Source organism: Natator depressus, chromosome 1, assembly GCF_965152275.1.
Source record: "Natator depressus isolate rNatDep1 chromosome 1, rNatDep2.hap1, whole genome shotgun sequence".
Classification (NCBI taxonomy): Eukaryota; Metazoa; Chordata; order Testudines; family Cheloniidae; genus Natator; species Natator depressus.
Window position 1 is genome coordinate 301,003,273 of NC_134234.1, and position 144,179 is coordinate 301,147,451.

The 144,179-nt window shown below is 42.7% G+C and overlaps 1 protein-coding gene across 1 annotated transcript; it reads left to right on the forward strand.

Moving 5' to 3' along the window:
* The first annotated feature begins 26,241 nt into the window (after positions 1–26,241).
* On the forward strand, positions 26,242–67,466 carry TES (testin LIM domain protein). The gene is made up of 7 exons (XM_074952068.1): positions 26,242–26,671; positions 43,204–43,289; positions 54,575–54,827; positions 56,149–56,481; positions 59,725–59,940; positions 60,463–60,621; positions 66,089–67,466. The coding sequence occupies exons 1-7, from the start codon at positions 26,645–26,647 to the stop codon at positions 66,278–66,280; spliced, it is 1,266 nt and encodes a 421-aa protein (XP_074808169.1). The 5' UTR covers positions 26,242–26,644; the 3' UTR covers positions 66,281–67,466.
* Positions 67,467–144,179: the final 76,713 nt, after the last annotated feature.

Below are 144,179 nucleotides of genomic sequence, written 5' to 3' on the forward strand. Positions count from 1 at the left end.
CAGGGATGCTTAGCGCTAGGACTCAGGAAGAGACAATGGGCCTTCATCTAAACATCTCTGCTTTCCATGAGGGTCTCAAGATCCACAGGATTTCCAACTATAGCTTTAGCAGATCTCACACCTTGCTTATTCTGTGAAGGGACAACTTTATGGTTCCCTGGCCTTTACACAGGTGTTTCCCATGTCTAGACCTCAATTAATTTCTTACTGTTACTTGTGGTATGAGTAACACTGTTGTCCTAACTCCTGTACTGCAGTAAAGAATGATTGGATGATGCATGCAACATACTCTTAATAGCTAAGATAAAAATAAATTAACATGGAATTTGTTGATATGGAAACATAAGTTGTCCCTGACCTTAGAGAAATGTCATTCTTCCCTGTCTATTTTATGTATTACTGTAAACCATCTGTTTTTATACTACCCTGACTTAATGCAGATATAGTGACCATATTTTACCTTGTCATGTACAAAGTGCCAATATTAATCATTATACATTTTTAAAATTAAGAAGAGGGAAATGAGTTTTTTTAAGAAAACAAACTTCACATCTGCTCAATGACCTAATGTGATATTAGCTTGGCTAAACTTGTTGAAATATAGAGCCGAAAATAGAGCAGCATTGCTGAGAAAATTTATGAGTTGAACTTTTACTTTGAAGAATTGTGATTCTTCATCAGTACTGTACTTTCTTTTTTTGGACTTTGTTCAAAAGCTAAGTTAACTTTGACTCTTGGGAAAAAGCAGGACAAGAAATAAAACTTCTCCTCTGTGTAACAAAAAGTAAATCTTTCAAGGCCTGGAAGAAGCTCCTGCCTCCAGCAAATATATATTTGAGACAGTTCTAAAGAAACAGTAATAAACACAGTGATTCAGTTCTGAAGTGTTGTGTCACTAGTTGACTAAAATAACAGAAGCAAATGACCTTTACAAAGAAACCTTCCTCATCCAACACTATGTTCAAGATCTTTGATGATTTCCTGTCAGACAGAAAGGGGCAGATTCTCTGGTAGAATCATAGGGTTGGAAGGGACCTCAGTAGGTCATCTAGTCCGACCCGCTGCTCAAAGCAGGCCCTAATCCCCAACTAAATCATCCCAGCCAGGGCTTTATCAAGCCTGACCTTAAAAACCTCTAAGGAAGGAGATTCCACCACCTCCCTAGGTAACCCATTCTAGTGCTTCACCACCCTCCTAGTGAAAAAGTTTTTCCTAATATCCAACCTAAACATCCCCCACTGCAACTTGAGACCATTACTCCTCATTCTGTCATCTGCTACCATTGAGAACAGTCTAGATCCATCCTCTTTGGAACCCCTCTTCAGGAAGTTGAAAGCAGCTATCAAATCCCCCCTCATTCTTCTCTTCTGCAGACTAAATAATCCCAGTTCCCTCAGCCTCTCCTCATAAATCATGTGTTCCAGACCCCTAATCATTTTTGTTGCTCTCCACTGGACGCTTTACAATTTTTCCACATCCTTCTTGTAGTGTGGGGCCCAAAACTGGACACAGTACTCCAGATGAGGCCTCACCAATGCCAAATAGAGGGGAACGATCACGTCCCTCGATCTGCTGGCAGTGCCCTACTTATACAGCCCAAAATGCCGTTAGCCTTCTTGGCAAAAAGGGCACACTGTTGACTCATATCCAGCTTCTTGTCCACTGTAACCCTAGGTCCTTTCTTGCAAAACTGCTGCCTAGCCACTTGGTCCCTAGTCTGTAGTGGTGCATGGGATTCTTCCATCCTAAGTGCAGGACTCTGCACTTGTCCTTGTTGAACCTCATCAGATTTCTTTTGGCCCAATCCCCTAATCTATCTAGGTCCCTCTGTATCCTATCCCTACCCTCCAGCATATCTACCACTCCTCCCAGTTTAGTGTCATCTGCAAACTTTCTGAGGGTGCAATCCATGCCATCCTCCAGATCATTAATGAAGATATTGAACAAAACTGGCCCCAGGACCGACCCTTGGGGCACTCCATTTGATACCGGCTGCCAACTAGACATGGAGCCATTGATCACTACCCATACGATAATTTGAGCCATACGATCTAGCCAGCTTTCTATCCACCTTATAGTCCATTCATCCAGGTCATACCTCTTTAACTTGCTGATGTGGTGTAACTGTCAGTATAAACTGTTTCTAAAACCAGTATAATCAGCCAGGAAAAATCACTTGAATATAATGATGATCCTCTCAATTGTGTAGAGCCAATACAGGGGTTCTTACTCCAGTCATCTTCTCTGCTGTCTGTGTAGCAGGAGAAAAGGGTTGTGCCCAAATGGAAGGAGGTACTAATCCCCAGCTGTACCTTGGTACGGTTTACAAGTAAGTTAGAGCAGCCTTCAGGTTGCATTAGCCTGGCAGTCAGGGGATTGACCTATACAGAACTACTGCAGAATCAGGAGAGTACAATGATGAGCTTTTACACCACCTTTATACATCTGTACACACCCACATCAATCTGTATTCTATGCAGACCAGGCAAACCCCAGGATCTGACCCAGAAGCTTTTGAAGAAGCTAATCTTAAGAACCAACTTTACAGAGAAAAACCAGAAGAATCTAGCTAGCCCCAAAGCACTCTGCTTTTAACAATACAGCAAAGTAACATTCATTCCAACTGCGCACAACGATAAATGGAAATATCATTCAAAATGATGATGATGGTCTAAGAGAACAGGCAGATAAGCAGCTTATGCAATTCAATGTAGAGAAATGTATCCTCTTTGTAGCTCCCCAGAAAAGCTTAACAACCTTCTAAAGATTCCGAGTCTCACAGAATGAGAGACTGCATTAAGGAAGCTTACACTGTCTGGGGTAATGAGGTTCTGCCTCCTATCTAGGTTTATTCCATGAGAGATGTCTCTATCTCAAGGGTCAGTAGAAGGGATACTTACCCTCAAGAACTGTGTTAGAAAGCTGCAAACCATCCTTAAATACCTTACTAGGCCACCACAGGATTGAAGAGGCAACCTCTAGGTCAGCATTTCTCAAATGCGGCCACCATGGCTGCATGTTGCCACCAGGGCCTTTTCCTGCAGCCACAGCCTCCTGGGCTGTGACGGGGGGAAGTGGCAAAATAGCGGCCCCTCTCTGTTGCTCCTGGATGCACTACCTTGGTGTTGGTTGCTGGGGCTGCCAGCAGTGGTTGGGCCCTGCCCCTCTCCAGAGACACCTGGGGGCACAACGCTGGAGGTGCAGGCAGCTGGCGAGTTCCCCACCTTCCCGGGGTGGTGCGGCTCAGGCTTTGGGCTTCAGCCCTGGTGTGGTGGAGCTGCAGGCTCTGGCCACAGGGCTTCGGGTTCCAGCCCTGGGTTCTGGCTGTGTGGCAGCAGGCCCTGGGATGCACAGCTTCGGGCTCCATCCCCAGGACCCATTCCCCAGCCGCTGGGCTTTGGGATCTGACCACAGGGATTCAGGCTCCAGCCTCCCACTGCCTCCCCTGGCCATCCACCTGGTTGCCCCTCACCCCCCGTTGCCTCACCCAACCCCTATCCAGGATTTAGTTTGTCCCCAGGCTTGCCTGGGATGAGTAAGTCTGCTGTGAAAAGTGATACTTGTATGTCTGTTGCTAGCTAGTAAGTCTGTTGTGATATTAACAGACATACAAGTATCACTTTTCACAACAGACTTACTAGCTAGCCATAAATAAATTACAATGATTTGGACATATATATCTGCATATTTATTTGTTTTTCCTAAATCTAATCAAGTATTTTAGGAAAAAATATGAAAGCGGACACCAGCAAGAGTTGGTGGCCACACTCTGAGGCCACCAAAGGATTTTTCCTGAGAACCCCTGCTCTAGATGCTACCTTTGGTAGGAGAGTCTTGCATACTGTAATCTGTGAATCAGATTTTTTTTCTCTGTATCTGCCTTAGTGAAAATGATTGGGAGCAGAGGAACTAGACCCTCCACTTCCCAGCTGGGTATCCTAACCACCAAGCTACCAAGTCATTCTCATTCACCTGTTAAGGTTAAAGCTGATTGAAGTGGCGGGGGAGGGGGATCACAAAACTGGGTGACTGGGCAACAAAATAGCAGATGAAATTCAACATTGATAACTGCAAAAGTAATGCACATTGGAAAAAATAATCCCAACATGGATTCTAAATTAACTGTTAGCACTAAAGAAAGAGATTTTGGAGTCATCGTGAAGAGTTCTCTGAAAACTTAATATGCAGCAGCTAACAGAATGTTAGGAACCATTAGGAAAGAGATAGATAAGACAGAAAATATCATCATGCCATGATATAAATCCATGGTGTGCCCACACCTGGAATACTGTATCCAGTTCTGGTCACCCCATCTCAAAAAGGATATAGTGAAATTGGTTCAGATAAGGGCAACAAAGATGATCGAGGGTATGAAACGGCTTCCCTATGAGGAAAGACTGCAAATATTAGGGCTGTTCATCTTAGAAAAGAGACAATTAAGGGGAGGGGGTGTGATAGAGGTCTATAAAATCATGAATGGTGTGGGAAAAATGTGTTATTTACTCTTTCCCACAATACAAAAACCAGGGGTCACCCAATGAAATTAAAAGGCAGCAGGTTTAATACAAACAAGAGGAAATACTTTTTCACACTATGCACAATGAACCTGTGGAACTGATTGCCATGGGATGTTGTGATGTTTAAAGTATAACTGGGTTCAGAAAAGAACTAAATAAGTTCTTGGAGGATAGGTCCATCAATGGCTATTAGACAAGGTGGTCAGGGATGTAACCCATGCTGAGGGCCTCTGACTGCCAAAAGCTAGGAAAGGAAGACAAGAGTGGATCTCTCCAAAATTGCCCTGTTCTGTACATTAACCCTGAAGCTCTGGTAATGGCCATTATCAGAGACAAGATACTTGGCTAGATGAACCACTGGTCTGACCCAGTATGGTTGTTCTTATGTTCTCTCTGGCCCAAAGACTATTTAAGTATTTATCCACAGCGGAACAGTCATTGGGCCACAGAGAGAATGACTCCATAGCTTGGTGGTTGGGGCACCCATCTGGGAGATGAGACACCCAGAGTCCAGTCCCCCTGCTTCAATCACTTTCATTATTTACCCACAGTGGAACAACTTCAACAGGACAGATGGAGGGAGCCTCCCATCAGAATATCCCATAGATCAGCAGTCAGAGAATCTTCCTGAGAAGTGTGAGACCCCTCTTCAAATCCTTTCTCCCCTTCAGGCAGGCAGGGGAATTGAACCTGGGTCTCCTACATCCCAGGTAGTGCTCTAACGACTGAATTAAAAGTTTAAGGTATGCAGCAGCACTGCTTCCTCCTGCTCCAGTCATTTTGTGCAAGGCAAGGCAGGCATCTAATTCATTCCTGGAAGAAACACATTAGACACCTGACACCACAAGACAAGTTCCAGTTCAGGGATCAGTAAGCAGAGTTAGGCACCTCCCTACAGTCCAAACTTAAGTACCTATCTCTGGGAAGGGCTTAAGACACACTCCTCTTTTTGGCATCTCCCATAGGCTAGTTTAGCCAGCTCTCCACCCAGCATGCTGTCTTTTGTGGATTGCATTCTAAGTGTCTCTCTCTCCCTATTCATTGTACAGGGAGGCTAGGCACCTACCTCGAGATTTGTGGATTGCACTGTTGTTCCTGTGACTTTTTAGGCACCATAACACTCAGCATTGCAATGCCTAAATCCCTTGTAAATTGAGGCCATAGTTCCTGCTAATTTCTTGAAGTAATCCCCCCTTTCTACCAAAATTATTTCTTATCTGGATTAAACTTGACCAGCTGCCTTTCATTCATGTACCTGTCTCACTCAGGTATTTGATCATCTGAGTGACAGCACTGTCTTCAAAGAGAGAAAGATGTGTGTCATCAGATGGGGTGCCCTAGAAGTGGCCTCTCGTGGCCTCAGGGAAGCCTCTGTCTCAGTCTCCCTATTCAAGGGACTTCAATAAATCACAAATCATTTTGTCCATTCATGCCCCTTCTCAGCTTCTCCTTTATTAAAATAACAAACATTCAAAAACAAAGTTCTCAAGTCCCTCCATTTACCTCTTTGTCAAGTCATTCCCAGACCTTTCCTACCTGTACTTTCACTCCCCAACTCCAAGGTTTCTCTGATGGAGCCTGCTTACTCCCAGCAGCCTCTCTGTTCCACTCTGCTCTCCCTGAGAGCCTCCTCTCTGCAGCTTCTCATTGCTCGTTATAGGTCCATCGGGTAATCCCTGATCAAGCTTCCTTAGTAACAAGGGTTGGTGGGCCCGGGCACTGGCCTTAATGGGCAAGCCACCCTGTTACAATGTGGATGTATTGTAGACAGTGTCTCAGAATCTGCCTTAGTGATCTAACAATTATGTTGATTAAAGAAGACAGGACTGAACCTGTGACACTGCACAGGTAGACTCTCAGGGAGGAGCAGCAGTACCTCAAAAATACAACCATCACTAGCATACTTGTTGGAGGTCTCGGACATCTCTGGCCAGGGAGCCTGAAGAGGCCTGTAGAGCAGGGGTCTCAAACTCAACTTACCTTAGGGCCAGTGCCAGTCTTCAAATCCTCCCAGCGGGCCAATGTCACTGAAGATGGTGTTCAGAAAAGAAAACTGTATTTTTTATTTCGAATTTCTTAGGAATAATAAAACTGTCATACAACTTTATACAATTCTTTGCCTGCTAGAGAGTTTTTAGTGTTTGTCAGACACCTGGCAACACTTCAGTTCTGTCAGTTTGTTGATGTTTGGCCTCAGTGACTGAGCAGTTGAAACCTTCATGACTGCAGCAAGGTGTGCATCGGATAGCTGTGTTCGGTATTTTGACTTGTTTATATTTATTGTGGAAAAAAGTGATGCTGCCTCCATGGCTGACTCTGCCCAGAGACTATTGATGGTATCTCCAGCCCTCTCCCCCAGCCAATAGGAGCTGCGGGGGGCGGTGCCTGCAGCAGACATTGCCAGCAGCATGGCTGCATGCGTCTGTCTTCCACAGACCGCAGTGCGGAGGTTGCCGCAGATGGCCCACGGGCCAGGACTTTGAGACCCCTGCTGTAGAGGCCAAAGCCAAGGCCAAGCCAATATTGTACACAATGCATCTGGAATTGGGGTATACAAGATATGGTCAGTTCAAAGTCTGGACTAAGATTTCAATGCGATTTATGCTCAATCATCTGTTTCCAAATGAAAGCAAAGTTCAAACATTCAAAATCAGACACTATGCCTCACACTGCGTGTACTTGGCCAAATTCATCACTGGTATAACTCAGCTGGAGACAGTGGAGTCACATCAGAGATGAATTTGGCCCCTGTTTAGTAAAGTATACATTTAACAACCTAACTAGTAACAGAAATATTTGTATCATAGGGCCAATTCAGCCCTTGCGTAAATGAGAGCATCTCCCATCAAAGTCAATATGAATTAGGTACACTCACATCTCAGCTGAACTTGGCCCTGTACATGTAATGTGGAGAGCAGTGCAAGTAGGGCGGAATGGTCCGGTTTGCTGGGCGGCCTCACCCAGGAAGCTCCTCTGGCACAGCTGTACAGCCCCCAGACCTTCCATGGGGGGTCTCCTCTGTCTGTACAGCAGACCCGTCAGAGGACAGGGCTGGGGCCGGGTCTGGGGTGGGCGTAGCTCCCGGAGGCTGCCAGCGTTCTGCTCCTTTCCCCGCTGCAGTTCCCAGGAGAGCCCTGACGGCGTGGCTGTACCCGCCCCAGCCCCTCCCCAAGTAAGGGGGGTGGATCATGGGGAGGGCACCGGGAGAGCGTGGGGGCCCCAGGAACAAGGTGGGGAGGAGTCATGTGAAGGGTCAGGTAAGGAGGTCATGTGCCCCCCATATCCCCTGTACCATTAAGAAATGGATTCCACTTGCACTGCTGAATGTGGATGAGTTAATCTTATTGTGACATTCTTGTTTCCCCGGTCCCTGTTTTATAATTTTTGGCATTTTTAGTTCTAATTTTACTCTTGCATTGACATTTACAATCTGCCCTGTACAAGGGGTGGTGCAGGAGCAGTGCAAGAAAGGAATCACAAGTTCTGGAGAACCACAGAGGTTGCGTGTCTTCCTTCCCTAAACAGCTGTGCCACAATCTGATCCATCTATATTTTATATTGTAATTAGGACTGTCATTTTCTCATGGCTCTTTTTAATTTTAATTTTATTTATCGGAGAGAATCAGAGGGGTTTTGTGACAAGAAAGGCAAAAGTCAAGGAAATATAGTTTTCAAAATGTCAAAAGTCTTGGGCACTATTTTGCACCCACCACAACCTTTATTTTTTCTATTTACTTTTATTGCAAATAACAAAATATGCCAAGTGGACAGTTCTGTGGGTAACAGTGGACAATTCTGAACAGACGTGTTGCCGTATTGGACCTACTTTTTAAAACCCAGTCTGACTCTCCAAATTCTTTTTTTCTGGATGGGGGCGACTTTTAAGAGGAGGACTTAATCTCTTGAAGATAGTTGTTGGTAAGCTCCTTTTCTCCAATAACCCCTTAGGCAGCCCAAGACTTAAATTTGCAGTTTTCAAGGCTCGCATTGAAGTCTCTTCCCCTATTTGTCATTCACCCTCCTCCCACCCACTCATATACAGGCAGAAAATACAAATTACAAAAAACAAAAGCAAAAACAAAAAACCCCCACCAACGATGGGCTGTTTTTTTTGTTCGTTTGTTTCGTTTTTTGTAAAAATTGTTGGTTCCAAAACTCTTATGGCAGCCATGTCAGAAGTCCAGCCTTAATTAGAATATGAAAATAGCAAATATAATCAGCCTAGACTATTTCTGGCTTTACAAATTTAAATCAGAATTATACCAGGAGGTTAATACAAAGTCACTAATATATTATGAAGTTCTCCTAAATGATGTGAAAGTCTCTAAAGTAAACAGAATAATCACAGATGTCTCAAGAGCAAGAATGTTTTTAATGTAAATGTCATATTTAAGGCCTTGATATTAATAACGTATGTGTCAGATTAACAAGCCACTGATGCAGTATAAAGAGGCTTCTAATTACAGTGACAACACTGTGATTTGTGAAAAATGTTTAATAATGTGCAAATGAATGACTGCTAACTTGCATTCAGATTTACTAAAAGCTTTGCTTATATTTGATGTTTGAAAATCTTGTTTTGAAAACAGGGTTTGAATTGCAGCTCAAATTCAAAAGGAAAAAATACAGGTTTTCCAAATGCACAGCAGCATCTTTGCATATAGCTATGAACAGACCTTTGTAATTGGGGCAGGGGATAAGTCAAGTCCCATTGTCACTTGTAGTAATTTGACCTAGCCAAGGATCTGATCCAAAGCTTGTAGATATCAGTGGGAATTTTTCTGTTAATCTGAATCGGTTTTGCATCAAACCCCAAATGAATTCTCCTCCTTAAAATGTTATCCTCTCAAAAGAGGAGAATAGCCTGGAACAGCAGAATTAGATAAACGTTTTATCAGCTGTTTCTAATATTAGGTCATTTTCAAATTCTGGGATTCATTACTGCCATATAATCTATTTGAGATTGATCCTGTTTACCACATTATCTGAGGAACTCTTAGTCTGTAATGTATTTATTCCCATGACACTCTGTGAAGCACTCAAGTTCCTTTTGGAAATTTTTACCATATGTGACTTTTCCAAGGCCACATAAGAAGCCTGGGATTGACCACAGAACTGAACTTGGGTGTCCTGAGTCCAAGGCTAGTTCCCCAACCACTGGACAATCCTGCCTCTCCATTAACCAGAATGGTTTTTACAACTATAAAACTGGAATAATGCAGTGGTGACTCAGGAACACTGTGTGTCCATTTTTTACCTTTATTCCCACACCACAAGTGTGCAGGAGACTTATACATTCACTGTATTATTTTAAATTGTAAATTTTCATTTTAGATTCACTAGCAGATCATTGAGACGAACATACTTGACCATTGTCTCACTTCAAAGCAAACATGTAACTTACAATGTCATCTTTAAAGACTCTTTAAAGACTGACATGCACAAATAGGATAAGATAGTTTGAGTAACAATGCATGCGATTTTGAAACTAGGTGACAGATGAGTGACAATTTCAGTCCTGAAAGAGATGGCTCCTATGCTCTAGGGAAGCAGGAATGCAGGTAACTTGAAATTACATGCAATCTCAACTGACCATTTCCTTCCAGCATAAATCACTTCATACATAAACCTTCATAGGCATGTCGTAATTCCCCAGAAAGAGCTATTTGTTGGAGTTTAATGTACCCACCCTACACACACCCACATCATATATCATTTGAAAGTTTATTTTATGGATGTTCAGATGAGGTCTCATGTGAAGATCTCAGGTGGTGCTGTAAGCCTGTATACAAGGTGAAACAATGGTACCCAAAATGAGAAACTAATTTTTTTGCATAGCCCCCAAAACACTGCATCATAACTATAACTATTGTTTTCACTGTTTAAGTTAATTTCAGCATCTTAATTTGATGTTTATTTGTCAAAGCTAGCAAACAATAATGTATTAAAAGATTTTTATTGATTTTGTATGGGCAAATATTTTTTCAGTCAGCATGGATTTGTCAAATTGTGTTAAAGCAAGCTAATAGCTTTCTTTGACACGGTAACAAGCCTTGTGGATGGGGGAAAGCAGTAGATGTGGTATATCTTTACTTTAGTAAGTCTTTTGATACTGTTTTGCATGACCTTCTCATAAACAAATTAGGGAAAATCAACCTAGATGGAGCTACTATAAGGTGGGTGCATATCTGTTTGGAAAACCATTCCCAGAGAGTAGTTATCAGTGGTTCATAGTCATGCTGGAAGGGCATATAAAGTGAAGTCCCACAGGGATCAGTTCTGGGTCTGGTTCTGTTCAATATCTTCATCACTGATTTAGATAATGGCATAGATAGTACACTTATAAAGTTTGCGGATGATACCAAGCTGGGAGGGGTTGCAAGTGCTTTAGAGTATAGGATTAAAATTCAAAATGATCTGGACAAACTAGAGAAACAGTCTGAAGTAAACAGGATTAAATTAAATAAGGACAAATGCGAAATACTCCACTTGGGAAAGAACAATCAATTGTGCTCCTACAAAAATGGGAAATGACTGCCTAGGAAGGAGTACTGCAGAAAGAGATCTGGGGGTCATAGTGGATCACAAGCTAAATATGAGTGAACAGTGTAACACTGTTGCAAAAAAATAAAACATAATTCTTGGATGTATTAGCAGGTGTGTCGGAAGCAAGACACGAGAAATAATTCTTCCAATTTACTCTGCGCTGATTAGGCCTCAACTGGAGTATTGTGTCTAGTTCTGGGCACAACATTTCAGGAAAGATGTGGACAAATTGGAGAAAGTCCAGAGAAGAGCAACAAAAATTATTAAAGGTCTAGAAAACATGACCTATGAGGGAAGATTGAAAAATCTGGGTTTGTTTAATCTGGAGAAGAGAAGACTGAGAGGCAACATGATAACAGTTTTCAAGTACATAAAAGGTTGTTACAAGGAAGAGGGAGACTAACCTCTGAGGCAATGGCTTTCAACCTTTACAGACTACTGTACCCCTTTCAGGAGTCTCATTTGTCTTGTGTACCCCTCCCTCCCAAGTTTCACCCCACTTTAAAACTACTTGCTTACAAAATCAGACATAAAAAGTCACAGCACACTATTACTGAAAAATTGCTTACTTTCTCATTTTTACCATATAATTATAAAATAAATCAATTGGAATATAAATATTTTACTTACATTTCAGTGTATAGTATATAGAGCAGTACAAGCAAGTCATTGTATGAAATTTTAGTTTGTACTGACTTCTCTAGTCCTTTTTATGTAGCCTTTTGTAAAACTAGGCAAATATCTAGATGAGTTAATGTACCCCATGGAAGACCTCTGCATGGCCCCAAGAGTACATGTGCCCCTGGCTGAGAACCACTGCTCTGAGGATAGGCAAGAAGCAATGGACTTAAATTGCAGTAAGGGCGGTTTAGGTTGGACATTAGGAAAAACTTCCTAACTGTCAAGATAGTTAAATACTGGAATAAATTGCCTAAGGAAGTTGTGGAATCTCCATCACTGGAGATTTTTAAGAGCAGGTTAGACAAACACCTGTCAGGGATGGTTTAGATAATATTTAGTCCTGCCTTGCGTGCAGGGGACTGGACTAGATGACCTCTCGAGGTCTCTTCCAGTCCTATGATTAATCTGTTTAGCATGTGACAAAAGTGGCGAATATCAACATTGTGCAATATACTAACATGATATGTTTTCACAGGACATATTCCTAGTGGTCAAAGTATCTCACAAGTGATTATAATAGTTGTCTATATTTTCAAGTGAAATCTGCTGACCAGATCAGGTTGTGTACCAATAGCAGTAGATTGCGTGCCCATAGTTTGTACTTCTTAGTGAGTGGACATGAACGTACACGAACTCCTAATATGATGCTTCTCTGTGTGTAAGCTTGTGTACATACAATGTAGCATCTACTCTGCCTGGTAGAAGGTTTAAATTGAAATTGCCTAGGCATGCAGGATTAGCCTTTGGAATAATCTAGAAACTAGCGTTCAGTGACACTTATGCATAGCTCAGTATTAGTGTTAGAGATACTCAGCTTCATATTATAAATATGCAAAAGCTATCAGAGAAAGAAATGAACTAACAAGAAATAGTGAAGATCAAAATCCACAAACCCTATGCACTGAAGAGGGATGAACACCATGTTATAGCTCTTACCAACCATGTCATCAACAATATAACAAACCCATTCAACTGTGAATCACATCCAGAGGTGGCTTATCAAAACACATGGCATATGTCTAACAGGGATACAAGAATCCCTACTGAAAATGGCAGATATTGGTCAAGAACAAATGGAGAGATTTGTGAGAGATGCACTTTGATTCTGGTGGCACATATGTCTTGATAGGGCTAGAGAAGCTACCTGGCATCCAAAACATTTGCTGACATGAGCAAGAAGACCAAATTTAAGTCTGTTAAGGGACAGACAATCACAGCAACTATCAGTCTATAAATTGTTTTCCCATAGAGCTGTATCCGTAGCAAGATGCAAAGATGATGTTTCAATGGCAACTGTTCTTTAATACCCAATAGGACCTGTGCCTATGTCCCTCTTCCATGCTGATGGAACAATGAGAAGCACATAGTTGAATTAGGGCATCACCTGGAAGTTCAAGCTGAAAGAATCCATGAGCTAAGAACATGCAACAAAGAAACCACCATGTGGATCAGAGATGCCATAGCTGTCACACAAATGATGGCTGAAGACAAATTCCACACATTCAGTGAATTGGCTGCTGCATATTTGACGCAGATCCTAGAAGGATTTGACAAAGCTAATTCTGTAATCTTAGTCTTTGAGACAGATCTGACAACAGTAACTCTAAGAAAACTGTAAAAGATAGCACTGGACAGGATCTAAGGTTGTATGCAAGACATACCAGGTGACTGGTGGACATCCCAAGCCTCCAAGGAAAAAGTTTCTAACATGACATCCAACAAGCAGTCACTTGTAAAATTCCTCTGTGAATGTATAGTTGAAAATGCACTTGAGAGTGTAGGAGCACACCCAGCACAAACACTCCTCGTTGCTGGATCGTTTTCCAATGGTGAAGTATCAAAGTCCATCACCAGTACAGGAGCTGGAGAAGCCCAAGACCCATACAGTACTCCAGAGGAAGTGGACAGAAGGATGCTTATGCATGATGTATGTGCCAATATGGCTTTTGGGTCACTTGCTGTCAAAGGAATCATAGTAATTAGATCACCTGATACAGATGCTTTCACCCTTACTGTTCACTGCTTCCAAGAATGGAATACAAAGATAACATAGATTGAAACAGGCACTGTTAACAGCACAACCGACAAGCGAGCAGTTTATGATACACTCATTTCTGACTTCTGCAACATACTTCCTGCTGTATGCGCATTAAGGATGTGACTGTCATCCAAATTTGGTAGTGGGAAAAAATCTGTTTAATGTTGTCAAAACAAAGGTTGCTTACCACTTCAAATATCTTGCCAAATTGGGAGAGTGATGGACAAGCTGTGATTTCTGCAGCAAGGAAGTTGATAGCAGCGCTGCATGACCAGACTGAGAAAGAAAAGGAGACCCATGGAGACATGTATTGCTTGTGCCTCAATCGAGCCATCAAAAGGACAAGTCACTGGCCCAACTCCCACCATGTAAGGACAGTTCTGAAGAGCATGTCAGAAAAGCATCTTGGCAAACAAAGATTTGGATGTCTTCACGCATAGATAAACCAGCTACTGGGTCACCATTGCAACATGAGTGGAAAAATATGGATGATTAACCACTTCCTGTATTCTTCAAGGGCCCAGTGGCCTCTGAGCTTCTACAAAACCTTATCTGTGTATGTACCAGTAGGGGTTGCTGCACAATCAACTATGTCTGTAGTCAGAACCATCTTCCCTGCATGGAACTGTGCACATGCCAAGGCAATGAAGATTATGGTAACCCACACACTCTCAAGAGAGATCATAACAAAATGATGATAATGACGTTGTTGCCGGCACCCAGTGCCGAGAGGCTAAACAACAGCTGGGTTGGTTCGTTACCCGGTGTGCTACACCCAAGAATCACAATGGGGTGGAGAAGCAGAAAAGTTTATTTGAAGCTTCAAATAGGTACAGGGAGATTTGAATCTCAAATCCTGTACACAGAGCAGGAAGTTACACAGGCTTTTATACATCCTTTTTCCCAGCATACTTATCCAATAGCAAGCTGCCCCAAGTATCCATATAGCCAGCCAATCCAGTTCCCAGCTAGTTCCCTGGTTCTCTGTATCATTTGTTAAACTATACATAAAGCTGCTTTATTCAGCATTGTTCTTCCATATCTGCCCTGTTTGGCCTTGCTTAGTTTCAGGCAGTCTGACTCTGCAGCATATTGTTGCAGATCCTCAGCATAACTGCTGTGTGTGCCTCCAGGCAGGGGGGCCAAGGATACTTGGGCCTAGCACGCAGAGCTGCTGCGAGTGCCTCCAGGCGGGAGGGGGGGCCAAGGACACCTGGGCCTAGTGCGAGGGGGCTCCATCGACACTCGTGGTCTTCCATCCCCTCGAGTTACCTAGTGGCCATGCCCCAGTGTCCCCAACAACGTGAACTAGAAGTGTCAACAGTGCTATTAAATTTCAATGATACTTGCACAAATTAATTACTAGACTTTGTTTTACCTTTTAGATTGTTGTTGTGTTGCTTTGAGGTCACAAAGAAATTTAATTTTATGTCTTGAAATAATAAAAAAGTAATTAAACAAACTGAAACTAATGCAAATATTCCAAAGTGGTCATTTTATCATGTTAATTATGTCATTATTTATCTCCATTTCTATGGTAACAGCACCACTTGACAGCTCCACATCATACCTCATCTTAAAATAGACATAAGCAGCTTTCAAATAATGTTTAATGTGCATATGTGCAGAGAGGGTACATTAAGTTGACCAAATTGGTGGTGTATGCTGCTCACCTATTGAGACAAAAAATCCTACCTGTCCTAGATGAAAGAATGATGGGTTAATTCTCTTAAAAATTCATCAATTTTTGGGATCTTGCCCACATATCTTTGTCTTTAGTACTGATTAGTAAATTTTTTCATTGGTACAACTAGGCAAAATTGGATAGGAAATATATCCAAATAGGGTAGCTGACTGTGAAAAACCATTTTCAGTGGATTATAGTTTTATATTATAGAACTAGGTCAGACATTTATGTTGTATTCTTTAATTTTTGGCTAACCATAGAGAATTTACACCTAGAGAATGTATCAATTTAAATAAATAAATGACAAATCATTCATAGATACATAGATTACAAGGTCAGAAGGGATCACTGTGATCATCTACTCTGACGACCTGTATAACACAGGCCATAGAAATTTCCCAAATAATTCCTAGAGCACGTCTTAGAAAAAAAAAAATCCAATCTTCATTTTAAAATGGTCAGTAATGGAGAATCCACCACAGCGCTGGGTAAATTGTTCCAAAGGTTAATTAACTAAATTTCCCAGCTCAGCCACAACTCTTTCTGCTCCATGATTGTCCTTCAAGAAATGTGACTACAAAGGCATTTCAGAATACATCACATTTGCCCTTGGTTCTGCATTCATCATTGGAGGGTTGGAACATGCTACTCTTTCAATTTGGGAACTCAGAAAATGAGGAACACTTTAGTGGCCACCTATGAAGAGTTTGGTTTAAGTGACACACCCCATATCACATAAAAACTCTATGGCAGAGGCAAAGATAGAATACAGTTCACCAGAGTGGCATTCATCTGCCTAAGCCACAAGACCATCCTTTTTCCCCCCCTGCAATCCACTGCCTCATTTCGGGGATCCAACACTCAACCCTGATTCATTACCTAGGTACCATTCGTTCTGTATACTGAATGAGGCCATGACCCTTTGGAAAGAATAGTATGTGATCATGTAATCACTTTACAATAAAACTTATGCATAAAGGGGGCAAATTAAGATCACATCAGCAGCCTTACTTTTGGCATTTCCTAACTTTTGACTGCTTGGCTTTGCAACCTGAATGTCCTTTTAATGCAGTAGTTTGTATGTAATTTCCTAGGTCTTTAAAAAAGCAGACTGAAAGGGTGGAAAGAAAAGAAAAGATCTGAAATTCCAGTAGCAGAGTTCGTCAGCAGAGTTTAGAGCACTCCTCACCGGTCCTTGATTCCTCAGCTCACCTCATTCCTTCATCCCAATCCTCCATCTCGGTCTTTACCACCACCACCATCCATGACCATCACCAGCTCTCCAGGCATGGCTTTTTGACCTCTGCATTCCAGTCAAGATGTGTCTACCTTCTCCTCCTTGCATGCTTCTTGGTTGCCAGGAGGGGGGCATTGATCATGGGAGATACAGTCTTCCAGCTCTCAGTTCCAGCCACAGCAGCTGGTAACAGCAATTGCAGGGGAAAGTCCAGCTCATCCCCTGGGCTGGAGCATGCTCAGGACAGAAGCTTGGGAGAATTCAGCTGTAACAAGTCTCCTCTGAGCTTGAGCTCATGGGCAAAACAAAGTATTTTCCCCTATTCTCATTCTGAGAACAGCTGAGATTTTTTGGCTGAAAATAACAAATAAAAAAATAGCATGAGGCAGATACCTGGCATGGAAAATTTCATCGCAAAGGGATTCCGTATGGCAAAGGTAAAAGCAACTTGAAAGCAAGGGTCTTACAGTGAAAAGTATTCAGCAACTTTAACTGCTACTTTTATTTATACGATGAAGGGCAAGGAGAAGAGAAAAGAAACAATGAGGTTGGGAACACTGCTTCAACTAAATATTTCCTTTCCTCATTGCTTTTTGTGTCTTGATCAGCTGGTTTGGTGATAAAGAATTGATGCTACAAAATTGTATTTAAAATATGTTGGTTATGAAGCAATCAAAAGGTTGATGGGATAGGTGAGCTCAGATCTTAGTGATTCCTTTAGGAGAGAGAGAGACAAGGGAATTTAGATGCAGTTAATAGAGCAGCACATGGACAAGGAGAACAGAGAAGATATGTGGGAAGTATAAAGCAAACTATAAGCAAAGGTTGTGAAAAACCCCTTATTTTGACTTTTTTATTGTCTTATCTTACTAACGTATTACAAATCCTTTTCAGTCAGTATTAAGAGAGGTACGTAGGCACCTATACCCCAGATTTAGGCACCTAAATCCCAGTTTAGGCTCCACTGTTATTCACAAAACTCCTGCCATACCCCATAGGTGCCTAAACTCACTCGGTGCCTAAGTTTTCAGGGTAAAGGTTCCCTCCACACTTAAGTATCTGCCTCTGAGCACGTGCACTGCTTCCTCCCTCGAGGCATCCAGATGCCTATCTCCCAATTAAACCCCAGAGCAAATCACAAACCAAGAGAAGACGGGCATTTGGCTGCCTAGCTCATACATAGGAACAGATCCAGTAGATAGCCTCTAAGCACATCTACTCAACCAGGTCCCACATAAAGTCTGGCTGGAGGAGGAGGAGTTGCTCGCCATGTAACTTTTAGTCTAGTGGTTAGAACACTTGCTGGGGATGTGGGACACCCAGGTTCAATTCACCCCTCTCTGCCAGAGGGGGAGAAACGATTTGAATAGGAGTCTCCCACCTCTTAGGAAGCTGCTCTAACCACTGAGCTATGGGATTTTCTTATTTGGGGACACCTCCTTTTTCCTTTTCCTCCAGCTGTTTTATGTGTGAAGCGAAGCAGGCACCTAACTCATTCCCTCAAGAAGGGGTGCAGGTACCTCCAGGCAGCAGGTTCCTGGATCGCTAAGACAACATAGGTACCGCCCTGCAGCCCAGATTTAGGTGCCTCTCTCTGAGCCAGGGCTTAGCAAACACCCCTCTTGTTGGCATTTCCCATCGGAAGCTGAAGTGGCTCCCTGCCTAGCGTGCTGACTTTTGTGGATCACGTTCATTGTACAGGGAGACTCGGTATCGCAATTGGCTTTGTGTACTGCAGAGATGTTCCTGTGTTTTTCTAGGCATTTAAAAGTTAGGTGCTATGAGCCTCAGCATTGCAAATGCTCAAGTCCTTTCATGGATCCTACCCCTTGTGCTTAACTTCATGCCTGTCAATACTCCCTTTGAAAGCACTGGGACTAATCTAGAGTGTAAAGTGAAGCACCTACATAAGTCTTTGCAGGATCAAGGCCTAACTACAGACAAGGCACAAGAAGTAAGTGTAAAACATGATGGTGTGGTTAGGCTCATGGCTGCTTGTGAGAGGTTTCTGTGTTAGAAGAAAGATACTGAGTAGGGGTGCCAACTTTCTAATTGCACAAAACCAAACATCCCTGCCCCGCCCCTTCTCTGAGCCCCTCTCCCTCCATCACTTGCTCTCCCCCACCCTCACTCACTTTCAATGGGTTGGGGCGGGGGGGGGGGATGACGGCTCTGGCTGGGGGTGCGGGCTCTGGGGTGGGGCCAGGGATGAGGGGTTTGGGGTAAAGGAGGCTGGCGCAGGGGGTTGGGGTGTTGGGGGGGCATGCAGGCTCTGGGAGGGAGTTTGGGTGCGGGAGAGGACTCCGGACTGGAGCAAGGGGTTGGGGTGCAGGAGGGGGCTCAGGATCGGGACAGGGGTTGGCGTGTCGGGGGAGGGGAGGGGCATGGTCCCAGTAGTGCTTACCGTGGCTCTCAGGAAGAGGACGCCAAGTCCTTGCGGCCCTAGGCATATGGGTGGCTAGGGAGGCTCCGTGCATGAACTTGTGCCCACCGACACCACCCCGCAGCTCCCATTAGTTGCGGTTCCTGGCCAATGGGAGCTGCAGAGCCGAGACTTGGGGCAGGGGTAATGTACGGAGCCTCCCTGGTCTCCCATGTGCCTAGGGGCCACAAGGACCTGGCGGCCGCTTCCGGGAGCCGTGCAGAGCTAGGGCACTCAGGGAGTCTGCCTTAGCTCCGGGCCCTCGCTGCACTGCTGACTGGACTTTTAATGGCCCGGTCACCAATGCCAACCAGAGCCACCAGGGTCCCTTTTCAACCAGGCATTTTGGTCAAAAACTGGACGCCTGGCAACCCTAATACTGAGTCTGTTTTTTTAATTCATAATAGACCTAGAGGTCTCTCCAGCAAAAGGCTTAAGAACAAGGGGCTGTCCAAGTTGCCTTTAGAAACACTTCAGCATATGAGGGATGTGGTGAATTACACATAAGAAGCTAAAAACCTATTGCTATTGCTACCTACAGCAATTACTGCTGTAATTCCAGTTTTAAATTTTAATTGAGTCCGAAATATGGAAAAAGTTTTCCATGGATGGGTCCCAGTGCCCACAGGAAAGGGTTCTGCAGGTACAGGATTCTGTCCACCCAGAGCAATCTGCAGGACTGGGGCCTAAATTGGTACTTAAAGTGGATACCTATAGCTACATTAGGGTAACTATGCTTTACTATTCCGTCATGAGAGTCTGAAGAAAGATTTGAGTGTGACAGTAAGCGTTAAAGTACTGGAATAACAGGATGAAGGATATGAAAGGAGGGAAACATTTTAGCGTTTACCCTAGATAACTACTTCCAGTTTATTTGCAGATGTAGGGAGAGAACTACTTATCATTCTGATCAAAGCTTCTTCTAGGACTGTTCTATCAGGATTTTACAACTTCTCTCTGATTTATTGAGTAGTGCAGGGGGCCACTTCTCAGCTGGGAACCTCTTTTTCCAGTCTAGTTAGTTTTTCTGGCAATGAAATAAATAGAGGGGGAGACTTTGAGCTATTCAGTATTTCAAGTACTAGCTTGGCGATGCATGACCCTGACAGCATTATTAATCCACTTCAAGAAAATGCTCTAATTGTGCAGCCAAGCCTGGAGTTTTTCCTAGGGCTAAAAAAGGAATCCGTATTTAGGAGGGTTGATGCAAAGAGACTGTTTCCTAAGACCTAGCTGGCTGGGTCTGCTCGGGTGTGGCTGGAAAAGCTCACAATAGCCTGTAATACCAAATGGACAGAATATGTAAGTCAATTACTGTTTGTCTTAGCATTTGTAGCCAGAAAGCATGATCTCATGTGATGTGATGACTCTTCTTAAATAGTGTTTGAGCCCTTCTGGCAGATAGAGGTTACTAAATGATACTTTATGCCATAAGAATAACTATTTTTCTGACTAGCTGGTCGTTACACTATTCCCTTATGAAAAAAAATGCAGTTAATCTCTAAATTACTACTAGTGAAAAAATAAGGGAGCTATGATGAGTGCTGGAGTCACCTTGCAAAGGAGGGAGTCCAAATGTAAGGTCTCATGATTTCATATTAGTGTTTTTTGCTATTGGATATTCTTTCAGTGACCTTTGGTCCAGATTATAACGAGGAAAAATGCTACGCTACTGACTTGATTAAAAGTCGGTGCATTTCTGAAAGCCGGTTTCTTTTTATTTCATTGTCTTTGTGCTTCTTAGGGCAGAAGATGCAGAAAACTAGATAAGTGTTCTGAATAAAGACAAGATAGAAGTATGTATATATAGTAAATACATGGAAACAAAGTAAGCAACAACACAACAAAAAGCACAGGTAAAATTAACCTAGCTGTCTCGGTTATTTTCTCACATCTTCATGTGAAGCAAATGGCACTTCTATGCACTGTCAAAAACCAAAGGAAATATTATGGAAACTATTATTGTGTAATCAGCTTTTCACAGAGCCAAGGAGTATCTCTGGCCTTATTTGGTACTTTTCTGACATTTTTTGGCTAACTTTATTTGTTTAAACTATAGATTGTTTGAACATATTAAATCGTGTTCAGGTAGGAGCAGTGCACTTCAGAATGTACCTAACTACTGATTTTGCTATTAGGAATAAAAGCTAGAGCACTAATAAGTGGACTAAAGAAGCAGCTCCATTTTCCCAGTAATTGATCTCTCCTCAAGCCATTACACCAGTATTTGTATCTGTTTAAATATAACAAGATAAATGTCATCCCTTTTTAGGGCTGAATTGTTTTCTGAAAACTACATTAATGTATTAATCCATGTTGAGGTAAAACAGACATCTGTATTTATGCTACACTTCAGATTATATTTAAGAAAAAAAATGTAAAAGCACAACACTGTCATTTTCTATAACATATGAAGCTTTGAGTAAACAGCACAACCAGAAGAATTCAGCTGCAAGTTAAAGTGACATAGCCACTTTAAATGTTTAAATAAAAGAACTGTTTATTAAATATCAGCTTCACCAGAAGTGAATTTTAAACTTTATGACTAACCATTATGACATCATCCTACATCAGATTTAGGGTTGGATTTATCAAGGCATCTGTTTAATCTACCTACTGCATCTAGATCGTTACTTATACTGGACTCATTACTTTGGTATCTAGCCCTCCTGCCCTCCTAAAAAAAACACACCATCATCATCCTCATCGCTGTGGAACATGATGCAAATGCTGGTTATGTCAGCATCACAACTGCCAGCTGGTGCCTTCCACATTGCCTTTTCTTTCATTTCTCATCATGACATGACCTAAAGAGCCACCGTAGATCTAGGTTGCATCTACTCTATAGATCCCTTATTAGGAGCAGCTGCCTGCTACTAGAGTTCCAGAATAGAAGTCAATTGGAATTTTGTCATTACTTCAATGGGAGCAGGACTGAACCTTCAACAGCTGCTGTGATGTGGCCAAGATCCACAAGATCCTATATTAATCTTCCTTTCCCTGTAATAATGTCTCAGCAAACAATGGTAGTAGTAACATTTAAAAAAAACTCAGATTCCCTCCGTCCTTTTTGTAAATAGGAACAATTGACACACCTTCCCCTACTTTACATGCACTTTCTTTACAAATTTCAAGAGTTCAGAGCGTAACTATGACACACATAAAAGTTTTATTTCAAACAATCAGGAAAGGTGGAATGTATTGCTTCAGATCTAAATAAATAGAATAACTGCTTCCATCCCAAGAGCCTTATCCAAAACCCATTTCATTCAATGGAAAGATTCTCAGGGCTAGATTCACAAAAGGACTTAGGTGCCTAACTGCCACTTTGGGCACCTACCAGAATCAGGCCCCACTGAGATACACAAAACCCCCACTTAGCTGCCCCCAAGGCCTTTTGGCTCCTAAACTTGCTCAGCACCTAAATTTTTGCAGTAAAAGTTCCCTAGAAGCCTGTTTTTCTCACTGTGCACATGTATACTGCAGCCTCATGCTGGACATCTAGACACCTAAGCCCTAAAGTGAGACCCATCAAGAGACATTTGGGGCCCAGTACATGGTATTTGCAGGGGTCCCACCAATTCCCATTTCATCCCATTACAGATTTTTTGGGGGTGGGGAGGGCTGAGCTCAGAGCCCCAATACAATTGTCTTCCTCTTCTCCCTCCCATCAGCCCTTCCTTCGAGTGATGCACAAACTGGGGACAGAGAAGTTTTCCTCAGCCTAACGTGCCTGCAGGGTCCAATCCAATAAGTGTGCTCAGAGCTTACACAAAACGGCTGGAGGAAAAGAACTTTCCTCAAAACTTGTAGCCCAGTGATTAGGGAACCCACCCAGGATGGGGGAAACCCCCAGTTCAAATCCCCTCTCTGCTTGAGTGGGAAAAGGAGTTGAACAGGGATCTGTCACCTCTCACGTGAGTGCCCTTTCCCCTGGGTTATTGTGTTGGGGAGGGATCCCTCAATCTCTCCTGTTTAAAAAGTCATTGTAGCTGGGGGACTTGACCCTGGCTCTCCCACCTCTCAAGTGAGTGCGCAAACCACCAGGCTACAGAAGCATTTTCATTCTTGCTTTTTCTTCTTTCATTAATTATCCATAGAGGTACCTACCTCCAAGAGAGGGCTAACAGCTGACAACCCAAAGAAGAAGGGTTTCAGAGTAGCAGCCGTATTCAGTCCACTGAATGCATCCGATGAGGTGAGCTGTAGCTCACGAAAGCTTATGCTCAAATAAATTTGTTAGTCTCTAAGGTGCCACAAGTACTCCTTTTCTTTTTTCCAAAGAAGAAGGGGTTGCCTCCCTGCAGCCCAGACTTAGCCACTGAACTCCTTGAGAGATGTGTAATTTAGGACACATCTCTCTTGCTGGAATCCCCCATAGTCTCCCATGGGACTGTGTAAACTACTGCCCAGGTGCCAGACTCAGTCTTTGTGAATCTGGCTGATTTTCTAGGTGCCTAAATCTGGGATTTAGGCAGCTAGGGTGGAATCCACAAAGCTATGTAGGCACCTAGGTCCCCCACTACGACCCACAAAACTCCCACCAAACCTTGTAGGCACCAAAACTCACTTAGTGCCTAAGTTTTTCAAAGTAAAAATTCTCTTGGCACTTAAGTTTCTGCCCCTGGGCATGCACATTGCTACCTCACTCGAGGCATCCAGACTCTTATCTTCTGCCTAAGCCCAAAGAGATTCATGAACCAGGGAACATAGGCATTTGACCACCTAATTTTCCCATGGGGCTTCATCTGGCAGGCATGTTCAGAGGGCACCTACTGGCATCAGGCCCCATTTAAAAACCACCCAAAGGAGATAGAACCCACCCTATAACTTTTAGCCCAGTGGTTAGACTAGTCATCTGGGATGTGGGAGACTGTGATGATTCTCAGGGTACATAGGACCAGGTTTACAAGGGTGCCAATGGCACCATGGCGCAGGGCTCACACTCAGAAGGGGAGAAGGGGCCCCACTCCACCCACTCGGCCTCTTCACCCTGAGGCCCCACCTGCTGCTTGTTCCTCTCCGCCCCCTCCTCCCTGCTGAATCCACTGAAGTATTCCCCTGTGATATCCAGCTCCTGACAATAGCTACTCACAGAAATCTCAGATCCTCTTCCACCAAAGGAGCAGTATATCCCAGTTTTACCTTAAATCACCATTCCTGTATCACACACAACACTTGTAATGAAACAAAAGAAGGTTTATTTAAGAAAGAATAGAGACTCCAGTAGAAACAAGCGACAGTGATGGAAACAAATGGTTACAATACAAAAAAAAAGTCAAAATGTGAATTAGGGCCTACACTTATTAGCAGTTACCTTTCCTATCTAATAAAGTAGGATTTCCCCCAAACTTCAGTCTGTTGCAGAGTTGGCTGGCTTCACAGGAACCAGGATCTAATCTTTCATGAAAAACACTCCCACTCAACAATATATCACCTCAGTGAATGGATACAGAGTGCTTCTTTCCACTCTCAGGAAGGTGCTCTAACAACTGAGCTCTGGGATAATCTGATGTAGGGCTCTCTCAGTAGATCCAGTTGAAGCTGTTCCACTGGAGATAAATCTTTAAATGGTCAATGGACCACAGAGAGAAAGAGTGGGAATAACTCAGTGGCCCCAAGTATTAGGAGACCATGTGTTGAGTCCCCCCTGTGCCAATCACTCTTTATTTCTCTCTTCACCAGGAGAGATGGAGGGAGCCCCTATCAGCCTATCCCACAGCTCAGTGGTTAGAGCAGCCTCCTGAGAGGTAGGATACCCCTGTTCAAATCCTTTCTCCTCTGCCAGGGTTGCGGGAATTGAACCCTGGGTTTCCACCTCCCAGATGAATGCTCTAGCCACTGGGATAAAAGTTATAAGGGGGGTACCACCTCCATCTTTGTGTGGTTCAAGACAAGCCCATAACTGTTTCCCCCAAGAAACTATGTAGGCACCTAAGCACGGAGACAGGTCCTGGATGTGGATCACTAGCAGAGCTAGGCATCTCCCTGCAGCCAGGATTTAGGTGCCTATTTCTGAAAAAGGGGCAGGGCTTAACACATCAGCATCTCCCATTAGTCAGTTTAGGCATGCTCTCTTTTGTAGATCAGATTTTAAGGCACCTCTCTCTCCCCATTCTATTGAGAGTCTAGGTGTCTAACTCTGCTTTGTGGATCACAGAACTGTTCTTAAAAAGAAAAGGAGTACTTGTGGCACCTTAGAGACTAACAAATTTATTTGAGCATAAGCTTTCGTGAGCTACAGCTCACTTGAGGGCTGTTCTTGTGATTTTGTAGGTGCCTACAAATTAGGAGAGTGTTGCAATGCCTAAATCCCTCTGTGGATTCCACCCCTAAGTACTTTTGTAAATCCCATTGTTAATGGAATTTTTAGAAGTGCCTGGGTGTCTGGGTGCCGAATGCCAATAGAGTTTTATATACCTACATACCTTGAAAAATCTGACTAAATCCCTCAGTGCCTAACTCCCCAATTTTCTAATCGCCTCTAGGCACTATTAGAATACAAATTAGAACAAATACAATAAACAAATCATAAAAGAGCAAAAAAGCGATGCCCCAGCCAAGCAGCCTACAATTAGCCAGATGGCGCAAACTGTAGCATAGACAGAGCCAAAATCTAACCCTCTGACGTTTTCTTTGCACAGAGCTTGTGTCATCTTGACATTCAGTTGAGCTGCTTTGTGACCGCAGTGATTTACCGGTGAAATTCCTTAGAGTGGGGCAAGCTGCCCACAGGCAGTAGAGCTGAAGGCAGAGGAAATACATTTATCAAAGGACAAGGCAAACCCCAGAAGAAAAAAAAACAGAGACTAGTTTCTGGCTGGGAAGTTATCCAACATATGAGGACAGTTTTAGAGAGGCAGGCCGTGATCCTGTCGCCTGCCAATACATCACTAGATTTCAGGCCATTTCCCCTTCTTTGGGAGGAACCTAACTTCCAGGCGGATTTGCCCAAAGCTGGAGAGTTGTGCCAGCAAATACCTTCTCCATGACCTTATCAGCTGACTCAGTCTGTGAATGATTCACAAGCCAAACTCACAGACCCCTCTGCCCCCCTCCAACTTCGCAGCTCCTCCCAGACCGACACCCGGCTCCGAGCACGCAGAGGGCTGCCGCGGTCTGCCGGTGCTGCGGCTGCACAGCGCCGAACCGGGGAGGCGGCAGTCCGGCACTCCCCTCCCCCGAGTCGGGCCTTTTGCGAGCCCCGGGCTGCGGCTGCTTAGCCGACAAGCTCGCCGGAGCCCGGTGCGAGACTCTGATTGGCTCGCAGACCAGGGAGCCGCCACAGCGGGATTGGCTGGGGAGCTGCCTTTGTTCCCTTTCCACTCCCTCCACGGCAGCCACTGCCGCAGGGCAGCGGAAGTTTGAGTGCAAGAGCTACGCTGGCTGCAGCGGCTGGCTGGGTGCAAGCAGGCGTGAGGCTAGCGCAGCCCTCACCACATTCGCGTGCCGCTGGTGAGCGTCTCCCTGCTCTGACCCTTCGCTCGCCCAGCCTTGCTCCTAGCGGAGAGAGACAATGGACTTGGAGAGCAAAGTGAAAAAGGTAAGGGCGGGCCGCTGGGTTACCTGCTCCGGGCGCTCCTTGGGGCGAACAACGCCCCAGCTCCCCACTGCTGCTCCTCCTCATTGTGCTTTTCCTATATAGCAGCAGCCCTGGCTGCTCTCCTCTCCTTCCTTCCTCCAGATCCATTGCAGCCGCTGTCCTGTCTATAGTGTCTGATCGGGAGGGGATAGATAAACTCACTACACGGAGTATGCACCTCCTGGTTCAGTCATAGCTAATGCGGGAGGGGCGGAGTGGGAACCCCCCCACACACACACACAACCCCCCCCCCCCCAAATCTTATGTTGTGCAGGATCTGCTTGAATTATGTTGACTTTCCCCCTCAAGCTGCTGCTAACTTCTCAAGGGAGCGGGAGTTGGGCCAGTTAATTGGGGCTCCGAGTTGGATCCGATTAGAATACAAGGTGAAGATCTCCAAACCCACAGAGCATGATGCATGGCCCCTCCCTGGTTCTCGGCCAGGTTTACTAGCTTTGCTGTTCGCGTTCAAAGACTCGTAAATGTGGGTAGTGGTGGAGGGTGTGTGTGTGAACGTGGTGGCTGGGAGGAAGTTGGGTAACTTGTTTCTGTTTTTTAAAGTAGAAGGTTAGAGGAAGGGTTGTTTAATATGACCAGAATAAACTCGTACAAAATAAGAGGCACTGAATGACTGGCTTACTAACCAACTCACTGCCATCATCCACTGTCCTTCCCTAGCCCCCCAGCCAAAGAACGTTTCTCTCCATTTGCAGTGGCAATTGTTTAAATACAGAAAATTGCTCTCCTGACTGAAGGCCTATGATCATGCAGCCCATACATTTTTTTTTTATCTGATAGGAAAACCAGAAAAGTTAGTGCCATATAAGAACTGAATCCTGAAAAAATAAAAATACCTATCATGCTAACCTGTGTTCATGTATATACCCTTTATAAAGGGCATCTTCAATTAAATCTTTAGCTAATTCAGTAAGTATAGTTTAAGGATACTTTAAAGACCAATTGACTCATTTTGGGGAGAATATTCCATTTCGAGTCAGTTATGGATTTCATTGATGACCTTGTTTTATTGATGTGGAAAACAGGCTCTTTGCTACCTGATAGCAAACTTTTCTTTGGGACATCACAATTATTTGATTTGGAGATAAGTAAGAGAAGCTAATGGAGAGTCAAAGTTTTAGTTTAATGCAAATTTCTTCAATAATGAATTTTGGAAAGGCAGATGGAATATCATATGTGGAATTCTGTAACATGTCTTAAATAGATTTGAGGAATCATCATTGATTTTTTTTTTTCCTAGTGTGGTCTCAACTTAAAACTGTCATATTTAAAAAGGAACCTTGCTGTTTCATTTATCTAGTGTAGTGGTTCTCAAACTGTGGGTTGGGACCCCATTTTAATGGGTTCGCCAGGGCTGGCTTAGACTTTCTGAGGCCCACAGCTAAAGCCCGAACTCCACTGCTTGGGGTTAAAGCTGAAGCCTGAGGGCTTGAACCCTGGGTGATGGGGCTCGGGTTACAGGCCACCTGCCTTGGGCTGAAGCCTTTGCACTTCGGCTTTGGCCCCCCCAGCTCACGGTGGTGCAGCTCAGACTTTGGCCCCTCCTTCTGGGGTTATGTAGTAATTTGTTGTCGTCAAAAGGGAGTTGCGGTACAACGAAGTTTGAGAATCCCATATCTAGTAATAAATATCACAAATGCAGAAGAAACCTTGCATGTGTGATAAACATAAACCTGGAAGCATCTTAAATAGTTATGTCAAAACTTGTCTTGAGGAACAAAGGTTGTGTTCAAACGTGAATTTTTACATTTTTCCGGTACTGTATTTGGCTAGGTACAGAGATTTATAAATGATTTTATTGCTCTTTTATCCCAACGTGCAGACATCCAAAATGTTCCTTTGTTCAGAAAAAAGTGGAAATGACATTTTATAAGAGACTTAAGAAATGTTGGTTTATGAGCCAGAAACTTACCAAAATGACAAGGGTGTCATGGGACTGTGGGTTAACAACTCATTTGTGACTCCTATTCAAGTATAACCAACTTGACTAACTCTTCTCAACCTTTCACTGAGTTAATGTGTGGGGAATGTAATCTGTATGAAAAGCCTGATTGACTTTATAGAATCTGCATAGAACGTTACGTAGGCCCTGATCTTGCAGTTGACTGTGGGTGGGTGCAGCCACACACAGATCCATTGATTTTTTTCATGGGGCTGTACAGAAGGGCAGAGATATGCCTGCACAGTCTCTTGTATGTCTGGAACCTTAATTAGTAAAAAAAGCCCAAACTTTTTGAATGCAGTTATGAAATGTACTCTAAGCCCCTGTGCAATATTTAGATGTTGGGGAACCTCAGGTTCCCCACTCTTTCTGAAATATTACTTCCTCTTTGTATAAGATCAAGAGCTGGGGGAAAGAGTAAATCTAAAATTTCACACCTGTGTTTTCATAGTTTAGCATATCAGTTGTGAAAACAGGTAGTATCAGGTTCTACTTTTGCTTAATAGTTTGGTCTTGGCTTGAGCAAAATTGTCATGGGTGAACACCTGCTTTAAATCATACAATAGGAAATGGAAATAGTGAAAGATGATAATATTACACGAAGGGCTTTTCTGTTTGTTCTGTCTTGTTTTTACCCAACTTTCACTTCTCTCTCAGACTCCAAAACTAGTCTTTGATATCAGCAGAAAAGTCTTTGGTGAGAGACCTACAAACTTCGAAGTGGACACAATAAAAAGAGCAGCATAGCTGCATTTTCATAAATTAACCTGATGAAGTCAGGGATACGGAGGACTCCTCCTGGCCCTCCCAAATGTATACATTAATAAACTCTCCATCGTTCTTTTTATCACCTCTCCTCAATTTTTTTTAAACAAAAGAATAATACATTTACATTTCTCAAAATGAAAGTGGCCCCCTTACAGATCCTGTTGCTGATGAACTGAAAGCTTCACTGTGTGATCCTGTGTTTAGTAGTAAATCACCAGCCCTAGTTGTACAACTGCTTTTCTTTCCCGAATGGGGGTAGGGGGGAGTGAAATGTTTTGATTAAAATTTTTATACTGTCATGAATTTACAAAAGGCCACAGCCCTGAATTTCCACATTACACAGCAAATGAATCCCTGCTGTCTCCTTTCTTCCTCATGCCTTTTCTACTCTTTATTGAGCCCCATTGTCTTTTCTCCCATTTCTCTCCAAGCCCCTTTTCACTTTTTGTTCGCACTTTTCTCCAACTGTCTCTCTAAAACAATCAAAACTAACCTCAAAAATGCCAGTCAGGTTTGCCACCCCACAGCTGACACTCCATGCATCTGATGAAGTGGGTTCTAGTCCATGAAAGCTTATGCCCAAATAAATTTGTTAGTCTTTAAGGTGCCACAAGGACTCCTCGTTGTTTTTTGCGGATACAGACTAACACAGCTACCACTCTGAAAGGTAACTGAGTAATCACTATGTCCAGATTGAAGAACCTATTCATTTTTGGCGGGAGGAGGTGGGAGAAGAGAAACTTGGCCTGATGTTTAGTCAGAAGTAAGAAATGGATGTCATTGTGGTTGTATCTGATGCCCTAAATCTACAATGTGGTTGGTGCACAACAGTAGTTAGGTTCTAAAAAGGAACAAGGGACAATGGACTGAGCATACACTGAGCAGTGTGTGACATGAAAACTCCAAAAGATGGTGTTGATAGAATCTAGAAATGGAAAAGAGACATCCCTTGACAATTCAGTATTGGTTTTTCTATAATACATTGAGTATCTTGTTTACATTGCTACTAAATACATCAAGTGATGAAGCTTCTAACATGATACTTCTAGGACTCCTGAAGCTCTAATGAACAAAATTAGAGCCTATAATTCTTCCTCCCTACTCCCACACACATAGCCATTGACAGCCAAGACGGACAATTAACCAGGATGGACAGGGACGCAAAACTATGCTCTGAAGTGTCCCTAGCCTCTGTTTGCTCCCGGAAGCTGGGAATGGGTAACGGGATGGATCACTTGATGATTACCTGTTATGTCCGTTCCCTGTGAAGCACCTGGCATTGGCCACTGTCGTCAGACAAGATACTGGGCTAGATAGACCATTGGTCTGACTCGGTATGGCCATTTTTTATGAAATCTTTCACTGCCTTTAATTTAGGCTAAAAATAATATCAAAGCAAATGCTTACTGAATTGCCAAATTGGTTCAAGTGTGGGTTTTATTTTTTTTTTTTAAACTGGTTCAAATACACTATTTTAGGGATATGCTTTGATGTAACTGGATCCATTTTAAAAATAGGTACACTGGCACAGCTTTTTTTTATGAATGTCTATGCTGGACAAAATCTGGGTAAGAGCTCTGGTTAAGCCTTATCCCCTGTACCATCTATCCAGGTTTGGAGGAGCTTTAAGCCTAAGCTAGCTGGCTGAGTGGGGGCCATGGGTGAGAGCCCGGGCTCCACTTTAAGTTGGGCTGGTACCTGCTCACTTTGCAGAGGATGTATCGCCCCCCCTCCCCCCCCCCAAAAAAAAAATCACTGAGCCCTATGCACTTGCCACAGTTTCTCCCTTCCCATCTCCCCCGCCCCCAGGATAGACAAGTGTTCTCACAATTGAAAGTTCCTAGTGCATCTCAGAACAAGAGCCATGGGATGTGCCCCAGACACACACAGGCAAGTGCACAAATGGTGAGGAAGCAGTCATGTGGGTAGATCTGTGAAGTGGGGGAAGATCACATCCAAGCTAGGCTCAGATTCAGGTGTGATTACTTGGGTTAACTGTGAAGTATAGACAACCTAATATACACAAACCCAGAGACTCTACTTCCCCTCCAGACCAAGAGCTCTGAGATGGAGGATACAAAGTAGCAGGAAGCTGTGCTCTCGAGCCACGCCCTTCTTTTTTAAAACAGTTCTGTAGTTCAGTTATTTTAAAATCCTCTTTGAGGAGAGCTGCAGTGGAGGCCGTGAGGAATCTAGGGGCACAAGCAATTCAGGATCAGGCGCTGGCTATTTCATCTTAACCTAATAATGAATCTGCCTGCTCTGTAGTACTCATTTCACCTCCCTCTGTTGCACTGTAAAATTCTTTGGCTGTCCTTAACCCATTTGGCTATCACTAACTCAATCTTTGTGTGTGAGATTCTATGATATTCCCAACACATGAGCTCAAAGACTGATCAGCACCCCAGAATTCATGAGGTTTGCCTAAATGTCATGAAATAATTTAAAAACAGAACAAACATGGTAGGGGTTTTTTTAATCTGTATCCTAGTTTCTGAACTACTCCCATTATGTGTGGGGGTTTTTTGTAACAATTGCAATCTGAATTTTCAACCTGTAAATCACAGGCTGAATCTGAACATTCGAAAACGCAGGTCTCTGCTCTTGGCCTGTAGGGGGTTGATAGTTCCTTGACCCACCTGGTGTCCACGGAAAGTCACTCTGTTTAGGCCTATTTGACACTTCTTAGCCTTAACAGTTAGTCCTGCCTCCCTTATGCGCTCAAAGACTTTGTAGATGTTCCAGGTGTTCTGCCCAGGAATCTGAAAATATGGCCACATCGTCAAGGTAGGCGACTGCATGTTCTCCTGATCCCACTAGGAGACCATCTACAAGTCTTTGGAAGGTGGTGGGTGCATTCCGCAGCCCGAAAGGCAGTACATTAAATTCATACAGCCTGACTGAAGGTGAAGGCTGACCTTTCCTTGGCGGATTCATCTAGCAGTACCTGCCAGTACCCCTTGGTTAAGTCCAAGGTAGAGATTAACTGGGCCCGTCCCAGTTTCTCTAACAGTTCATCTGTGCGTGGCATTGGATAGTTGTCTGGGTGAGTTACAGCATTTAGCTTACGGTAGTCCACACAAAAACATATCTCCCCATCTGGTTTGGGAACTAGAACCACTGGAGATGTCCATGCACTGCCAGAGGGGCGGATTACCCCCATCTCTAGCATATCCTGAATCTCCCGTTCTATAGCAGTTTTAGTCTGAGGAGATACCCGGTAAGGTTGGACTTTAATTGGGTGAGCATTACCTATGTCAATGGAGTGATATGCCTGTTCAGTCAGTCCTGGGGTGGTTGAGAACATCGGCGCGTAGCTAGTGCACAGCTCCTTGATCTGCTGTCGCTGCATACGCCCAAGGGTCATGGAGATGTTCACCTCTTCCACGCCACCATCGCTTTTCCCTTCATAGTAGACACCTTCAGGCCAGTCAGCGTCATCTCCTCCCTGGGCTGTAAACTGACAAACCTTTAATTCTCTGGGATAAAAGGCTTTAGAGAATTAATATGGTACACCTTGGGCTTTCAGTTGGAGGTGGGGAATGCTTTGAGATAATTAACAGCTCCCAGGCGCTCCTGGACTGTGAATGGCCCTTCCCACGACACTTCCAATTTATGCGCCTGGAGCACCTTTAAGACCATGACCTGGTCCCCTACTTTGAAGGAACGCTCTTTGGCATGTTTATCATACCAGGCTTTTTGCTCTTTTTGAGCATCCTGTAGGTTTTCTTTAGTAAGTGCCAGAGAGGTTTGGAGGGTGTTTTGTAGGTTGGTTACAAAGTCCAGAATGTTAGTTCCTGGGGAAGGTGTAAACCCCTCCCATTGCTGCTTCACCAACTGTAATTGCCCCTTAACCATATACAAGTTCAAATGATGAAAACCGTAAACTGGGGTTTGTAGGCAAACAGCAACTGCTGCAACACTAGGTCCCAATCATTGGAGTGCTCATTTACAAACTTGTGTATCATGGCCCCCGAAGTCCCATTAAATTTCTCCACCAGGCCATTTGTTTGATGATGGTAAGGGGTGACAACCACGTGATTCACCCCATGAGCTTCCCAAAGGCTTTCCATAGTTCCTGCCAGGAAATTAGTCCCTGCATCTGTGAGGATGTCGGAGGGCCAACCTACCCTGGCAAAAATGTCTGCTGGTGCCTGGCACACACTTTTAGCCCTGGTGTTACTTAGAACTGGCCATCTGGGTGGCAAAATCCATGAAAGTCCGTATGTACTGCTTTCCTCTGGGTGTCTTTTTCAGAAAAGGACCCAGAATATCCACAGCTACTCACTGAAATGGAACTTCAATGATGGGGAGTGGCTGGAGAGGGGCTTTGACCTGGTCTTGGGGTTTTCCCACTCTTTGGCATACCTCACAAGACTGGACATAGGTAGAAACCTCCTTGCCCATTTCCCTCCCAGTGGAATGACCTTCCCAAATGGTCTTTGGTCCTGTTCACCCCAGCATGGCCACTAGGATGATCGTGGGCTAAGCTCAAGAGCTTTACCCGGTACTTAGTTGGAACTACCAACTGTCTCTGAGGATTCCAGTCTTCCTGGTGTCCACCAGAAAGAGTTTCCTTGTATAAAAGTCCTCTTTCTACAACAAACCTGGATTGATTAGAAGAGCTGAGAGGCGGTGCGTTGTTCTGTGCCGCCGTCCAAGCTCTCTGGAGGCTTTCATCTGCTTCCTGTTCAGTCTGGAACTCTTCCCTTGATGCTGGAGACATCAGTTCCTCATTGGATTGTGGACCTAGGCTTGGTCCCTCTGGAAGCGATGTAGGGGATGGGGCTGTTTCCGTTGACTGTGAACCGCTCTCCGCTGGTGCACTATGTTGGGGTTCAGGCTCTGGCTGAGCCTCTTGTGTAGGGTTATCAGCTGCTGCCATTTCAGGTTTGGTGGGGCCCTCTGGTGTTGGGGTTGCAAGTACTGGATTCAGTGCTGGCAATGGGTCTGGTGCTGGTTGTTCTGCCAGTTCTGGTTCTGGGACTGGCTCTGTTTGGGTCTCTGGGACTGGATCCACTACTGCTGTTACAGACGCTGGCATGGGGTCTGGTTCCATCACCTCTGACCGGGTCCTGGTAGAAGTTTCTGGAACAGAGCTAGGCGTGACGGCTTGCTTAGCCTGGCTGCGGGTGACCATTCCCACAGTCTTGGCTAGCTTCACATGATTGGCCAAGTCTCCCCCCAACAGCATGAGGATGGGATGATCATCATAGACTGCAAAAGTTCACGTTCCTGACCAGCCCTTGTATTGGACAGGCAACTTGGCTGTAGGCAAATTGAAAGAGTTGGACTTGAAGGGTTGAATTGTCACTTGGATCTCTGGGTCGATTAAATTGGGGTCCACTAAGGTAGCATGGATAGCCAACACTTGTGCTCCAGTGTCCCTCCACGTGGTGACCTTCTTCCTGCCCACACTCAGTTTTGAAAGTATCTTGTCTCCTTATTGGTCATTTTGGTCAGGTGCCAGCGAGGTTACCTTTAGCTTCTTAACCATTTACAGGTGAAAGGGTTTTTCCTCTGGCCAGGAGGGATTTAAAAGTGATTAGCTTTCCTTTTATGTTTATGACTGTAATAAAGAGAGGATCTCAGAGTCATAATTTTTTTTATACAGTTACTGAAATTGAACAAAGCATGAGAGGAACTTGAAGGAAATATTGATTTTTCTTACTTTACTAAAAGTTCTGTTACATCAAGCACCCCTCCTTTAGGATTGTATTTAAAAAGTCTCTCCTGACACAATTGTCCAATTTCAATTGATTGTATAAAATGATTGTTGTGCAGGATGCAAGCTACTGAACTCACTAAAGTGGGAATAGACTAAAATAAACTGACAGTGCTGCTTTGTGTTTGTGGCTAGTTAGTTTTTTTTCCTATGCCCCCTCCCCACCCTCTCAAAGACAAGTACTCAGACTAAAAATCACTAGAATTGAATTGAAAGGTGGATGAGGGTTTTGTATTGTGTTATGACCATGGTTATAATTCCCACATCTGACAGCTGGATGTGTATATAGCTAGCAAATACTTGTACAATTTGAATAAACACTACTAGCATTCTTTGACAATTTTAAGATTATGTAAGTCTCCTTAATAGCCTTAGACTTTATCGCTAGGCTGTGTACCAGTGCCTTAATGTTTACATTCTGGCTCTTACATACAACATTCTCTAGCTAAAAATTGTAACAAGTGAATTATTTGACTACTTGTGTACCAATATTTTACGGCTGCAGCCAGCTCCATGGTTTATACTGTTGTCTGTGCTGCTATGAGCATCCTAACTAATGTTCTCCTCCTTAGATACAAACATTTTTCTGGCATCTCTTAATATTGTTAAATGGATTTTTTTTTCCCCCCACAATGCTCCTAAATCATAGAAGTGTAGGACTGGAAGGGACCTCAGTAGGTTTAGTCCAGTCCAGTGCACTCAGGGCAGCAATAGCTAGACCATTCCTGACAGGTGTTTGTCTAACCTGTTCTTAAAAACCTCCAATGACTGAGATTCCACAACTTCTCTAGGCAGTATGTTCCAACACTTAACCAGCCTGACAGGAAGTTTTCCCTTATATCCGACCTAAACCTCCCTTGCTGCAATTTAAATCCATTGCTTATTGTCCTATCCTCAGAGCTTAAGGAGAACGATTTTTCTCCCTCTTCCTTGCAAAGTACCTTTTTATGTACTTGAAAACTGTTATGTTCTCTCCCCCCCCCCCCCCCCAGTCTTCTTTTCTCCAGACTAAACAAAACCCAGTTTTTTCCAATCTTTCCTCATAGGTTAAGGTTTCTAGATCTTTGATCAATTTTGTTGCTCCCCTCTGGACTTTCTCCAGTTTTTCCACATCTTTTCTGAAATGTGGTGCCGAGAACTGGACACAATACTCCATCAACTTTACACTGATAAGGCCTCAGCTGAAGATATTGGGCAGAACTGGACCCAATCTAAATCCTAGGCAAATTTTTTGGTATGTGTTTTATTTTTTTCATACCTTCATAAAACCATTATCCTATTTAGACAGATTACATGCCACAGTTTTATGATTCTACTGGGGGAGGGTGTAACATGATGCTCCTTGTTACACACATAGCTGCCACTAAATTTCATAGTCATTGTCTCAGAAGCCTACACCTACATAGAAAAGCTCTACATCAAGACAGTAACTCTTTCAATTTCTATAAATTGTAGTTAACTTGCAATCATAAGAAATGGAATGTGAAATCTAACAACTCTTATCTGTTGCTGGATTTCATTTCAAATTCCATTTCATCAAGTTTATCTATTGTAAAAGCCAATTCAACAATGAAGGTAAACATAATCACCCAATCAAAATAGCATCAATATGGTATTTCCAGCAGCTGAATCTCTTGTGTGGATTTTATCCTTTGTCCATGTTTTTACACTTTAGACATTCCCTAAACTAAATTAGGGTCTGTCAGTAATCTGTTTTGTTTTGTGTGACTTTTTCTAAAGTGTGGTGGGGCACTGTGGAAAGTCGTCCCCCCCCCTCCCCTTTTTGTTGACTCTTCCACATCCATATAGATGAATAGTTGATGCTTGAAGCAGAAGAACTTGTAGTTTTCTGCCAAGCTCCCAAGGACACCTGTATAAAAGAATGAAGGTAAAGTATGTTCCCTCATGTTTGCATTGAAGACTTGAATAATGTGGATGATTCTTCTCTCTCTCAAGAGCAAAATAATGTATCCAAGAATACAGCATATTGAAGATTCTTCCAACATGAAGTATTGCGTACCTTAATGTGACACTTTTCCTTGTGTAGATGCTTTAAGAGTTGAGGAAAAACCTCTGTTTTCATTGGGTTGAGAACTTTGGAGAATGTTTTGTACAACTTCTTAAATTCTGGAAAAATCTGAAAACAATGGAAGTATTTAGGTATCCTTTGTTTCTGGAGATTCTGGAGGTTGACATTTTCATGGAGCTAGTTTAGTTTAGTTTCTGTGATTCATGAGGCAGCCAAATCAAATAGGCCTCACTGGTTCCAGTATAGAAGGTGGCTCTTAAAGGAAGAGAGGCACTCAGGAGTGAGAAAGGAGGCCTTGCAGTAGAAATTCTCTAGAAATGACATTTTAAGTTATGTCTCTTCTGCCCTTTACCTCCTTCACCTAGCTCTCTTCAGTTAAGCATAAAGGAAAACCAAGAAAAGGTGAGAATTCTGAGTGCTAACCCCTAGATGTGGGTATTATGTTGGGAAGAGGGTGAGACTCTGACTATGCTCCTCTTTAAAGAGACTTCCAAATAGCTTGTGCTAGAATTCTGGTGGACTCTAGAATTTTTATTTGTAATAGAAATTCAGTCAGATTTTAGGTATCTTGACTACATCTCCTCAGATGAGGTACCACTGGATGATCTGTTTTCTTATAATGTGGCTTCCATCTCTTTTTGTACCTAACATTAGAAGTGATAACTCTTGGGCTTGTATTTCATAAATGTGTTTAAAAAAAAACAAACAAAAAACCTCATAGTAGTTACAAATGACTTCTTTGTTTCTAGCACTATGCGGCATTAGTCATCCATATTGTGCTAGGTAGGAATAATCACAAACAGCAATGGCAACTGAAAGTGATACTTGATGGTAACATGCTAAGACCTGAAATAAGTTATCACCAAGGCAGGCATGTTAGAATGAATCTGAATCCGGAAAGGTCAGGATGTTCTGTACTCTAACTTCATCCTTTCATTAGTGACTTTGGCTTATAAGCTACAGATTGAATGGTCGGAGACTAAACTGCACTTTTGCTTGTTATGGAGGGACTACTACCTCAACACTGAGGAACTGGGGAAACAATGTGAGGAAGTGTCCACTGTCCATACTCTTAACTTTGTTTTTAAAACAAACAAACAAAAACAAAAAAAAAAGCCACACCTCTATTTCCAGTGTAGTGGCCCTTTTTGCAAGTGCTAAAATCTCTTAAAAAATGCTTTCTGCCTGATTTTAAAATCATATCTGATAAAAAGGCGGTAGGAAACTCTGAAGATGTCTTTTATGCGAAATTTCAGCCTCAGACTAATATTTGTGGTCTAGTTATAAATTCCTGATAATCCAGGTTAATAGTAGAAATTCAGGGCTGCTATAATATCACACACATGAACAAACTATTAAGTCTATTAAGTGCTTATGTACAGCCACTGGGGTTGCTAAAAGTTCTGAAATGTATAGATTGTCAGCTGTAACAGTTGGTTCAGCTTGGAATGGAGTAAAGTAGTCTCTTAAGAACATAAGAATGGCCCTCCTGGGTCAGGCCAAAGGTCCATCTAGGCCAGTATCCTGTCTTCCGACAGTGGCCAGTGCCAGGTGCCCCAGAGGGAATTAACAGAACAGGTAATCAAGTGATCTGTCCCCGGTCCCTCATTCCCAGCTTCTGGCAAACAGAGGCTAGGGACACCATTTCTGCCCATCCTGGCTAATAGCCATTGATGGACCTATCCTCCATGAATTTATCTAGTTCTTTTTTGAACCCTGTTATGGTCTTGGCCTTCACAACATCCTCTGGCAAGGAGTTCCACAAGTTGACTGTGTTGTGTGAAGAAATACTTTTGTTTTAAACCTGCTGCCTATTAATGTCATTTGGTGACCCCTAGTTCTTTTGTTATGAGAAGTATTAAACAACACTTCCTTATCTACTTCTGGTAACACTTGCTTAGCTGTAACCATTTAAAACACTGCCCATGAGTCATGAAAGGAGCATGAAACAAATGTTCATTATATTTATACTATCTTCCATACCCAACCTGTCCCTAAATCAGCAATCTTGTTTGACATACCAAATATTTTTAGATAGCTTTCTTAAACATTTTCTTTGACAGCAGTTGACATGAAGAAGCCTTCCTCTGGTAGCATTTCATTTGACCTATCTATCCAATTACTTCCATAATTCCATTTATGGAGAAATTGATTCCATCCTCTTCTCAAACTCTCATTCTCTATTTATGCACATATTCAGTCCACTTTGTTATATTTTTGGATACACTGACAGACTAGTCTGGCATAGAGTAACGGCACCACAGGTCCAACATAAAGTGCTATTCAGAAGCATGCCATTTTGAGAAGAGGAATGGAGAAAATGCAATGCATTTCATTAGCTTCACTTTCGAATTTGGAGACTGTTTGCACCAAATGTGGTCTGTTCTAGTCAGCTAACGAATATTGACTACAGTTCTGTGTATATAGTCAGTCCTTACTGCTGAAGCAAAAGACACATCTGCTAAATATTCTTTGACTATATTACCTGACACATGCTGGCAAGTGCAGAGTATACATGTGAAGGACAAAACTCTGCAACAATTTTGTTTATGGATGCTAAATACTATTTTGGGAGATGTAATGAGTAGTTCTACTGTCAACAAAGGCACTGAGTATGACCATGTAGTGGGGTAGAGACTAGTGCATTTTTGAACGTGAATGGAAGTTGTAGCTAGACCAATTCAGACTGGAAATAAGGCACACATTTTTAACATTGAGAGTGATTAACCATTGGAACAACTTGCTACTCACTGACAATTTTTAAATTAAGATTGGATCTTTTTCTAAAGTATCTGCTCTAGGAACTATTTTGAGGAAATTCTATGGCTGGTGTTGTAAAGGAGGTTACAGTAGATCATAATAGTCCCTTATGGCCTTGGAACCTGTGAATCTATATGAATTTACAGGCTTAACCTCTTTACAGAAACTTTGGAATTCCCTCTTTGGGGGGGCGGGGGGGGGCAGGGGCAGAAATGGAGACGGGGTTAAGTATCAAACAACTCAAGCTCTCTAAAGTAACTAGTTCATGAGGATCCTAGGCTGTCCCTATCTAACTCTTTCCATATTTTTATCCATAAAATTGCCTCACTACTCCCCAGGTTATATATCCAAAGATCTTATTAACGCTTGTTGCCACACTGTGCACTGGGAGTTCCTATTGAGTTGCTTGTTCATTAACCCCTAAATCCTTTTCCAAGTCACTGCTTTCCAGAATGCAGTCCCCCATTGTGTAGGTATGAACTTAATTCCTTGTTCCTAGATGTTTAACTTTCATATTTCTGTTTCAATGGGCCCATCTTCCCAAGTGATCCAGATTGCTTTGTATGACTACCCTGTTCTAATAATTATTTATCATTCCACCAATCTGTCATCTGCAGATTGTAACCCCAGCGATTGTTACCGTACTAGAAACACCCTGATTAGATGGTTCCCAGTTGTTTGCTTTGAGATCCATTTGCCACTTTATCAATTTAACATATGCTTTATTAATAATGCATAGTGCTAATTTATTCAGAATGTCATGCAGTACTAAGTCAAATGCCTTACAAAAAGTCTAGGTATATTAAGTCCACACAGTTTCCTTTATCAACCAAACTTCTGATTCTGTTCTTTGTTTGACAAAACCTATCAATCTTATTTTCCATAAAACAAATGCAGCCGAGGTTTTGTGAAATATACTAAGGCACCCAGCAAAGTCATGTATTTCCAAACATCTCCCTGCCCTCAGGTTGGCTTGCGAAATCCATTTAAAACTTAAGCTAGGCTGATGTAGAGTCACCTTACCTCCCCATCAGACAGGGGCTAGGATTTGCCCATTAAATAACAATGATCAGTGAGTTTCCCCGTCAGCATGTCTTATCCCTGAACCCCAGTTGGAAGGCCCCCTGCAGGGACCTGTTTTAGCCAAGTCAGCTGGATGTTAATATGTCACACTCTTATTTAATAGAGTAGAATATGATTGAGAGAAGCCCTGTCTCTTAATCCATCATCTTCTAAACATTTGCTGAGCTGGGTTCAGGTTAGCACATCCAGCAAGAGGTAACTGACTCTGCAAACTAGGATCCATCACCTTGAATCTTCAGGGTGACAAAGGTGCAGCCATGATCAAAGGGATGCACCTTTGAAATGCTAGGTTTTGGGGAAAAGTAGGACGGGAAATAGCTCCAGAGCTTTGCATAGGCATGTTAAGTTATGGGGCAGTAGCTAATGGTAGAGGACAAAATATGTCCTCTCCTATACTATGAATGCATGGGAAAAGCCCAAAGACCACCGATCAAAAGAGTTCAAGGGTCATAAGGTGACAAGACACTTGATTGATCTTTCAACTGCCAGAAATGGCATTTCCTATGACACTAGCTAGTTTGTTTATTTAGTTCCCTCCTGGAAGGCTTGTTCATCAGTCTAACATAAGTGCAGATTTCTCAATTCCAGATATGTTACTCATCACAAATACTGCAGTAAGAACGACTGTCTCTATCTAAGATGGCACACTGCAACATAAGCTGCTGAGTAATTAATTGGAACTATTAACTAAACCAGCAGTGCTCAAACTGAGAGTCGTGATCCCATTTTAATGGGGTCGCCAGGGCTGGCACAGACTTGGCTGGACCCAGGGCCAAAGCCTGAGCCCCACCACCCAGGACCAAAGCCAGAGCCAGAACCCCACTGCCCAGGGCTGAAGCCAAAGCTCAAGGGCTTGAGCCCTGCCACTCAGGGCTGAGGTTACAGGCCTTCTGCCTGGGGCTGAAGCCCTTGGGCTTCTGCTTTGCCCCTCCCCCCACCTAGGACATTGGGGCTTGGGCTTTGGCCCAGTCACCCAGGGCAGCTGGGCTCAAGCTTTGGTCCCCCCTTCTTGGGGTCATGTAGTTATTTTTGTTGTCAGAAGGGGGTTGCGGTGCAATGAAGTTTGAGAAACCCTGGACTAAACTATAAAAAGATTTGCTTTGCTTCATTGTTTTAGAGACATAAGAATTACCATATTACAGCTAACCAATAATTTAGTCTAATCTGGTATAGTGGTATTTGACACCACTGCTTTCTTTCTTCCCCCATCAAATATACTGCTGACTATCTGAAGAATTGTGTATACACACATGCATTCTAGTGGGTGGAGAAGGTGGGTTTTTTTGCACTGTACGAGGATAAGAATTGATGGTCATTGTCGTTCTAGCGAGTGTAAATAGAATTCTGTTCCTTCAAGTGTCTCGTCCTTTTTTTTGGAATCTTAAACTCCTTAGCAGTAATCTATGTTGGTGATTTCATGAATTACCCTGATACACCCTTTAACTTTTTTGTTAGCTGAAAAAATATATTCAACCTTTTAATTTCACTGCTAGGTTGCTGTATTATGTGAATAGCAAATATCACTCAATTGTTGGCCTTTATCATACCGCTTATTAAACTTTCTCCTGTTCTTCTGCATTCCAAGTTAAATACAAGCCCCTTTTATTCTCTCCATATGAAAACATTCCCCTACTGTTTACTTTCATTGCCCTTCTCTAGATATATTCTGTTTCTATTGTGTCGTAGAAAGGTGGGCCAATGGTAATGATTGAGAACAGAATAAGCTACACTCATTACAACACTGTTGAGGATGGGATATGCCACACTTTCAGCTATCCAATGGCTAATAACATCTAAGCAATAACCTGCATTATCCTAGTTATGTTGTATTCTTTTAGTCCTGACCTCTGACTGAAGTTAATGCATATAAATGTCTTGAGGGAGTTCTTGACTAGCTTATATCCTTCATTTGAACATATGTACAATTTCAATGTTTTCTGTATTTACCTTTCAAAACTAGATGAATAGCTTTTATGATTCTGTTCTTGGTTCAATCACTAAAATGTCATCCTCCATAAGTTGTCATTTGATTATTCAAACTTTTGTTCTTTGACACTTAAGACCTCGATCATAAAAGGTAAGGGAAAAATGGAAGCTGAGATGCAAAATATAATCTCTTGAAAAATAATTTTAAGTTTCATAAAAGCTTTCACTTTACTTTCTAACAGATGGGGTTAGGTCATGAACAAGGATTTGGTGCACCATGCTTAAAATGCAAGGATAAATGTGAAGGATTTGAACTACACTTCTGGAGGTGAGTACAAGTGTGACTTGGCTAAAATGTAAGGCTTGATCCTAAAAACACTCGTGCACATACTTAACTTCTGGGGTACAGTAACTCCCCACTTAATAACGTTAAGCGACAGGACATTTCGATCTTACCTCCCTGTGCAGTTACAGAACATGCTTCATTTAAAGTTGTGCAATGCTTCACTATAATGTTGTTTTGGCTGCCTGCTTTGTCCACAGCTGGCAGCCCCCTTCCCCATCAGCTCCCCTATGCCCCCCCCCACCACAGCGCCTTCTGCCTGCCAGCAGACCCTGTGGATCAGTGCCTCCCTCCTCCTCCTCCCCCCACCTCCTGCCCATGGCAATCAGCTGGCTTGCAGCGTTCAGGAGGGAGGGGGGGAGGAGTGAAGACACAGCATGCAGAGTAAAGAGGGAGGAGGGGAGGGAAGAAGAGGCAGGTTAAGGGTGGGGGCTTGGGGGAAGGGGTGGAGTGGGCAGGCTGAGGGTTGAGCCCCCCCAAACTTGGTGCTTGCAGAGTAGGGGAAGCTGCCACTGCACAACCTGCTTCTCCTAGCCTACGGCACCTTCAGCCTCCTTGCCTGCCTCACTGTCCCCAGTGCCAGTGGGCAGTGCCTGTGTGGGATAAGGCAGGGCCACCTCTCAACTATAGTACTGTACGGCAAAAAAAAGTTTCCCTGGAACCTAACTCCCCCATTTACATTCATTCTTATGGGAAATTGGATTAGCTTAACATTGTTTCACTTAGTCGCATTTTTCAGGAACATAACTACAAGGTTAAGGGAGGAGTTACTGTATAAGTTATGCTGTTGTCTTCAATGAGACTACTCAAATGCTTCATTGTTAAAGCATATGCTCAAGTGTTTATAGGATTAGGGCCACAATTTGGCAGGTACTTGAGCTGCACCTAGTAGAGCTGTGAAATAATAGTGGGTTTTTTTGTTTTTGGGGGGGGGGGGGATGGGACCCTGCTGGCTATTCTTTAAAACCAAATAATTGTTCATTAAATTTTGAAATGAAAGCCTTTTTGAATGGAAAAACCAGAACTCAGTTGGAACAATTTTTGGTAAAGTCAGCACAAACTCGCCAAAAATTCAGGTCAAGCAAAACATTTTAACTGGGTGTAGCGAAGTCGAGACTCACTGGTGCAGCACCTCCTGCTGGTTGTCTTGGGAATTAGCTCTCCAGCATACAGAGCGCCTCCTCCTGGCCAGTGTCTCACCTGCCGCTGGCCCCGTGTCCCTCCCAGACGCTGGTGCCCTTTACCTTGGGGTGCTGCCCCCAGCAGTAACCCACAATCTGGGTCTCCCCTCCCAGGGGAACCCCCAACCCTCTATCCCCACCTTGCCTCAGTGGCTGCTGCTAGTCATCATCTAGCCCCCGCTCACTGGGGCACACTACAGTCTGTGAACCACTCATCACTAGCAAGTGGGGTTTGGACCTGCTGCCTTTTCCTGCAGCCCAGTGCCTCTCTTTAGGCCTTGAACAGTTGTGGCTGCTCCCCAAGTCAGCCTAGCCTTTCTTCTCTAGGAGTGGGGCAACTGCCCCACTGCACTGGGGAAGAAAGAATTTTGGATGAAAAAGTTCACTCCGCTCTAGTGCCTAGCTTCGAGTACTTGAGTTGTCTTCAACATGGATTATTGGATTACTTTGGTGTTTAAAAGTTAGGTGCATACTTAAGAATCTTGCTGAATCAAGGCAATAAATAGGAACTCCGTTCCTCTATTTTATACAATGAGAGATATGGGGGGAAAAAACATTTTGTTTTGATAACAAAATGTGTTGTGCTCCTGCTTCCAACAAAATACATAAGCATTTGTCTGAGCTGTAGTTAAAATGATTTTAATTTACGTTGAAATTGAGTTAATGTTTGTGGAGTCTTATACAATTGCTAACTTGACTTTTGCTGTATTAAAGTAATTTATTTGAAATATTGCTTGAACTCGGATGGTATGCTGTTCTGAATCCAAGATTGGCTATGACCTCTATCTTCTGTGTAATAAACAGATAGCGGCTCGTTAGTGCTTTATGGGGCTTTGCATAGAATTAGTATTCTGTAAGGTTGTGAGTGCTTTTTTTGTTTGTTTGTTTTTTTTTTTTTACTGAGCAGGAGAACTTTCACTTCTCCCATATTGTCATTTCCACCATCCACGCCCACCCACCAGAGTCTGGGTTCTACTAAAGCCTGACTACACTTCAATTTTACTGGTATAACATTGTCAGCTAGGAATGTGGGTTTTTCTTAACTGAAATAATTATACTGTAAAAGCCCTAGTTTGGACACAGAATACCAGTCTTGCATCAATATAGTTTAGTCTACTTCTTGAACTGAAATAAGCTATGCTAGTATAAGCACTTTTATACTATATAACTGCATCACGCTGGGTTAGGTGTGCAACTCTGACTATACCAGTATAGTTAAAGCAGCAAAACTCTCTAGGGTAGACACATTCTGCTGCAGCAGAGAGTAAACTCAATCTGTTGGATTCTGGATCCACACTAGGGTTTTACCAGTATAACTATTTCAGTGTATTGCCCCTAACTACTGATCCATCCTTCTCTTGAATGGTCTTAAAAGTGAAGCAAGTAGTCTGTAAAGTGAATTATGCTGTATAAATGGGTACTGAAGAAAAAAAAATAAAGTCCAGATTTTGCTGATAAAGGAAATGCAGACCTATGAGTATGTGTTGCAGCAGTTCATCAGTCAGGAGGAGGTAACACACCTGAAAATGGATTCAGTTGATCATACTAGTTTGAAATAAAAATGCTCATATTTTAAATAGGATGTAATCACAAATGGACAAAACCTTAACCCGATCAGCTTTTTCATTTATGTTAACTAGTAAATTCAAGGTTCTCTCTTCACTGAGACAAGAGAATGTGGGTAACAGGTGTGGCGAGGATTGCAGTCTGAGTTGCGGTTAAGGTTGGGAGGCTTAAACAAGATCTCTAAACCCAACCATTCTGTCTTATTCTGCTTGGATGTTTTTAACATCTGTCTGCTTTACTGTATGATTACATTCTGCATGATACCAGTGTAGCACTACCCTCTACTGGATGGAATTGAATCTGCTCTCCCAGTGTTTCAGTTTTAATTGGTTTCAGAGTAGCAGCCATATTAGTCTGGATCCACAAAAAGAAAAGGAGGACTTGTGGCACGTTCGAGAGTAACCAATTTATTTGAGCATAAGCTCTCGTGAGCTACAGCTCACTTCATCAGATGCATTCAGTGGCTTCCCTTCGTTTCTTGTACAAGGGTTCCCAAACTTTTTGCTATGTAACCCCATTTTAATTAATTCCTACCAGGACCCCAGACACCATGGAGGACACCATTTTTGAAGAGCAAAATGGCATCCCTCCACACATGACCTTGGATGCCCATACTGTGAGGTCATGCCACATGGATGATGTCATATTGCTCTACAAAATGGCATCTTTTTCACAGCGTGACCTTGTATGTGTGGTGTGTGCAAGGTCACGCTGTGTGGAGGATGCCATTTTGTAGAGCAAAATGGTATTCTCCATGCATCGTGACCTCGCGCGCACCATACATAAGAGGCCACGCTGTGAAGAGTAAAATGGTATCATCCACACACTAGGGATTGCAGCGACCCCCAACTGCTGATGGTACAACCACAGTTTGGAAACCCCTGCGGTAGTGTCAGGCCTGAAAACAATATAACACGCTTGAAAGAGCTGCTGGGGATTCTCCTTATGTTTTTGTGAAAAACCTCATAGGCTTTTTCTGGAGAACAAGATTGAGAGTTGTATGGCTAGCTGGTGGCAGGTCATTTCTCTTCTTTGGAACAGACCAGGTTTGGAAACTTATAAGCCTCTTTCTATCCAAAGCACAGGATGGCTTGGAAGACAGAGGTGAAAGGATCTATGTCATAAATAGGGCCTCATGTGTGGTGTGATTATGAAGTCATGTAGCTACAGGTTATTTTCGAATTGCTACAGAACTATTTGAAAGTCTAAGCTTTTTAAAAAAAAAACTGTCTAGGCTTCAAGGTCATAACTATGTGTAAGTCAATGTCTACAATGTAGTGGTGTCTGCAAATAGCCTACAACAATACTGAGTGGCAGGGATGCACCCGCTTCTTCTCGGTGGGGTATTAATACTGTAGTCTTAAGACTTCACAATTGTCCACAACACTTATTTTTCTCTGAGCAGTTTAGCATTATCAGGCTAATTGTTTGGGTTTGTTTTGTTTTTGTTGTGGCATTTCTGAACCACTACCACCATCAGGGTTTTTCTTTTTAAGAGATCTATTAAAAACATAGGTAAAATAAAGACTTAAAAACTGTTAAAATAAGGCAGCATGGAATCTACTGTTCAAATTAAAGTATGAGGTGAATTGATGATAGACTTATTCCTGCAGGGTTTTGCCACTACTGGAAGTCAAGGAAACTGTGTTGAAATGCAGACTTCTATAAACTTGGCAAAACCTCCCTGTAAGGGGGGGGGGGAAAAACTTTATACACGGACCAGCATTTTCTAATATTAATCTTCTACAGCACTGCTTCTCAACCAGGGGTGTGGGGTCATGAACATGTTTCAGGAGGTCTGCCAAGGCTTGGGCTTCAGCCTCGGGTGGGAAGATTTAGGGAGGAAGCACTATCCCAACCCCTAGCTCACCCCAGGAGGCCACCCAGCCTGTCTGGTTTGGGGAGGGGTGCAACCAAAAATTTCAAAATTACTGCAGAAGAAAGATCTCCCCCTGCTATCAGAAGGGATTGCCTCACAGCCATTGACTCCACGAGCAGGCAGCAACTAGCCAAGGAGACACACCACTGCTCTGTCCTGCTACATCAGCATTTCAGGGAGCAGGGCCAAATGGAAGGCAGAAATCAGGGGGAGGAGGGCATTTGGCCTCACGTGCCCCACCCCCATGTGTTGTCTCTGGTTGGGGGTCTGCAGGTTTGTCTATGTTTTTGGAGTCCCTGGGTAAAAAAGGTTGAGAACCACTGTCTTAGGGCTTGTCTGCACTGGCAATTTACAGCGCTGCAACTTTCTCGCTCAGGGGTGTGAACCCCCCCCTCCCCCCGTACTGTAGAGTAGCCTTTACAGTATGATTACATACACTCTCATCTAGTGGGAAAGTAAGACTGGAGTCATGTAACGTAACCTATTACAAGTAGCGGGGAATGTTCTGACTTGCCCTTTGAAATGCAGTCTGAGAATTCACAATGCTGTGTGACTAGCAAAAGATGCTAATAGCCTGCCACATTCACAAAAACGCTATTTGGGACCAGTACTTTCCTCAAAGTCATGTAACCCTTCAGCACCTGGGTGGGAAATATGGTGGCTTAAGCCACATTTCATATCTTCCCTCATTCTGGGGCCAAAAAGCAGGTCCTTAGGCGCATCTTGCAGCGGCACTGAGGATGTTTTAAATTGCACTGGCTCCAAGGGGCTATACCAGTAGAAGGGGGACTTTAGGACTTCCTTCGAGACCTTTTCCGCTCTGCTTATCCAGAACACCTCATCCAGTTCTAGGAGAACATTTCATCTTGTTTTCTGGTAACTCAGGTTACTTTATTAGGCATGTAACAGCTCTATGCCCACATTGGACGGGTCCAGACGTGGGGCTTGCATACAAGGTGATGCCATAATACCAAATCATGTGTCACACTGCACCGTTTATGTATATTTTTCCTAGCTACGAACATCTATTCTTGAATCTAAGTGGTTTGGACACTGGGCAGATTGTGTGATAATTGCTTATGTCCTTGCCTTATCTACTTTCAAGCGTTATCAGTTCAGGGTGTTCTCATTTATCTCAACTAGCCTGAAAACACTATCTCTAGCACACAGCCTGTCACACCCTTGTTTACAGTCTAACCTTGCACTCAAGTTTACTCATTCCCAGCAAGATCTACACCTACAGGGGGAAGAGGTGTGGAGTACCTGTATTCCCTTTATACTGAGGGCCAGGATCCTGAGATTTAGGGCTGTTAAACCAAACCTGTGCTAGTGAGGGGAAGGGGAGGGCATGCTACGGAACTCTTTTCCCCTTGCTCAACACTGAGAGTAGAAGGGAGGGGAAACCACTTTCCACAACCTGTAGATCTGGTGGGAAGTATAGGAAAGAAGCTGATTTTCATTCCCCACGCTTCCACCCCCAAACATACACACTGTAAGTGCTGCTGCCAGCTCAAGAATCAGAATCGTAGGGTTGGAAGAGACCTCAGGAGGTCATCTAGGCCAACCCATGCTCAAGGCAGGACCAACCCCAACTAAATCACCCCAGCCAGGGCTTTGTCAAGCCCAGCCTTAAAAACCTCTAAGGATGGAGTTTCCACCACCTCCCTATGTAAACCATTCCAGTGCTTCACCACCCTCCTAGTGAAATAGTGTTTCCTAATATCCAACCTAGACCTCCCCCTCTGCAACTTGAGACCATTGCTTCTTGTTCTGTCATCTGCCACCACTGAGAACAGCCTAGCTCCATCCTCTTTGGAACTCCCCCTTCAGGTAATTGAAGGCTGCTATCAAATCCCCCCTCACTCTTCTTCTGCAGACTAAACCCCAGTTCCCTCAGCCTTTCCTCATAAGTAATGTACAACAGCACCCTAATGATTTTCATTGCCCTCCACTGGATTCTCTCCCATTTGTCCACATCCTTTCTGTAATGGGGGGCCTAAAACTGGGCACAATACTCCAGATGTGGCCTCACCCATGCCGAATAGAGGGGAATAATCCCTTCTCTCACTCTGCTGGCAATGCTTCTCCTAATGCAGCCCAATATGCCGTTAGCCTTCTTGGCAACAAGGGCACACTGTTGACTCATATCCAGCTTCTCGTCCACTGTAATCCCCAGGTCCTTTTCTGAAGAACTGCCGCTTAGTCAGTTGGTCCCCAGCCTGTAGCTGTGCGTGGGATTCTTCCGTCCTAAGTGCAGGACTCTGCACTTGTCCTTGTTGAACCTCATCAGATTTCTTTTGGCCCAATCCTCCAATTTGTCTAGGTCACTCTGGACCCGATCCCTACCCTCCAGAGTATCTATCTCTCCCCGCCAGCTTAGTGTCATCCGCAAACTTGCTGAGGGTACAGTCCATCCCATCATCCAGATCATTAATTAAGATGTTGAACAAAACCGGCCCCAGGACCAACCCCTGGGGCACTCTGCTTGATATCGGCTGCCAAATAGACATTGAGCCCAACGATCTAGCCAGCTTTCTATCCACCTTATAGTCCATTCATCCAATCCATACTTTAACTTGTCGGCAAGAATACTGTGGGAGACCGTATCAAAGCTTTGCTAAAGTCAAGGTATATCACATCCACTGCTTTCCCCATATCCACAGAGCCAGTTATCTCATCATAGAAGGCAATCAGGTTGGTCAGGCATGACTTGCCATTGGTGAATCCATGTTGACTGTTCCTGATCATCTTTCTCTCCTCCAAGTACTTCAAAATGGATTCCTTGAGGACCTGCTCCATGATTTTTCCAGGGACTGAGGTGAGTCTGTAGTTCCCCAGATTCTCCTTCTTCCCCTTTTTAAAGATGGGTGTTATATTTGCCTTTTTCCAGTCATCCTCCCCTGATCACCACAAGTTTTCAAAAATAATGGCCAGTGGCTCTGCAACAGGGTGGATTTGATTTAAATTTTGATTTTTAAATCATGATTTAAATCACTAGTCATGTAGATTCAATTTAATCATGGATTTCTACATAAATGCATTCTTGTTGGTTGTTATAACCTTAATACATATTCTTCACAACTTGGAGATGTAGGTTTCATTTTTAGAAGGTACACACTATACGTTTTTAAAGTGATCTATTTTGAAAACTTTTCAGATTAGTTTTACAGCTAAATCAGAAAATGAATTGTTTGGTTATTTCATTTACCAAAGGTAATTGAAGTAGATATTTATGAAGTCATTGGGAGGTGAACTATATCCAACTATCTCCAATTCAACAGGTTAATCATTAATATTTGGAAGATTTTCTTGCCATGCTGTATTAGGAGGAGAATATCACCAGACAGACGTTTAAACTGTTTTATTTAACTAAAACAACAACGTTGTATATTCTGGATTTTTTTCTTCTTCAACAGCAAACATAATATTTTAACAAAACAAGCATTTGACTTTAGTTAGACATTCAAGATTTTTAAAATCAGGTTTCTTTTCGTTAAAATTGTTTAAAATAGTTTAAATTTTTATTTTTCTAAAAAAAAAAATTTAAATCAACTGTCGGCCAGGTCAACATGAGAAACTTAAAATATTGGCTTCTACAGCTAACTCGGTCGTCTTCACCTTCAGTTTCCTGTTTTGTTCATAATCTGAAAAAGAAAAACAAGCTTTCCTGCTTTTTTCAGGTCCCAAATGATTTCTCAATTTGGAATGAATTATTCGAAAGGAAGAAAATATTCTTTCTACACCAGCAGAAGAAGCTACTGCTATTAAAAGTGAGATTATCACTTCAACAGTCTCTGAATCCAAGTGCTTATGTGACTTCCACTAGTTCACTGGTGTGACTTTCTTTAAAACATCAGCAAACGTATATTTCTTGAGTGGTTCACCCTTAGCTCTGAAGTTTATTATAGTTGGCATTATGGAGGGGGTGATTGATGGATATCCATGTCAGCGCCAACTCGTCTTCTTCAGCAGTTAAGGTTTGACCCTGGAACCGAGTATTGAGAATATTTGCAAGAAATGAGCTGGAGATAGTGCTTGTTCCGTTTGGTTTTTTTAATGCTTGTAATTTAAACTCTGTCATCGCATATTTCTCTTTTTAAGCTCTCACTCAGTTCCTTCCCAATTTCAACAGCATCAGCAATAAAACAGCTGTTTCCCTGCATTTTGTTCAAGGCTACAGAAATAGGCTTAAGGGTATTCAGCATGTGCTCAACATTTCTCTTAAGCCCAATGTTGAGAACTTTGGCTGTGACAGTGCCATCTATTTTTTCACGATTTTGTTCAGACTATCATCAGATTAGGCCAGTTCTTGGTATAGTGCTCAAAACAGTCCAGTCGTGAGTTCCATCACACATCTTGTGGGAGCATTAGCTTGGTTCCTCCCACCTTTTTCAGAGCAGCTGCTGCAAAGTGGTTGTTACGGAAGTATTTTGCAATTTCAATAACATTCGCCTTTACAGAAACTCCTCACTTAGTCATCCTGGTTAACGTTGTTTTTTTGTTATGGTGCCGATCAGTTAGAGAACATGCTCGTTTAAAGTTGCACAATGCTCCCTTATAACGTTGTTGTTTGGCAGCCCCCTGCTTTGTCCACTGCTTGCAGAGAGAGCAGCCTGTTGGAGCTAGCTGATAGGGGGCTGCCAATCCACCCTGGTTCCTAGCTAGCTATCAGCTCCCCGCTCCCCTAAGTTCCCTGTGCAGCAGCCACTCAGCAGGATATCCACTGCCTGGCAGGTCAGCTGTCCCTCCCCCCACTGCCCTGTGCTGCTCCTGCCCTCTGCCTTGGAGCTGCTCCTGGGAGCTTCCCGCTTGCTGTGCAGGGCGGGAGGGGGAAGAGGGATGCTAATGTCAGGGTGTCCTCCTCTCCCTGCTCCTGCCCCCCACTCCTGTACCCCCACCCCACAGGGGGGGACGGGACACGAAGGGTTCAGGACAGAAGAAGCTTGCTAGCAGCAGCTGCTGTCTCAACTTGCTGATCTACTTAAAAAGGCAGTGTACTTAGAGTGGGGTCAGTGTACTTAAAGGGGCAATGCGAGAGACACACACACAGAGTCTTTTTTTGTCTGACAAAAAAAATTTCCCTGGAACCTAACCCCCCTCACACATTTACATTAATTCTTATGGGGAGATTGGATTTGCATAACATCGTTTCGCTTAAAGTAGCATTTTCAGGAAGATAACTACAATGTGAAGCGAGGAGTTACTGTATTTCTGAAACACTGAAATCTTTGGCTAGGAAGTACAGCAAATGAGCACTGCAATCACATGTTGTTAGCTTGGGACTCTCTTCTAAATTTCTTCTCATCTTGGATACATTTGCAGCTTTGTCTGTGACCAAGCTGCGTACTAGACATTTGAAATTTTTTTCAGTTTGTTATAAGAAGTAGCAGTAAAAACTATAAGTATTCTGCTGTGTGTGCATTTCCTGATGTATCAATTGTTTCTGTAAGAAAGACATTCCCTTCTTCTGTTGTCACACCAGCACACACAACAGGATCATTGTAGACATTGCTCCACCCATCAAGACTCAGGTTAACAATTTCACCCTCCAGGCCTTTTGCACACTGCTCAATTTCTCTTTCATACACTTTATCCAGCAATTTGCCTGCAACATCTGCTCTGTTGGGTGGACTGTATCCTGGTCTTAATGACTGAATCATGTTAATGAAGTGTGGGTTCTCAATCATACAGAAAGAGTTTGTTGCATAAACAAACCAGGCAGTTTTTTCATCAATTACCTCTTTCTGTAATCTGCTGGTTCTTATCACAAATTTATCTATGGTTGTTTCTGGATGAAGATTTTTCTTTTTCTTTTTGCTACAGGTGATATACTGTGCTATGTGACGTACATGATGTGACTGAAACACTATCATTGGCAGATAACTCTGAAACTGTAGAAAATGATGGTGATCTTGAAGGTGGATAGTCTTCAAAAATCCTATATGGCAGGGATTGGCAACCTTTGGCACGCAGCCTGCCAGGGTAAGCCCCCTGGAGGGCCAGACTGGTTTGTTTAGAGACGCCCAGTGGGAGCCGCAGGTTCGGCCGATCGCAGCTCCCACTGGGTGTCCCTAAACCTCTGACTGCCAGAAGCTGTGACTGGATGACAGGGGAGGGATCACTCAATAAATTGCCCCGTTTCGGTCGTTCCCTCTGAAGCATCTTGCACTGGCCACGGTCAGAAGACAGGATGCTGGGCTAGATGGACCATTGGTCTAATCCAGTATGTCGATTCTTATGTTCTTCTCTTGTGGTAGCCACTTCAGATATAGATTTGCATTTGTCCTCCTTGAGTGAATATTGCAATATCTGACCTTGTTTTAAACCACTGTGGGCATGTGCAATAAAAGGGAAGTGTCGAAACTGGTAAAGAAATTACCACTTGAGGTTTATAAAGATAGGGTCTTTTAAGGGCAAAGAAGATTACTACAGGAATGATGGGAGAACCTCTTTAATTTCAGAAGGGTCACCTAGTTTCTGCTCTATTCCTTTTTTTAAAAACACTAAATTATTATAGGGGTAGATCTACATTTTTGGAAGGCAGCAGATGTGCTTTCTTAGTGGTTCACTTTGATGCATGTAACTAATGTGAGATGCAGCCTGCAGTTAGGGTGCTAACTGCCTATATTCCTCCAAAATTATAGAAAAATATGTCGAAACTGCAAATGCGGCCAGGAAGAACATGATGTCCTCACAAGCAACGAGGAAGATCGTAAAGTGGGGAAGCTCTTTGAAGACACAAAATACACAACCCTTATTGCAAAACTTAAAACTGATGGAATTCCCATGTATAAACGCAACGTAATGATACTGACTAATCCAGTGTCTGCCAAGAAGAATATATCCATCAATACTGTGACATATGAATGGGCTCCTCCTGTTCAGAATCAGACACTGGTAAGAAATGCAGAACTTACTTTCTGCTTAGTGATAACATTTAACTGGGGTGTGGGGCTTTTGGGGTTTTTTTTTTCTTTTTTCTATTTTGGTGGTTGAAGGGGAGGCAGAGGGAATCCACAATAAGGGTCAGCATTTGTGGATCTTGTATAGGATCAAGTCCTTGTTTTTGATTTGATTGTATTTCTGATCCTTGTTTAATAGCTTTTAAAATTACCAGTTGCTTCAAAACCTGATTCTCTCCTCCTCTTTTCCCCCTCCACCTCTCAAATAAAAGTGTGCTGGTATTCAGCCTGTGGCCCCGATGTCTTCATTTGGATTTCAGTATGTTATAGTTTACTGCATACTGTCTGTCTGAGGTTTTTACTTTGGAAGTGGTGGGGAAGAGGCCATGTTCTTATCTAATAGTTTACGATTAAACATTGCATTAGGCATATGCCTTTAGTAATGGCACTTAAGAGAATTTATAAATGCCCAAATCTGTCTTTTCTAGAAGGACTGAAAGAAATGGGATGTACTGTTTAAAAAAAAAAATAAATACAATTTATGTCATTGTTTAAAGTAAAGGGAAACACTCAATGCTGCACGTTTCTGTTACTGTATATGGTAAGAACGAGCTCAGTGTTGACCTCTAAAAGAAAAGCTCTTTTTAGTTTGTTAGCAGCTCAACCAGATAAGACACTTGGATAGCCTTCTGGGGATTTTTATTTTACTTTTTAACTTGAATTGTTGACTTTATGTACTGGAGTGCAATGTGATCCATAGCTGGAGATGCTCTTTGTGGCCTGCTCCTAACTATGATAGGATGCAGTATCTTTTTTCAGAGACTTTCTTAAAATTACATATGCTAAACCCTTCAGTCTTAACATTCATTTATCGATTTGTATTTTTAGTTTTGTACTTAGTTTCAGGAAAGCATCTTCCTCTTTGTCACAATTATTTGTAACTGGTTCTGTGCCCTGGGCAAGCTGCCCAATGCTTTTTGGTTCAGTTTCTCCATCTGTAAAATACTTAACTACTTTGAAAACATTGTCAACATGTATGTAGAGTGCTGTATAAATATTAAGCATTGTTGGATATTATTTACAGGAGTAAATACCATTTTTTTAACGTAGTTATAGGCTTGGAATCAAGCATGTTTTTCATGTTGGGCAGAAGTCAGTTAATCTACTGCATTCATCTTGATCTACTGAAATTTGGGAGCTTAATGTTTATATAGAAGATTTTGCTAGTGATTAATTCAACTGTTGTTGGTTTTAGCCACTTGTTTAAAAAGCTAGATTCCATAATTGGCATCTGATATCTAATTCTTCCGGTTTAGGCTAGACAGTATATGCAGATGCTTCCAAAGGAGAAACAGCCTGTGGCTGGCTCAGAAGGTGCTCAGTACAGGAAGAAACAGTTGGCTAAGCAGCTGCCTGCTCATGATCAGGATCCTTCGAAATGCCATGAGTTATCTCCTAATGAGGTGAAGCAGATGGAACAGTTTGTGAAGAAATACAAGAATGAGGCACTTGGTGTGGGTGATGTCAAGTTCCCTAGTGAGGTGGAAGCTAAAGCTACTGACAAGAATAATGCTAATGGTGACAGAAGCACCTCAGCACCTGTAGGAGCAATGGAGGACAAGTCATCAGGTCAAAAAGGATCCCAGTATGTAAGTATAAAGATAGCAGCAGGCAATATCAAAGGCTACAAGTAGACTGCTGTCAGATACCATGCAAACTACTATTTTAACCTACTGAGCTTGTACATTGAATGTATTTGAAATATCCTTTAATTGAAATACATGACTCTTGGCAGTATTAAAAAAAAGTATATAGCAAATACCTCTAAGCTTCCTAACTATGTAGACTATCCTACCTTATTCTCATAAGTAATATAACAGTGTGGTTCTTAATGAAGTGATCATGGATGAGAATAGTGTTCTTTCTTTATGCTATAAACTAATCCCCTAAGGGGAAGGAATGCTCTTAGTAGTCTGTTCGCGCTCGCTCTCTCCTCTTGCTGGGAAGGGAAGATTTTTCTGAGGTAACTTAACTTGCTGATTTTTACCTAAAACTAAAGAAGAGCAAAAGATTATATATTCCTAATAAAGTAAGTTTCCTCACCAGACGGTGTAATTGATTGATATTTTGACTAGTCAGATTTTCATGTTGAGAACTACATTTTCTTTCTCTAGTATGGTCTTCAGTTCTATGCAGTGTTGAAGAGAAGCCATTAATTCCCAGTATTGGAGTAAATTTTTATTGTCTCAAGAAGGATCTGAATAAGATCTTAGTTGACAGTCCCACAAAAATGAAGCAAATAAGTACTACCTCTTGTGTTCCTTTATATTCTTATACAAGTATGTTTTAACCATACTTGCTTTGTTAGGATTAGAGATTGCAAACTCTAGCTGTGTATATCTCGGATACCTGTGTATAAGCAATGCAGTTTAACTGGGGGTTAGACTGAACCACAGGTGACTTGTTAGCAGAATTTAGGACTTCTTACTGATTGCCCCTCTAGCCTTGCTATTGGGGTTCAAAGAGCAGATAGTGAAATTACTGGAATTCATATTATTCACATGAGCTATTTACAAGGAACTGCTACAACTGAATGAGTGTTTTTAGTAACTTTGGAATATCTCAGAAAAGAAACATGGAATAATGCATGGATTGTATGGGGCTGTGTGGGGGAGGAATCTAACTTTAGAGTTCATTCTTTGTAAGTGTATCATAGGAGTTATTCCTAACATAGGGCTAGATTCTGTAGCATTTTGTCTAGTATATTCAAAGCTTTTAAACTAAGTGTGGACTGGTGCAGTTAAGGAACTCTATCTGACCATCTCTGCAATTCTTATTCAACTGCTGCAGCAAACTAGATATTGGAAACTACTTTTTGAAATAAATAACAAGACTCCCATTGCAATAAGGGCTGCTACTACCACATGTTAAAATAGCGTGCCCATGTGTAGCAAATCCCCTATTAACAGGCCATGGTGAAATTAAGCTATAATACAACAAGATGTGTCACGCAGTCAGAACCTTCCTTCTTCTTTCCTGTTACAAAATAAACTAATATTTTCTTAGAAGTACCCCCTTGTGCAAAGTGTGATGATAAACTGCTCTGGATTACACTGGATCAAGGGAAACATAGCTCACAACCCCCTGTGGAGGAGCATTTACAGAAAATGCCCTGTTGCCAGTTCTCTCCCATTTAAATCTCCTAGGAGTGTGTAACCTAAAGCACCTCAGTGTAGCATGATTTGCCCAGGTAAGAAGGGGGCAAATAGGGACATTGTGACCCATATATATTTGTGTGTTTCCAAACTGAATTTAAAAGGGGGTGGTTGGGACTCTCCCAATGCAGGTAAAAAATTGGTTTTATTAAGGTATCAGGGCACACTCAAATACATATTCATTAAAATGAACTTTTTCTTTTGCTCTAAATAAGAAGCCTTGTAGAGCAGGGAGATTGGATAGTCAGGGTTCAGTGAGTCAAACTTTATCTATCTGGTGGAGGGAAAAAAAATCTTGTGTGAATAATACCCCTCTTTTTCCCACAAGGCTAGTGGGTTGCAGGGGAGATAGAGTACATGGAGATCCTACTCTGGCTCACATTGAAACTAACTGGAGCCAGTGGGAAGTTTTCCTATGGGAACAGAAGCAGGCCTGAAGTAAGGATATGAGCCAAAAGAATATTTATTACTTCTAGTACTTACCCCTTCAGCAGTTTCACTGCCCCATTTTTTATTTATTTATTTAGGTTATTTGGACTCTCCCTTTTATGTACACTTCCTGGAAATATTTTATTTGAAAGGAGCGAAAAGCAGAATAGAATATTTTATTGACTTCAGTTGGGGGGGGGGGGGAATGAAAGGAGCCAATCAGAATAGAGGGATCACAGTAGCTAGTCAGTGGAGAGTTTCATATTCACAGTATAGCTATTGGAGAGAGGAAAAGAGGCACACAATGAAACAAAACCAATCAGTGCAGGAAGTGCGTAAGTGATAAACTGTATAGCATACACCATCTCTACACTCCAACTGGCGGACAAAACCACTTCAGTATAGAATATAAATATTAGTAAAACAATATGCCTAGACTTCTTGGAACCTATCTGTAGTATGATTGTGTTTATACTTTTTCTTTTCCTTCCCCCTGCCCAAAGATAGATAATTGGACAACAGCCATGAGTGGCTCAGCAGCAGAGGAGTGTAGGCTTAACACAAAGATTTTTGAAATAGGAACAATATGTGCCTTCTATCTTTGGCAGATACAGCCACTATTTTATAATCTTTTCAATACTTAAAAGTATATGACCTTATTCTTATTTCATGTGATCCAATTTTACTCCAGCAACTATTGGTTTCACTAGTTATTCCTCATTCTCATGAAGAGTTGGTCCACAGAATACTAGATTAGCTAATAGGATAATGGTCACTCACCTCTTGGGTGCTGTTCTTGACTCTGCACAGATTCATAGATTTCAAGGCCAGAAAGGACCACTGTGATCATTTAGTCTAACCTCCTATATGATACAGCCCATAGAACTCCTGTAGTAACATGTACTAATTTACTTTCATACTGTTCCATGAACCATGTGAAATTTTCCGGTGGTCTCAGTTCAGTTCCAGTGGATAAATATACACATTGCAAAAACCACCATCCAGTTAATCAGCATTGGTGCTATGCTGGCATAGCACTGATCTTCTTGTATTATTGCTTAATTAAACCTATTATTTGATCTGGGATAAAACTTACTAACGTTGACCTTGGGAGTAACTCCACCTCCTTAATTTTAAGCTAGGAAGTTAGGATTTACTGAAATACAAATTGTGGAATTTTTTTTATAGATATTTTATATATCCTCATTTTATATCTAACTTGACTTAATTTGGATGGCTTCATTATAGTCCTGCTACCGCTGCAAATTAAACATGAAAGAAGGTGATCCAGCTGTTTATGCTGAGCGTGCTGGATATGACAAACTGTGGCACCCCGCTTGCTTTGTCTGCTGCACCTGTAATGAACTTCTGGTGGACATGATCTACTTCTGGAAGAATGGAAACCTATATTGTGGAAGACACTACTGTGACAGTGAGAAACCCCGATGTGCTGGATGTGATGAGGTAGGCAAAGCCCCCAGCCCCCCCATGTACATATTTAGAATATAGGTGTTTTACTGCGAACCAGTCTTTTCTTCTGAAAGTAATTGAATATTAACAAAACAGTCCTATACAAAGGGATGAGTGATACATTTTAATCATCAGTTAAATGGAGAGCTGACTTATGTGGAATATAATGCAGTTAGCTTGGTCTTGTTTGTCTTTCTTGCTAAGGACGCTAGGTGGAGTGCCTTGCTAAATTACACAAATATCTTAATGCAAAATGCAGAGAGCAGACATATTAATGCCATTGGAATCTACTGCATTAACAGTCATTAGAGGGTATCTGAAACAAAGCCAAGCAAATGAAACTTTAAATGTGCATGGAATGTACATTTAAATGTGCATGGACAATCTGGATTCAGAAACAGTGCAATCAAATGTCCAATTTTTGAAAACCTGGCAACATGCCTTGTTAGTGGTATAAAATTTCCTAGACAGAAATACTGTTCAAATCATACATTTGTGTTGTTTTTTCCCCCATAGCTGATATTCAGCAATGAATATACCCAGGCAGAGGGTCAAAATTGGCACCTGAAACACTTTTGCTGCTTTGATTGTGACTGCGTCTTGGCTGGGGAAATCTATGTCATGGTAAATGACAAGCCTGTCTGCAAACCATGCTACGTGAAGAACCATGCTGTGGTAAGATACCTGAAGTTATCTTGATTTGTAGAAATGAGAGTGACAACTTTTTGATGGTGCAGTATACAATCACATTCTCATCCATACTAATCTAAGGTATGAATTGTTTCAATTTGGGTCGAAGTCCATCAGTTGTCTTCTACTTTCACTTGATACCGAAATAATTTTCTAATTCATGTGTGTATATATAGAAGCAGTTTAAAAGAATGCAATCTGTTAACCAACTAGACAACTTACAGAGCATTTAGTATGTAAACTTGAACTAAGACTTCCTAGAAACTGAAAGATATGAAAATGGGTTAATGATGATTTTGTGGGTGAGGTAATATCTTTTACTGGACCAGTTTCTTTTGGTGAGAGACAAAAGCTTTCAAGCTTACAAAGAGCTCTTCTTCAGGTCTGGGAAATGTATTTAGCTTTGACACTCTGAGTACATTTCCCAGATCTGAAGAAGAGCTCTTTGTAAGCTCAGAAGCTTGTCTCTCTCACTAACAGAAGTTGGTCCAGTAAAACATATTACCTCCCCACCTTGTCTCTCTAATATCCTAGGACCAACACAGTTACAACAACACTGTATACAATAATGATGACTTGTGTAACTTACCAGGCTAGCAGGATGGTTTTAAGATATAGGAGACATTAAGTCATTTTGCTAACATAAACCACGGCTACCACCATTTTCACTCTGTCAGTTTCATCACCACGCCATCAGTGGTTTTTTTTTATCTCAGATGTCACCACTACATTTCAAGTATTACTAATTACTGACAAAGTAATAGTGCAGATTATCATAAAGTAGGAAGTGTGTGTGGTCTGGTGGGAAGAACAAGAGAGTTGGGGTTGGGATTTTGACTCCCACTTTCTAATTCTGTCAGTAACTGTAATGTTGCATGTTAGTTAACCTCTGTGTACCCATCTATTAAATGACTAGAACATCTGTTGTAGGTATGTTGATTGATTGATGAAATCCACACAGGAAAAGCTATAAGCATTAATAATGCTCTTCATCCATGTTTTCTTGGCTTTTTTTTCCAGGGGTGAAAGTAAGATAAATTACTTACCGGTATGGGGGCCCGGCCTTGGGCGGAAGGGGCGGGACAGGGGGGTCAGCCTCCCCCAGCCAGCCCTTCTATGCTGCCCGGCCTACGCCGCCTGGGGCGCCAGTGGCGATTTTAAAGGGCCCAGGGCTCTGGCTGCTGCCACGGTAGCAGTGGCCAGGAGCCCCAGGCCCTTTTAAATCACCAGGCCCTGGGGCAGATGCTCCTTTTGCCCCCCAACCCCTTTGGCGGCCCTGGGGGCGGGGGGCAGCGACACAGCGCTTAAACATCAGCTGTGTACGGGCCGGTACCAGTGGACACTTCTTACCGGCCCGTATCGGCCTACTTTTGCCTCTGCTATAGACCTAGTCCTGCAATCACTGAAGTGAATGACAGTTTCTATTGAGGGCAAGAACAGCCCCTAAATTTATGTATGGGCAAAAAAAGTTACAAGATTTCTCTATATAGTACCAAGAATTTAAAATCTCTTTTCTACATCCTTTCTGAATTGCCTTGGAGTTTAAGGATTTACGTTCAGCTCCTTGAATACAGTGTCTAGGCATAATACGATCGTGTGTGTGTGTGTGTGTGTGTGTGTATAGTACTACAGCAGAACCTCAGAGTTACAAATACCTTGGGAATGGAGGTTGTTCATAACTGAAATGTTTGTAACTCTGAACAAAACGTTATAGTTCTTCTTTCAAAAGTTTACAACTGAACATTGACTTAATACAGCTTTGAAACTTTACTATGCCGAAGAAAAATGCTGCTTTTAACCATCTTAATTTAAATGAAACAAGCACGGTTTCCTTACCTTGTCAAATCTTTTTTTAAACTTTCCCTTTAATTTTGTTAGCAGATTACATTTAACACAGTACTGCACTGTATTCCCCCCCTTCCCCACCCTTTTGTGTCTGTGTCTCTGTCTGCTGCTGCCTGATTGTGTACTTCTGGTTCCAAACGAGATGTATGGTTGACTGACAGGTCAGTTCATAACTCTGAGGTTCTACTGTATGTAAAAGTAAGAACACAATGGCAGTTACAGCTCTGGGAAATGATTTTTATGGATGTGACGTGTGTGCTACTTCAGAAGTTTATATAATATAATCCCAGTACTTCTCAGTTCAGATTTTTTAATTTGTGGTGTTTCTCCTGCTATTTGAGATGCTTCCTTCGAAACACACTGTTGGAAAGAGCATGTCCTTCTTCTCAGTCTGACCATTGTCCTTGTAGCTTAAATGAACTGACCTGAAACATGTCTTTCCATTTTCATAACATTGTTTTAATTGAATGTTGCATAACTCCAAAAGGCCTGTACTTCAGGCTTGGTTACTTAACGGTTAAGTCTGAGGAGAATGCATAGTTTAGTAGCTAAAGCACAGCCATTATGGTGTGGTGGTGTGAGACTCAGTTCATGAATGGCTGACTGTAAATCACTTTAAGATTCTTGGAAACAATATATCTTAGAAATAAACTACAAAACACTTTGACTGATAAGAGTCCGGCTTCCTCTGGTGGTGCATCCGTAGCTGTTGCATCACTTGGGAAAGGAAATATAAAATCAGAGTGCTGTTCTTCCTTTGGAACGGTGCCAACAACATTCAGCATTTTGGTCCTTGAATAGTCTTAACTAACTTTGCAACAACAGCAATGCCTGCAGGCCAGGTCTGGGCACAGGGCACAATATAACCGTAAACTGAAGCAAGCTCTTCAAAGAAGACTTTTGAGCTTGAATCTCCTTGGTCAGACTGTCGCCTCAACTGCAACTGTACAACTCCCTGTATACAGGCCCCTAAAGGGTGTGTCTACACTACATTTTTAAAACCCACAACAGCTTCTGCTACATGCTAAAAACAGTTGTGCAGACACTCTGGCTCTGAAGCCGAGGGAGGAAGGTAGGTATCGGAGTCCAAGCTCCAGCCTGAGCCTGAAGATCTAAACAGTTGTCATTAGTGCCATAGCCCAAGCCCAAGTCTGTAAACCCGGGCTCTGAGAGTCACTGCTGCGGGTTTTAAAAAGCAGTGTAGACATACCCTAAGCTCTTCATGAATCTGCAGATTCAATCCACGCCTCAGATTTCATCCACTTGAAAGTGGTTTAAAACAGATTAGAGGGTGGATAATGTTGGAGTAGTTTTATGAGGTTAAAAAAACCTAGCACTAGAGGGCCTAATCAAAAAAGTAGGGGTGGGGGCATGAGCTTGTGTATGTTAGTTACTCAAGAGTTTTGCTACCATTTTTTTTAACTTCAACATTTAAATTATCTACCCAGAAACTTTTGCCTTTTCCTGCTAGTTTGTGCACGTTGATTTGTCAAATGTTGACCTGACTCTCTCTCTCTTCCCCCCCCCCTCCTTTTTTTGGGCTGGCCAAATTAGCAAAGTTTTTATTTCAGCCTGCTTCTGTCTTATATTTTGCAGTGTTACATAGATCCAGATATTTAGAATTAGCATCACAGGGAATCTTATTCTATGGACTGTTGTATGTCCAATAACAATAGTTAAGACAGACATTCCACTTGGGGATTCCATATGGTGAGAGAGTGAGTATGTGTGTAATAGAATTTTACAAACACAAATCTTCCTTGTGCATACTGGAGTGAAAATGCTCATTTAAGAATACAACTAAAATATTTTGAGAGAATATTTTTAATGGGCATTTTAAATCCAGTGTATACAATGAAAATAAAATATCCCTTTAAATTCTGAAAACCTGTTAGTCATGGTGTGGCTTTAAGACCGTAACTGACCATCCAAACCTGGACCTTATCTTTTGGAAATGTTACCATAATACCGTTACCGTAATACCACTCACCATAATACGTGGTTATAATGGGAGTCTTACCAGAGTAAGGATTTCAGGACTGGTTTGTGATACAGGCCAAAGAGTTATAGTGTATTATGGTGAAAAGCAAATTAATCTACTCCAAAGTAGTCTTTGCAGTTCCTATTACTTTAAAGGCTGCACAATGCCACCAGAGGGATGAGGAGGTGTGGAATTGCGCAAGAAACTTAGTGCCATAATCCCAGTAGGGAAGAGGGGTGTGGTAGTAAGACAAATATTAGATTGCTCGCAAGTGTGACAGTTGAGGGCAACTGCAACCATATTCCTCCTCTGTGGTCCATCAAGGGCATCTGCTCTCAGGTTTCCAGCTCCCCAGCCGTCACCTCTCTTGGGCCGAGACACATGTCTCTCTCCCTACTGACCTGGGTATTTCCAGGCTGCTGGGTCCTGCCTTCATTGTATGAGTTCCCCAGCAGGTCAGATTGCCTAGGCAGCCCTGTTTTGCCTTCTCCTCGGAGGTTATAAACAGCATAATTGCCCCCAGTTAAGTTACTGCACAGCCCTTTCTAAGCAAGCACCTTTATTCTTAAGGTGAAAGAACCTACACATGCTAATAAGCTTACCAAAGCTCACTCCAATTCCAACAAGGGGTCTGGCAGATGAAACGTCCTTAAACCCCATACAGGGGGTGTTCTGTGGTCAAGTTCATAACACCTTTTTGCTCTGACCAAGAATGTTCATGAATCTAAAAGTCCTTTATACAATTTGGGATTCTGATTTGTTCTCGTGTAACAGGTGATCGGCTGACAAAGGCCCCCTCCTCAGGGCAGGGTTTCCAAAGGCTGAGTTCTTGTATAACTGGAGAGGGTACATTGTTTCAGACAGTCCTCTGAAGCTCATAACACTTTCCAGAGTTTACATTAGTCAGGTCTCCCTCCACAGACCTTACATAAAATTCCACAATAATACAAACACATTTGCATTTGTAATACAATGAACTCCTAAGATACTTAAACTTAATTCAGTAAGGCTTGTCCAGAATACTTCAGGAAATTGCCATATCTGTCACAACAGGAGCTACTGACCATACTGAACTGTGTTACAGAAATCAGTGGGTTGAAAAATGCAAGTAATTGCAGAGGTCAATGATGGTGTGAGGTAACTTCCCCTACGGTGGCTATGCAATTCATCAGGTCTGTCAATGCTGTGTTGTCAGTGGCAAGCTGTTCCAAAAAAAGGACACTGACCCTGGACATGGCATTTAATATGGTGCTGTATAAAAACATGTAGCACAATGAGGACTTGTCCTGGTTGGCGCCTCAAGTCACCATCGCTATATAAATGTTTTAAGGTTAGGCTCTATCGCAATGGGTTCTTTGATTTATTGTTTTGTTTAAAAATTAAAACACTAGTGCCTGCTCATTTGCTTATTTTTTAATATGTACGCTGACTACTTGAAACCATCTGATAGCTGAATTAGGCTTTAAAGCTTCCTTTTGGCCCAGAAGAGTTCTTACAGTATTTATTCCCTTTTGTGCGTCCATCATTCGCAGCTAGTAATTCCTATTGCCTTCCATGAGTTCTACCCTTTCCACAAATTGGAGAGAGAATGTGTTTTATAATTTGATTGCTGTTTTCACTCATCAGGTCTGCCAAGGCTGCCATAATGCTATTGATCCAGAAGTTCAGCGTGTAACCTACAACAACTTCAACTGGCATGCCACAACAGAGTGCTTCCTGTGTTCCTGTTGTAGCAAGAGTCTAATTGGTCAGAAATTCATGCCAATAGAAGGAATGGTCTTCTGCTCAGTAGAATGTAAGAAAAAAATGATGTCTTAAGAGTGGTATGTGTACATGAAACTAAGTATCACCATGTTTCAAAGTCATTGCATTTCTACTGTAAAATGCAATATCTGGGCATTTAAAAATTGGCCTATTCCCAAAGACTCTGAATGAATAACCAAGAAACTTGCTCTGTAACTTGCTTTCTTTAACTATAAGTAATACTTTGTGAAAGTTTCATATTGCTCTATTCTTTATGGTATTGCTTTTGAGCACTTAATGCTAACTTTTTCATATCCTAAATATGTAGAAAAATGTGATGTGAGCTACATACCTTAACAGCTGTCTTCACCAAGAAGACTTTCCTCCTCTTGTAAAATGCAGGATAGAAAACAAGCTTAGAACTAACAGATCATTTTTCCTGGGTGTGGCTGTCTTTGTGAATGATACATACAGGTTTCTCACTTCAGTTAGGGCAGTAAATTAACAGTTTTAAAAGCATTCCTGCTTTCATCAAGCACTTTGCTAAAGCCACACATTTTGTCTAAAACAAAAATGCACCCAGATTTATAGAACTCAATAAAAGTGGAATGCAATGTGTCACTTAATCTTAATTTACTTTCCCTGAAAACAACTTAACTTTTTAGTAGGTGTACATGAAAATTAAAGAAAACTTGTCAAGCTGGAATATATGAGTGAGGCTTCATTCTGCTAGTCAAAAAGATTAGGCCAGTCTGATTTTGGGCATATCCTTTCTCCTCCTCCAATAAAGAATTTTAAACTGGCTTTTCCGGTATTTATGAATGCCCTTTTCCAAACTTGTGCAGTTTATCAAGGGGCATGGCACAGAATGACACATCTATTTCATTCTGAGAATCTGGCATTCTACAAAAGGTGAAGGACTTTACATTTTAAGTGATCTGAATTTTTATCCAGAAGTTAGTGGCATATGTTGTAAATTCTTAGCAGAAGCAGAAACAAAATGGGTAGTTCTCACAAGACCCTTTCAGTATTTGTATTTGAACAAAAACTTTACAGTTGTATACTAACTTTTCTTACTCTAGAACTCAAAATGGATTTAAATATTGTGATTATTTTGGGGAGAGATCTGATTTTGAGGGGAGGGGGACTGAAATTTAAATTTGTTTATTTTCTAAGAATAACAGTTGTATGCTGAAATGTCTTAATCTGTGTAATACAGGTGCCAAACATGAATGAGAGAGATGTTGGCTTTGTAAAGAACTATGCAAATTTCAAATTCAGCTCTTTAAGAATTACACGTCTATGTGTATACCTTAATGCTCACAAATAAAAAAGCTTTGCTCAACTTAAGTTGCATAATTTTTATTCCACTCTTTTAATTGATGTAAATATGCCTTTACTGCAGTAGGGGGAGTTAACATCAAGGACAAAAAAGTCTTTGGGTAACTATTTTAAGCTTCACGCTGTTCTGAAGACCATACTTGTTGGTGTTGTCTTCGTATGCACTTTAGAATACAGAAAGGTCTGTTCAAACTCTGTAGTGATCATGATCTTGATATGAATTTACACAATTTTGTTCAAATACCACTCGTTCCAATTTTGTATCAAAGGTCTTGTGTTTAAAGCACAGGAGTGGGAGCCCTGTGGGATAGGACTTCTCTCAGCTTGTCTGCTGAATGAGAGTGATATGCTAGAACAGCACAAAAGCACTGAGGCCTTTGTAAAGTGCTCTGAGAGCCTACGAGCGTGCTGCAAAATAATACCATTGAAATGACATGAACAATAACCAATTTAGTATTACAAGTCTAGCAGGACACACACACATGTTCCCTGGACCCTTTATTATGGAAAATTGTACCACCTTCTTGGGCTTGAGACCTCCTAATGGCCAGGAGGACATACCTAAAGTGCGTGTCCCTGAACCTGTACCACCACGGACCGTGATCTTGTAAGCTAAACAGGTTCCGGCTGTCAGTAGCTAGATGGGAGACATCCAAGGAAAACAGATGTGCTAGAGGAAGTGGTGAAGGTGATTCCATGAACAACTCTTTGAATTAGTACCTAACCAAAGACCTGTCATGCTGCTGGAGGTGCCATCTGTTGAATGAGAATAAAACAAGGTCCCAATCACTTCTAATGATGTAACTGCTGCTTTTTTATGCAAGTGGTGGGTGAATCTGCATGATGTCTGACCAAATTCCATTCTAGTAATAGCATGTGATCTCCCTAAACGATCCTTTAATTGACCAAGATGTTCACTTTCTGTCCTTCAGCTGTCATATGATTTTGCTGTTCCCAGGTTAATGGCAACATTCAGACATCCCAGAGGGGCTGGATGTAGTGATTAAGTGATACGGTTTCAGACCTTGAGGCTTATAGATGGCAGTGTGTGTGGGTTTTAGACAAAACTGCCAAACTGAGCCAATGCACATTCATCTTCATGAGTGACTAACAGTTGTTAATCAAATTGGTCAAGCTGAAGCCCAGTGTTTTGTAGTAACAAGCTCACTGCTTTCTCAAGCATGCCAGCCTGCCTCTCTTCTCCAGCTAGCCTAAAGACATGCTGCTCTCTGACTAATCTACTTCCTCTCTCTGCTTCATGCTCTTGGGATGCCCATGCCCGCCTGGGTCCCAGGTGCTTCCAAAGCAAAAGTTGATCTACCTACCTGTTAACAGTTTGGGTGTGTCTGCGCAGCCAAGAAAAACCCACAGCTGGCCTGTGCCAGCTGAGTTGGGCTCAGGCTGCACGGCTGTTTTCTTTGCTGTGTAGACTTCCAGGCTCGGCCTGGAGCCCAGGCTTTAGAACCCTGCAGGGTGGGAGGGTCCCAGAGCTCGGGCTCCAGCTTGAGCTCAGAAGTCTACACAGCAATGAAAAGAGCCCCGTAGCATGAACCCCACAAGCTATGCTTTGTAGGCATACCTTTTCTTGTATTCAGGGCTGACTTAAGCCAAGCTGAGGCTCCACTCCTGCATTGGGACCCTTCCCCTTCACTATAGCTATGCACCCATGCACTGTGACCCAACCCCCGCCCCATCCCCAGGGACAAAGACCTTAGCCTAGTTGTTTGTACCTTCATTGCCTCTCAGCTGGACTACAGCAATTTGATATACCTGGGCATGAAACTTCCAGCACTTAGGAAACTCCAACTAGTAGAAAATATTGCAGTTCATCCCCTCAGCAACACAGGCTACCATGAGCACATCACACCTGTCCCACCACACTTTGCATTGACTTCCGATAGACTTTTGAAATCAAGTTCAAGGTCTTGGTCTTTATCTTCAAGGCACTCCATGGCCTGGGTCTAGGACACCAAAAACACTGTCAAGCTCTGGGATGAAGACCACGGTCAACAACTTCACTCCTCAGCCACAATGGAAATCTCAACCATAAGAGTCAAGTTTGTCTGTGCAGGAGCTAGAACCTTCTCAGGAGTGGTCTGAGACTGGAATGAACTCACCCAGAACCTAAGGGCCATCACAAACCTTGCCACTTTCTGCTCCAAATGCAAGGCATAGTTCTTTAACCTTACCTTCTCTGTTTATAAACACATAGCACCAGGTATATCTAATGCATTTAAAAAATAAACATAAACCCCTGATAACAAAACAACACTTCACTACACATGCTTCTCCCTTGGGGGAGAGGATGAGAGAACAAACAACACGTGACAGATGTGTAGTCACAGTGCTTAATGCAGTTATGAAGGCGCTTAGAGACTACAGTGATGTGTGGTACAAAAACGTATATAAGAATACAAGGCAGTATCAGGAGTCACCAGCAGAGAGCCATCTGCTGGGTTGGTAGAGACAGGGTGGCCTCTCCCTTTCTCGAACCAGCACGTTCAGGCAACCTGGGATCTGTCCTGGAAGACAGAAGATTTGGGCTCAGTCCAGCTCCCTGTATGCGATTGTCCCTGCAGATACTACCCCAGCTGAGTCATGCTGGTGTGGCACCAATGAGGGCTCCATGCAGAGTTCTCCACTGTGATGATAGTGGTGGGGCCCTCAGAGCAGTGGGTTTGATAGCAACCCAATAAAATACATCCAAGGCTAGGTTAAGACACATGCTATCAAATAACTATTTTAAGTAACGAAGCCATCTGGTTTACTAGTTAACAATGCCACATCACTCTGGCCTTGATTTTGCTATCCTCACCCCACAGTCATAAGTAATTACATGAGCAGCCCCATGGGTGGGGGAGTTAAGTGTGTACCACTTGGTGGCTTCCTGCACAAGAGCACACCTTACAGGGAACTTAGTTCTAGATCCCAGTATTTGTATCTTAAATCCCTTATTTAAAAACAAAATGAAAATTCTAGCCTGTTCCAACTCAATCTTCCAGAACACTACAGCAGCATTGCTGTAAACTGAAGCCTTTGGATCATTATGGTGGAGTACTTTTTTTTAAGAGCTAAGGAATGAGGTGGCAGCATGGTTTTAGTAGATTAAGCCAGTGGTTCTCAACCAGGGGCCCACATATCCTTGGGGCCATGCAGAGGTCTTCCAGGGGGTACATCAACTCATCTAGATATTTGCCTAGTTTTATAACTGGCTACATAAAAAGCACTAGTAAAGTCAGTACAAACTAAAATTTTATACAGACAAAATTAGAAAGCAAGCAGTTTTTCAGTAATAGTGTGCTGTGACACACTTGTATTTTTATGTCCGATTTTGAAAGCAAGTAGTTTTTAAGTGAGATGAAAGTTGGGGTATGCAAGACAGATCAGACTCCTGAAAGGGGTACAGTAATCTGGAAAGGTTGAGAACCACTATACTAAGCAGTGTGACTGGAAACCAGAACTCTAATCCCACACACCCCTTCACTTCCTGTGCTAAATCCCTTAAACTCCCTGTTCCTCAGTTTAGCCCTGTGTAAAATGGGCATGATAAATACATTACCTCATTGTAATGATTTGAGGCTTGATTCACTAAAACCTGTAAAGCTTTTTAGAAATATACAACATTGTAGAAGTACAAAGGATTATTACTATTATTAAATAGGGCCTCAGTCCTGTTTTATATGTTATTACCTTCATTTTGGCATTCCCGTACAGAACCGCAAAACAGAATCTGAGGTTTATATTTATAAAGCCTTGTAATCATTCCGTGGAGTTAAAGAAGTTTGGCAGTGATCTGGAAACTTAAGAGGTAATGAAAGGTTACCAGCAGGAATGCAGAGCTGCCTTGTATGGTGGTAGAGCATAGAACCAGTACATTCTTCAATAGTACAGTACAACTCTTGTCTTTGGGGTGGGCCTTGATTGTGTAGCTCAGACTGCATTTGAAATGCTCTGTGGTGTAAACATTCTAACAACACAGAGGTTCTCTTAAACATCTGTAAATAGGCCAGCAATTTTGAGGAACCGGGTGGAGTCTGGGGAAGGAGAAAGAAGGAAAGCTTATTTTGTTCTGATAGTTGTAGAATTCACTGCCCTAAGCTCAGTTCTGCTCTTAATGTAAGCACTTTAAACGTGCCTTCATGCACAATTATAAAATGTGCACTTGAACAAACTTGGAATGCACACTGTGTTCCAGGGTGGTACAGGGTCACGCCACGTGCAAACCTTTCCAAAACTGGTATCCTAAACAGCTGGTGATTTATTACCACTCAGCAAGGAGGGTTTCTATAGTAATCGCATTGTGAGTGTGTTGGTGGAATTACTTTTTTAACTGGATTCTGCTTATAGTGGAGGGGGGAGGAAAAAATTCTTGTAGAGCAGTGTTTCCCAAACAGAGGGTCCTGACCAGACTCTAGATAGATCGATGGCCCAGTGTAGAGGGGAGGTCCCAGAGGGGGGTGGGGGTTGGAGAGCAAGCACACCCTACACTCAACCCACAGTGGCGGCTCAGGTCCTGCAGGGCTAGGCCTGGCTTCCTGGTCCAGGAGTTGTGACCTGTGCATAGGGTGATGGAGGGTCAGCCAGGCCAAACCTGAGTGGAACTGTAACCCTGTGTGCTAGGTTGTAATGCCCCTTGCTCACATTTAGGCTGGCCTCCCCTTTGTCATGTCTAGGCGGCAACTCCTGGAGCAGGGAGGTAGGCCCATCCCCCAAAAAACAAAAATGCAGCTGATGAACCACTGCAAAAGTCTGGGAACCATTGCTGTAGCATATAGCCTAATAATGCTTTTACTAAAAGCTTGTCTACACTTACCCGGGGGATTGACAAGCGGCAATCGATGCATCAGTGGTCAATTTAGCGGGTCTAGTACAGACCCGCTAAATCGACCGCATATCGCTCTCCTGTCGACCCCTGTACTCCAACAGATCGAGAAGAGTAGGGGGAGACGACAGGAGAGCGTCTCCCGTCGACATCACATAGTGTGGACCCCGTGGTAAGTAGATCTAAGCTACGTCGGCTATTCACGTAACTCAAATTCCGTAGCTTAGATCGAATTTCCCCTGTAGTGTAGACTAGTGACCCAGACAAATTGGAGGATTGGGCCAAAAGAAACCTGATGAGGTTAAACAAGGACAAGTGCAAAGTTCTGCACTTAGGAAGGAAGAATCCCATGCACTGCTATAGGCTGGGGACCGACTGGCTAAGCAGTGGTTCTGCAGAAAAGGACCTGGGGATTACAGAGGACGAGAAGCTGGATATGAGTCAGCAGTGTGCCCTTGTTGCCAAGAAGGCCAACAGCATACTGGGCTGCATTAGTAGGAGCACTGCCAGCAAATCGAGGGAAGTGATTATTCCCTTCTATTCGGCACTAGTGAGGCCACACCTGGAGTATTGTGTCCGGTTTTGGGCCCCCCACTACAGAAGGGATGTGGACAAATTGGAGAGAGTCCAGCGGAGGGCAACGAAAATTATTAGGGGGCTGGTGCACATGACTGACAAGGAGAGGCTGAGGGAACTGGGGTTATTTAGTCTGCAGAAGAGAAGAGCGAGAGGGGACTTGAAAGCAGCCTTCAATTACCTGAAGGGGGAGTTCCAAAGAGGATGGAGCTAGGCTGTTCTCAGTGGTGGCAGATGACAGAACAAGGTGCAATGGTCTCAAGTTGCAGTGGAGGAGGTCTAGGTTGGATATTAGGAAAAACTATTTCACTAGGAGGGTGGTGAAGCAAGGAATCTCCATCCTTACAGGTTTTTAAGGCATGGCTTGACAAAGCCTTGGCTGGGATGATTTAGTTGGTGTTGGTCCTGCTTTGAGCAGGGGCTTGGACTAGATGACGTCCTGAGGTTTCTTCCAACCCTAATATTCTTTGAAGGCCTAAGTTTGGTCATCAACCAAAAAGTAAGTTCAGTGGTAGTGCATGAGGTATAGAAAGGATAGGATTTAAAAAAAAAAAAAAAAAAAAACCTCAGGCATACTTATATTGCAAGCGATACAGCAATAAACTTCGAGTTATATCAGACGTGCTTATGTTGGCATAACAGGCTAATTGGTCACTTAAAGAATTAGTGGTGTGAGCACAGGACTGGGAACCAGATACTCTTTGGCTCTGTCATTAACCCCTTTCACCACTACCCACCTTAGAAAACCTTTCTGCCTTAGCATCCCCATTTTAAAAATAGGGATGACAACACTTAACGGAATCTTCTGGAATTAATTGACATTTGTAAAATGCTTTAAAGATGAAGCATTGGGTATTATTTCATATCAGCAGAGTGTGTACTAATACCTATCATTAAAGCTGCCCAAACATTTTCATTATGGAGGATCATTTTCAGATGTTTTAACTCTTCATGCTTTTATCTTTCTAGATAAAATTTGCTGTCAGAACAGGTGTGAAATTGAACAAAAAGTTCGGCAGTTTTTGCAAGCAAAGAGTGAGAGAAACCCTGTTGCCATTAAGAGGATTTTTTAAAAAGGATCTAGTTCCTCACTGTCAGGGACTGATGCTGTAAGTTCAGAGATATCCCTATGTGCCTTTTAGTGCTCTGAGAAGATTCAGTACTGAGATTTAGCTGAGTTATGAAGGGTTAAAAATGTACTTCATGCATGTCAACTATATTTGTTTTACAATAACCTAAGGATATACCAATATTCCCCTGGCACAGCACATGTGCGCATAGATCAGTGGAATGGAAACTTCAGATGAATAAGATCTCTCAGTATTTCACCAGATTTGTACGTGTGCTTGTGATATAGAGGGGTCTGTGGGAGGGTGAAGATGTCCAAAGGAAAACAGCCTTTTTCTAAATGACGCTGCATGTGGAAGGTAGCAGGCCTCCACCCTATCCTACCTTCTTTCAATCAATGCATGTATATGGATGGAGGCAGGGGTGAGAAGAAACTCTGCTTCACTACACACAATATGTAGGGTAGATACAAAGGTCTAAGAAAGTGTGCTACCTCCTCCTATCAAATATTTAAAGGTGCATAAAGAAGGAATAGAAAACCCTTCCCTCACTGAGTATGCATATGTTCTTGTATAGGGCAGAGGGATCTTCTGTTTTCTAGAAAATAACTGCACATCATGGAATCTGTCTTCATTTTGTTGTTTGTTTTTTTAAAAACCTAGGAAATTCCACACACAAACCTAAATTAAGATTGACGTGCTCAAAAGTCAGGCAACAACAAAGTTGCGTTCACCTGCTCAAGACAAAATCGTAGAGAAAATGAAAGTGAAATTCATTTAAATTTTTGTCCAATTTTCTTGTCATCTTAAAAACCTAGAGTGGCCACCATAGGTGCCGACTTCCTCTCAGCCTGCCCCCCACCCCCTGCCCCAGGACTGCTCCGACTCCATCCCTTCCTCCAAACCCTGCTCTGCCTCTTCCCTGCCTCCTTCCCCGAGTGTGCTCCATTCCTTCCCCTCGCTCCCAACGCCTCCTGCATGCCGCTGAACAGCTGTTCTGCAGCGTGCAGGAGGTGCTGGGAGCAAGGGGGAGGAGTTGCTCAGCGGGCGGGAGGTGCTGGGAGAAGGGACTAATTTTTTTCCATGGGTGCTCCATGGAGTTGGCGCCTATGGTGGCCATATATCTGGAGGGCACCAGGAAGTCTGGGATATGGTTGGTTGGATGCAGGCCTGTGTACTGCAGTGTGGACACTGGTGCCCCAGGTTGGGGGATCAGGGTCAAAAATTCTCAACGGGGACTCAGCAATCAGTGTAGACTCTGAAACACAGGGTTGGTTGACTCAAGTTCCACTAACCCTGGGCTTACATTGCAGTGTAGACATACCCTAAGACAGTTTCTTTATTCCTCCTTCAGCCCACTTCTCCCTATAGGCAGAACCCATTGATTTGACTGATATACAGTTACTGTGGCACTGTAGCCTGCAGATTGTAAAACGGTGTTTTACCTAAGATGTAAATACGTTAGCATGTAACATGATCTTCAAAATCTGAAGTGTTTTCTTCACTTTGTTTTGATTATATCTGTAACAACTCAAACAATACAATAAAAGGCAAGGCAGTGTTGCTTATTCAGTCCTCCTCTTCCTTAAAACAAGGATGTTGTTGGAAAAGATGTATTTTACTCTTTCATGCCATTTTGAAAACTAAACCAGGCAGCTTAAATAAATCAAAGTCATGTTTCCTAGAGCTTTGTCACAAATGCAGTGTACTTGCTGTAGCACAACAATAAAGTTTGTGCCACTTTAACCATGTTCAAAACCCAGACATACAAGTGAGCAAGTGAACAATGTTATCATCTGTCTACTGTGTATAAATACCTTTTAACTTTTCAAGGTCAAAGTGCAACATATTTTCTGCATAACACTTATCCAGATTGCTGTGTAACAAAAAGCCTTGAGGATGAGACTGTGATTGTAAGTCGACGTGCTAAAATCAAAAGTATGGAAAACACCTAGTGACAGATAATTTTGTGCTTCTTAGCAGCCTCATCCAGTGGGAGGACTTAAATGGAAGTTATGGGGGCTCATCACCTCACAGAGTAGTGGAATGGGAAAGTGTGTGTCCTCCACGTTGTTCAGATATCTATTTTTGCCCACTTGCACTTTATACCAGCTTGTAATAGAGCCAGACTTACTCGGCGGTGCCTCCTGCTGGTTGTCCTTGTGAATTAGCTCATCAGCCTCTGGAGCACCCTCTGCCGTCTGGTGATCCGCCTTACCGCCGGCCCCAGTCCCTCCCTGGACCCAGTGCCTCCTCCCACTGGGGTGCTGCCCCCTGGCAGTAAACCCCAGTACCTAATAGGCCCTAATCTAGGCCTCGCAGCTGGGGGTTTCCAGGCCGGAGCTCCCCTGCTCCCCTGGCCTTTCCCCCTCAGCCCTGCTCCAATCTAGGTATTCCCTCAGGTCCCTGCAGCCAGGCCCTTCCCTCTCTGAACACAGAGAGAGAGAGAGACTGGCTAAGCATCAGCCTAGCAGCCCCATTATAGGCCCAGCTGCGGCCTGATTGGGGCGTGGCCCATTTCCCCAATCAGCCTAGCTTTTCTTGCTCTCAGTCCTGGCTCTCTCCCAGGGCTGGCTTTTAAGCCCGACAGGGCAGGAGTGGGTAACTACCCCACTACACAACTCATAAGACAAATATGCATCCGTACTACTGGTGAACATCAGGTGAGCTAATGATGGAGATTATGTCTCTGCTCTAAATATTCTTGTCTCTGTAGATTTTAATCAAAACCTAACTGAAAATACTATTTGGTTGTTTAATATTTAGCTATTCATTAGTTTAGGGCCAAATCCCAAGAGATGCACCTCCCCCACTGCAACTTGAGACCATTACTCCTTGTCCTGTCATCTTCTACCACTGAGAATAGTCTAGAACCATCCTCTTTGGAACCACCTCTCAGGTAGTTGAAAGCAGCTGTCAAATCCCCCCTCATTCTTCTCTTCTGCAGACTAAACAATCCCAGTTCCCTCAGCCTCTCCTCATAAGTCATGTGTTCCAGACCCCTCATCATTTTTGTTGCCCTTCGCTGGACTCTCTCCAGTTTATCCACATCCTTCTTGTAGTGTGGGGCCCAAAACTGGACACAGTACTCCAGATGAGGCCTCACCGATGTCAAATAGAGGGGAACGATCACGTCCCTCGATCTGCTGGCTATGCCCCTACTTATACATCCCAAAATGCCATTGGCCTTCTTGGCAACAAGGGCACACTGTTGACTCATATCCAGCTTCTCGTCCACTGTCACCCCTAGGTTCTTTTCCGCAGAACTGCTGCCTAGCCATTCGGTCCCTAGTCTGTAGCGGTGCATTGGATTCTTCCGTCCTAAGTGCAGGACCCTGCACTTATCCTTGTTGAACCTCATGAGATTTCTTTTGGCCCAATCCTCCAATTTGTCTAGGTCCCTCTGTATCCTATCCCTACCTGCCACCATATCTACCACTCCTCCTAGTTTAGTATCATCCGCAAATTTGCTGAGAGTGCAATCCACACAATCCTCCAGATCATTTATGAAGATATTGAACAAAACCGGCCCCAGGACCGACCCTTGGGGCACTCCACTTGATACCAGCTGCCAACTAGACATGGAGCCATTGATCACTAATTTAGCAACTTTGTTTTAGTCCTTCTTAAATGTCATACTTTTTAGTAGGCAGGATGGGGAAAAAACAGGTATTTATGAAATACAATCAAAATACAAGTATAGATGTAATAATACTCCTGATTATACACCATAATCAGACAGCTAGGGGTGTCTAATTGCAGTGTAGACATATCCATAGGTGCAGGGCTCATCCCACATAAAGCTCACTGCATGACTGGGGCCTAAGCTCAGATCCTGAAAGGTACTAAGCTTGTAACTTCCACTGATTTCAAATCAATGGAAGTTAGGAGCCTAACCTTTGAGGATCTGGGTCTTTACTTGTTTGCCTAGAAGTGGGTTCAGAATATCATTGGAGTGCTTTCAGGCTCTCTACCCAAATGAATATGTTCCACACTAATGACGAACAATGCTGATAATATACGGATGGTTTTTATTAGGATCTAAAACTAGTTTCTACAATCTTAGATTCTGAGTACCATCAAGAGTATACTGGGGGAAAAGATTTTCCAGTGTGGTGCAGTCTTCCCTTGCTAATGAAGCACTTGGCCCTATCTATGACAGCACCAGCTTCCCTATGCTACATTCCAGAAAAGTGATTCAGAGATACCATAGCCAGATATGGGTGAAAGCACGCAGCCTTGGTTTGGTTGTAAAGCTGACGGATACTGGGAAGGGAGAATCGTTGGGCACTTCTTTGCCGCTGCAGCAGCTACTTGGCAGATGAGTAGACTCCCAATAGCCTATGGGTCAGATCCTTAGCTGATATAAATTGGCATAGAGCCATTGACTTCAGTGGAACTACACCAGCTGAGAATCTGGCCCCATGTTTTCTCCTAATTGTAAGAATAAAAAACTCTTCTGAAAGACAAAATCAAAATGACTACAAGCCTCCTTTGATTAATTTATTCTGATCTCTACAAAAAAGGATAACAGTATTTCTTCATGGCCCTACGTGCCCTTGGCAATATTTGCAAATACAAATATTATTTTAATTTACAATGCCATCCATTTCACCCTCTCCTCTCCAACCTGAACAAAAATAGCACAGCCAAAAAGAGGCAATGAAAAATCTCTCTTCCCACCAGAAATCTTCCAACCTCAGATTTCTCTCCTCTCTCCCAAAAACAGGGAGAATAGGTGGGCTTTGCAGCATGCCTTAATGGTCACCAGATTTGAGCTGTTTTGGATTAAGGTGGGGAAAAGCAAGTTTCAAAGTTGAGAAGCTGTTTTAGGGACAATCCTGCCAACAACCCCTCTTTCTCTGCACACCAAGGGAGCTCCAACTTGAATGTCTCAATGGCTTGCAACTGTGGATGCATGTTCAGGGTGGCCGTCCAGGGATATAGGCCACAGGTCCTAACTGGCAGTTAGTGAAGCACACAGAATAGCTGTGTAATATGCTCATGATGAATCATACTACTTAGCCAGGGAGCTGCCAAATTTTGCACAAGATTCAATTACTGGATGGGTTTTAAGATATAGCACTATGTACAGTGCACTGCAGAAGAAAAAGGGGACCTGACAGTGCCCGGTCAATTAACAAATGTAAAGATGACAGTAGTAGATCTTCATCCAGAAGAACTATCTAAGAATTCTGCAAGTGATTTTCTAAGCAGAGTAGGGGATTAGGGACAGTTCCACTAACACCTTGCAGATAGTCTCCCATCACTCAGAAGACTGGGTTCAATTCCTGGCTCTGCCACAGATTTGAGGGTATGTCTACACTAGAACCACTACAGCAGCACAGCTCCGCCTCTGCTCCCTCTGTCGTGCAGACACTTACTACAGCAACTAGAGGGATTTTTCTGTCTCTGTAGTAAAAGCAACTCTCCAAGAGGCCATACCTAGGTCAATGGAAGTAGCAGCATCTACAGCAAGGCTTAGGTTGGCTTAATTACATTGTACTTTTTTGAGCGATGCTGACCTAACTTTGTAGTGTAGAACAGCTGTTCCTATAAGACCTTAGGCAAGTTGCTTAGGCCCTGACTTAACCATATGGGTAAGTGTTTGCAGGGTTGGAGGTTAAATCTCTCTGTGCCTCAGTTCTCCATCTGTAAATGATAATACTTTCCTACCTCACTGGGGTGCCATGAGGACAAATAACTTAGAGTGTGAAGTGCCAGAAACCACGGTAACGAGGGTCATGTAAAGCACCTAAAATGTCTAGATGGATAGAAAAAGGTGTAGAAGGGAATATAGGTTTGTGTTCTGTTTGGCATGGGATGAGGCCTAGACAGTTCCTTATGTGGCTGCTTAATGGAAAAGTGTGGGCTAGAAAAGCATAAATAGTGACCCATATATAGCGTCTGTCTGCACTACAGTTAAAACCAAGTCATTAGATAATACAGTTGTCTGCTTGCTTGGCTATAACACAGATCACTTAGTGTAGATGGGACCTTAACCATCATCTGAAACCTGGAACGTGCTCTGAAAGTGCAACCTAAACATGCACTTTCAAATTTACTCTAAATGTCTATGTGGTATACAGTATGTTCTTGCATAAGAATTTCTCTGCATGCATCGTGTCTCTCAGTTACTTAGTCACTTACTGTGGTGATCAGGAAAAAAGAGTTATTTCTTTAAAAGACTGAATGCTTCAAATCATGATCTAAATCTTAATGCACAGTTAACATCCTCCAAGATATTACACAACAAATACCTGATACCTTGTTTTGAGATGACTTATGTGATTGGCCCTGTTACTCATTCTATTTACAAGTAATCCAACCCTAGGAAAGAAAATGAAAATCAGATATTATATAGCATTTCATACTGCTTCCTTAAAGACAACGGAGCTTTAGTAGAGATTGTCAACGAAACACAACAAAACAAAAACAGTGTGGCCTTTTTCCCCCTTACCAAATTCCTTTAGGAATTATCACAGACAGGCCCTTAGAAATCTTAACTATTTTGCAAGCATTTTTCCTTGTTGTTTGTTCTTAAGTGCCATATATTATATGTACTGTCATGTTGTTGGAAAGTCTGTGATACTGCTGATCAAATGACCAATATGCCCAATGGCTCTGGGGCACACAGAAAAACAGCAGCTACATAGTACACCATTGTACACCATCCATCACAAACAATTGTCATTCTGGGTTTAATCCTGTTCCTAATGAATCCAATAGGACACATCCTGCTCATTTTACTATTATGTAGACCTGCTGGGGTCCATGTGAACATGGGGATAGACTGAGGGATTCAAGAGTCTCCATTTTTATTAAAGATTTAGTTTATGGATACAAGGGAATGAAAACGTGATCTGAGGATGCTGTTAGGAGACAACTTAACTGTAGTACCTGGGAAAGGGCTACAAAGTCCAACACCTTGTGGATAACATTGATTGACATCGCCCTTAGGGTGGCCAGGTGCCCAGTTTCCAACCAGAATGTCTGGTCAAAAAGGGGATCTGACAGTGTCCAGTCAGATCTACTGACTGGACACCTGAAGTCCAGTTACTGAGGGCAGCGGAGGCACTAGGTCATCATCTGCGCCAGCCTTACTCAGCCAGGGCTGCCTCCTACCTGCGTCGGGTGGCTGCAGCTCCCAGCCCCAGCTGTGCAAGTGAGATCCTCCCGACCCCGGTAGAGGGAAGGGGGAGCAGGGAAAAGTAGCGAGTGCTGGGGGGTGGGGGGGTAAGAGGAGTGAACATGGGCAGAGCCTCAGCGGAAGAGGTGGAGCAGGGTGAGGCCTCAGGGGAAGAGGAGGGACAGGGGAGTTTCCAGCACTCCTGCTAGAGTGTCCAGTTTTTAAATATTACAAAGTTGGCAACTCTAATTAGTCCCTAATTTGGGAAAGCACTTAAGCAAGGCCCAGATTCACAAACTCCCATTGATTTCAATGGATGTTAGGTGCTGAAGTACCTTTGTGAATCTGGCATTCTGTGCTCAGTGTTGTAAGGCCTAACTGATTTAGAAGCCTAAATCTCATTTTCAAAAGTGATTTAGGTTCATAAGAGCTTACATCCCATCAACTGTCAGTTCCCATCAACTGCTGAGCACAGCTACATCTAAATACCTTTAAAACTCTGGGCCCAAGTGCTTAACTTTAATGCTGGCCCCAGTGTAATCAATGGTAAAACTCCTGTTGACCTCAATGGAGCCAAGATTTCACATTCAGCTCATTTTCATATTGTTCATCTTGTTAGTTACACTAAGTACCAATATTTTAATTGCATTTTAAAGCATTCTCCAGTTCAAACTGGAGAAAGAAAAGGCCACGCAATAAACACATCTGAAGCAATGAAAAAAATGTTAGCTGGATTTCACCGAACTTATTGCAGCTCGTTGATCGATCTCAGTAAAATGCTTACAAGATTCCAGCATTCAGAAGTGGATTTGTGTACTTCATTCTGGCTAAGTTATTCTTTTTTAAAAAATATTTTTTGGAGCTTCATATAATTTTCTAATATTAGTTCCTCAAATTTTCCTCATCTGGTTAATTAACTGCTCAGCGCTTTTTTATTTCTGGATAGTTTATTCTTAGCCTCTTCTAAATTCTTTCACCTCCAATGTCCTTAAGCAATCTCTGTACACATTTTAAGTCTGTTATCCACATTGCTTCTTGGCCACAGTACTACTGTCCATGAACTGGTTTCAACTTTCCTTTATTGTCATCCAATTTTCTTCTCTATAATTTGCATGAGAAGTATTCATAATCTGGCAGCAGCACTGCTGTCTAATCGCCATATGTGCTGTAAACTTTCCTTATTATTGGCTCTCCAACAAAAACTCAATGGCAGACATTTGGGGAAACATCAATGCCTTATATATGAAAAGGCAATCCAAGTTACCAGAGAAGGGGAATAAGTCTGACACTGTTTTATGAGGTATGGAATCCCTGTTATTTATATACAAATGGTTGGTTTTGCTAATGGAAAATAATTTCTACAGACCAAGTGGAATAATGTGAGGTGCAGATATGCCCAGGCCAGTCAGCCAAATGAAGCACAGCCATTTGTGTATTGTTTTGCATTGTTCTGTTAACTTTCTGATGCCAAAAAAAATCATTTGTTCCCTTTCACCAGCCTAGAAGGTCACAAAACAGGCAGTTCCTTCTTGATTACTCTAAGTAAATAAAAGTCTGATTCAGGGAGGGGAAACAATTATTTGCCAACTGTCAAACCCAATAAAGGGCAAATCTGCTTTCACTTTTTGAGCCAGATTGATGAGTCACTGCAACTGTGACTAATACCCACAAATATTAAAATGTACCAAATAATATAACCTCCTTTTGTACTGCTAAAATAGTTCACTCCATGTAGGACCCCAATCAAACAGGTGTTGCTGGGGAAAACTAAACCATCCCAGCTGCTGCTAATTAGAACCAATGGCTTATTCTACTTCAATCATGTACAAGCTACTGACACACATTTACTGTACACACATTTGTAAGAGCAGTGGAGGAGTTGGCTAATTAGATTCTTAGTCTGGAAAATTAGAACCTATGAAAATACAACACCCTCCTTTCAAGCTTCCTTCCCCGACTCCAGCTCGCTTTAGAACATACTGTAACTTTAGGTTAGTGTCTGCAACCCTAATGAATTGCATTTGGAAGATAAGAGGGTTTTAATCAGAAAAACCTGAGAAGGCTCATTCAGATAACAAAGGGGTTTTGAGTTAAAGAACTATCTGAAGATTAATCTAATTGGGAAAGCATATGCATTAAGGCCAATAAAAGTAGTATAAAGTGAAATGGTTACTTAATATTTTTTAAAATTTTTAAAATGAGTTAGGATACATAAGATACAAAGTTGTTAATTCATTTCTTTTGCTCTGTTGTTTTATAAAAAACAGCTGAATTGCTGTCCCCATTGAAGTCAATGATAAAGCTCCCATTGGCTCCAAAGGAACCAGGATTTCACCAGCTGTATTCATATTTTTTATTAAATCACCACAGTTGTAAATCAGTCTATCTATAGCCCCCATCACCATAGTACCTCACAATCTCTAAGATGTTTATCTTCAGTGAGGTTGGAAAGTCCTATTATTCCTATTTTACAGATAGGAAACTGAGGCATAGAGAGACTAAGGCCCAGATTGTTTCATTTCCAAAGAGTGAAGTTGAACACACGTTAAGTTGAATAAGTGGGACTTTATTAAGCCATGTGCGCTGCTACATCCATGTGGCTGCATTGCTTCCTGCCTAACTCCCTGCATCCCTGTTTTTCTGGTATCCTTTCAATAACAGTCCCTCCAGGGAACACAGGCCTTCCGACTCTAGTTCCACTGAACATGATATACAGCTCCTCAAATGCACTTCAGTGACTATTTGCCTAAGTCCACCATTTAGGCACCACTGACATTTTCAGAACCACCACTCAGCTGCTCCTAATTCCATAGGCACCTAGTTTTCCACAGGTCGACATTCACAAAGCCTTCTAAGTGCTAATGCTGCTCTCCAGCTCAGAGTCCTAGCTCAAGCCAAAGCCCTGGAGCGGGTTTCTCTAACTAGGTGGGGGAACACCTATGTCACCAGTGTAGCCCAATCCTGTATGCATGCTCAGAGCATAGCTAAGACTTGATACCTGCCACCAAAGCCAGCCAGGGTTGAGCAAGTTGGACATTTTTATGAAAAAACGAGGAGTCCTTGTGGCACCTTAGAGACTAACAAATTTATCTGGGCATAAGCTTTCATGGGCTAGAACCCACTTCATCAGATGTATGAAGTAAAAGATACAGGAGCAGGTATAAATACATCAAAGGATGGGTTGCTTTACCAAGTGTTAGGTCAGTCTAATGAGATAAATCAATTAACAGCAGGATATCAAGGGAGGAGAAATAACTTTTGAAGTGGTAAGAGAGTTGCCCATTACAGACAGTTGACAAGAAGGTGTGAGTAACAGTAGGAAGAAATTAGTAGTGGGGAAATTAAGTTTAGTGTGTCTGTAGAGCCCTCACTTCAGATGTGAGAGACCCGTAGTCAAGTCCTGGCTTCCTGGAATATTTAATTATTTATACAAAGTGGAACAGCTTCACCAGGAAAGCTTGCAAAAGATATACCGTAGAATAGCCTGTAGCCTAGTTAGGGTACTCAACTGGAATGTGGAAGATGTGGGTTCAAGTCCGTGCTCTGAATTCCTAGCCACCAGGCTATTGGCTATTCTGGGTGCTCTCTCTTGTTAAAGATCTCAGTCATGTCCAAATGGGTTTCAGATGCTAGGGCACAGGCTACCTAAGCAGGTCACCTGGGTTAGGCACCTTACTTGGGGAGAGGATCCCCTGAGGAAGGAGGTACCTATCTCTAGCCTATCAGCAAGGGCACCTAAAACCTTCTCCTCTCCCCACCCCTTCATTTCACTCCTGGCTAGCCCAGACAACTACCTAGTTAGCTTCCTGGCTTCTGAGGATCCCTTCCTTAGGCATCTAACTCTCTCCACGCATTGCATAGAGGAAACTGGCTATCTAACTCAGGGCAGAGGATTCCACTAGGGGGCAGGCCACCTAGGCATTAGGCATTGCAACCTTGAGCAGAGCAAGTACCTTTGAGTATCTGGGCCTAAGTGACTTTGGGCACTACAAAATTAAGTAGACCTGAGTTAAGTCAACGTACAGCCACCACTGTAATTAAATCACTTCTTGTGTCGTCAGTGTGTGTCCTCAGCAGGAGCGCTGCACCGCTTTAACTGTCAGTGTGGGGCACTGTGGGACAGTTTTCGAAAGGCAGCCACAGTCAATATAAGCAATGCTGTGTCTATGCTGACACTATGTTGACCTAACTACATTGATTTAACCACTACACCTCTCGTGGTGGCAGCGTTATTAAGTGGATGTAGTGGGCGAGTTACATTGGTGGTAAAGTATTGGGGGTAGCCGTGTTAGTCTGTATCCACAAAAACAACAAGGAGTCTGGTGGCACCTTAAAAAAGGTTTAAGGTGCCATCGGACTCCTTGTTGTATTAAGGTGCCATCGGACTCTTTGTTGTATTGGTGGAAAAGAAATTTTAATGTAGACGCTTATATCAACCTAACTCTGTAGTACAGACCAGAGCTTATTGAAGATCACACAGCCTAACTCCCTGCATTCTGGAGAGAGTCAATAGTGGAGGAGAGAATTGATATCCAGGATCCTAACAAATGGACTATCCTTCTTCTCATGCCCTCCTCAGCCAATCTTAAAAAGATATCATCAACCTAAAACATAGTGTAAAGAAATGTTAAAACAGCTTTTAGGTACCATACCTACCTTTAAATCCTCAGATAATGTTTGTGTTTTTTACAATCGTATACTGCTATTTTTAAAAACATGTGTTCCCCTTCCTTGTTGCTGTATGAAAGACCCCCATAAAAATGGTCTAAAATCCTCATTCTGTAATGCTCCTCACACAGGTAGATCATTCTGATCACACAGAACAGAAGAGTTGACAGTACCCTTCTAACTTGGACCTAGGCTGATTTACACCAGCTGAGTGTATGACCTGCAATCTTCTTTTTCTACCATCCTCTTCCCACCCTTCTCTCTTATTCAGTTCCCCCGCTTTTCTTTATTTGTGGGGGGGGGGGTTTGTTTGTCTTTCTTCTAAAAATAAATCACCAGAGCTATGAAGTTCCATATTAAAACTATTTTATTTTTCAAAACGCCATCGACTGTAAAAGGAATTCTGTTAGAAAGTGGGTCATCACATTTACTATGACAAACTGCATTTCACAACATGTGGCATAGAATTATAACACTTGTACAGCACTACAGCAGCTGCTGCAGCACTTTAGTGAAGACGTTCCTACACTGACAGGAGAGCTTCTCCCACTGGCAGAATTAATCCACCTCCCTGACAGCTATGTTGGCGGGAGAAGCTCTCCCATCAACATAGTGCTGTCTGGGGGATGGAGGCGGTTAGGTTGATATAACTATGTTGCTGAGGGGTATGGATTTTTCACAACCCTGAGCGACGTAACTATACCAATATAGGTCTGTAAGACCTGGCCTAAAGTAGTACTCTGTGAAGTGTCATAAGATATATAGCTTATACAGTAAGGCTACATCTACACTACCACTTACGTCGGCAAAACTTAAGTCGCTCAGGGGTGTGAATATACCACCTCCCTGAATGACACAAATTACGCCGGCATAAGTGCTAGTATGGACAGCACTATGTCAGCGGGAGAGCTTCTCTCATGGACATACCTACCGCCACTCATTGGGGGTGGATTAATTATGTCAACAGGAGAGCTCTCTCCCATCAGCATAGAGCAGCTACATGTCACAGTTTACAGCAGTACAGCTGCATCGGTACAGCTGCGCTGCTGTAAGTTCTCTAGTGTCGACATAGTCTTAGAAGGATGGAAAGATCACCCACCTACCCAACATTCATTTGGATACCGAGTTCCTAGGCTTTATTTTTATTTTTTGCTGGAGATCCCATCAGAGAAAGTCAGTAGAAATCCCTGAGGATGTTATAAACTGCAATCTGTTCACCGGCTACCAAAGCTGTGAGCAATATGTGTAAGTTGTGACTCATATGCAAAGAATTCCAATTCTATGTCCCATGTTAGCAGCACTAAGTTGATGTTGAGCTATACATAGGATAAGATAGACTCTATGTGGGAATGCTAAATGCATAAGCAGATTATGGTATCCATTAGCAAAAGGGATGTAATGATAAATAACTTCCCAATAGGGGGCGTTATAGTGTGCTTATGTGTAGGAACTTGGAGAACTTTACTTCCAGGAAATGCTTGAGGAGGATGATAGTATATGTAGAGGAAATAATATAGTCTGAATATTTCACTGTCTTGGCTCTCTCTTGTTATTCTCACACAAAGAAAACCCCCATTCTTCTACTCTTAGTTCTGTCCTCCTTGACCTGCATTCACATGAGGTTCTTTCCTCATGTTTGTTTATTCATGCACATACAAACTAGGCCATAAGCCAGTGGTAGGCAACCTGTGGCCCGCCACTTCCCGCAGCTCCCATTGGCCGGGAATAGTGAACCGCAGCCACTGAGAGTTGCGGGGGGGCCATGCCTGTAGATGGTCAATGTCCTCAAAATGTCTTGTGGCCCAAAATCAGCTTACCCGGATGGGCCGCATGCGGCCTGTGGGGCACAGCTTGCCCACCACTGCCATAAGCTTTCAAAGGTACTGAGAGATATCACGTTCCAGAATTATACTGTTCATCCTCTCTCCTACCTGTACCTCCCCACAAAGTGTCAATAAGGCCAAGTCATATCAATAGCACTCCCTCCCTCCAATGGATTCAGGAAAACCTGGATTGCACAGCCATTTGAGCATAAGTGCCTAGGTGTCACTTATCATCCTGTATCAAACAGTTTCAGCCAGTATTTGATTTCCTAACAGATATCTTTCCTGAACCCTCCTCTTCTGGCCTTCAAACACCCCAACCTCACAAAGCTCATCATCAGAAGGAAGCTCCCTGAAGACCAAGGCACACCAACTCAATTCGGCCTCAGACCCTGCCAGAACAACAGATGTGAAACTTGAAGACATATCTGCACTGCTATGATGATCAATACACTTCACAACACACCTTCCAAGTTGCATGGGTCCTACATATGCCTATGACAACAGGTGGTGTACCTCATCGAGTGCATCAAAGCCCCCAACAGCTATGTGAGTGAAACCAAACAAAAACTATGCTCGCAAATGAACTCACATTGAAAAATGACAAAAGACCAAAACATTGTATCACCAATGGGAGAACCCTTTGCACAAAATGATCAATCCACATCTGATCTTTCAATATTCATCTTCAAATGAAATCTGCACAATACCCTCAAAAGGCAAGCTTGGGAACATAAATTCATAATGTTGCATGGCTATGAGCTTATCTACACTTAAAATACTGCAGTGGCTCAGCTACAGTTGCGCTGCTGTAGCACTTCAGTGTAGACACTACCTACAGAGACAGGATGGGGGGGTCTCCCATCGCTGTAAGTAATCCACCTCTGTGAGAGGCAGTAGCTAGTTCAATGGATGAATTCATCTGTTGACCTAAGGCTGTCTACGCCAGGGGATAGATTAGATTTTTCCCCTGAGCAATGTAGGTACACTGATGTAACTTTTCAGCATAGACCAATCCTAGACACTAAATATCATGGACTCAAGAGGGACACTGGTTTCCTGGCTCATTATGACAATTTGTAACACACATCTTCATACTAATCCTTAATGGCCCATTTCATATCTTTTTGCATAACAATCTAACTCCTATTGCCCACTCCATTTCAAGTGGCCTACAACGTTAGCCCTTACGCTTAGCAATCTGTCCCAACGTGTATTTAGCTAAGACACTCTGATTTCCATCCCCAGACCTGAAGAAGAGCTTTGTGTATACTCCTGCAGGAATTCTGGGCCACTGCGCATGCACAGAATTCATGTCCCCTGCAGATTTTTTTCTCTGCAGAATATAGATTCTGCTGGCGAGGCACTGCAGTTACATCTTTCACCACCAGGTGCTGCTTTGGTGTTAGAAGAGAGGGCAGCCAGCCAGAGGAGAGGCTGTTTTCTTCACAGTGGGGCCAGGTGAGGAGGCACTGGATAGAGCGGGCTACACGGGGCTATTGGGCTGTCATAGACTGGGGTTCAGAAGGGCTAGCAGGGGAAAAGACTGAGGCGCGGGCTCAGGAGCTAGTGGGATGACATCATTGAGCCAGGGGCTGAATGGGAGGGGGGCTGCAAGGCCATACGGGGATGGGGGCAGGGGGTGCAGGGACATATGGGAACAGGGGAAGATGTGCCTGACTGAATGGGAAAAGATGGGGCCAGGGTCTGCATGGGGGAAGCTCCCAACTCCCTACAATCCCTCCCCCCAAAATCCTGTTCCATACTTCTCCCACCCACACCAAACAACTCTCCAGGTACACTTCCAGGTTCCTTTCCACTGCCTGAGCTCCTCCATTTCCCCTGACTCCCCCAAGCCTTTGCACTGCTTCTGAGGGGTGCAGAAAAAAAGTTTCTGTATTGTAATTTAAATTAATTATTACTCAATGTTCTGTATTAATGTGGCTAGTAAGGAATCTATTTGTCAAAAAACAATTTCCTTTATTTTTTTGTCTATATCGTTACAGAAATACTTGCTGACAGATAATTTGAAATAAACTACCAAAATAACTGAAACTGGTGTGATTATATTGTGTTATTTTGACAAATAAAATATGCAGAATTTTGCAGAATTGTGAGCAGACTTTTTAATTTTTTGGCACAGAAGTCCCCCAGGAGTATTTGTGGCTTGAAAGCTTATACATTCCACCACCAGACGTTAGTGTAATAAAAGATATTACCTCACCTACCTTGAGTTTTGTTCATTCTAATCTATATTACCTAATCTCTCTAATTAATGTAAAGTGCATATCATTTTCAGTTTCAGTCCTGTTTAAACTCAAATGCTTAAGGTTTGTTCTATCTAATCTATCCATTGTAGGTATTTCTGAGGTGTCTACCATCTTGATATGTAAGTTTCATGCTATCACTGGCTTCATGAAAAAACTGGTGGACATAAAATTGGAAAATAAAAGCAGCAGGCAAAAGAATGTTTTTATTAGGAAGGGCCTGATCCAAAATCCAGATCCAATTGCCTTCTCAATTTGGAAGGATCAAAATCTGGATGTGAATTCTGCAGCTTGGGCCCTTATCTGACTTTTATTGTTCACAGGAGGAAGCAGGTGAAATACTTAGAATGATATGAATAAAACGAAACACTTCAATAGAAAGTTAATGGAAAAGTAAAAAATCAAATGCTGTTGCTATAAATTAACAAGGATTTGTCAAACATTTTGAATGCAAGAGTAGCATCCGAGAGGGTTTGACTGATATGGTGGCTATCAGCAAACATGTCTTTGATCTATGGCCAATCACAGACCTTACTGAAGCTGATAGGCATGCTAGCCACCTTTCATTCAGGCAAAATGAGGGAGCAAATAAATGCCCATTTGTCCAGAGATAGAAACAGCCATGAACCCCAATCTAGAACACAGGAAGGGAAGAGCTGCTGAAGACTCCTGCGTTTTTTAAAATAAGTTAGTAGAGAGTTTATGCAAGGTCATGGCAGACCGTAAACCCGGGTTTCTATCAGGGTATACCTCCGTCTTAGCTACTGAACCACACTACCCTGTCAGACAGATCAAACCAGTTTTTATTAGCCTATGTCTCGCTAATATAATTCTTTTCCAGAGCTGGGGAAAGAATCTAGGATTCCTGCTTACCAGTATTCTACTGCTGACTAGTAAATAGTTGTGTAACCTACGTGAATGTTTGTGTCAAGTCCTACTCCTGTGGCTTGTCTACAAAGAGGTTAGCAATTAATCCATTAGGAAGGGCCTACAGTAGGGATCTGAAGCTCAAGGGGTTTAATGCTGGCTGCTTATCTATGTGGGGATATGGGATGTTTCTAACAGTGAAAAGATCACTTTAAAACAGGTTTTATACTTAAAAACTATGATAATCTATAAATTATGGTATGAATCACCAAAACAGATTCACATTTCAGTCATTTCTCATTGTCACTGTTAAGGTTTTATGTTAAAGTGCAAGTTTGATGAAGTTGGGATATGTATTGCTTTCGGGTATCTGTTGGAGTTGGAATTGAGAGCTTTATCGAGCATTGGAGTGTTATTGAGTGTTAGAGGCTATCAGAAAGAAGAAGGGAATGCACAAGTCCTTCCCCTTCTTATTTCCATGCTTTGAATATTTTTAGGCAGATAGGAGGTGTCATGTCATAACTTAGCTGTCACTAAACATACTTTAGAACATATAAGAACATAAGACAGCCATACTGGGTCAGACCAAAGGTCCATCTAGCCCAGTATCCTGTCTTCTGATAGTGACCAGTGCCAGGTGTTTCAGAGGGAATGAACAGAACCGGTAATCATCAAGTGATCCACCCCCTGTCGCTCATTCCCTTTGTGTTTGCTAAGATTAATATATTTGCATAAGAAATTCCTAGTCAAAGGAATAAGGAATGTCCACAGAGAACTCTAAAGAGCTTCAGATTTAGAAAGGTCTTGGAAAGAAGAGTGTATGACCAGCAGACCTATTTAAGGTATCCATTATCATAATAACTGAGCACCTCATAACCTTTAATGTATTTATCCTCACAACATAGCTGTGAGGTAAAGAAGTACTTTTATCCCCATTTAACAGATGGAAAACTGAGGTACAGAGAGAATAAGGTCTAGATCCACAAAAGGAGTTAGGCATCTAAGTGATTCAGGCATCACTGAGTTCTTCAAAGCCCCCGCTCAGCTGCTGCATAATGCTGTAGGCACCCAAAGTCCCTGAGAGCCTAAATTTCTACCAATAAGTCCCCTCAGTGCCTCAGTTTCTACCAATGAGTACAGCTGTCTCAGTACAGGTGCCTATCTCATCTCTTAGTATGAGAATCCTATTGGAGCTAAGTGTTCCTGTGCCTATCTTGCCTGTGGGACCTGACACAGTAGGCATCCTCTGAGCATGCCAAACCCACACAAAATGGCGAGAAAAGGTCTCAATAACCTTTAGTCCAGTGGTTACAGCCCTCACCCTGAAAATAAGTGACCTGGGTTCAATTTCCCCTGCTGCCTGATACAGTGAAAGGATTTGCACTTGGGTTTCACCTCCCACCACCTCAGGTGAGTGCCTTATCCATTGAGTTAGGGAACAGTCTGGCAAGGGTTATTCTCAGTCTCTCCTGATGAAGCTGTCCCATTGTATAAATAATTAAATATGCACTGGGCCACCAGGAAAGCATGACTGACTCTATAGTCCAGTGGCTAGGGCATTTACTTCAGAGGTAGGGAAACCCAAGCTGAAAGCCCTTTTTCACATCAGGAGCGGGGGGAATTGAATTTGTGCAAGTGCCCTAACCAGTGGGGTAAAGATTATTAAGAAAGGCCTCTTCATCTGCTGATGCCACTGCATTTCTTCCAAAAAAAACCAGCTGATGTGCCTATCTCCAGAAGAAGGTTCATGGCTGTGAATCACATGTGGAGATAGATGGCTGGCTCCCTCTGAGGGGTAGGACTTAGGCCACACCCTTTTTCTTGGCATTTCCTATTGGCTAGCATAGGCAGCTCCATCCTAGGCATGCAGGCTTTTGTGGATCCCGTTCTTGGACCTTGTCTACATTGGCTACACTTGTGACAGCGTGTAGGGTATATGTAGCTACATACCGCAGTAAAAGGCAGCCTGTATCCACACTCACTGCAGTGGATAGCTATACTCGGCCGCGAAAAGTTCTGGTGGGGGGTAGCAGGAGCCTTTCCCGGGTAGCAGGAGCCTTTCCCGCTAACAAGGAAAGGCTCTGGCTGGGGGGAGCTGCCAGATCCTTTCCCAGCCACAGTGAAAGGTTCCAGCAGTGAGGAGATGAGGGAGATTTTCCCCACTGCCTCTCCCGCTGCCAGAGTCTTTCACTGCAGTGGGGAAAGGGTCCAGAGGTCAGTAGGGAGGCAGTGGGACTCTACACTGCTAACCATAGCAGTATAGATGTCAGAGGCACAACTTGGGTCTGAAGAGTAGTGCAGGGTACATATGCTACGGTTCAGGTGTTTAGGGCACTCTGCTCTACTCTCCTTGCCTAAGTAGTGTCTCACCATCTACCTGGCTATTTATATCTGCACTAGCTACTCATGCAGTGTATGTGCTCTGCCCACCACCATAACGTAGACCTGCCCTTAGGCACTTCTCTCTCTCTATGCATTGAACAGGGAGCATGGGCACCTAACTTGAGGCTGTGGATTCCACCAGGTGGCAAGGGGGCTAAAAGTTAGGTGCTGCAACACTGAAGCCACAGTGTGGATTTAGCCCTCGGTTAAACAGGAAGTCCATGGCAGAGCAAAGACTCAAACACAGCTTGACTATCCATCCTCTCTAACAGGTATTAAACTTGCAGTTGGTAAAACATCTTTCATACAAACTAGTTTCTGGAGCAAAGTATCTTTCCAGGTCTATGCTCTCTACTCCCAGCTGACTTCCTCTTCTTAAAGTAAGCTGCAGGCTGGCTAACTGCTTTCAGCTGTTTCCCAGTCCTATGTGTTAAACCTTGTCTTTTCCTAGAGGAATTCAAGAACTTCCTGCTCTCATTGACCCTCATTGGGCCTCAAAGGGATGATCCATTCTCATAACATGGGAGATGAGTAGGCCCATGCAGTATTATGGCAAACAGTGTTTTCTGTACAACATTTTCTGTACAACACCTGATCCTGCACCTCCGCTGTCTGGTGCTGCACAATCCACTCTGCTTTATCCTGTATCAGGCAACATGGAAAGCAGACAGCTGATCAAAGAGAGGCATTGCAGGTGCAGATCCATGGTGGTCAAAAAAGTGGCAGTAGCTCTCAACTGCAGATAAGGGGAGATGGGGAATGGAGAACTGGAGCAGTAATTCTTCTCCTGCCCCTTTACCTCCATTTTGTTTTTTTAAATATTTAACACTCATTAAGTCTCCCACACTAAGCATGTGCTCACCCAATTCAAACATGTTTCAGAACAATACTGATACAGGTTCTGACAAATGAGACTATGAAAGAAAACCATAATAGTTAAGAATAAGAGGAAAACTATTAACTGATGGCAGGAACTACTAACTGGGACATAAAGTTGGCATATTGAGCTGAAATCCTCTGCCATTTGTTGTAAAACTCAAACCACAAGCATTTTCCCAAATATTCTATTTGGCATTCTTCACCAACCATTGATACGTCAGCTTGTGGGTGTGAGTTAATGATCCAAACACCAGGAGGACTTGTTGGAATGAAGATCTGAGCACTGACTAGAATGCACATCTAGCAGAGATCAAGCAGAAACTGCAGGGAAAGGAAAATGTGTATGCCTAACATCATCTTCTAATTTATTCACTTTCTAATTTAAATGATGTCATAGGAATTCCAGCCTACCAGACTCTACAATTCATTAACCATACTTCATGAGATAAAAAAGTAATTACCAAACCTGAACAGATATTAGAAAAGCCAACAGTTTCCGTCATAGCTGTGATAAGAATATGTGAATGTGGGGATTTATGTAGTCTTGATGAATGAGAGAAGGAGGGTGAAAGGAAGAAAGATTCTATTATTTTAATCACTTTGTAGGCTACAATAGTAGTATCTGGCAGAGCTGGTCTGGTGCTTTGTGAGGCCCCAATGTGCCAGCGGTGTGGTTGAGTCGTCATGAGTTGTCCCCTTCATTTCTTCTTCCAGAGGGGGACATCAGATCGTGAATTTCCTCCAGCTCTGGTTCTGCTGCCAGAAGGTGAGATTGCCCAAGCAATCACAGTCACAGAGGGGGTCCCCCAAATACATGAGCCCCAGGTTGTCTTGCATTCCTAAACCTCAAGTCTGGCCATGATTTTTTGGACAAAATGTAAACTTCTACAATCAGATTGTCTGCTGGTTTAGTTCCACAGAAATCAAAGGAGCTATGCCAATTTGTACCAGCTGCAGATCTGGGCCTAATATATAAGCTATAACTATTGCTACAGGCAGAGTTTTGTCCATTTAATTTCATCTTTGGAAATCAGTAAGTTTTCCATGGAGTAATGAAAACCCCATAAATGAGGAGAGTGCATCTCAAGAGCCATATTGGTAAAAGTTGTTATTTAAGAAGGAGGATGGATGTCTATGATCCATTTTCAGATACTGCAATTTGCCATGACATGCAGCACAATCTTATCACACATATTAAAATTCCAGTCAAGTTTATCAGGAAAAAAGCTGTAAGGGGTACATTTTATAACTTCAGTGACTAAATTAATGGTTCCCTAATTGCAGATACAGGGAAAATATTTAGGAGCAGAAGCATTTACCTTAGCAACTAGTGATAGATATATGTACTGTGTACTTTGGAAACTAATCTTGATTTGACTTCTTTCCATTTTTCCATTCTTCGCTGTTACAGTTTTACTTGCTTATTTCATCTTTATCCTCTCAACCTTTCCTAAACATATACAGCAATTAATTTTTGTTCATAGTAATATACATAGTTAAATACCCAAAATACTGCATTTCTTATACAAAAACAATGGAAAAAAGCTACCATTATATTGGTTATTGCATTGTTAATGCACGGGTAGCTGTGAACTGGGACAGAGACTAAGTGCTGATAACATATGCTCACCCCTACAACCCTTAATTGGGCCCCATGTTACCCTTTGTGCCCACATGTTGGGAGGAGTCTGTTTCTGAAGAGAGAGGAAATTAGCCATACCGTTTGCAGCATGTTCTCTTCTCCAAACCCTGTTGAAGTTACTCTGCATTATTCCAGCTCCCAAGAGTGGGAGGAAGCATAAGCACCCTATAACACAGGGTAAACTCTAGACCCAGAGAAATGTGTCCATCACCTCCAGATCAGATCAAAACAGCTAACCAAAACAACTAAGCCTTGCAGAGACAAGGAGACTTGTAGAGGCAGCAAACTCACTTCCTGGAGAAGATCTTTGTGTCAGTCAACAGTGATCATGCAAGCCACTTCAGAGCTGATTGTATAGGGCCTTGTCAACAGAGGAAAGTTTTACCAGTTATAACAATTCAGCGTATGGACACTCTTATTCTGGTATGAGAGTGGCATTTTTTGGTTTAGCTTAAAGCCCTTCCCTTCAATGGAGTTACAGTAGGGATGAGTTTGTTCAAATGGTTTCAGTAACATATTGATGACATTGGAGGATGAACACCAAGGTTTAGAGTTCCATACCCAGTAGTTCATTTTTGCACTGGGTGCAGTCTTATAATTAGAGCTGGTTGGAAAAACTTAAGTGGGACCATTTTTTCCATTGGAAAATGCAGTCCTGCCAAAATTGAAACACTTTGAAAAATTGTGTCAATTTTACACACAAAAATATTTTGGAGAAAACTTGAAAAACAAGTTTTGACAATGTTGAAATGTCCCATTTTGACATTTTTGGAATGAAATGTTTTGATTTTTCATTTTGAAATGACTTTTTGTTTCATTTTTTTAAATGTTGTATTATAATTTATATTATCACATAAAATAAAACTGTCTAAGTTGAAATAAAATATTTCAGTTGAGCCAAAACAAAAACAAATGGAATGTTCTTTCATGGAGAATTTGGAAATTTTGCTCTTTGTACTGATTTGGAACAAAGACAAATTTTGAAATCTCAAAATCCTCCAGGAGGACAAAATTTCTCTCCTCCACACAGCTTTACTTATAATGCCCATATACAATGTAAGCCACACTCATGGCAAATTTCTTCTTCTTTCCCTTATCCCATCAACTGGGGTCGGGTCCCCAGGCAAGGATCCTCCATCAATGCCAGAGGAGACAAGAAACTGTTGATAATGTGGGGGCATGAATTTTGAACCCATTTCCCACAAAAAAGAAATAAAAATATAAACCCTGGCAGAAATCTGCGGGGGAGGGAGGAACATGACCCCACATCCCCCTTCCTCCAAGTGTCACCTCTGTCGTCTCTCTAAAACAGCACTAAAGTCCACCTGCTTATCATCTTCTATGAGGTAATCCATCCATCACTTCCTTGGGCTTTCCCCAGGGTCTTTTTCCTACCTCCCTCTCCTGGCATGCTATCTTCATCAGGCCCTCTTCATTCATCCTCTGTATATGTCCAAACCAAAGAAGTCGAGCTTCCTGGATTTTATCAGCCACATCATTTCACATTATGTCAGATGCCTGCTTCATAATAATAATTAATCTTAATCTGTACTTCTATAGCACTTTTCACCCAACACTCTCACATTGCTTAAAAATTTTAATGAATGACAGCTCACGAAATGTACTGTGTCCATTTCACAGTTGGGGAAAGTGAGGCACTGTGAAGTTAAGAGCCTAAGATAGCATTGAAAATAGTGGCTGACCCAGGCATAAAACCCAGGCGTCCTGAATCCCAATCCCAAAGTTAAAAAACATGACCTAAAATCAATCAACCTTTCTAAACCACATACACCATTATTTTTGCTATTATTTATTAATCATGTTGCAGTGGTGTGTAGTGACCTCAACTAGTTCAGGACCCAATTGTTTTCAGACACTGTACAAACATACAATTATTAAAAGTCCCTATCCAAAAGGATCTGCTGTTTAAAAACTTATAGCATAAGAGCTTCCCAAATGTCAAGCAGACCATAGGGGCACTAAGCCTTAACCCAACCCTTATGCTATCATCATGCTCTGCTTACAACTACCACCATATTGGACCTGATTCGCCTCCTGACTTCGATGGAATGACTCTTGTTTTACACAAGTGTAAGTATAGGAGACTCAGGCCCCTTATTTGTAAGACCAAAAGATGACTAATGACTCTTCTAGACAGCAAACAAGGAAATCAGGATCGGATGTTGAGTTAAATTCTATGTAACATTCAGAGATTAAGGGGCATTTTATTTGCTTGGGCATTTTCCCCTCTGATTTACAACTATTCCTTTTTGTTTGGCCTTCTAATGGCTATTTCATGGGACACATTATTCTTAAAGATTATATTGTTAGTCTTGAATAATACTTTAGGGTTAAGAAGTTGAAGTATTTGCAGGGACTTCCTGTTTTTGACAGCTCCTTTTTCCTTTCTACAAATGTGTTTTATACTTTTTTTTCTGCCTTTTTATTCTTTTTTAAAAAATTATTATTTTCTTGCAAAGGCAGTAATGAATAAAGCGTTTTAATCCTAGCTCTGCAAATTTACCTTTATATTTTGAGGAGGGGAAAATGAGGAAATTGTAGGTATAGTTTATTATTTATTATGATTCTGATGGTAGAGCTAAAAGTTTAGTTTTTGGAGGGCAGGCTGATTGGCAAGACAATAACAATCCTTCAAAGAAAAGCTGATCTAGTGTAATACCACACCATGTGCTCCTTCTGGCCACCAAAATATTAAAAGGAGGGCTCCTTGATTCCAGTGAAGTTGTTGATTTACAGTCTGAAGCCTCAGAATAAGGTCCTGTAATCTCTTTAGTGCTGATACCACCTCTTCCTTGTGGTATTACTGAAAATTTTCTCTGAATTTCATATCTTCCAACCTCATTGGTATTTTCAAATGTTGGATCATATTAAAGAAGTTCTGTATTAAAATCACAAATGAGTTTGATTCCCCATAGTTTAAATTCCAGGGTATTACTAATTAAGAGGTCTCTTGGTTTTTGGTACAGTTTCTCTCCCTCTCTATGTGAAACCTGCAAGCTGCTAATTGTGTTAGTACATTCAAAGACAGAGTCTGTTCTCAAAGCAATTCTTTGTAACAACAACTACTCACACAGAGAGAGACTCAAAGCAATACTCTGTAACAACAGAAACAGGACCCAGAGACTCCCCACCCTTTTGTTGTATACATCTTGCTTTGTTAACAATTGTGATTAAAATAGAGCTAGAGGATGTATGTGGATGGATGCTTGGTGTGGATAATAACTGAATGATCATGGAGGTGCCAGCCTAAGTATCCAGTGTCCATCGGCTGAAGAAGACGTCAAGGTGAAATAACCAGAGGAGCCCCGGAGGGCAGACTGGAATCCACCCAACAGCCTCAAGAATGGGAGAACCAAAGAACAAGATAACATCTGGCAGCACGGAGCCGTCAGGAATGTGCCATCCGCTGATTGATTCAGCAACAGCATGATGAAGCAATTCCCACAGACTGGCATAGGAAGACATTCCTATAAAATTGGACTCTAGAAAGTGAGAACTTTGGGGTCTGATTCTGCAAACCAACTTCCAGGAGCATCAGATGTGCATCTGACAGGGCCCTGCTCCCTCCTCATGTCCAGGCCACCTGGCCAGTGGCTTGGCATGAGCAACTCTAAGGCTGGAACTATGATAACAATCTTGCAGAACCTGTGTGTGTGTGTGAATGAATGTGTGAATAAATATGAAATTGAATGGAATGTTATAGCTATAACTAACTGCTTACTATGATTCTTTCTGTATTCACAATAAATGAGGCATTTTGCCTTTTCCCCTTTAATAAGATCCTGCTGGTTTTTATTTTATTGGTGTAACATTTTCAGAGTATGACACTTCCATAATAGCCATGAGGCACTGATGTCTAGGAGTTAGAGCAGAGCGCTGTAGGTCATGATTCCTGGATTTTATTCCCAGCTCAGCCACATAGTCACTGTACAGTCTTGGGCAGTTCACACAGGCCAACATTTTCAACACTGGTGCCTAAATATTAATCTCATTTATTCATAGACTGTAAGGACAAAGGGGACCACTATGAATATCTAGTCTGAGTCTGACCTCCTGCATGTAGTGATAAGTGCAGTATAGAATCAGTATTTAATAGAACAGAACAAGTCACAAAATTTCACCCAGTGATCTCTGCATCAAACATTCTAGTTGAACCATGAGTTGTTGAGTGTCTTTTCAATAGAGAGAGAAGATGGATGAGGTAATATCTTTTATTGGACCAAATTCTGTTGCTGAGAGAGACAAGCTTTCAAGCTATACAAAGATCTTCCTGAGGTCTGGGAAAGGTACTAAGGCTGTGTCTACACTGCCAGTTTCAGCACTAAAACTTTTGTCATTCAAGGGTGTGAAAAAACAGCCCCCCCTCCGCCCCCCCCGAGCAACAAACATTTTAGCGCTGAAAAGCGCCAGTATAGACAGCACTTGATAAAGCTACCACCACTCATTCGGGGTGGGGTTTTTTTACTGCTGGGAGAGCTCTCCCCCAGCGATAAAGCGGTCTACACTGCCCATGTCACAGCGCTGCCGCGGCCACACTGTAACGTGGGTAGTGTAGACATACCTTTAGTGTGCCACAGCTCAATACAACATGGAACAGATAATTTAGCCTAAGTGGTTAGCACATATTCTAAAGGGACCATTCAAGGTGAAGTGGCCCATTAACTCTTCTGCAGTCACAGGACAAAAAGGGGGTTAATGGGTTACAGAGTGTAGTAAAAGCCATAAATCCAGTGTCTTTTTTCAGTCCATGGTTTTTAGTGTCTAGCAAAGTTATGAATTTAAGCTCCAAGGCTCATCTTTTGAAAGTGTTGGGCAGGTAGGGTGACCAGACAGCAAGTGTGAATAATCGGGATAGGGGATGGGAGGTAATAGGAGCCTATATAAGAAAAAGACCCAAAAATCGGGACTGTCCCTACAAATTCAGGACATCTGGTCACCCTATGTGCAGGTTTCCTTTGAGGGTGGGGGCTGATAGGTCAGATATCAAGTGATTGCTTTATGAAAAGTATTGACCAACAGGTGGCAGGGTGTTTTTCTCTTTTTTTATTTTCCTGTATGAGTTCATTCGAGAGCCTAGTGGTTGTCTGGTTTCCCCCACATGTTTGTTATTGGGGCATTTAGTGCACAGGATGATATGTTGTGATAAGCATGTGTAGGAACCATGGAGCCTGAAAGGTGCGTTGTGGTGTGTGGATCATTGTAGCAGGGGAGATATGTCTGAAGGTTTTGCATCTGTTGTTCTGGCAGGGTCTGGTACCACTTTGAAATGGTGTGTCCTGGTGTGTGGAGAGCTTGCTTCTGATGATGAGCTTGGAGGGCCGGGGGGTTGTCTGAAGGCCAGAAAAAGGGAATTTTGAATGTGTTAAGCTGTATATCCCAGACCTTCTCCTCAAGCTTATTCTATGATATCTGAGTGCCTGGCTGTAGAGAACAGATTTATGACTGTCAATGGGGATGTGATAATTGTGAGTGGCGTTGTCATTGTTGTGAAAGAATTCTTTGAGGCAGAGTCAGTGAAGAATTCTTCTAGTTCTCCATGTTAGTATGGTATCAGGTTCTTTGATTGGGCAAAAGTTCAGTCCCTTAGAGCAAACAGATACTTCAGCTCCAGTTAGGGGTAGTCTTGACAAACTGAGGATGTTTGAGTGTCATGTAGAGTCCATGTGGTAGGTATTGGTGCCATGATTTCTCCCAGAAGTGGTGTTCGGTGGGTTGTGGAGTTGCAGTAGTTGCAGTTGGTTCCACTTTTTGTTTTTGTTTCTGATTATGGCTGTCATCAGATTTTTTTAATAGATGTTTTGGATTTTTTGCAGTTGTCAAGTCTCGATGATTGGGAGATTGAGGGACCCCCACCCCCAAATTGCCTGGAGAGGGAGAGGTGGATTGGGTAATTGGGGAGGGAAGGTGAGGTGCAAGTCTGACCAAGTAGAGGCACCACTCGGAAGATCCAACCCCTCTTTCACCCTCCCATTAGGACTGGGCAGATAGCTTTCAAGGACCCTGCAATCAGGAAAGACCCTGAGTGGCATGTCCTACCACAACCCTTCTCATGGTGAGAGTGGGAAACCAGTGCCAGTCGCTGGGCTGAGTTCAGAGGGTGACCTTCCCCTTAGGTTGGGGGGTTGGGGATTGGGGGGGGGGCAGCCCCATGTACATCTGCCTCCCTGGAAAGGGTAACCTCCCTGTGGTAAGGGTTATACCTTTAAAAACTATGGAGATTTTAATTAATATTTTTATTTATAGCAGTTTTGCACTGGATCAGATTAACAATGTCCCCACTGCCAGCTTTGATGCTCTAACCAACAAGTATGTTAGGGGAATGATAGAGGTTACAGTTCCTATTCATGAAGATCTTTGTCACACTGTCTGGAATGGCTCACAACTGTGAGTGCCTACCTCAGGGCAGATTGTCAGAAACAGGGCAGATAACCCAAGCTGGTGGTGTGTTCTATACTGAGATTTCACCAAGTCAGTAACAAATGTGAACTCCTGGATCACTATACCAGTCTTACCATATAGTCACAGGCAGACCCCTTAGACTCTCCAGCTTATCTTGCCATCCAGAACTTTATGATAAAAGGTCACTCAAACCAAAAATCACACCATAGACTCATAGAAGATTAGTGCTGGAAGAGACCTCAGGAGGTCATCTAGTCCAATCCCCTGCTCAAAGCTGGACCAACCCCAAAAATCATCCCAGCCAGGGCTTTGTCAAGCAGGGCCTTAAAAACCTCTAAAGATGGAGATTCCACTACCTCCCTAGATAGGTAACCCATTCCAGTGCTTCACCACCCTCCTAGTGAAATACTTTTGCCTAATATCCAACTTAGCAGGGGCGGCAAGTTATATCTCCACAGGGTGCCTTAGCACCAGCAATATTCAGAGCCCAGGGGCCCAGCTCCACCGGTATTTGGGGCCAAGTGTCCCCCCCGACTACACCTGCTGCCCCCCCTTGCACCTTCCCTGAGTGTCCCCCGGCCCCCTCTTGCTGCCCCCAGTCCCCCGCGCGCCTCCCTGGGCCCAAGAGCAAAGCATCCCTGCTTCTGCCTCTTCTGTGCACCTCCAGGCTGCCTCCCTGCAACAACTGCTGCCGCAGCGCCCTAGTGCTCCCATCTCCACTGCCAGGGCACACTGCCTCTGAGCCTGCCCTTCCACCTCAGACCCTTCCCTTTTCTGGTGGGATGCTCCACCAGCACAGGGGCCCCCCCCGCACCCACAGTCACCGCTCCTGCCCCAGGCTGGGCAAGGAGGCAGCCCCATCCCTCAGCCCCAGTGAGGCTACAGTCAGGGGCAACAGCAAAGGAGGAGGCACACGCAGCACCCCCGGCACCCACCATGGGGGAGGCGAGGGAGATTCCTGGACCTGAGAGGAGCCCTAGGAGCACATGCAGTGACAGTGCTGGGGATGAGTGAGCTGCTGGGGGGTGGGAAAGGGGGGCTCCTCCCCCAGAGCTCGCTGCTGCTGGCAGGGAAAGGGCTGGGGGGAGTCCTCCTCTCTGGCCCTTATCCCGGAGCAGCCTGTCTGCACCCCAAACTCATCTCCAGCCCTGTCCCACCCCAGAGCCCACACCCCCAGCCAGAGCTTTCACCCCCCCACTTCACCCTCAACCCTCTACCCTAGCCCTGATCCCCTCCAACACCCCAAACACCTTATCCCCAGTCCCAGCCAGAGCCCTCATGCCCCCCGCACCCCAACCCTCTGCTCCAGCCCTGAGCCCCCTCCAACACCCCAAACCTCTCATTCCCAGCCCCAGACAGAGCCCTCACCCCCCTATACCCCTACTCTTGCCCCTCCCATACCCCAAACCCCTCATCTGCAGCCACACCCCACAGCCCTCACCCCTGCACCCTCTCCCTCCGCATCCCCTGCCATCCCCAAACTCCCTCCCAGAGCCTGCACCCTTCACCCCAATCCCCTGCCCCAGCCTAGGGCCTGCACCCCAGACCTCCTCCCCCACCCAAACTCCCTCCCGGAGCCTTGGGCAGGTGGGGAGCGGAGTTTGGGGGGGCGGAGTTTGGGCACCACCAAAATTTCTACAAACCTGCCACCCCTGCATCCTAGACCTCCCCTACTAGAACTTGAGACCATTGCTCCTTGTTCTGTCATCTGCCACCACTGAGAACAGCCTAGCTCCATCCTCTTTGGAACCCCCCCTTCAGGTAGTTGAAGGCTGCTATCAAATCCCCACTCACTCTTCTTTTCTGGAGACTAAAGAAGCCCAGGTCCCTCAGCCTCTCCTCGTAAGTCATGTGCCCCAGGCCCCTAAACATTTTTGTTGTCCTCCGCTAGACTCTCGAATTTGTCCACATCCTTTCTGTAGTGGGGGGCCCAAAACTGGATACAATATTCCAGATGCCGAATGGTCTGGCGGCCTGCCTGTGGATTACCCTGACAGGATGCATGCAGTCCATGGGCTGCAGGTTGCCAACCACTGTTCTAGGGTCTGGTCACAGGAAGAAATTGAGTTTTTAATCCAAAAATAAAATATGCTAGTGTGAGGAATATTAATAGATGTATCGACAGACAATTGAACACCAAAACCAATAAACAGATAGCAGATTAGAGGAGGAATTTAGCTTTAAAGAGGGTTAAAGAAGCATCAATGAGTGTGGTTCAAGTTCCTGAGAATGAACTTGTTGGGCGCATATTAGGAAGTCCCATCGCTACATGAAAGCATTAAATTATTAAAGGAACATCCTAAGATCAACATGCTTAAGGCTCTTAATAATGACAGCAATGTAGAACAGATCTTAAATCTATTGAAAGAGATAAAAGAAAGCCTTTGGAGATTGCAGATGACTTCAGTTGGTTGGGGAATGATGGAAGAGCTGTGTAAATCCTTGCTGAAAATTCCGAGAACTGTTCATTCACCTAATCGAGAATCCCATTAGGGCTAGAAATAATACTAATGGAAATAAGAATAGATGCAAAGGGAAGAGAGTGTGAGAACCAACAATGATGAGGGTTCTGAGTCGCTTTTGCTTCTGCATTGTCATTGGAAGCTTTGGCTGGGTTTCTGATGGAAAACCCCGTGACACTAGGCTCTGCAGGAAGTACCACCCAGCAGGGCCTGAGTGGTGGCCCTGCACAGCCCATTGATTGGCTTATGCTGGTATTTAAACCAGGAAGCCATCATGGGGAGCACTCTGAGCAATAATGCAGGCTGTCTGCTTCCTTCTGCACCAACGTTGCTTTGCTATAGACCCTAGACTCTGGCTTCTGACCCTGGTTTGTCCCTGACTCTGCTGTTTGTTTGCTGTCTATAACCTGATGCCTAACCCAGACTTCCTGATATCTTGACCTGGCTTGACCTCATCTCTGCTATTTGTCTGCAACTTGGTGCCTGACCCCAGCTTCCTTGTATACTGACCTGGCTCGACCCGACCTTGCTACTCAACTCCTGACCACAACTTAGTAGCTGATCCGTGCACACAGGCTGCCCATTGTCTGGCCCTGATAGAGATTAGCACATATTATTATGAGTGAGCCTGATAGGGCTAAACACTGTATTTCTATGAATAAGATTAAACAACATTATTTAGAGATTTTGGACAAGATGGGCATGGTAGATGGTAGGATGGCCCCATGCAGAAGAGCGGACAGATAGCAACCTCCTTATGAGGCCAATATCGGCTGATGTAGTTCAAGAGGCATTTGAAGCTATTTGTAAAGCTAGTGCCCCTGGTCCCAGTCAAGTTACAGTTAATGATCATTGGGATATTTTTAATTTAAATTCTTCCATAATTACAACAATTATATATATAAATCAAATAATCTTAGATTTGTAAATTGTGTGTATATATATAATTGTATATATATACAATTTACAAATCCGAGATTATTTGAAGGAAAATAAGACATGTTTAATCCCCAAATCTGAAGAGCCTGACAAATTTGCTCATCTCTCTTCATGGAAACCAATAACTATTGGTTTAGTTTGGCTCAGGATACATTCTAAATGTTAGTGACCCAACTAACTTGCGCAATTCAAATATGTGAGAGACAAAAAGGTTTTCTTTCAGTTCTGGGATGTGGGGAAATTATATCTATTTTAAATAATTTAATTAGAGGAGCTAAACATAGAAGGGATGAAATTGCTATAGTTTTTGTAAATTCGGCCAAAGCCTCTGATTGTATAGGCCGTGGACATATTATTTATTGTTTTAAGAAATTCAGCATTAGTGAAAGATGTATAGAAATGATCAAAGATCTCTATATTAATTGCTCTATAAAAATGTATGTAGGTAAGGAATACTCTGAATCTATCCCAATTCGCAGTGGGGTGAAACAAGACATCCCTTATCTCCAATATTATTTTATATTGCTTTGGATCCCCTTTTGACAAAGGTGGATTTTATGTCAGTGGGAAAAAATCACAACTTTGGCATTTGCTGATGATGCAGCTATCCTTAGTGGATGCTATAGGGATATGAAGGAAAATTTAGAAATCTTAAATCAATTTTTTACCCGTACCGGTTTAAAATTAATATCAAGAAGACCATGGGATTCCACATTGTACACATTGTAAAATTTATATTGTCAACCCAAATTATAACTGGAGATTAGACTGAATTGATAGAATATGTGGAGCCCGGACAATCTGAAAAATAATTGGGTGCCAAGGTCACCTTGGACTGGGATTGTTGATGCATCATATGAAATTAAACTGGTGAGCTGGTGTAACAATTTCTACAGGGGTCCTCTTAAATCAGTTGAAAATTGATAATTTAAAAGTTTATATTTCGTGCAGATTATTTTATAATTTATTATTGAGTGGGCCTTCTAAATGTTTTAAATAATTTAGATATATTGGTTAGAAAGACAATCACAAATATTTTTCATCTCTCATAATGTACTACTGATGGGCTGTTTTATTCAAGCATTAGGGATTGTGGCCTTGCACTTACTAAATTTTTGGTATAAATTCCTAATATGTTAATTCAGAAATGGAGAAGACAAATGGCTTCCAAAGACAGCTGGGTAGACTTGTCATTTATTTATGTTGTTAAAGACCTAGTGGAAAAGATTTTAAATGTTAGTGCCTCCATGCCCAACCCCAAAACATGGAGAGTAGAGGAATTTAATAAGAGGAGAATTTTAAAGTCCCAAGGAATTGGTATTCACTATTTTAAGAACTATCTTACAAGTAGTGCTTTCTAAAAAATTCGTTTTTTAGATAAATCTGCTCTCATAGCTACAGTTCAATTAAGAACTATCTTGTACCCTGTGAGGGACACACTGGCCAGAGGTTGGCCAATTGTTAATGCTATGTGTAGATGGTGTGGTTTGGTCAAGGAGACAATTCCCCATATTTCTGGGCAGTGTTTTAAAACTAAAGAGGCCTGGATTATAAGAAACAATAGGATAATTTATGCCTGGTCGATGATCAAATTAGGCTGAAAGGCAGTTGTTGAACCACACGTCAGGAATAAGGATGGTAACTTAAGAAAGCCTGATATTGTGTTTAGAGGGATAAAATGGGCAAGGTAACATCTATTATTGGTCCAACTTCTGTCGGTGAGAGAGACAAGCTCAAAAGCGTGTCTCTCTCACCAACAGAAGTTGATCCAATAAAAGATATTACCTCACTCACCTCGTCTCTCTACTATCCTGGGACCAACATGGCTACAACAACACAGATACTGTATTTGTACGAGACTGTGAAGCCGTTGTGGTTGATGTTACAGACCATTGGGAGGATAATTCCTTTAGTGTGGAGGCAGTCCAGGGGGAGAAGGTGGCCAAGTACTCTGAGCTGGAGGAGGAGATCAAAAAGATCTCTGGGTGTAACATTGTCTCCTTTCATGGCTTTGTACTTGGGGCTTGTGGAAAATGGAGCGAATGTAATACGGAACTACTTAAGCTCCTGGGTACGGAAAGAAGTAAGCAGTCTAAAGAAAATCTATGCAGAATTGCTTCATATTCCATGGCTGACATGATAGCTATTAAGTAGACATCACAGATCCTCATTCCATTGATTCTACTATTCTTACACTTCCTTATTTTTTCCCTCCACATTTTATCTGGTTTTTAAATCTTTTTAATCAATGGAGCTTTAGTTCTTTGTACTATTGTCTTCATTGCTATTTCTATTCCCATCCAGTTTTTATTCATTTTTTATTGTTTTTAAATACTTTATTAAATACTTTTAGCTAGGTTTGGATGTTCTATTTGAACTTTACCAGATTTGGCTGCAGACTGGCCTCACAAAGTAACCAGGAAAGGGCATGTGATTACACCTGTACAGAAATAGCCAAGAAATGTATAGCAAGAACTAGTGTCCGGAAGCTGAAGCCAGATAAATTCAAACTTAAAATAAGGTACAATTTTGTAACATTGAGGGTGATTAACTATTGTAACAAACTACCAAGGGGAATGGTAGATTCTCTGTCTCTTGCTATTTTCAGATCACAACTGGGTGCCTTTCCAAAAGATATGCTTTAGTCAAAGGCAACCTGTTGAGCTCATTACAGGAGTAACTGGATGAAATTCTATGGCCTGTGTTATGCAGGCGGTCAGGTGAGATGATCTACTGCTCCCTTCTGGTCTTAAAATCTATAAATTTATTCTTTGTGTATGTTGATTTCTACCTCTAAAAGGTGCTTATCCAAAACATTGGGTGTCCCAACATCACTTAAAACTACACTCAGCATTATACAATAAATGAAGCATCCCAGTCAGATGGAATAAAGCAATAAACTAATTTCTCATTTCATATATTCAATGGAGTTATTGATCTACTTTATGCTTTCCTGGGCCTTTGAAATGGAAAATATAATATAATATGGAAAATATATAGAACCTAATCTCTGGCATAAGGCTATTCACTTTAGTACCTAACTTCAAGGAATGAATTTGTCCTTTGTTGCCTAACTTTAGCTGGTTGTGCTTTTCGAACCCTAAGCGTTGCCATTCCTGTACACATTGTGCTTTCTAGTGGGCTCATAATTTATTAACTTTGTTTACTTGGACTGTTGACATAAAATAAAAGTCATCCTCACTGGGAAGTGTATGGTTGCTCTTTGTGGAGGGAAAATCATAACACTAATCACAATGCTTCTGCTTACTCCTCGGAGCTGCTTTCAGGGCTGGGAGCATACAAGTGTTAGCCGTGTGGAGGGGACCAAACCCAGCCTGAGGGCTGGGGTGCAAATACATGGTGTTGTGCAGGTCGATACTCTTAAAAATTACCAGATAGCATTCCTACCTAGTACCTGATGCAGGTCATAATGTGTATGCTGGCATGGATTGTGGGCCTGATCACATCCCCAAACCAGTGACCATGCCCCTTGGAGGTCATGCTGCCTGACTTGAGAGACTCACCTGAGTATTAAACTGCAATGTTGCTCTCCTAAATATATGCACGTCTGTGGAGGAATCTGGATGGGACGTTGTGACATGCCAGGGTACAGGCCAGACCAGGGTGGGGTTGTGTCACCCCTGCCCTGCAACCTTGGGTGCCTTACAATGCCTTGCTGAAGTAGCTCCCACTTGAGCTGATCACAAAAAACAAAACAAAAAAAACCCAAAACACTTAAAGATTGTGTTGTCAAAGGTCAAAGAATCAGGCCTAACCATAAAAGCCTCTGAGTATAAAACTAGAGGAGCCAGAGTTCCTTATTTGGGACACTGGGTAGGGGGAGGTCTAGTATCCCCTCATCACTTGAAAGTTGAAGTCATTGTAAACTGGCCTTTAGCCCAAACCAAAGAAACAGATACAGTCTTTCATACGTCTGGTAAACGATTACAAAAGGTTTGTGTGGGGGTTCAGTGACATTGTATCTGCAAACACAGATCTACATACAAAGACAAAGCCTCACCTGCTGCCTCCAGGTCAGCCACTGGCTAACCTTATTGCAGTTTTGTAAGGGGAGAGTGCGACTGAATACACCCCTGTGTTCACACCCTACACACTACTGTAATAATTTTTGTATGAGGCATGTCTTGTAAGCTATCATTTGAAAACTCATAATTTGCGAGTCAGTATAAAGTATACTGATAAAGTATGTGTGGCAACATTGAAAGAGAAGTTATAATATTCCTTTGCATGGTGTTATTAACGTGTGTTCCAAACCCCACAGCCATGCCCAAACAGAAGTTGGCAAACAGGTCTGGCCTAAACAAAGGATTGTGTGCACTGCTTAATTTACATTTAAGTGGTAAACAGAGTCATCAGGCAGGAAGCAAAGACAAAGGACGTTCAAACAGGAGAAAAAACAATCAGGGAATATCCTTCCACATAGACTTTTTGACTCCTGGTTCTCAGCTAGAAATGTTTTTCAAAAGGGGGGCTGAAGCTATAAAAAGCATTTGTTAGACTCTGGAAGAAAAGGTCCCTGATCTACACAGTATGGTCAGTAAGACTGCTGAAAGCAAGTGATGAGAAACTTTGCTTAAATCTGATTGCGACAGATCCCTGGGGTACAACCTGGAGCTCTGGGACCGCTGTGTCCTCTTAACTCACCAGCCTGGGCTGTCTCTCACGATGCTTTGCTAGTGACAAGTAGCAAACCCCTCCAGGTGCTGTGATCACTCAGTCCATAACATGCAGGGACACACCCAGCTAAGTTGCATGAATGCTCTCTAAACCATTCATGAACTAAACAGAGGGAGACACCAGCAAATCCCTCCAGCCTCCAGCCTTGCACCCCCAGAAATGTACCATTTTACATGGCTCAAAACCTTCTCTTGAACAACGCAAGCTCATTAATTAGTTCACCACTTCGTCAAAGGATAGTGGACATGCATCAGCTTTTGTAATCTGAGCAGATTCCTCAAGAATTTTAGACAAACTCACTGGTAAACATAAAACAAAATAAGTTTATTAACTACAGAAAGATAAATTTTAAGTGATAAGTGCTAGGCATAAAGGTCAGAGATAGTTACATAAGAAATAAAAAAATAAACACTCATTCTAAATCCTAAACTTTATCAGATTCAGTAAGATTTGAATCAAACAGCTTTTTTCACTCCACTGGACGATGCAGGCAGGTTGCAGTTCTTAATACACAGGCTGAATTCCCTTCTCAGCCTAAAACCAATCTCCCCAGTTCAAAACCTTTGTCTTCCCAGTGTTCTTGTTGTCTTCAGAGTAGGTGGGGGAGGAGAGAGGTGGACTCATGATGCCACTGTCCCTTATTTTACACTTTCAATTCGTGTCCCTGGAAAAGTACTGGCCCAGACGTCCTGGTGGGCCTTGCTGAGTCACAGAGTTGAGCAATCCCCAGGGTGTGGTCCTTGTGCAACTGTCTCTTACTAAATTGTAACTCTCCTGCTGGTCAATGCTGGTGATGGTCATTTAAAACCCACCTGGGTGTGGGTCACCTCCTTTGTTGCCACTGGAGAGCTAGCTGTGGGTATCTTACCACAAATTTCAATAACAACCATATAGAAAAATCTCATAACTTAATACACAATAATTATATTCATATTTTGACAGAACAATGAGTTTCGGCAAATCATGACCTTTCATATGGTTCCTTACAAGGCACGCTTTGTATGAAATATCACAACCATATACAAATGACGAATATGGGAGTTAAAGGGTGCTTCTTTGAGGTACAGTGCATCACACTGATATAGTTTATTAAGATAGGCATTAGTGAGTATTTTATTTTTATTTTTCTTGCAACCATTTCTCACTTTTATGCCTCATTGTACTCTCTTTGTAGTTAATAAACTTGTTTTACTCTTTTATCTAATCCAGTGTGTTCGAACTGAAGTCTCTGAATAACTATTTGAGATAATTAAATGACATATTATTCCCTTAAAGGAATAACGGACTTAAAATATTTGTACTGTCCAGGTAAGAGCTGGGTAAGAGCTGGGCATTTCTGGGGGAAATCTGAGACTGGAGATGTGTTAGGGTCATCCTTCAGTATAACCAAGGCTGGTGAGTGTCAGATTGTAATTGAACTGCGGCTGGCAGGCTGCAGTTACTCACAAATACTCAGGGCATGGCTTGCGTGTTGGAAGGCTGTTTGTCAGCAGCCCAGCTGGGAGCTACTTCAGCAAGGCTTTGTAAAGCACCCAAGATTGCATGGCAGAAGTGACACAGCCCACCACTGGTCTGGACTGTACCCTGGTGTGTCACAGAGGGCAGCAGAAATAGCCCTCCACTCTTTTCTCCTACTAACATTCTGACATAGCAGCTTGCAGGATTTTGTGCTTAAGGACATATCTTCAGCCCAGAGCTGGGCTATGTACAGAGGTAGGGGTAGGGCCAATGCTTCCCCCTCGGGCGCCCAGAGTTGCTGTGGATCTGCTCTGCAGAGGTTGCTTCAGTCCTGCAGCTGAAGTAGTGCATTCTAGCCTGCATACAATCCCTTACAGGTCAGAAGATTGCAGCTGTGTGCAGCAACAGATCTTCTCCTGCATGGTGCTGTGCATGGAACTCACATGGAGCAGGGCCCGCTCTGCGACAGCCCCCCAGATCAAGATCCTCCTCCTCTTGCACAGTGGAACCACACATTCTGCCGCCAGGGGATCCTCTGCAGAATCCAGGGAGGCAGAGAGCAGCGTTTGCCCCTTAGTTAATACGGTTCTCATGGTCAGTGATATTTTATAAACAAGGCAACTTTCTGTTATGCTCCCCATGGCAGTGAGACATTTCCTGTCCCATGAGCAGAGGTTTTCTGTGGTAACTGGTGCTAACTGGATGGCACTACTGTAAATAAAATCCAGCTTGTGCCTCAGGCTATGCTATTAGAATATCTAACCTTGGTCTGGAAGAGTAACCTTAAGCATCCTTAATGTTCAGGGAAATCTTTTAATCGCACAGTGAATAATACTAACTTCAATCATTGTTTTTTTTAAAATAAACCCACTGCTGTACATTCAAGGATCAAACCCACCCTTAGTTTGAAGATTGTTAACAGTCTGACTGGACAGTGCTAATTCCCTGAGTGAAACTGCCTTGATGAGTGTTTAGGTTACTCTTCTTGCTAACATCTAAAGCTCTTAACTGAAATGACTTTAAAGAGCTTCACAATTCTCTCCCCTTAGGACAGCTTGTGCAGAGTGAATCAATGCCATACGTCAAGCAGTGTTTGTATATGTTTCAGTGTATCCAGGCAGAGTGTTTTAACTTTCCATCCTACCACCCGAGCTGTACTTTCCTGACTGTCAGCCAGGAAAATTTTTGTAGATTTGGCAGCGAGACTGTGGGAAGCCTGGTTCAAGACCTGCCTGAGTGCTGTAGCAGAGGCTTTATATAAAGACAGAGGATCCAAACACCTTCCTTTGTTTCACACTGCAAATGAATACAAATGGAGCACTGAGATCACAATCAGGTCCCATTGTATAATCTCCGGGGTTTCCATTATTGTATTACATTTTTTGGCATGTAGAACTTTATTATTTTTAAGCTGGAAAACCAATTTGAATTCTTTTTTTATCAGGGTATTAATTCTACAGTTATTGAGCACTCCTCTGGCCCCCAGCCACTTAATTTTGGTCCCTTGGGCAATGCCTGCCCAATTAAGATAAAGCCATTACTTAATGTTTCCCTCCAAAGAGAAAACAAAACCTATTTCCTGCTCTTATTAATTGGATGAAGTCAACTTCCATGTAAAATTTCAGCATAATCAGAGTCTCTGCACTAGGCTGTTATCTTACCACATACTGGTTCCTTAGCTGGAATGTGAGGGGGAGAAAGAGTTGTCAGGTTTCAACTAGGCTTTCAGTCACTTGGAAAAAATCCTAACAATAAACAGAGACATTTGTCAAGTGCGTGGATTTTTTACCACCATGGAGCCACCCAATTCAGCATCCTGGGCTTTTAAAGTATTTTTACTTTCAGAGCCTTCATTATTATGCTTTGATTTACCTGGACATAAAAAACAACCCTAAATATTCCAGTCATGACAAGTGGATTAGTCAGAGCTTTGGAATGGGCTCTGCCCAGTTCAAGTACCTTTGAAGGAGTCAAATTCTGCCATGTTTTCAATGTGTAGATAACTAAAGTTCATGCACTAGTCAAATAGTTTTTGATTAAGATGTTACATATTTTCCTCACCATCCTTCAAACACGAGGGCAATGGTATTTGTTTCTTTGCCTTCTTTCTTTTTAACAAATAACCTCTGCCATGGCAACGCAACTTAATGCCATCCACTGAAGAGAATGCAAGGCCTCCAGCGAGCAAACAGGAGACACAAACCACACCTTGGGAAAAGCTCCAAAATGATGCAAAAAGTTTTGAGGGGAAGTAATAAAACAAATAAAGGAAACACAGCAACATGCCTGGGGCTCCAAACACACAGCAGAATTACTGTGTTTTCATCTCCATTTGGTATCCGTGACACAAAACATACATCTCATGCCACGAGCGCTCTGAACAGCGTTCCTTCTCTCTTCAATGCTCTCTTTGTAAAATTCTCAATTTTAAACAAAACTGACTCCACCAAAAGGCCAGTTAGATAGCAGAAATCCCACCAAATATTTTCCTACAGCCCCGTGGTTTAAGGAAGGACTTTTCTTAACAAGGGTTCTGTGTTCTGAGTGCTGTTGAACTTATCTATGATTTGTTTGTCTTTTTGGGGCCTGCAAAGGAGATGCTGCAGCATGTCTCTTAACCCCATGAGAGTGACACTTAGCTTGTATTCTGGGTCCACACCTAGCCTGGTCATTCAAGCAGATCATAAGAGTGTGCCATCTGACTTCCTAGAGCTGGGAAAGTCCTTCTTTGCTGAACACACTGCACCAAATTTTCAGAGTCAAAATTGTAGGCTCATGGCAGAGCGTGTGTGTAAGTGTAAGGGAGAGATCAATCTGGCTGGATTTCACTAGAGCCTCTATCTCTGCCCCCATGAACCCTCCCTTTTTAATATATTTAATATAGCATAAGACCAGTGTTTCACCGACACTCCATAGGAGTAAAACACCTGTCCCATTGCTGCTAACCCCTAGAGGACAGACGAGCACATATACTAAAACTGGGCAAATGAGTGATTTCTTGGTCTGCTGATAGTTCTGAATTTAAACAAAAAAGTTTGGGTCAAACCAAATTCAAAACACATGATAAATTTTGGTGAATCAAAAGAATACATTTCAGGAAGAACAAATTGACCCAAAAATCCAAAATGGCCACCTCCCTTATAACTGTTAGCCCTGTGGTTAGGGCACTCATCTGGGAGGTGGGGAGCCTGGGTTCAATTCCCTCCTCTGTCTGACATGAAGAAGGGATTGAAACTTGGGTCTCCCACATTGCAGGAGATTGCCCTAGTCACTGGCTTATTGGATATTCTGGGGTGAGTCTCTCTCAAGCTCTCCTGCTGAAGCGTTCCACTGTGTATAAATAATTCAGTAGTCATTGGAGCTGGGACTTTGTGCTTTAGCTACAAGAGCTTCCCAGCAGGTAATGAAGTTATGGACTAATAAAAACATTACGTTTGGTACCAAAGTGAAAATTTATCAACCCAGTGTTCTAACAGTATTATTCTATGGATTAGAAGCAGCTGCATTAAGTGAAACAGCTATCAGAAGAATATAAACATAAAAACATAAGAATATCCAGAGTGGATCAGACCAATGGTCCATCCTGCCCATTATCCTGTCTTGCTGCAGTGCCCGGTGCCAGAGGCTTCAGAGGGAATGAACAGAACTAGGCAATTATCAAGTGATCCATCCCCTGTTATTCAGTCCCAGCTTCTGGCAGTTGGAGGTTTAGGGACACTCAGAGTATGGGATTGCATCGCTTAGCATCTTGGTTCATAGGCATTGATGGACCTATCCTCCCTGAAGGCTGGAGGCAGTAGAGAGGAGTTCTTCAAAAGATGGTAGGTGTGAAGTGAAATGATATTAAGACAAATGAAGAAGTTAGAAGGAGAGTTGGATGTGAAGTCAGGGAACAGGACTGGCTGCAGTCGAAAAGATTAAAAGGATGTGATGTGGATTAAGATGATGTAGAAGACATGCTGAAAAGAAATAATGTTCAGTTGGATTTAGAGGTTGACCACCAGCTAGATGGCAGGACATCATACACAGGCACACAACCAGCTGAGCTTAGTGGAGGAACAAGCCATGGATAGGAATGAATGAAGACTGTACTGCTCCCCCTGTCTGTAATATCCTTTGAGATCAGAAGGACCAGGGACTTGACCTTAGGTCTCTCACATCCTAGGGGAGTGTCCTAACCAAGAGAATGACTTGGTAGCCTGGTGATTAATATTTTCTTTATTTTAGTGAATAATACATGTTTTAAATCTTCTTTAAAGATTATCAGTGACTGTGGGGCCATTGTACGAAGTTACTAGCACCGTGGACACACACTCTTTCCATGGCCTTAGTTTCCCCAATTTCCATTTAATCCAGCAAGGGGTGATCTTATCCAGTCACCTACTGCTCTGATGCTGCACACACACTGAACTGCCCTGCCCTGCCCCACTCACATTGTTTATAGTATCAGATGGGAATGTGACACTTGCAGTGTGAGATCTGAGATAGTCCAGCACAGCCCTGAGGAGGAAAACACAGAAAGGAAAAAAGGTTTGATTGACGGGTAAGGTTTTCAAACAGATTTTCAGCAAAATCATTTCATATTTGTTGTTTTCCACAGAAAATGTTGTAATATCCAATGCTGTATTACAGTGCATAAGTAGTAATTATGGCTGTGGCACTCTTTTTCACTATGCATTAAGAAAAGCACTTAAAGGGTATTACCATGTCGAAATTTCTTTGAGTAAAATATAAGTGGCCAAATTTACCAAATTTTTTTAGTTTCCGCTAAAATAATCCAGCTGTTTTCCCCAAATGAGGTTAAGAGAAAAAAACGTTGTTTTTGCATGTGATAAATTCCTTCCAGCTGTTTCACTGAGAAGTTTAATACTTCCATGCTATGTATCAGGGACTTGAAAGTTGGCAGCAAGGTTGACCTGATGTCAGGAAAGTGCCTTTTGCTGTCTCCATGAAAATCTGTCCAAATTTGGCCAAGTTAAAAAGCCTCTGAAAATCTCTATTTGCACATGCTCAGTAGAGACTTGTAGAGTTTAGCAGTTAAAGTCTCAAAAATTCCATCTGCACTGAGCATGCTCCATACCCCCACAGCTCTTCTGCATGACTGGACATGCACCATCCCCACAGAGTGATTGAACATGTTTCATCCTGGAGCCACAGCACTGGGTTCCACAACTGAAACTCTCTCTCCTACACTGTCACATCTGCCCATTGCAGGTGCATAGGTAGTGTGGAGGAGAAGGGGGAAGCAGCTTGACTTAAATGAAGAGGGAGGAGGCGTGGGAGGGATAGGTGTGTATGTCAGGGGGGTGCACAGGCTCTACACAGAAAGAGTTGTGGGGGACAATGGCATGGAAGGAGATAGAGGCAGAAGCCAGGGGGTTCGGGGAACGAGTTGTAGGGAGAGAAAGCGAGGAGCATGGGGAGGAGTTGAGGAGAGGGAAGGAGTAAAGGCAGCAAATTGCGGGGAGGGGGAAATAGGAGCAGAGTAGGGAGGGCCAGGGAAGGAGTCAGGCAGGACAGCCAAGGGAAGAGCAAAGGGGATCAGAGCAGAGGAGGATACAGGGGCAGAAGCATGTATAACTGTTAGTGCACGTTCTTCTCTAGGACCTAGACTTGAATCCAGAATTCCTGAGTCTCAACCTTTCTCTAAGAGACAACAAACCACACTACCAAATGTGTGTCTCATCACCCTCTGCTGGGTGTTCCAAACTGAAGATAACAACTACTATTAGCTCAAGTGGCAGAGGTCTATGCTGTGAATCTAAAGGTCCGAACCCTGCTGATGATCCATGTGGAGTTTAATATGCTGCCACATGATGGAATTTCTGTGTTTTTCACTGTGCTTTTATAGTTTTTTAAAAATTTACAGTCCAAAAAATTACCTTAAATGAACATTGATTGCAAAGTCAAGGACTCAAACGTTAGGAGATGCCAGAATTCAGGTTGCCTGTGAAACCTTGATTCAATTCCTTGTGCATATACATCACAATCCATGATATAGGGCCCCTCTTTCTGTGTGATGCTGGGCAAGTCACAAAGCAACATTTTTCACAAGTGGTCTCTAACTCATCTGTGTGCTTAACTTGAGACACTTGTGACCAGATTAGCAGAAATGCTGAGCATTCACAACTGCATCTGAAGTCAACTGGTGCTGTGCTATAAAAATGCTAAGCACTTTGAAAAAATTAGGCCCTAGATTTCCTAAATCAGGTACCCAAAGTTAGTGGGCACATGTGACAATTTTTACCTTAATCACTCAGGCCCAGATCCTCAAAGATATTGAAGTGCCTAACTCCCATAGATATCAGTGGGAGTTAGATCCCTAAATAACTCTGAGAATCTGGGCCTCAATGTCTCAGTTTCCCATTTGTAAAAAGGGGGGAAATAGAGTACCCCTCCCCCTTTACAGGGGTGTTCTGAAGATAAATTAATGTTTCTGAAACATTCTGTTACTGTGGTGAGAGCACCATAGAAAAGCCCATGATGAAATAAATAAGTCTGCATTCAGTGCAGGGTTTGGCTGGTGTACAGTAAATAAGGCTTGTGGCTACTCACTAAATGATGTGGAAAAAAAGAAATATTGAATAACTACCCATTCAGTGAACGTGGTTTATTTAGTGCACCAAATGAGCCAGCAGTGCTATAGGAAAAAAGAGTGTGTGATCATGTAATTAAAGACTACCATTAATGTCTGTATTATTAATAAAGACTGTAATCTTAATTTTGATATTTCTTAATTTCTGAGTGCTTGACTTGGCAGCCTTAAAGTTCTTTTTTCATAAATGTTTATGCTATTTTCTAATAAAAGTGGCAATACAGACTTGATTCAAAATACCTGAAGGGGTGAATTTAGTTATTTCCATTCCATTTACCATCTTTACAAGCCCTTTAAGAAAATATTTAGGCCTTGTTGAAATATCAAAATAGTGGCAGCTCATCTATCAATCCCAGCCACTTTTAAAGGAAGTTCTATCTATGAGGATTCACAGAACAAAGAGGTTCTACATATTCCCTGATTAAATACAACAGAATAGGGGAATTGGAGCATACAAACAGTGTCTCTGTTTTGCAGTCTAAAAAAACTTCATCGCCTGAGGGGCATAATTGTCAACATGGATCAAATATTTTCACTTAAGATCAGATGTTCAAATGAGTCATGCTTCTGCATTTGTGCCAGTTATAGACATCAGGGAGGTAAGAGACACTAAACCATGTAAACAAAGAATCGGAAAGGAACAGGTAAAAATAGCTAATGTGAATAAATGTGATACAAGAAATGGGCATCCACTTTCTAAATTACACTAAAAGTAAAGTAACCAGCCAAATTCAATGAGGAGAAGCTCTGTGTAAAAGGTTGTTTTCAAAGACAGAAGTTAATTGACAGGAAAAGAACCCAGGGTCAAGATATATGATTTATTAAAGGAAGACTTGTGGCCTACATGAAAAATGCACCAATGAAAGGATAAAGACATAAGAGATAATGTTGTCAAATTCATTTTCTGAAATCATTTTTCCCCCTGTGGTTATTCCCCACCAGGGTATAAGTGAGTGGTTTTTCCACAGCTGTGAACATAGAAATGGTCTGGCCACACAGAATTAAGCTTCAAAGACCATTTCCAGGCACTCTATCATTTTCCTTTGAGATGACACTTTCATCATTTTATTTCTTTTTACCCTTTTGTATGTAACCCACACACCTCCTAGGTGTGGTGTTCTGTCCCATCTAGTGGCACCGAGACCACTTAGAGAGAAAGAAAGATAAAATGAGTCTGCTCTATAGCCTTTGCTAACAGGCAGTTGGCTTTTAGCTCATGCGGTAGAAGCTCATCCACTAGGTTCCAGAGGTCCCATGTTCGATCTCGCTCGCCAACAGCTGGGGTCTCTCAACTTTGCAAGTGAGGGCGTGGTTACATGTAGTTAAATTCAGTAATCATAAGGTGCTAAATTGACATGTCTGGAGCCTCAATGCTTCTAATTAACCACAGAATAGGTACCACATGGGCAAGCTTCCCACAGTACTCTGCCAATAAGCCTTATGGAGGGACCGGCTTGGTTCAGTTTCTCCTGCCCTTTTAGTCTGTTGAGCCTGCCAACAGGATGGCAATTCTGCTGCTGCTGCTGCTGCTGTTTTTTGTGATGTGGACACCCATCTACTGGGGCCTGGACTGAGAGCGGAAAATGCAATTGAGATAGGCTAGTGAATAGACATCAGTGGGTAATAACTTTTGATCACTGGGGGTGTGTCTTCACAGCAACTAGACACCCATGGCTGGCCTGTGCCAGCCAGCTCAGGCTTGTGGGGTTCAGGCTGCAATGTTGTTTCATTGCTGTGTAGACTTCAGGGCTTGGGCAATAGCCCAAGCTCTGGACCCTCCCACCTCACAGAGTCCCAGAGCTCAGTCTTCAGTCCAAGCCTGGCAGTCTACACAGCAAAGAAACAGGCCCGTAGCACAAGCCCTGGGAGACCAAGTCAGCTGGCACGGACCAGATGGGAGTATTTAGTTGCTGTGTGGGCATAGAGTAGCATAGTGACCAGGGCTACATTTGAATCAACAATTTGGAAGTAAAAGGTTCTAGAGGCCAGATTTTCTGGCCTGCTCCTTTTGTGACACTCAGGCAGCTAAGAGGAATGGAGCATAGCCTCCCTATGCAAAGACTCAGGTCTAGGGGTTTGTGCCAGAGATGGTGGGTGGTATGTTGAGGTCAGAAGGAGGAGTGGCCAGATTGCCAGGCACTCTTGCTATTCACAAATGGTCTGTTGGAGACAACTGAGAGCTGGTACAAGTTAGAGCAAGCTCTAGCCTGAGCCAGGGACCTGGCTGGGGCAGAGAATCAGGGAGATCTCTGTTTTGCTACACTCAGCGTACAAAACTGCGTGCTGCTTAGAATCAAACCCTACAGCACATTATTAATCCCCTGAGCTATCTAGTCCCATGAGATGGTTTGTAAGGGCTGTAGTGTAGATGTAGCCTATGTCTTTTGAGAGAAATTGGGGTAAGTGGATTGGATAATCTAAACTGGGGAAGAAGTCAGGGGAGCAAAAATGGCTTTGGAAAATTTTAGTGCCACAGTTATATCTTAACATATAAAATCAGAAAGTGATTTGTTGTGTATGAAATTCCCCCACACTGTGCCTTGAGTCCACGATCAGCAAAACTAGCAGATTACAAAGGGAGTGGAGTAAACCCATTGAAAGGATCCAAAACTTGCAGAACACAGGGGAAAATAGTGTTGGTATGTCCATCAGCTAAAGCAGGGAGCAGATATTCAGTCTATATCAAAAGCCACATATACAAGTTCTCCGAAAGGGAACCCAGGCTGATTAGTCAGCTACTTCTCTGCATCCCTCATTGTGAGAAACAACCCTAATTTCTGACCTAAATTTAGTTTGTTATTGTGATACAGTGGCCTCCCTGGAAACACCTGTTCTTCCTCCATTTAGTAAAAATATTTCGTCAGTAAAGGTAGTTTAATAATAATCATGACTAATTCATGGATCGTGTTTTTCATTCATTGTTGAATAATTTATTCCCCAATAAGATTTTCCGCTATTTGGCTGCCTCAATCAATAGCCAAAGATAATTTGTCAAATTACTTTCCAGGTTTTTTCCTGTCAATCAGTGAATAATGTGTTTGCAAATAATTATCCATGCTCTTTGAGCAGCTGGATTCAGGAGTTATCCTATCTTTGCATTAATGTGCGATGCTGCTAGTTTATATGGGCAGCAGGATACTCCCTATAATTAACATAGGACTAGAACGAGGCTATGGTTTTGTATTTTGTGGAGTGCTGTGGGAGGCAGAGCACCCTAAGCTTCCTAATAGGCCAGGGAGCTATTATGGCTGTTCAACAGAATTCATCAGGCCTCCCGGGAGTCTGGGGTGCAGAGAGCTGACCCTTTAAGGGCACCCCTTGCCCCCAGCACCACCCAACAGTAGTGGCTCAGGGCACCAAAACACACAGCACTTGCCCTGCAACTTCCTTAACAACATCCCCAAGATGACTGCTCCCTATTGGTGGCTAATGTGATTGCTGCATATGGGGGCTACAAAGCTTTTTGGGATCCTCCAGGGTGAGCTATAAGATATCATTATTCAACATAAGTTATTATATTGCATTGGAAATGCCTTTCTAATTTTATGCATGTTGCTACCTTTAGGTCTCTTCTGGTATTACTGCTTTCCAATTATCTCCCTGCTATTGAATATCTCTGTTTTGACTTATTTTGTCATCAGATGTGTCAGCTTACATTTTTCCAGATTTAATCTTATTTTGTTATTTCCTGTCCATATCTGCACAGTTTAAAGGTTTTTTTTATTGCTTTGTAACAGAGAGAAAAGGGGGGGAAATAATATACAGACAAGGTTACATCATTTGTTTATAATTCAGCTTTTTCTAAAATACCTCATAGGCCAAGCTTAAAGCATTTTAAAAACATTTAAACAGGGAATAGTAACAAAAATCCCACCTTATGCAGACAGTCTGGCCACTTCAATTTAAAAAAAAAAAGTTGATGCAATTCCAAAATAATAATCAATACTATTTGTCCAGTCATCCCTTCGTTTACAACCCACACCCACACCAAAAACTCGGGGTGCGGGGGGAAAGATATGCCTGGTAGTATGTTTGCAAAACAGCTTAATACATTTAGGTTCTGTCAGCCCAGGGCATGAAGAGCTTTAAGGTCAGTGACGCTTCATAGAAAATGCTCTTTACCACGCTATCTTATAAAACAAAATTCACCCCTGTGCAGACAGCCAGCACCAGCTATTACCACATAATCCCACTTAAGCCTTCGAAGTGAAGTTTAAGTAGCCCTTAAATGAAGCATAGAGCTTGGGTGAAATTCTGGCCCCACTGAAGTCAACACGAGTTTTGCCATTGACTTCAGTGGGGCCAGGATTTCACCCCTTGTGTGAGCCTTCTGCACACAGATTAATTTAATTCATAATGAAGAGTAAAACAGGAAGTGACCTCATTTCTGTTGGCAGTACCTCACAATTTATTGTAGTTGTGGGTTGGGCAAAATGTCACTGAAGCTGATGGGTGGACTCACTGCCTTTGGTGTGGGGGACCCCCTGGCCCTTCCTTTAATGACAGTTCAGCCCCTTTACGAAACAGCAGTGGCCTTCAGGCCAAACACAGGCACATGCCACTGCCCAAAACAAAGCCACATGCAGAGCACTCAGGAATTTGAACCATATGGGAGATGGGCATGGCTGGGTATTGTTTTAGTGGTCATGAGACAGAGAGCAATTTTAGTAGAAGGCTGTACATGAGAGAAAGAAGCAAGAGAAACTCCCAGAAACAGGCAGAGAACTGCTCAGAGCTCCGGTACGAAACTGCAGAAAAACCTGAGTGTCTCTGGATTAAGTTTAGAAGTGTGAGCAACAAGAGTGATGTAGTGGTGGGAGTCTGCTATAGACCACCGGATCAGGGGGATGAGGTGGATGAGGCTTTCTTCCGGCAACTCGCAGAAGCTACTAGATCGCACGCCCTGGTTCTCATGGGTGACTTTAATTTTCCTGATATTTGCTGGGAGAGCAATACAGCGGTGCATAGACAATCCAGGAAGTTTTTGGAAAGCGTAGGGGACAATTTCCTGGTGCAAGTGCTAGACGAGCCAACTGGGGGGGGGGCTTTTCTTGACCTCCTGCTCACAAACAGGGAAGAATTAGTGGGGAAAGCAAAAGTGGATGGGAATCTGGGAGGCAGTGACCATGAGATGGTCGAGTTCAGGATCCTGACACAGGGAAGAAAGGTAAGCAGCAGGATACGGACCCTGGACTTCAGAAAAGCAGACTTCGACTCCCTCAGGGAGCAGATGGGTAAGATCCCCTGGGGGACTAACATGAAGGGGAAAGGAGTCCAGGAGAGCTGGCTGTATTTCAAGGAATCCCTGTTGAGGTTACAGGGACAAACCATCCCGATGAGTCGAAAGAATAGTAAATATGGCAGGCGATCAGCTTGGCTTAATGGTGAAATCCTAGCGGATCTTAAACATAAAAAAGAAGCTTACAAGAAGTGGAAGGTTGGACATATGACCAGGGAAGAGTATAAAAATATTGCTCGGGCATGTAGGAATGAAATCAGGAGGGCCAAATCGCACCTGGAGCTGCAGCTAGCAAGAGATGTCAAGAGTAACAAGAAGGGTTTCTTCAGGTATTTTGGCAACAAGAAGAAAGCCAAGGAAAGTGTGGGCCCCTTACTGAATGAGGGAGGCAACCTAGTGACAGAGGATGTGGAAAAAGCTAATGTGCTCAATGCTTTTTTTGCCTCTGTCTTCACTAACAAGGACAGCTCCCAGACTGCTGCGCTGGGCATCGCAACATGGGGAGTAGATGGCCAGCCCTCTGTGGAGAAAGAGGTGGTTAGGGACTATTTAGAAAAGCTGGACGTGCACAAGTCCATGGGGCCGGACGAGTTGCATCCGAGAGTGCTAAAGGAATTGGCGGATGTGATTGCAGAGCCATTGGCCATTATCTTTGAAAACTCGTGGCGAACGGGGGAAGTCCCAGATGACTGGAAAAAGGCTAATGTAGTGCCAATCTTTAAAAAAGGGAAGAAGGAGGATCCTGGGAACTACAGGCCGGTCAGCCTCACCTCAGTCCCCGGAAAAATCATGGAGCAGGTCCTCAAGGAATCAATCCTGAAGCACTTACACGAGAGGAAAGTGATCAGGAACAGTCAGCATGGATTCACCAAGGGAAGGTCATGCCTGACTAATCTAATCGCCTTCTATGATGAGATTACTGATTCTGTGGATGAAGGGAAAGCAGTGGATGTATTGTTTCTTGACTTTAGCAAAGCTTTTGACACTGTCTCCCACAGTATTCTTGTCAGCAAGTTAAAGAAGTATGGGCTGGATGAATGTACTATAAGGTGGGTAGAAAGTTGGCTAGATTGTTGGGCTCAACGGGTAGTGATCAATGGCTCCATGTCTAGTTGGCAGCCGGTGTCAAGTGGAGTGCCCCAGGGGTCGGTCCTGGGGCCAGTTTTGTTCAATATCTTCATAAATGATCTGGAGGATGGTGTGGATTGAACTCTTAGCAAATTTGCAGATGATACTAAACTGGGAGGAGTGGTAGATACGTTGGAGGGCAGAGATAGGATACAGAGGGACCTAGACAAATTGGAGGATTGGGCCAAAAGAAACCTGATGAGGTTCAATAAGGATAAATGCAGGGTCCTGCACTTAGGACGGAAGAACCCAATGCACAGCTACAGACTAGGGACCGAATGGCTAGGCAGCAGTTCTGCGGAAAAGGACCTAGGGGTTACAGTGGACGAGAAGCTGGATATGAGTCAGCAGTGTGCCCTTGTTGCCAAGAAGGCCAATGGCATTTTGGGATGTATAAGTAGGGGCATAGCGAGCAGATCGAGGGACGTGATCGTTCCCCTCTATTCGACATTGGTGAGGCCTCATCTGGAGTACTGTGTCCAGTTTTGGGCCCCACACTACAAGAAGGATGTGGATAAATTGGAGAGTCCAGCGAAGGGCAACAAAAATGATGAGGGGTCTGGAACACATGACTTATGAGGAGAGGCTGAGGGAACTGGGATTGTTTAGTCTGCAGAAGAGAAGAATGAGGGGGGATTTGATAGCTGCTTTCAACTACCTGAGAGGTGGTTCCAAAGAGGATGGTTCTAGACTATTCTCAATGGTAGAAGATGACAGGACAAGGAGTAATGGTCTCAAGTTGCAGTGGGGGAGGTTTAGGTTGGATATTAGGAAAAACGTTTTCACTAGGAGGGTGGTGAAACACTGGAATGCGTTACCTAGAGAGGTGGTAGAATCTCCTTCCTTAGAAGTTTTTAAGGTCAGGCTTGACAAAGCCCTGGCTGGGATGATTTAATTGGGGATTGGTCCTGCTTTGAGCAGGGGGTTGGACTAGATGACCTCCTGAGGTCCCTTCCAACCCTGATATTCTATGATTCTATGATTCTAAGGCTGCAAGGAAGCACCAGACACAGCCTGAACAAGCATTGAGAACTTGAGCCTGAGAAAAAGCCTGAAGAGAGCTTTTGGGCTGAGTGCTAGCTGAAAGGGGGGCTTGAAGCCATGAACAAAGAAGCCATCTCATTTGATTCCTGGAAACAAGACTTGGTACATTCTTTGTCAATAAACAGGATTGTAACAAACCTATCTGACTCATATAATCAATTTCTCCTTCTAATGGAAAAAATCTGCAGGGCCCCAAATTTGGCTGACCACTCAAGTCACTCAGGGTAACACTGTCATTTTTGGGTTAAATCAGTACGCACTAACCACTTCCTTCAGGTCATTAATAAGGAAGCTGGGTGCAAATGAATGTAATAAGTGATCCCTGTAGAAACCTCACCACAATCTGATACATTTCATTTTACTAGCACCCTGTGTTTATTTCCTTCTGTCAGTTTTCAATCTATACTATGGTGCTCATATACAAAGCAATTTAAATGAATTTCCAAGAAACGTTTCTTGACACACTTTATCCAGTACTTTCTGAAAGTACAGATCTAAACTAAATGAGATCATTTTAAAAAAAATCTTCCCCTTAGGTGAAAAAGGAATAACTAGTAGTTCACGGCAAGAAGCAATAAACTTCTGACTCATCAGAAACAAATGTTATATGCTGCTTTCCTCTGCAGAGCACAGTTTTGAGAGTAAATTGCTTTTTTAAGAAAGATCCTATTACAGTTTATAGGCTTTAAAATCTATGACTAACTTTTCTAAAATTGATCCCATTCCCAAGCAGACATATAAATAGAATTTCAAAGCAGAAAACAGTAAAACCATTTAGGGGATATTAAATCAACTTTCAAACTCTCCCATCTATACAAGAGATGACAAGCCACTTATCACTGAAAGACTTGCATGCCTGTTTTCCTTACACCTCTCTATTAGTTATTTTAAGTTCACTGAGTGCGACCTGCGACTTGCCTTTCTCAGGTTTATCTATATTTGCTCTGTTTTCATCAGCTCAGTAACTACTATGTATTCTTTCCCTCTCAGGACAGCAGTTCCATAATGAAATTTATTAATTCAATAGGCTCAGAAACATCTGAAATTCCAGAAGCCCCAGCTAAGTGTGCTTTGGGAATCAGAGCAACAGTATACTGAGCTGCAGGTCCCTGAAAAATCTAAAATAAGACTTGGCAAAAACTCTTGCCAGCTGTTACACGTTTCCCAGCCAAGCTACTTTTTTATATGTCAATGAGGCATCAGAAAGGGCTGCTTTTCGCCTTATTTGGATTAAACTTTATACCATGTTGTACCAGATTTTTTTTATTTGCATGTTTATTTGCTTTGTTCACTTATTTTTATTGAACCCAGATGTCAGCAATGTCCTGCGTTGCCTTAATTAGTCCAAATCATTCTCCGCTAGGAAAGATACAAATTACTCCTACCCTATTGTGGGAGACAACTTAGAATATTTACAAGCCAAAATGATGAGATCAGATCAGTCACTATCTCCAAGGGACAGCAAAGCTTGATTGTAACGAATGGTCATAAACTGACACAGGACAAAACCTGCCATATACCACAGTTCTATGATTTGTAAAGCAGACATTACCAGTCTTTTGCATGGGAACATTGTAGCTGTGCCTAAATCATATTTTGAACTGCAGACATTGCAAACAATATTAAATGCTCAATTTTATACTACATTTAAAATGCACCCTTTGTAATGAATTTAGAAAATTCAAATCAGTTAGACTGTGTAAAGATTCACTGCAAATTTTACCTCATTGTATTGAAATACTCTGTTGACAATTAATCTAGTGCTGACAAATGGGGAACTATAAACTCAGCTCCCAATCCATTTAGTTGCCATAATCAAAATCTAAATGTGCTGAGTGACAGAAGGGATAAAAATATTTTTACAAGAACTATTATAATCTCTCCTCCCTTTGCAGGTTACCTCTTTCCTTAGACTTTATATATTACCTAAAGCATTTAGGAAACTGAATTGCTGGATTTGATTCATGCCCATAGGTACAAGGATATAATCTGCATCTCCTGCATCTATGATAGATGCTGTGCCATAGGGGGGATTCGTATCCAGAAAAAGGCAAAATACCTTTCCCAGAGGCTTCACTGGGGGAACACAGGTTTAATTTGTGGGCCCCATTCCATAGGAGCAGAATCAGCATATTTCTCAGGTCAAACTTCTTCCCTGAAGGACCCACCCAATTTCTGGGCTGTGCCAGACAGCTCCGTTTTCTCTGACAGAGGGAGGGATGTTGGGAGCTTCTTGCCCCCCTCCAGGCACACTTGTGGGTTTCATTGGCAGCAGTGAAGCAAAAGTGCTTCATTCACTTTATAGTAGGTGAGCACATTCCTTATCTTGTTTATTAGAAACACTTAAGGTAATAAAACCTCAGGGACCTATAAACTGAAATGTGTGAATTTCATGCCATACTGCCTAGGAAGAAGAGCAGGAGGAAGAGAGTCAGAGATCCTATTGTTTGTGATTTCATAAATCAGGCAGCCACATCAGACAGGACTTTTGCCAAAAATAACTGTCAACACTGCTTTTAAGATTCCTAGTAGGGTTGCCAAACAATTAAAAAAATTAATCGTGATTAAAAAAATTAATCATGATTAATCACACTGTTAAACAATAATAGAATACCATTTATTTAAATATTTTTGGATGTTTTCTACATTTTCAAATATATTGATTTCAATTACAACACAGAATACAAAGTGCACAGTACTTACTTTATATTTATTTTTATTAGAAGTATTTGCACTGTAAAAAAACAAAAGAAATACTATTTTTCAATTCACCTAATACAAGTACTGTAGCGCAATCTTTTTATCATAAAAGTTGAACTTATAAATGTAAAATTATGTACAAAAAAACCTGCATTCAAAAATAAAACAATGTAAAATTTTAGAGCCTGAAAGGCCACTCAGTCCTACTTCTTGTTCAGCCAATCACTTGGACAAATAAGTTTGTTTACATTTGCAGGAGATAATGATGTCTGCTTCTTATTTACAATGTCACCTGAAAGTGAGAACATGCGTTCTCGTGGCACTGTTGTAGCCAGTGTCGCAAGATATTTACGTGCGAGATACGCTAAAGATTCATATGCCCCTTCATATGTCCCTTCATGCTTCAACCACCATTCCAGGGCACATGCATCCATACTGATGACGGGTTCTGCTCGATAACAATCCAAATCAGCGTGGACAGACACATGTTCATTTTCATTATGTGAGTCAGATGCCACCAGCAGAAGGTTGATTTTCTTTTTTGGTGGTTTGGGTTCTGTAGTTTCCTCATAGGAGCGTTGCTCATTTAGGACTTCTGAAAGCATGCTCCACACCTCATCCCTCTCAGATTTTGGAAGGCACTTCAGGTTCTTAAACCTTGGGTCGAGTGCTGTAGCTATCTTTAGAAATCTCACACTGGTACCTTCTTTGCGTTTTGTGAAATCTGCAGTGAAAGTGTTCTTAAAATGAACAACATGTGCTGGGTCATCATCCAAGACTGCTATAACATGAAATATATGGCAGAATGCGGGTAAAACAGAGCAGGGGACATACAATTCTCCCCCAAGGAGTTCAGTCATAAATTTAATTAACACATCAGCATGGAAGCATGTCCTCTGGAATGGTGGTTGAAGCATGAAGGGGCATACAAATGTTTAGCATATCTGACACGTAAATACCTTGCAATGCCAGCTACAAAAGTTCCATGCAAATGCCTCTTCTCAATTTGTGTAAATAAGAAGAGGGCAGCATTATCTCCTGTAAATGTAAATAAACTTGTTTGTCGAGTGATTGGCTGAACAAGAAGTAGGGCTGAGTGGACTGGTAGGCTCTGAAGTTTTACATTGTTTTGTTTTTGAGTGCAGTTATGTCACACACAAAAAATCTATATTTGTAAATTGCACTTTCACGACAAAGAGATTGCACTACAGTACTCATATGAGGTGAATTGAAAAATACTATTTCTTTTGTTTATCATTTTTACATTGCAAATATTTATAATAAAAATAATATACACTTTGATTTGAATTAGAACACAGAATACAATATATATTAAAATGTAGAAAAACATCCAAAATATTTAATAAATTTCAATTGGGATTCTATTGTTTAACAGTGCGATTAAAACTGCGATTAATCGCGATTAATTTTTTTATCGTGATTAATTTTTTTTAGTTAATCGCATGAGTTAACTGCGATTAATTGACACCCTAATTCCTAGTTTATAATTTTAAATGAAAATCCCTCTGTTGGTAATATGGAGAAATTAGATTTGTCATCTCAGCTCAGTTCAGCTCTCAAACCACATGATCCACCATTTACAGAGCAAAGTACATGGGGGAATACTGGTCTCAGGAAACCCTTCAGATTAAATCAGGGTTAAAACAATAAAGTTTAACCACAGCAAGGAAGGGGACACTTTAAATGGTGCTTAACAAGAAAGTACCCTGCCAAGTCATTCAATTTTCATGCTATTAACTCTAACTTCTACAGCAGAAAGTTCCATAGGCAACTGTTGTTAGTGGCAAGATATTTAACATAGACACATTTCAGGTCACTGGTATAAATTTATTCAAACTAATAGGTCCAATAATACCATGTATTGTCAGACATTTCACAATGCTTGCATGGTTGGAATATTTCTGTTTTAAGACACCATTAAGACTATTTTGGAACCTGTCTAAGAATTTATACCATGCTCATCACCATGATATCGGAGTGCATCTGTAGCCTTGGAAAGCATTTGTAGTCCTCGCAGACAGACCCTGTGCAGCCTCATATTGACTGAGGAGACAACAAAACCCATTTTGCATCTTGCACAGCAGCAAATGCGTTTTCCATGTCTGTGGTTACACCCAGGAGATAGCTGTGGGACTGCCTCCTCCTATGCCACTGTATGGCTCAATTATATAGATGTGTTAAGGCCTGGACTGAGCGTGCCATGAAAGAAAAATGTACTGAGGGTTTAAAGAGGATGACATGCAACTACACTGCTTGTCAGTTCATATCTGTCAATGCTATAACGGGCCCCTTGGGTTTCTCAATCATAAAATCCTTCACCAAGTGTTTACTTTCACACATACTTTGACATAATCTTGAACATGAATTAACTAAATGAATTACTCTTAATCTTGTCCAGATGGCAGAAGAAAGATTACATGCACAATCATATATCTGAATTCTCATAAATATTAGCTACTCAGTCCAATAAATTCAACATTCACTTTTACTGGCTCATTGGACACTTAACCCCAACGCAGATTAATCCAATCCTTACTGTCCAATATTTAGTGTTTTTATACCCATTTCATTTACTTTTATAAGGGGAGCTGACAGTGACCCCAATTTTTAAGTTGCCTACACTATTTATGGTATAAAATTCTTGTGATTTTTTTTTTATGATGCTCTCACACCTTGTTTGCAGCAAGCCCTTAAAATTCAGGAGAGGGAGAGCCTGAAAGCCAGGGATTTGCTTTTAGCTGTTCTGTGAAATTCTATGCCAAATAACCTGAACATTTTAAAGGCCTGTACATGACCCTCACCACTGCTACATGGCACCTTGAACCCCCTTCCCCTAGGAGCAGGCACTCAACCTGGGAGCAACCATAGCAGGGTTATGGACAAGAGAAAGCCAAGATGGGCTTGGACAAGTCAGGCTCCTCCCCATCCTGACCTAATTTGTGGACCTTGCACCACATAGGGAAGGGGCTCCCCCACTTCCCGTGGGCCAGATTAGAAACCTTGAGAAGCGATTCAGGCTGGCAGCTGCTGGAACCATTGTAATTGGGAGAGAGAGCTGGACTAGACCAGGTTCCCACCAATTCAAACATCCTGGATCCAGCAAATTCAGTCCCCTTCTCTGGGGCACCACAGGGAGACGGAGCCTCCTCCTTACCCAAAGGGCAGGAAATAGGGTCCTGATCCCTGTTAGGGGCTATCAGGCTACAAATATTAATAACTGGGAACCAGGAGATCACAAGTTCTGGTCTCACCTCTTCTACTTACTGATGTTCATAATTCTGAACCCTTCACAACCTTTATTATCAAGTCCTGGCTCACCAGTGCTGGGCATGCTGTGGAAAATTCTGACATTTCATTTTGATTCAGAATGAAAACTAAAAATGTAAAAAATTTCCAACAGAAAGAAATTTCCAATAATTATTTTTTGAAAACTCAAATAATTCTTGTTGGATTTTTGTTCTAAATGAAATGGAGCAGCCAGCTGCCCTGACTCTGGGGGACTCCCCAGGTTGCTCCCAGGGACTCAGAGGCAACCCATGGAGTCCCTGGTATCAGGAGCAGCCCATGGAGTGCCAGGGAGTGGGGGAAGTTCCCAACATGGAGCAAGAAGCCTAGCAGCCCTGAGATGGCGCCCTGCATGGTGGGGCTGAGCCGAAGCCAAGACCTGGAAACGTGGCCTCCTCCTCCACCCACCAGGTGAACGGGCAGCAAACCAGGCTAGGTTCCATCAGAACTCTGCCTATGTTTTTGCAGAACTTGGTTGAAACCAAACGTTTCTGCCTAATGCCTATTTCTCCAGGAAAAGTCATTTAAAACAAAACAAAAAAATTGAAACATTTCATTCCACTAAGATCAAAACCTTATCCAAATGCTTCATTTTGATTTTTCTAATGAAATTTTGTCAAAATCAACACACTCCCGCACAAGGTTTTGATTTTGGTCAATCAACATTTTCCGATGGAAAAATGTTTCATCAGAAAATTTTCAACCAGCTCTAATTAGGATACAGTCTTTATTTACATGATGACACTTTATTTTTTTTCATTGAAACCCTGCACAGGATGGACAGTTTTTAGGAGAAGGATCGGGGCTGTATAATGAATGCAGCTGTCATCAATAGGACACCTGTCTTAATTTTTTCCAGGTGTGCAGTGAATGAGGTAGGGGGAGTGGAGGGGAAAAAAGATAGTCTCATAGTCAAGGTGGTTGAGTGTCACTCTGGAGGACTGTATTCTATCCCTGTCTCTGCCACAGAGTTCCTTAAACTAAACTTTTCACAGGTGACCACTCATTTTCTGGGTGTCCATCTTGAGACAGTGGGGCTTGATTTTCAAAAGTGCTCAAAACTCACACCTGCAACTAAAGTCAGGAAGTCCTGACTCTGCCACTGATTCTTTATGTGGCCTCCGGGAAATCACTTTGTCTCAATTTTCTCATCTGTAAAATGGGGTTAGTAATACCACTTTACCTCACAGATAGCATGATATTTTGAAAAATTACAGAGTGGGGAAAAAGAAAAAATGGGGGGAAACCCAAAGCTCAGACACCATTCAGTCTGTTGCATTCAGTGGTGGAAAAAGAAGAATGCAAAAATTTGAAATTTTGAAAAAAATCAGTTTTGAAAACTCAAACAAACAAAATTCAAATTTGAAATAAAGAATTTTGTTGTCTAGAAATTTGCTGTTGGAGTTTTTATATTATGTCAAAAATGACATTTTTATCATGAAAAATGTTCACATTGAAATCCCATTTTTCAGTAGGAAAGTTTTTGGTTTAAAAATGTCAAACAGGTTGTTGTAGCAACCAGGCGACGTACTAAGAAAATTTCAACAGGACTTTATTTTTAAGTGGGAACCTCTTTATCAAACTGCTGCTGCACCCTCGGTAGCTCTCACTCCGCCTCCTCAACTTCCCCCCAACCCCCGTTTCCTGTCCTTTCAGACTACCAACAGCCAGTGCTCCCAGTTCTAATAATTACAAGCAGCATCTAAACACCACATTCCCTCCTCTCTTAAGAAACTCTCCCAGTTAAAATAAACATTGTTGTTCTAACCACAGAAACAAATATGAAACAAGACACTATACTGTTGGCAGAAATATTACAGTGAAAACACTGTAGATACTACATAACATAGTCTCTAGTCCAGACAGATCGTCGTCTGAGTCTGACAGGCTGTCTCTCAAGCCCCGGTTCCAGTGCAATGTCTTGTTGTGTTGATTCTATGGTGAAGTCATCCAATACAGACTGGGTGTTGGCATAATCTCCTCTTGGTGCATAGGCAGGGGCAAGATAAGAAGCATTCCATACCCACCCATCAGAAAGCTGATAGGTGTAAGGTCCCTTCTTCTCTATGATTTTAAGAGGAGCTGTGAATTTATGGTCCCCTTTGCATAAAATTCCAGGTTTTCGTATTCCAACGAAGGAACCACACTCAAACTTTGGTTCCTTAGCATCCCGCCACTTGTCTGTGAAAGCCTTATACTTTGCTTAGTTCTGTTCACCTGCTTTTCTCACATCATCCTCAGTTGGGGCATCAGGTTGTGCCTTTAACAATCCAGCAATGTTCAGTTTAGTATTCATCTGTTTCCAATGCAGTAACTCTGCGGGTGATCTTTGCATTGTGGCATGTCGTGTAGCCCGGTATGCTTGCAAGAAATCAGTAGTGAAGGTTATCCACAATCGCCCTTCCAGTTTAGCTGTTTGCAAACTCTCTTTCAAACTTCTGTTCGATTTCCCTATTGGCTTGAAGGTAATATAGGGATGACCTTCTGTGTAAAATGTTCCTCTCTGCTAGAAAAGTTTCAAACTCCAGGAAAGTAAATTGACTACCATTATCTGAAACCAGTTCTTTGGGGTTACCTTCCATGCTAAAAACTGAAGAGAGGAACTTAATTACTGTAGCAGAAGAGATTTGAGATGTAAACGCTACCTCAGGCCATTTACTGAAATAGTTTATTAAAATGATGGCATAACAGCAGTCACTTGGATCAGTATCAAAGGGTCCTACAATGTCAATCGCCACTTTTTCCCATGCAGATTCAGGAAGAGGAACAGGCTGTAATGGAGGGGTACATTTGGCAAGTGACACAGGATTTTATGAGTGCTTTCAGTCTGAGAGTCCATCCCTGGCCTCCAATACAGATCCCGTAGTCATTGTTTGGTTCTGACAATTCCTTGATGAGTATCATGTGCCAGGTGTATGAGTTTTGACTGTAATTCTTCTGTCACAAGTAGCTGGTGTGTACCTCGTAGCACACAGCCATCAAGCAAAGAAAGTTCATCCTAAACTCTAAAATAAGTCAGCAAAACTGGGTCAAGGTTTTTAGGGTTACTTTGTCAGAAATTCCCATATATTTTGTTGAATTGGACATGCTGAACAAGCAGTTTGAAATTATTCTTTTGTAACTGCAGTAAGAGTGCTTGTAGTAAGTGCAACTACTACATCCTCATCCTCCGGTGGACCATCTGGTGAAGGCAAAGGCAGGTGACAAAGGCAATCAGCTACCACATTTTGGTTTCCAGGCTTATATTCCAGTTCATAATTGAAAGAGAGTAGTCTTGCAGACCATCTAGCAATACGATATCCTGCTCTTCCCAGGCCTTTCGTGGTGAGCAATGTCGTCAAAGGGCTGTGGTCTGTGTGCAACTTGAATGTGCAGCCCCACAGGTAAGTTCTCCATTTTTCAGTAGCCCAGACACAAGCAAGTGCTTCTTTTTTGACTGTAGAATACTTCCTCTCAGCATTACTTAGCGTCCTTGAAGCAAATGCAACAGTCCTCTCCATGTTGTCCTCATGAAGTTGTGTGAAGACAGCCCCAAGTCCATAATCAGAAGCAACAGTATTTACAATTGTGGGCAATTCAGGAGTGAATAGTGCAAGTACTGGACTATGTACAATCAAGTCTTTCACCGTTTCAAAACTAGCTTGTGCATCCATTGTCCACACTAAGGTTGAACTTCTCTGTAGTAATTCTCATAATGGTTCAATGACAGAAGCATAATTAGGAATGAATTTTGCATACCAGAAGGTAAGACCCAAGAAGGAACGTAAGGTTTGCAAATCTGTTGGAGGAGGAGCATTTGAAATTGCCAGGATATGATCTGGATCAGGTTTTAGTCCAGCCTGTGAAATTGTATGCCCCAGAAAGGAGAGGTCAGTTTGTCTAAATTTGCATTTGGACCTATTGAGCTGGAGGCCTGCTGTGCAGATGCAGTTTAGTACAGACTGCAGGTTATTGTCATGCTCCTCTGAAGTATTTCCAAACACGATAATATCATCCAGATAGCACTGAACTCCACGTTGATTCTTCAGAATCAATGACATCATTTTTTGGAAGGCACTTGGGGCAGATGCGAGACCATATGGAACACATTTAAAATGAAATAGTCCCTCGTGTAATAAATGCTGTGAGGTCTCTGCTATCTTCATTCAACATAACCTGGTGATATGCGCTCTGCAAATCAAGAGTAGAAAACATTTTTGCTCCACAGAGTTCTGCAAATACTTCTTCTATGTGAGGGTGAGGATGTCTGTCAATCACAATAGCTTTATTTGGCTCCCTTAAGTCCACACAAAGGCGAATGCCTCCACTCTTCTTCTGCGTCACTACTATAGGTGAAACCCATTCTGAGGAGTCAGTCTCTTCAATAATGTCCTTTTGAACAAGTTTTCTAAGTTCCTCTGAAACAGCTTCCCTGACTGAAAATGGTGTGCGCCGTAACTTCTGTCATACAGGCATCACATTATTCCGCATTTTAACTTTATGCAGAAACCCATAAGCACAGCCAAGTTTCTCCTCAACCTGGTGTTGGGTCCCAGCTGAAACTGGTGTGTGTACCGCAAGAGTGCTTTGCTGAGGAAGATCAATTCGTCCATTAACTACCCTGAGATTTAAAGCAGCCAATAAATCTCTGCCAAGGATAGGTGTGCCTTTGTGGACAATGTAGAACTCTGCAGTTACCCAGCAATCACCAAAAGTAATTATTGCTGGCAGGCAGCCATGTACTGGAATATGGTTTTTCAAATAGCACACCAAGTGAAGTTTGGGTTCAGTAAGAAGCACATCTTTAAAGTAATGCAAATAGATGGAATCAGGTAGTATAGATACTGCTGAGCCAGTGTCCAACATTAGCTGAATAGAATGTGATTTGCCTGAGGGTACGGCGGAAATGTTTACAGTGCACTTTATTCGTTGTGGAACATGTGCAGTCGTGATTTTGTCCATGCTCAGCACAGTAACTTCTAGTATTGTAACTGCATGCACCTGTTGATTGAACTGGCTGCTGAGACATACTTTAGCAAAATGCCCAATCTTTTTGCAATGATTGCACTGAGCTACTTTTGCCGGACATCCTGTTTAGCTTGCAAGGTGTTGTAGGGATCCACAGCGAAAGCATGCTTTCACTGTATTTTGAATTTGCTGATTCAGTGGTTTTCCATTAGTTTTCCTCTTCTAATTGTTTGTCTACAGCGATAGTGAACTTTTCTGCAAAGGAGTCACAACCTGGACTGTGCCCCCTGTATCCATGCTCATTATTTGGCTTCAGCTGTAGCTGACTCAATCTGAGTAGCAATGGTTATTGCTTTTTCTAGTGTAAGTTGTGGTTCTAGAAGTAAGCATTCTCTTACACGAAGCATGGTTGTTTTCTCAATGAGCTGGTCCCTAATCATCTCATCTGCAATATTCCCAAAGTCACAAGTTAGAATCAGACTCCTCAGGGAAGCAATATACTGCGTTATAGTCCCCCCTGGTTTCTGCTCACGCTGGCGAAATCTGTAGCAATTAGCTACTACATTCACTTTTGGCACAAAAAAGTTCTTTAATGCAGTGAGTGCAGTCTCACATTTATCATCTGCAAGGGGGAAAGTGTAAAATATACGCTGCCCTTCTGCTCCAAGGCAGTGGATTAGCAGAGCACACTTTCTTACTTCAGAAATCTCTGTAGCAGTGATTGCAAGCAGATAAGTTTCAAACATATGGATCCAGGCAGTAAAAGCAATTGGAGGCTCACCTGGGCTTTGCAGAAAGGGTGCAGGTGGGTTCAGAGGCAGAAGATCCATCCTCATCGCCAAAATGTTGTAGCAACCAGGCAAGGTACTAACAAACATCAACAGGAATTTATTTTTAAAGTGGAAACCTCTTTACCAAGCTGCTGCTGCTGCACCCTCGGTAGCTCTCACTCCGCCTCCTCAACTTCCCCCCCCTCCTTCCTGTTTCCTGTCCTTACAGGCTCCCAACAGCCAGTGCTCCCAGTTCTAATAATTGCAAGCAGCATCTAAACACCACACAGGTCTTCTATATGACTTTTTAAGCTAATATTTGGCATGTAGTGTGTATGTAGATTCAGTCAAAATGACTTTTTTAACCTTTCTACTCATAGGTAAGATATTATCTCTTTGAGCAAGTACTCCCTATACATATAGGCTGTGGTCCTGCAAACACGTAAGTAGATGCTTAACTCCACTGTGACTAGATGAAATCCTCGGGTAACAAAGGTAAGCACCCACTTAAATTTTTGCAAGATTGGGAACCTAATGGGGAATATTACTAGAACTGGGAATATTTTGCCTACTGGTTAAAAAAAATGTAAATAAAACTTTAAGATGCTTTTGCTATATGAAGACATCTTGCTCAAAGAAAACTGAGGAGACAGCTGTTAAGGTGTAAACTGCCATAACTCCTATCTCACATATTTTTCCATCTTATGTTTCTAATCAGGTGAGTGTGGTAGGACATATTAAATAAAACCCCACAGCTCTTGATATGGACGCATGCTGGTACTATATACCAGTCCTGTAGTTGTCCATATACACTATAGGCATTATAACTGGTTTAAAAAAATGAAAATATTGACAATTGACTAATTTTAAGCATGTGATTAGTCCCATTAGAGACATTGCTATTATCTGGAGATCCAGAGACAGCCATGGAGACAATAAAACCCCAAATTTGTAAACTTGAGTAACAAAGGAATAACAAACGCTCTCATAATCTTCACCATCCACAACAGACTCATAGCAGAATCCTTTCAGAATCTGTTTAAGGAAAGGGAGAAAAAGAAAGCTAAGGTAACTGAGCTGGAGGGAGAATGATTCATATATTTCCGATATAGATTAGGAAAAATAGATACAAAGATAGTTAGTGAGAGTTTAGTGCCTATCAGCAAAATACAAGTGTAGACATTTCTGGTGCTTTGTGTGGATTCATGCATTCCTAATTCTGGATTATCTATCTTTAGGGCTGTATTTCTAAATAGATTTAGTACTGTTTTCTGAATGTTGCTGTCCACCAAGGGGGCAATATTTTCCAGTATTTCACTTATATAACGCAATGAATCAAGGATACTCTAACAGATGCTCATGAATATGGGTATGTGAGAGAATTTGCACTGTATAATATGCATAATCTTTATGCTAGAGGCACCATTCACATTTAACAATGACACAATGATTGTCTGTGCAACACTATCACATACAGGAACAAGGGAATATAGCATTGTTATTCAAACTTGAAGCTCTATTTTCTTTCAAAATACAAACGAGCTTTTGCTGCCATGTAGAGTGATATTTTGGCTCTGCTGAATCAGGATTACTGTTATATTCATAGAATCATAGAATATAATCATAGAAGAGAAGAGCAGTGTAATGAATTTCTTAACTGACCAACCTGATTGCCTTCTATGATGAGATAACTGGCTCTGTGGATATGGGGAAAGCAGTGGGCATGATATACCTTGACTTTAGCAAAGCTTTTGATACGGTGTCCCACAGTATTCTTGCCAGCAAGTTAAAGAAGTATGGATTGGATGAATGAACTGTAAGCTGGCTAGAAAGCTGGCTAGATTGTTGGGCTCAATGGGTAGTGATCAACTGCTCACTGTCTACTTGGCAGCCGGTATCAAGCAGAGTGCCCCAGGGGTCGGCCCTGGGGACGGTTTTGTTCAACCTCTTCATTAATGATCTGGATGATACGATGGATTGTACCCTCAGCAAGTTCGCAGATGACACTAAGCTGCGGGGAGAGGTAGATTCGCTGGAGGATAGGGATAGAGTCCAGAGTGAGCTAGACAAATTGGAGGATTGGGCCAAAACAAATCTGATGAGGTTCAACAAGGACAAGTTCAGAATCCTGCACTTAGGATGGAAGAATCCCATGCACCGCTACAGGCTGGGGACTGACGGGCTAAGCGGCAGTTCTGCAGAAAAGGACCTGGGGATTACAGTGGACGAGAAGCTGGATATGAGTCAACAGTGTGCCCTTGTTGCCAAGAAAGCTAATGGCATATTGAGCTGCATTAGAAGAAGCATTGCCAGCAGATTGAGGAAAGTGATTATTCCCCTCTATTTGGCACTGGTGAGGTCACATCTGGAGTATTGTGTCCAGTTTTGGGTCCCTCACTACAGAAAGGATGTGGACAAATTGGATAGAGTCCAGTGGAGTGCTGAATCATTTCCAGCAATGAAAATGATCAGGGGTCTGAGGCATATGACTTATGAGGAGAGGCTGAGGGAACTGGGCTTGTTTATCTGCAGAAGAGAAGAGTGAGGGGGGATTTGATAGCAGCCTTCAACTACCTGAAGAGGGGTTCCAAAGAGGATGGAGCTAGGCTGTTCTCAGTGGTGGCAGATGACAGAACAAGGAACAATGGTCTCAAGTTGCATTGGGGTAGGTCTAAGTTGGATATTAGGAAAAACTATTTCACTAAGATGGTGGTGAAGCACTGGAATGGGTTACCTAGGGCGGTGGTGGAATCTCCATCCTTAGAGGTTTTTAAGGCCCGGCTTGACAAAGCCCTGGCTGGGATGATTTAGTTGGGGTTGGTCCTGCTTTGAGCAAGGGGCTGGATTAGATGACCTCATGAGGTCTCTTCCAACCCTAATCTTCTATGATTCTATGTGGAGATACAAATAATATTGCTGTGTGGCTGTGTGTTCTATTGAACAGCTTAACTGAATGCAGAAGCCAGACCTGAATTTTTAAATGTAATTTAGTGCTTGAGAGAGGTACCTGCTTGGCATCACTGGGTACTGAATTCCTTTCTTTATCCACAGGAGTACAGAACAGGCAGAAGCAGTGCACACACTTGTATACTGTACTGCTTATGTGCCACAACTCTGAGCTGTTAGTCACTGGGATAGTGGTAGCTAATCAGATAGAAGCTCATTTTCTATGCTTCTTCAATCCCAGGCCTTCCTGCTGAGACTTCTCACAAGAGTGCCAATTACAACCGATTGTGATGATAATTTTTGTAATGCGGCCACAGGGCCACTAGAAACTTGACTGAAAATTTACAGGTTTGATGCATGCTTAGGCATGGAAGCCCATTTATTGTTTCTGCCTAGTACAGCCTACGCTGCTGGTACACCACTGTATTTTGTTTTATCCTGGGGTCCTTGGTCTTCCATATCCTTTTCAAAGTTCTGAGAAGCCTTCAGTTTTTCTTCCACTTTACATTTTCTTTCTCTTCCATATCACACTCACCTTCCTTCCAGCCAATAAGAAATTGGTGGACTTGAGAGGAAGGATGATCTTGTGGCTAAGGCATCTGACTAGGACTCAGGAGATCTGGATTCAATTCCATTCTCCAATGCAGACTGGTCCTTGGGCAAATCAATTAGGGTGCCATTCTTGTGCCTTTGAAGTCAATGGCAAAACTCTCATTGACTTTGATGTAGCCAGGATATCAATCTTCATTTCTCTGTGCCTCAGTTCCTCAACTGTATAATGGGGATAATAGTAATTCCTTTCTTTCAGCCTTTGTTTTCTGTATGTAGACTAACTCTCTGGGGCATTTACTGGCACTATATTTTTGTGCAGTGCACAGTGCAATGGGAACCTGACCTTGGTTGGATCCGCTAGGCACTAATACAACAATACTAATAATAACTAATGATAATAAGAGGAAATGCACTCCATTTTCCCCTGGTATAACTCTATTGATGTTTATTTAGTTACACCAAGGAAGAGTTTGGTCCTATGCCCTTTGGACCACATCAAATTCAGTACTGAGTCAGCTCTACTTGTATTTTCTTTATTTTTTCCTCACATTTTGTTCATGCTTTCCTATCATGTGGGAACCTATTATTTACACTGTTAAAACTTCATTTCTGAAACATTGCAATAAAGAGTATTACATTGAAAGCATTTCCATTCAAAGTTTAATTATGGTTGTCAGGCTGGATTAATGTTGTGCCTTGGCTAATTCTCCTTCAAGCAAACTTTGTTATAAAAATTGGCATGCCAAAGTTTGAATTCCCAGTAATATGTTCAGATCCTGCATTCTTTGAACATCTCAAACTCACACTTAAGTCAACTGGAGTTTTGAGTACACCAGGAATAAAGAATCCAGCCTGTACTGTGTAGGAGACAGAAACGCGCTACTGCTCTGGTCCATTCCTCATGTCTGAGATTATGAAAGAGGGGAACTGGAATGGTCAGTAGTGCTCCTTTGCTGCATTCCAGGCCACTACTGCCTCTGCTGCTCGCTCCACACAAACCAGTCATCCACCCCTTCCTTTACCAGCATCCTGCCAGGCCCACCTACAGCTCCAACCTCCATACTTTTCTCTTTTGCTTCCTTCTCCCCACCGCCCTGGTTCATTCCTCACATCTGATTCCTCCTCTCCTCAGATTACACAAGTGAATGCACCTGGACAAAATGGAGGAACCATGCAGACCACCTCCAGCACATCTTTGTCCTCACCTCCTTCAGCCGTGCTGCCTTCTTTCCTTTTAATTCTCCCCAAATGAATCCTGCTCTTGCAACCTGCCAGCATCTTGCTAATTTCTTCAGAGAAATTTGATGCTGTGATAAATGAAGGGGGAGGGGAGTAGCTCCCTTTTATGGACCCGCAGTCAGCCAGCAGCTATAAAATCCCGCTTAGTAGCTGTTCTCTAATTGCATCAGCCTTAACAGATGCATTATCCCATATGCTACCACCACTTCCTCTCCCTCCCTCCCACTTGTTTGCTCCTCCCCTTTTCTTTCCCTACAACCTCTCCTCCTTAATCCTTCCCCTCCCAGGTCAAATTCTGCAGGATTCTGTCTTTGGTCCTCTCCTCTTCTCCCTCTACAATTTACACCAGGGAAATCTCAGCTAGTTCCACAGCTCCTGTTACTGTCTTTACACCAGTCAATCCCAAATGCACCACCTCTGATCTAGCCTGTCTGTTCAGACTCCCACTTCTGCCTGCCTGTTTGACATACTTTCCCGGATGGCACAACATAATTCACTCTTATGACAAGTAGTTTAAAGGAAATAGGAAGCTGCACAAAATATAACCCACTCTCACTATACTTTCCGCTATGGGCCAACTGGAAATGTGAACCCTACTACAAGGCATGCATTGCATGCATTTACTTCAGAGATTTGCCCATGTGTCTTCTATATGGCATTTGAAAGTGTACTGTTCCACGTCTACACTGTTCCTGGCCTGGAAAGCACACTTCACGTTCAATGGGGTCTGGATCATTTTTACACAGCTTTGACACGCGTCTGCCCATGTGTAGGCTGCTGACCTCATAACCAGGTGTGAGCCTGACTTTCCCGTTGTTGGCATAGTAATATGAAGAATATTTTTCCCTGTCGAAAATGGTTAGGGATTCTTTTTCTTTTCCTTTCCTCCGGTAAGATGTATTTTCTCAAGGATATTTTGCATTTTTGCATTGTAAATTTTGAATCTTCTCCTGTTATCAGTTTTATTAAATTATATATTCATTTCCAGTAGTGCCCAGTTTATTTAGTGCTGTATAAACAAAGAAGAAGCATAGTCCCTGCTCTGAAGACTTATGTTTAAAACATGGGCATGCACAAAGGGCGGCAAGCAGGGGTGTACCCCCCCGCAAATATCTGTGTGTCCATGCAGCCCAGGGAGGGAGGAAGCAGCAGGGCAGCTGGCTGCCAGCTGAACTCCTCCTCCTCCTCCTCCCAGCCCTACAGCTGCTGCTGCTTCTTCCCTGCTGCTGGAGTCCCAGGGATTGTCTCTGCCTCCACCCCCTGACTCACCTCAGAGGGCTGCCAACTTTCTAATTGCACAAAACCAAACACCCTTGCTGCCCTCTCCCCCATCCCTTCCCCAAGGCCCTGCCCCCTGCCCCGCCCCTTCTGAGAGGCTCCGCTCCTGCTCACTCCATCCCCCTCCCTCTATCGCTTGCTCTCCCCCACCCTCACTCGCTCATTTTCACTGGGCTGGGGCAGGGGGTTGGGGTGCAGGAGGGGGTGAGGGCGTCAGCTGGGGGTGGGGGCTCTGGGGTGGGGCCGGGGATGAGGGGTTTAGGGTGCAGGAGGGGCTCCAGGCTGGGGGCAAGGGATTTGGAGGGTGGGAGGGGGCTCCGGGCTGAGGCAAGAAATTGGGGTGTGGCTGGGGATGCAGGCTCTGGGCTGGGGGTGCGGGCTCTGGGCTGGGGCCGGGGATGAGGGGTTTGGGGTGGAGGAGGAGGCTCTGGGCTGGGGCTGAGGGGTTCGGAGTGCAGGAGGGGGCTCCGGGCTGAGGGAGGGGGTTGGGATATGGGAGGGGGTAGGAGCTCTGGGCTGGGTGTGTGCTCCAGGGTGGGGCCAGAAATGAGGGGTTCAGGGTGTGCGCAGGGGATCCGGGCTGGGGCAGGGCGGTTCAGAGTGTGCCTTCACCTCGGCAAGCAGTCTGCAAAGCAGGCAGCAGTGCTGGGTCTCCGGCAGCAGGGAAGGAGAAGCAGCAGCTGTAGGGGTTGAGGGGAGGAGGAGCAGCTGGCAGCCAGCTGCCCTGCTGCTTCTTCCCTCCCTGGGCTGCAGGGACAAGGAGAGTTCTGCTGCCAGGAGGAGCCATTGC

Coding starts and splice junctions, on each gene's coding strand:
- TES (XM_074952068.1), top strand. CDS start 26,645: ATGGACTTGGAGAGCAAAGTGAAAAAG. Junction 26,672..43,203: donor TGGAGAGCAAAGTGAAAAAG/GTAAGGGCGGGC, acceptor ACTTTCTAACAG/ATGGGGTTAGGTCATGAACA. Junction 59,941..60,462: donor GATGTGCTGGATGTGATGAG/GTAGGCAAAGCC, acceptor TTTCCCCCATAG/CTGATATTCAGCAATGAATA.